General features: G+C 37.1%; 15 protein-coding genes across 24 annotated transcripts; 7 read left to right on the top strand and 8 right to left on the bottom strand.

Annotated features, from left to right (window-relative positions):
* Nucleotides 1-1,702: 1,702 nt before the first annotated feature.
* LOC132198258 (paramyosin, long form) lies at nt 1,703-14,595 on the top strand. Its single transcript, XM_059622190.1, has 16 exons — nt 1,703-2,103; nt 5,510-5,566; nt 6,487-6,573; nt 6,645-6,811; nt 9,627-9,705; nt 9,762-9,881; nt 10,275-10,400; nt 10,694-11,240; nt 11,584-11,711; nt 11,769-11,881; nt 11,947-12,142; nt 12,199-12,327; nt 12,606-12,770; nt 12,828-13,034; nt 13,182-13,382; nt 13,943-14,595. Exons 1-16 carry the CDS (start codon nt 1,987-1,989, stop codon nt 14,147-14,149), a joined length of 2,646 nt encoding a protein of 881 aa, XP_059478173.1. The 5' UTR covers nt 1,703-1,986; the 3' UTR covers nt 14,150-14,595.
* A 372-nt stretch (nt 14,596-14,967) lies between these two features.
* LOC132198259 (putative fatty acyl-CoA reductase CG5065) lies at nt 14,968-20,976 on the bottom strand. The gene is made up of 9 exons (XM_059622191.1): nt 20,741-20,976; nt 19,333-19,559; nt 17,549-17,797; nt 17,209-17,354; nt 17,044-17,153; nt 16,778-16,970; nt 16,478-16,720; nt 16,165-16,422; nt 14,968-16,105 (listed from the first exon to the last, which is right to left on the bottom strand). The coding sequence occupies exons 2-9, from the start codon at nt 19,549-19,551 to the stop codon at nt 15,934-15,936; spliced, it is 1,590 nt and encodes a 529-aa protein (XP_059478174.1). The 5' UTR covers nt 19,552-19,559; nt 20,741-20,976; the 3' UTR covers nt 14,968-15,933.
* A 3,076-nt stretch (nt 20,977-24,052) lies between these two features.
* Nucleotides 24,053-26,334, top strand: LOC132196434 (ribitol-5-phosphate transferase FKTN-like). The gene is made up of 5 exons (XM_059619090.1): nt 24,053-24,469; nt 24,529-24,818; nt 24,874-25,136; nt 25,543-25,801; nt 25,859-26,334. The coding sequence occupies exons 1-5, from the start codon at nt 24,197-24,199 to the stop codon at nt 26,073-26,075; spliced, it is 1,302 nt and encodes a 433-aa protein (XP_059475073.1). The 5' UTR covers nt 24,053-24,196; the 3' UTR covers nt 26,076-26,334.
* Nucleotides 26,335-26,398: 64 nt separating this feature from the next.
* On the bottom strand, nt 26,399-63,790 carry LOC132196432 (uncharacterized). Of its 2 annotated transcripts, XM_059619089.1 has the most exons (11): nt 63,702-63,790; nt 43,071-43,107; nt 29,078-29,136; nt 28,843-29,014; nt 28,183-28,353; nt 28,015-28,130; nt 27,866-27,960; nt 27,486-27,806; nt 27,015-27,151; nt 26,855-26,963; nt 26,399-26,802 (listed from the first exon to the last, which is right to left on the bottom strand). In XM_059619089.1, exons 2-11 carry the CDS (start codon nt 43,105-43,107, stop codon nt 26,691-26,693), a joined length of 1,329 nt encoding a protein of 442 aa, XP_059475072.1. In that variant the 5' UTR covers nt 63,702-63,790; the 3' UTR covers nt 26,399-26,690. The 2 variants fall into 2 exon arrangements, with proteins under 2 accessions (XP_059475072.1, XP_059475071.1); XM_059619088.1 differs by lacking the exons at nt 43,071-43,107; nt 63,702-63,790 and adding an exon at nt 31,673-31,735.
* On the top strand, nt 34,222-63,214 carry LOC132196431 (NADPH oxidase 5). 3 transcript variants are annotated; one of them, XM_059619087.1, is made up of 18 exons: nt 34,222-34,349; nt 51,699-51,793; nt 52,799-52,910; nt 52,963-53,060; nt 53,118-53,238; nt 53,290-53,440; nt 53,561-53,771; nt 53,828-54,054; nt 54,412-54,600; nt 54,691-54,884; nt 55,118-55,439; nt 55,567-55,723; nt 55,784-55,926; nt 56,395-56,539; nt 57,692-58,049; nt 61,292-61,501; nt 61,757-61,960; nt 62,017-63,212. In XM_059619087.1, the coding sequence occupies exons 1-18, from the start codon at nt 34,302-34,304 to the stop codon at nt 62,212-62,214; spliced, it is 3,183 nt and encodes a 1,060-aa protein (XP_059475070.1). In that variant the 5' UTR covers nt 34,222-34,301; the 3' UTR covers nt 62,215-63,212. The 3 variants fall into 3 exon arrangements, with proteins under 3 accessions (XP_059475070.1, XP_059475069.1, XP_059475068.1); XM_059619086.1 differs by lacking the exon at nt 34,222-34,349 and adding an exon at nt 38,627-38,893 and having other exon boundaries at nt 57,866-58,049; nt 62,017-63,214; XM_059619085.1 differs by lacking the exon at nt 34,222-34,349 and adding an exon at nt 38,627-38,893 and having other exon boundaries at nt 62,017-63,213.
* A 304-nt stretch (nt 63,791-64,094) lies between the features above and the next one.
* Nucleotides 64,095-67,479, bottom strand: LOC132198399 (uncharacterized). The gene is made up of 5 exons (XM_059622420.1): nt 67,040-67,479; nt 66,194-66,423; nt 65,376-65,640; nt 65,225-65,320; nt 64,095-64,507 (listed from the first exon to the last, which is right to left on the bottom strand). The coding sequence occupies exons 1-5, from the start codon at nt 67,293-67,295 to the stop codon at nt 64,398-64,400; spliced, it is 957 nt and encodes a 318-aa protein (XP_059478403.1). The 5' UTR covers nt 67,296-67,479; the 3' UTR covers nt 64,095-64,397.
* LOC132198400 (protein GUCD1) lies at nt 67,425-68,789 on the top strand. Its single transcript, XM_059622421.1, has 5 exons — nt 67,425-67,679; nt 67,740-67,893; nt 67,956-68,082; nt 68,144-68,438; nt 68,517-68,789. Exons 1-5 carry the CDS (start codon nt 67,652-67,654, stop codon nt 68,666-68,668), a joined length of 756 nt encoding a protein of 251 aa, XP_059478404.1. The 5' UTR covers nt 67,425-67,651; the 3' UTR covers nt 68,669-68,789.
* A 72-nt stretch (nt 68,790-68,861) lies between these two features.
* On the top strand, nt 68,862-72,572 carry LOC132198396 (alpha-N-acetylglucosaminidase). 2 transcript variants are annotated; one of them, XM_059622416.1, is made up of 16 exons: nt 68,862-69,110; nt 69,223-69,554; nt 69,605-69,837; nt 69,896-70,123; nt 70,178-70,241; nt 70,363-70,508; nt 70,584-70,665; nt 70,729-70,878; nt 70,937-71,079; nt 71,179-71,251; nt 71,306-71,395; nt 71,450-71,640; nt 71,688-71,808; nt 71,860-71,953; nt 72,005-72,178; nt 72,228-72,572. In XM_059622416.1, the coding sequence occupies exons 1-16, from the start codon at nt 69,041-69,043 to the stop codon at nt 72,338-72,340; spliced, it is 2,304 nt and encodes a 767-aa protein (XP_059478399.1). In that variant the 5' UTR covers nt 68,862-69,040; the 3' UTR covers nt 72,341-72,572. The 2 variants fall into 2 exon arrangements, with proteins under 2 accessions (XP_059478399.1, XP_059478398.1); XM_059622415.1 differs by having other exon boundaries at nt 69,605-69,840.
* Nucleotides 72,360-82,637, bottom strand: LOC132198397 (uncharacterized). 3 transcript variants are annotated; one of them, XM_059622418.1, is made up of 7 exons: nt 82,498-82,637; nt 79,221-79,328; nt 78,981-79,163; nt 78,580-78,930; nt 77,984-78,415; nt 77,711-77,921; nt 72,360-77,602 (listed from the first exon to the last, which is right to left on the bottom strand). In XM_059622418.1, the coding sequence occupies exons 1-7, from the start codon at nt 82,543-82,545 to the stop codon at nt 77,457-77,459; spliced, it is 1,479 nt and encodes a 492-aa protein (XP_059478401.1). In that variant the 5' UTR covers nt 82,546-82,637; the 3' UTR covers nt 72,360-77,456. The 3 variants fall into 3 exon arrangements, with proteins under 3 accessions (XP_059478401.1, XP_059478400.1, XP_059478402.1); XM_059622417.1 differs by lacking the exon at nt 82,498-82,637 and adding an exon at nt 80,089-80,250; XM_059622419.1 differs by lacking the exon at nt 82,498-82,637 and adding an exon at nt 79,451-79,590.
* A 520-nt stretch (nt 82,638-83,157) lies between these two features.
* Nucleotides 83,158-87,369, bottom strand: LOC132197439 (vacuolar protein sorting-associated protein 54). Of its 3 annotated transcripts, none has more exons than XM_059620731.1 (17): nt 87,209-87,369; nt 87,010-87,143; nt 86,703-86,833; nt 86,522-86,644; nt 86,390-86,468; nt 86,177-86,331; nt 85,982-86,124; nt 85,828-85,927; nt 85,501-85,770; nt 85,340-85,447; nt 85,132-85,287; nt 84,972-85,069; nt 84,535-84,799; nt 84,349-84,481; nt 84,184-84,295; nt 83,529-84,125; nt 83,158-83,412 (listed from the first exon to the last, which is right to left on the bottom strand). In XM_059620731.1, the coding sequence occupies exons 2-17, from the start codon at nt 87,095-87,097 to the stop codon at nt 83,304-83,306; spliced, it is 2,667 nt and encodes an 888-aa protein (XP_059476714.1). In that variant the 5' UTR covers nt 87,098-87,143; nt 87,209-87,369; the 3' UTR covers nt 83,158-83,303. The 3 variants fall into 3 exon arrangements, with proteins under 3 accessions (XP_059476714.1, XP_059476715.1, XP_059476717.1); XM_059620732.1 differs by having other exon boundaries at nt 87,010-87,140; XM_059620734.1 differs by having other exon boundaries at nt 87,010-87,163; nt 87,209-87,362.
* An 18-nt stretch (nt 87,370-87,387) lies between these two features.
* Nucleotides 87,388-90,401, top strand: LOC132197440 (uncharacterized). The gene is made up of 9 exons (XM_059620735.1): nt 87,388-87,527; nt 87,674-87,830; nt 87,892-88,591; nt 88,648-88,956; nt 89,009-89,308; nt 89,367-89,635; nt 89,696-89,865; nt 89,920-90,093; nt 90,154-90,401. Exons 2-8 carry the CDS (start codon nt 87,679-87,681, stop codon nt 89,991-89,993), a joined length of 1,974 nt encoding a protein of 657 aa, XP_059476718.1. The 5' UTR covers nt 87,388-87,527; nt 87,674-87,678; the 3' UTR covers nt 89,994-90,093; nt 90,154-90,401.
* Nucleotides 90,402-90,655: 254 nt separating this feature from the next.
* Nucleotides 90,656-92,162, top strand: LOC132196624 (tRNA selenocysteine 1-associated protein 1). Its single transcript, XM_059619405.1, has 5 exons — nt 90,656-90,892; nt 90,946-91,143; nt 91,203-91,359; nt 91,416-91,865; nt 91,929-92,162. Exons 1-5 carry the CDS (start codon nt 90,848-90,850, stop codon nt 92,051-92,053), a joined length of 975 nt encoding a protein of 324 aa, XP_059475388.1. The 5' UTR covers nt 90,656-90,847; the 3' UTR covers nt 92,054-92,162.
* Nucleotides 92,163-92,257: 95 nt separating this feature from the next.
* LOC132196625 (uncharacterized) lies at nt 92,258-94,743 on the bottom strand. Of its 2 annotated transcripts, XM_059619406.1 has the most exons (7): nt 94,628-94,726; nt 93,720-94,031; nt 93,358-93,657; nt 93,133-93,295; nt 92,902-93,057; nt 92,772-92,832; nt 92,258-92,708 (listed from the first exon to the last, which is right to left on the bottom strand). In XM_059619406.1, exons 2-5 carry the CDS (start codon nt 93,734-93,736, stop codon nt 92,962-92,964), a joined length of 576 nt encoding a protein of 191 aa, XP_059475389.1. In that variant the 5' UTR covers nt 93,737-94,031; nt 94,628-94,726; the 3' UTR covers nt 92,258-92,708; nt 92,772-92,832; nt 92,902-92,961. The 2 variants fall into 2 exon arrangements, 1 of the variants encoding a protein (XP_059475389.1); XR_009441784.1 differs by lacking the exon at nt 93,720-94,031 and having other exon boundaries at nt 92,260-92,708; nt 93,358-93,558; nt 94,628-94,743.
* A 422-nt stretch (nt 94,744-95,165) lies between these two features.
* On the bottom strand, nt 95,166-108,668 carry LOC132196900 (ATP-binding cassette sub-family G member 1-like). Its single transcript, XM_059619838.1, has 11 exons — nt 108,494-108,668; nt 103,240-103,357; nt 100,856-101,191; nt 100,149-100,390; nt 99,137-99,256; nt 98,624-98,775; nt 98,394-98,562; nt 98,237-98,337; nt 96,307-96,462; nt 96,012-96,245; nt 95,166-95,601 (listed from the first exon to the last, which is right to left on the bottom strand). Exons 1-11 carry the CDS (start codon nt 108,585-108,587, stop codon nt 95,419-95,421), a joined length of 1,905 nt encoding a protein of 634 aa, XP_059475821.1. The 5' UTR covers nt 108,588-108,668; the 3' UTR covers nt 95,166-95,418.
* A 2,646-nt stretch (nt 108,669-111,314) lies between these two features.
* Nucleotides 111,315-119,222, bottom strand: LOC132197259 (ATP-binding cassette sub-family G member 4). Its single transcript, XM_059620423.1, has 12 exons — nt 119,035-119,222; nt 117,415-117,593; nt 117,026-117,143; nt 116,157-116,340; nt 115,312-115,457; nt 114,035-114,273; nt 113,567-113,761; nt 113,325-113,506; nt 112,885-113,053; nt 112,729-112,829; nt 112,518-112,673; nt 111,315-111,943 (listed from the first exon to the last, which is right to left on the bottom strand). The coding sequence occupies exons 1-12, from the start codon at nt 119,064-119,066 to the stop codon at nt 111,599-111,601; spliced, it is 2,046 nt and encodes a 681-aa protein (XP_059476406.1). The 5' UTR covers nt 119,067-119,222; the 3' UTR covers nt 111,315-111,598.
* Between the last annotated feature and the right edge of the window lie 1,919 nt (nt 119,223-121,141).

The following is a 121,141-nucleotide window of genomic DNA, read 5'->3' as shown; positions in this document are numbered from 1 at the left end:
ATTGAATTTTAATTCACTTGAAATAATTGAAGCCATGGAAAGGTTATTTCGCTCGTTTCTCCAAAACCAAACAAAGTCTCAGTTTCAACTAAATGGAATTCCGGGAGGAACACGGCGGGCACTAATTTAATTCATGGAGTGTTTGCATCTGTACACCCTCTCGTATAATTCCCGAGCATTAGACGCCGGCATTGAATTCGGCTGGGCCACATTACACAGTATTTGCTCTGTAAATTATAGTGGCGTTTGCGCCGAACACGAAATAAAACTTTGTAATCTTCGCCGCGCAGAAATGCCTTAATTTTCACCAGCAGACTCTGCTCTCCTCGCGGCGCGAGTGAGAGAGAGAGTAAAATGTAAATCAGGCCATTTAAACGCCCCTGCATCTTTTGGACCACCCTTTATAGTTCGCAGCGCCTTTGTGTGATAAAGGGGGGACTTAAAATTATGCTCAGAAATTTGGCAGCCTTTTCGGCCCGCTCGATACGACCGACAGTAAAAGAGGGAGAGCTTATGCAAGCCCGCACTGTGGCCGTCATAAGCGGGTTGCATAGCCAGAAGTCGCACTCCGCGCACGCAACGCACACACACACAGAGATACACGCGCTCAAAACACATCTTTTTTTCCATTTCTTGCTTTTTACTAATGAAGTTTTAATGACGCCGCCAGCGCGAGTTTACAACATACGTTCCAGAAAAAGAACTTGGGACGCTTTTCGGCAAATTAGGAAAAGTTTTCAACCCTGCATGCCTTTAAAAAATAATCAAAACTTTGAAGATCACGTTTGAATTTGCGCTCAAAAGAGTAGTCCATTGAGATGGCGAGGAAGAATATATTTTTTTTTCAATAGTTGAAAAAAAGGATTTGAAAAATTATTATATAAAAGTGTCAATTAAAAAAGCTTTAAATAATTGTGTTCTATAAAGTTTGATCTTAAATTACTGTCTTATATTTTTTGGAAAAAAGTTCATTTCAATTTTATTCCACTTGCTTCTTCTAAAATAATTTTCTTCATTAAAAAAGCAACCAACTGCATAATCTCCAATAAAAAAACGCTGGCTAAATTTTCAGAACAAATTGCAACAAAGATTGAATTAGAATTTCAAATTTGGAATTGCTCTAGAAGACCAAATTGCCTCATTTCAGCAATTATTAAAAACCAAAATATCCAGAGTTTTAATGCAATTTTCCATTTCAGGAATAAAGTCCATAAATTTTTTATTCTTCAAATATTTTGTTTTTCACGCCAAATGAAGGAAGAGACGAATCGGCAGACTGCACAGTCGGACAGTTGATGCACTCGAATGCCGCCGAGGAAGCTCCATGGAGTGTCTCTATATTTTATTTTCCCACTTTTTACTGCATTTCCAGCTCGGAGCGAGTGGAGCGTGAAAAATGCGCATTCGCAAGACAAAAAATATATATATGATGTTTTGGAATTGTAGTGAGTATAAAAAAGAAAATAAATTCCAGGCCGAAATGCGCGCGCGGGCTCGGCCGCCGGTTCTCATCTGGCTAAAGGGGAGACTTTGGTACCCCGCCACTAACTAAAATTACTTGACGTGTCTATAAAAGGCTGGCCACATGCCCTGTGAATAGAAACTTGAGATTGGCACGGCACCAGCGGGCGGCGAGCAGCACCTCTGCAGGAGCCGAGCGGAAGGGCAGAAATGAAAAAGATAGATTGGCGCTTCTTCCATCGTGCTAAGAATATCTTTCTCCTCGAGCGCCGCTCTCTCGCCTTCTTTTCCTCTGCGCCGCCGAGAAAGAGGACGAATTTTAATAAAAATCCGGCCGACCGGCGTAAAAATTTGAAATCGCGTGGGGCGCGTGCGCGTTGATTTTGAAAAAACAAATCACTCGAGTTCGCACCGCTTGTTGAGTTGGTTTTCTCGCTTTTCACCGAGACGCGTCGGCTCCCAGGACAGTGTAGGCCGCCCTTTGCTTTGGCATTAGTTGAGAGAGGACTCGCGTGCGCAGCAGGGATGTCTGCCTCCGTCAGCAAAACCACCAAGACCTACACCTACCGCTCCTCCGGAGGTGGCAACGCTGACGTCAGCATCGAGTACTCCGCTGACCTCAGTGCCCTCACCCGTCTCGAGGTATTTTTTTGTATTCCACCCTATTTTATTTCTCCTCAAACTCTACTCGTTACTTGTGCTTAGTACTAATCTGTAATTGGAGCAATTCTCTATCAATGTGAATGGACGAATCAAAATTCAAAATATTTCTGAACCCGATAAAACTAAAAATTGCTTTTTCAAATTCTTGTGCCATGTCATAACTTTTGCTTTGCTGTATAAATTGAGCCCCTTAAAAAAATTATAAATATAATTCTGCCTATTCTATTTTTGATTTTTCTCTTTCTTCGAAGTAAGAAAAAGATCTGCATTCGAAAAACATAACTTAAAAGGCAACACCTTCTTCCTTCATGCATGTTTTTTTAGTGCACCTGCATTTCAATTCTCCAGAACGGAAGAGAAATGAGAAATATAGGTCAGACGCCGTTTCACGTTTGTTTAAATTAAAAGTTGGCCCTTGTGCTGTGTTCGACGGTCCTCTCTTCTCGCAGCATAAATTCCTACTTAAAATAAGCCACCTGCGCATGCTTGTTCCGAGAAAAGGGTTTTAAAAAGCTCTAGGCGGCATCTTAGGCAGCGAAAAATGATACGGCGAGCGTGAAAATTTTTGAATTAAATTTCGAGCATTGCCGGCGCCGATCACATGTGAGCCGATTGATTGTAAACATCAGATTCGAGTAAACGGCCTAAATAAAAAAAAAAATCAATTGTCGATTCAAAATAATAATAAAAAAATTGAGCAAAATTAATTAATTTGAAAAACGTTTCTAGCTTTAAATAGATTTCGGCTTTAAATTGAAATTTTTCTCCAGCGAATTTCCAAGAATCACGTGTTGATATCAAAACATCCTGTCTGAACTAGAACCTTCTTATTGGTCCTCTTAAAAACGGAAGAATTCAGAAAAATTATCAATCAGTGAATTGCTTAAAATTTAAATACTATGAAACTTTTGAGGGAAAAACAACAACAAGAAGCACTCTCCATTGATTGACTCAATTTTATTTTAGATTCGGCGTTCATTGTCATCGGCTAACTTTAGGTTCTCACGCGTTCTTCTGACTCAGAACAAGATTACGCAACAAAGTCAGAGGATACTAATAATTCGAAATTAATTTATATTTTCCTTCAAATGATCATTGATAATTCATCTGGATTATTTTTACAGATTTCCATTTAATAATAATTTCAACTTTTTTATTTTTCAAAAAACTGTCACAACATTGAACGTCAAATAAAATTTGGTCTCGTTTATCAAAGGGCAGCTAATATTTTCAGTATTTATAGTCTCCAGACTCTTATCTTGTTCAACTCCTAAAATATGAACCTCTTTTGGATCCTCGTACTTAATGGTGCCATTCTCAACACTCGCAGTTGCCTGAGTGCTCTTAAGATAAAATCTTAACGGTTCCTAATGCGTTGTTCATAATACTTTTCCGTACAACATTCTTACTTTTCCAAGACTGGAACGAGCTTCATAAACTTACAATTATTCCAAAATAACTTGAAGTTTGAAATGAAATATTACAGGCTAATTTAAAAACGACACGTTGTAAATCTTCATTTTTAAACATTTCAACCTCTGAATATAAAAAAAACCGTCTCTGCGAAGCCAGATTTCTGCTCAAATTATAAAATAACTCTCTCGGCTCGGCTCACCCGCGACAAATCTGAAAACCACAAATATTCTGGTGCGAAAAGCACACGAAAAATAATATCACTCTGCTGGCCATTAAGCGTTGCAGAGCATGGCGAACGCATTCCTCCGCTGCTACTCATGCAGGATAAAAATAGGAGACGTGACGCCGCCACCGTGTAAATCCAGCCTCTTTCTCTCGTTCGTGGTGCCATTCGAACGAAAACTCGCCGCCTTTGCTCTCACAACATTTTCTCGTTAATTAAAACAAAATCCTTTCGCCGAAACCAAAACATTTGCCAACTCAATTGAATCTCGCCGACGGTCGGCGACGGCGAAAATTTTGTCCCGGGCCCGAGACGAATTGTGTAGGCGTGCGGCGGGTTGCGTTTCTCAGAAGAGCCTCCTCCAGTCTGAACTTGCTCGCTTCCATACTTGAAAGGATTACCGACTCCTTACACTTTCCAACTATGATGAAATTACTCCGAATCGGAAAAGTATTGATCACAGATCTTAATTTAGCGTGAAATTTAATTAGCCGATGCCAACTGACACGTGATTAGCGCAGAGGTTAATCTTACAGGTTTAAAAGTGATCGGGCGACTCATCGGCAAGGGTTGCTTGCCAAACGATCAGTCGGTCTGACCCAGTCCAACGTGGAACGTGGGTGATGAAAAGAACCGATGAAATCATAATTTCAGAGATTGCCATCCGCTGACGGATGAATATAAATAAATATTACTCGCAAATTCAACAACTGAACGTTGACAGAAGCAAGACCGCGGCGACGTCAGAGTTTGCGAGAATTAATGTGTCACTGCGCGGGTTCTAGGCGCATTCCTATACTTTTAGTCAAATTGTCGCGGCAGAAATAAAAGCCCATTAATTTCAAATTAGACTTCCTTGATTTATGAAATCCTAAATCTTGAAACTAAAACAAACGGTGAATTTTAAAGAAAACAAGGTACACTTGTTTCATAAAAAAAAACCAATTAAAATAGCATCTAAATTTAATTTTTCCCGGTTTTTCAATTCAACAATCTAACGACATCTTCATACATATAATGTTTTGGAAATTTTTGTCAATTATGAACAATATTTGAGTAGCTTTATAATATAATAAAAATTATATAGAAAGAATGAATAGTAAACTGTAAATAAAACTCATGGAATCTTTCAAAAAAACTAAGTAATAGAGAAACTTCCAGCCAAGATTTGATATTCATGCCATTTTTTAAAATCCATTTATTAATATTATTTTCAATTTTAACCTTTTAATAATATTGTTAGCAGAGGTGTTGCCTGAATAGTTTTTTTTTTTTAATTTTGCTTTAAATTGCGCGGCTCAATCCATTCCTACCTTGACTAACAAATTTCTCTTGACTCTCAGAATGGGCTGCCTCTCAATCTGCACTAAAACTCACAACTTGAGGTGAGAACCGACGCTTTTTTGCTTTTGAAAATCTCCCAAAACAGCAAAAAAGAAAAATGTGAAAAGTGGCCCTTATTTGTACACACGTAACCAAAAACTATTCTGATCTAATTTTATTCCAAACGTACTCACGATTTAACAAAAGTAACAAAAATGAATTGCATGAGCTGGTTGAGTAAATAAAAAAAAACCCACATCGCTTAAGCGTAACAAAAACTTAACGAAGCGGAAACTCAAAGTTGTAAATGTGTTGGAGTAAAAAATCCGGCAAACTTTTCGTGATTTACTAACAAATCTCGTTGGATCTCTTTCTTTTGTCTTGATCATTGACCAACCATAATAATTAATTTTCTCTCTGCAGGACAAAATCCGCCTTCTCCAAGATGACTTGGAATCGGAACGCGAACTCCGCCAGAGGGTGAGTTTAATTCATATCCAATAAAAATTTAGCGAGTGACACGTAAATTAAAAGCTAGAGACGTGCGTGTATTTTGGTCTGGAAAATTATGAGCCGTTTGATTTATGTTTACTACGACGAGGGGGATTAGGCGGCTGGACCGCGCGCTTTCCCGCCATTCGCCAACTAATAATTGCTAATAATAGAATTTGGCACCAAAGTCTATCCTAGGCCAATTACTTTTAGCGCCATAACACTCTATTTTCATAACGGCAAATCTGGCGCTAGCTTAATTCGCGAGTGTGTTTAAAACTTTTCTACCTGAGAAGAAGAAGAAGCTCAATGTCAGAGCCACGCGCGGGGGCTGAAAGAGACGCCCCAAATTACACTTCACTCGCACAATGTGACTTTGAACTGAAGAGTTAAATGTGCCAAAGACGAAAACGGCTCCTCCTTTCTTTACACAGGGATTCCAATGGCTTAATTAGCTCCTCAGATTAAATTCCTCCCTCTTTCAGAATCAAACGCTTTTGTTATTTTCGACACAAAAGCCGAATTAATCAAGAGGAAATTGTTCGTACGTGATGAAAAGTAATTTGGCTTTTATAGTTTCAAGGAAATTAGACTTGTTGTGTGCCAATAAAAGCTAATTGTCCTTTTGTAAAATCAGCCTCTGGTAAAATTTCTTCGCATAATTAATAGAAATTAGATTTTCTTTAGATTTAATAAACAGATGATAAAGTTAATTTTTTCAAATTTATATTTAAAAAAATATATAACCAGGTTTCTTTATTTCAACCACGTAATGCCCGTAATGGAGCATCACGCCGGTAAATTAGCAACGCAGAAATCAATCACGCCGTGTTTGTTTTGGCGCAGATAATAGAGATACACATAGGGATGTTGTGTGCATTAACCGAGCGTCATGTTTCATTTGACAGATCGAGCGTGAAAAGGCCGACCTGAGCGTGCAAGTGATTACTCTGTCTGAGCGACTGGAGGAGGCCGAGGGCGGCGCCGAAAGCCAGGTATGCATCACGGCGATTTCACCCTCCATTTCGTTCTGATTATTACTTTTTGTTTTTTTTTTGTTTTTCAGTTCGAAATCAACAAGAAGCGCGACACCGAACTGACCAAGCTGCGCAGGCTGCTGGAGGATGTGCACATCGAGAGCGAAGAGACAGCTTCCCTGCTCAAGCGCAAGCACCAGGAGATCGCCAACGACTTCCAGGAGCAGGTCGATGCCCTCACCAAGGCCAAGACTAGGTGAGTTCCAAATTCCCACAAATGACGAACGGGGAAGACGATATTATTCCGACTCGTTTTGACCAAGAGCCAAAAAAACGTATCCAGGCTATTTAAAACGTGCGGTGATCTTTTTAGAAATTTAATTAAGCAGGGAGATAATTTTGTTTCAACCTATTAAATTTCAAAAGAGTGCATGAATTTTTAAAAAACTCAAATTATTATTTATATACTATTTTTATAAAATTTAGAAAGGAACGATTGGAAATTTGGAGACTGAACTTGACCTAATTTGAATCCGCTTGAAAATCATTCCATTCATGGTCAGTTATCAGGATGAGCCATTTTTCAATCAGGCAACTGCTCAACATATGGGTCACTGCGGTTGCATAAACACTAAAGGAAGAACAAACTGTGGACTCGGAAATAGACCTTTATCTATGAAAGTTGGGCTTGAGTGATGCTGTTGTTTATATTTATGTTTCTATGAAGCGTAAAGGCCAAGTTTAAAAATTCTGACAGCCGTAAAGAAGTCTTCCTTGCCAGCTGACGTAGTAAATTTCCAGTATAAAAACAAATTAGAATATCCATGCAGCACTTGAAAAAGCGCCTTCTGGTGTTTTTAACGGAAAAGAATCGGCTATGGGTGAAATAAAAAATGATTTTACAAATGAATGTTGAAGTAAAATTTTGCATAAATATTTAAAAAAAAAATGCCAGACATTTCTATTCTTTTTGTTATACGTGTTTGCAAAATGAAAATAAAAAAAATATCGGACGATTCTTTTATTGAGGGACAAAATAGATTTGCTTGTAACATTCCTGGTAACGTCTCCCTAAATCAATGAGGAAACAGCTTGAAGCTTTTTACCACAATCGGCAAAGCCGGAGCAAAAACTCGTTTTTTCCTCCTTTCTATTGAATCAGAGAGGATCGCGGAAAAACACAATAAAGTGAGAACGAACGAGAAGCTGAGCTGTGCTGACAAAACGATCGCGAGTAATCCTGTGTGCACCACGAGCGAGGCCTTGGTGTGCAGAAAAAGCTGGATCGGAAAGCGAGCGAGCGAGCGACACAGCCCATCTTTTTTCCCGTTTGAAAAGCAAAAGTGGCATTGTCTCCCCGGGGGCCGTCGGCCGGCCACCGCAACTTGGCTCTTTCTTTGCCTCTTTCGGCCAGCGGGGACGCGCCACACTCTGCGGTCGCCGGCCCGGCCTGCGGCGACCTTTGCGGGGGCGCAACGACAACATGCTTCTTTTTTTCTTCATTTTATTCTGCCCTGCACGCGTGTGAATCCGAGCATTATAGCGGGGCCGTTTCATTTCATTCTTCAAAAATAACGCGCGTTTTAGGGCAGCCATAAAAAGAACGGCGATGGGCTTCTGCGGTATAAGTCGCGCCGCTGTCATCCCCGAGTAACTGGGTCAAGCGTGGTCTCTAATTGGAGGCTGTTAACTCATCTCTCTGTACCTCTCTCGCTCTCCAAAGCGGCTTTGCCCCCGAGCGACAAGGCAAGGGGTGCCGCTTTTTTCTAAATTGTGTTGGCTTAGCGCGTGCTAACGAATTTCACAAAAGAGCAATTTAATAAGCGCACTTTTACAAAATAAAAACGCCGCGTTTAATCCCGCCTTGATTCCGCCCGGATTTCTAAAGACAGACGTTTGCATAAGTGCCTTTGATGCTTTGGATTTTAAAACCGTCATTCGAGGGTGGAATTTTGTAAAAATTCTTCTTTTCATTATAAAAAAATGTTCAAGTCTTCTTTTTTGATGAGTGTTTAACTATTTTTTGTAGGTCATGATGATAAATCAGTCTCCAAATGAATTGTATATTCGTGCAGAAATTATTTTTGAAACCAAATATTTAAAAGTCTTTCTCTATTATTTTATAAAATACTAAAAATTTGATCTCAACAATGACTAAATCGCCCCACAGATATCTAATTCATTGATTTTTTTTAGATTTAAATAAGAAGTAACAAAATAATAAAGTAGAATGGATAAGATAATTTTCAACATTTCTTATTCAAATTAATTATGTTTTCATGAAAGTAGCGGAATTTCTAAATATTTTAAAGATGTTAAACATGCTGAAAATGAAGCAATTTAGATAAATGCAACCTGCTTGACATGGAAGCAAATCAGGTTGCATAGCTCAACACATTCAAGGCGTCTTCTATATTACCTAATATTCTCCTCAAAATTAGTACAACTTTGTCAATAATACAAAATGTACAATTAAAATGAACGTGAAACGCGTGAAACATGGTGTTTTGAAAAAAATTAAATTCAAACATTGCAAAAAAGATATTTTTTCCATGTAAATGCGTGAAAAGAGCTTAAAAAATGCAGTCAAAACAAGCTCAGTCGGGCCGTTTATACAAAAATAAATGTGTTGAACGCGTGATAAGAGTGCACAGCGGCCATAAATTTCAAAGAATATATCCGCGTTCGGCCAGACGCACTCATCACACAGCTAGAGGCTCCCTGACGCATGAAGAGCCCACCCGAAATCTGTCCGTGTCCCTGACCGTGACGTCCACGGGGAGCGCCATTGCAAAAGTCGGCGATTCGAAAATATCCCACCAGTCACCACGGAGAGCCGGAGCGCCGCAGATACACACCAAATTTATTTTTAGCACTCAGATTTTGGCAACATGGCATTTAAATTGCTTTTCGGTAGACACCTTAGGCCTCTTCGTTTATAATACAGAAAAATCGGCACTCGTGCGCAAAGAGTTCGGCCCCGTATTTGAAAAACGAATTTATGAAATATTTGAAAATAAAAGCGACAAGAAATTTCAATTAAATAATGGTAAAATTATTTCTGTGCCTAGGGCCGAGAAGGAGAAGGCCAAATTCCAGGCGGAAATTTACGAGCTCTTGAATCAGGTCGAAGTTTCCAACAAGGAGAGGGTAAAATTAATTAAAAGCTTACGCACGGCATGATTAATGGAGAGTTAATTCTCTAGCTTATGGGAGCAAAGACGATCGAGCGCCTCGAAATCACTGTCCACGACCTTAGCATCAAGATCGAAGAGCTCAGCCGCACCGTCATCGACATCACCTCCATCAAGTCTAGGATTTCTCAGGTAAATTAACTCATAAAATTAAAACTTATCTACGCTGAAATTAAAACTTCTGAGACAATATACATTTTTTTTAATCGCCCTATATATTTTATTTTTCCATCTTCGTTGCGGTGGTATGAACAAGACTAATTAATTTGTTTTTAATTTTGGTCAGGCTTATTTTGAGAAAAAAATTATTTTAGAAAATTCCCAGAAGAACCAATGTACAATTTCAAAAATTCAGTTCTCCCAATGACTTAAATTTTTCTTACTATGTCTCATTGGAACTGAAATCTACTAATTAATGCTAATGTAGAGGAAAATTACCATAAAAATTATTCGGGCCGTTTTTTTTCAAAAGCTTTTTAATGTACAAAAGTGTGTTTGATTTAAAATATTAATTTTCTGTTTTAGGAAAACATTGAGCTGACTAAGGAGGTGCAGGAACTCAAGGTTAACATTGAGAATGCACTCTACCTGAAGAGTCAGGTCGTTACCCAGCTTGAGGATTGCCGCCGTCGTCTTGAAGATGAGGACAGGGTGAGTCACTTTTCAAAATTTTTAATTTAAAAAAAAAGTGATTAAATTATTAGTTTAAAAATTTGTTTTAAATTAAAGATTTTCCATCAAATGAATTCATTATTTTCATTGAAAAGTGAGGAAATAAAGAAATTTAATAGAATGTATTTGAACAATTTGAATTGTTACAGAGCAATTTAAAATTCATTGATTGAAAAAAGGAAATAAAATGTAAAAATCATTGTCAATATTTAAATAATTAGAAATTTTTGGTAAAAATAAACCAATGGACAATTTGAAATTGTGAATTTCAGAGGCGTTCAACCCTGGAGTCGACCCTTCACCAGGTCGAGATCGAACTGGAGTCGGTGCGCGTGCAGCTGGAGGAGGAGTCCGAGGCCCGGCTGGACATCGAGAGGCAGTTGGTGCGCGCCAACGCCGACGCGCAGACCTTCAAGTCCAAGTACGAACTGGAAGTGAACGCTCGCGCCGAGGAGGTGGAGGAGATCAGACGCAAGTTCACGATCCGCATCCAGGAGTCGGAGGAGCACATCGAGACCCTGATGGTCAAGATCAACGCCCTGGAGAAGCAGAAGTCGCGTCTGCAGAGCGAAATCGAGGTGCTGATCATCGACCTGGAGAAGGCCAACAACACCGCCCGCGAACTGCAGAAGCGCGTCGAGCAGCTCGACCGCCTCAGCGTCGACCTCAAGTCCAAGCTGGACGAGACCACCATCGCCTACGAGTCCTCCATCCGCGACCTCAGGAACAAGCAGGCCGAACTGCAGCGCGCCAACCACGAGCTGGAGAAGACCCGCGACCAGAAGGAGGCCCTCGTGCGCGAGAACAAGAAGCTTGGCGGTCAGTTAATCAATTAAAATCATTACTACATTTATAATAATATCAAAATTTAAATAACAATTTTAAAAATCAATAAATAATATGTTTAAATATATAAAATTAAATTATATATTAAAAAAAAAACAATAAACTATTATAATAAAAAATAAAATTTAAAATCATATTAAAAAATTAAAAAAAAAAACTAAAACGTTCAATTATTCTATAATATAAATTTAATGAAAAAGAAGCAAAATTGAGAAATATTGTTTATTTTTATCACAATTTTTAAACCATGCAAAACCATGATTTATAAAGGTTAATTTCAGTTCAAAATAATATAATTATTTTCCTTTTTAAATAGACGATTTGTCTGACACCAAGCTGCAGTTGACCGAGGTCAGCCGCCGCTACCACGAGTTGGAGGTTGAGATCCGCCGTCTGGAGAACGAACGTGAAGAAATCACCACCGCCTACAGGGAAGCCGAGGCTGTAAGTTCCACCGAGCAATTCTTTTATTTCCAACTCTAATTTAAAATTGGCAAATAGAGCCGCAAGGCTGAGGAGCAGAAGGCCCTGCGCCTGACCTCCGAGTTCAACCAGTTCCGCCATGAAACCGAGAAGCGCATCGCCATCAAGGACGAGGAAATCGAATCCATTCGGTAGGTTTCGTTAAATTTTATTTATTTTTTTAGTTTTTATTGATTTTTTTTTCTAAATTTTATAGCAAGCAGACCAGCTTGGAGATTGAACAGCTGAACTCGCGCGTCATCGAGGCCGAGACCAAGCTTAAGACTGAGGTCACCCGCATCAAGAAGAAGCTGCAGATCCAGATCACCGAGTTGGAAATGTCTCTGGACGTGGCCAACAAGAGCAACATCGAGCTCCAGAAGACCATCAAGAAACAGTCCCTCCAACTCACTGTGAGTGGAAATCACCATTTTTTTAAATAATATTTTAACTAATTATGGAAATTCAGGAAATCCAAGCCCACTACGACGAGGTGCACCGTCAGCTCCAGGTCACTGTTGACCAGTACAGCGTGGCCCAGCGCAAGTTGCAGGCCCTCACTGCCGAAGCCGAGGAGATCCGCGGCAACTACGAGGCTGTGAGTTTTCAATATTTCAATTTCAATCGAAAAAAAAATTTATATTTTGTAGGAAATGGAAACTTAAAAGTACTGTAAAATGGTTTTAGAATGATATTTCATACAATTTTTACAAATAAAATAATTTTTTTTTTTAATTTAAAATTTTTTAATATTAAATTGATTTATTATATATTAATTTTTATTCTTATTTATGGACACTGACAATATTTAAGTATATATTTAAAATGTCAAACAAATTAAAATGTATTTAATGTGTAATATTTTAATTACACCAGGCCCTGCGCGGAAGGCGCGCTGCTGAGCAGCAGTACGAGGAGGCGACCACCCGCATCTCCGAACTGACCACCATCAACGTCAACCTGGCCTCCACCAAGAACAAGTTGGAGCAGGAGTTGTCCGTCATCGCTTCCGACTATGACGAAGTCACCAAGGAGCTCAGAGTGAGATTTTCTTTCAAAAATAATTGCAATTTTTAATTAACAATTTCGAAATTGCAGATTGCCGACGAGCGTTACCAGCGCGTGCAGTCCGAGCTGAAGCACGTCGTCGAGACTCTGCACGAGGAGCAGGAGCGCGTGGTCAAAATCGAGTCCATCAAGAAGTCACTGGAGGTCGAGGTCAAGAACCTGTCCATCCGCCTCGAGGAGGTCGAGACAAACGCCCTTGTCGGAGGAAAGCGCGCCATCAGCAAGCTGGAGGCCAGGGTAAATCACTTCTTCCCACCATTCCCAGACACAATTTCACTTTATTTTTAAAATTTTTTATTTTGCAAACAAACTAACCGTCGCGTGTGTTTACTAACTGAAACTCGGTGTGATTATTGTTTTGCAAGTTTGGACGACTTTTGGCAGATCCGTGATATTGAGCTCGAACTTGACGAGGAGAAGAGACGCCACGCCGAAACCATTAAAATTCTGCGCAAGAAGGAGCGCGTGGTCAAGGACTGTGCTCTGCAAAACGAAGAGGACTCCAAGACCATCTCTCTTTTGCAGGACGCCTATGACAAGATCAACGTTAAGGTCAACCTGTACAAGCGACAGCTACAAGAAACTGTGAGCATATTATAAATAATAATTTCTGTTTTTATAAAATTTCAAAACACCAGTTGTAAAGTTCATTAATTCATACAAAAAGAAAAAGAAATTTAAATTTCAAAAGATAAAAGCACAACTTTCAATTTTATTTTATTATTTTAATGTATAATATAAAAAATGATAAAAAACAGAAAAATATAATTGTTTAAAATTATTATTATTTTTTCTACTCGATTCTGTAATAAAATTTAAAATGGAAAAAATGAGCAGAAAAAATTATCAAATAGCAAAAATTATTAAAGTTATAAAACTACAATAAAAAAAAAGAAAAATGAAAATTTTAATTTAATAATAAAAAAATATAATAAAAAAATTATTTTAATGATTTTTATAATTATTAATTGATAATAATTTTATTATTGTTTTCTTTGATAATTTTTTTCCTGTTTTTACAAAATTAAATTTTCCTGAATGTTTTAATTTTTTTAATTTAAAGAAAGATCTGAATGTTATGATTTTATATTTTAAAATAAATTTAATATTGTATTTTAATCTATTTATTTTAAATGAATTTTCAGGAGGGCATGTCGCAGCAGAGCGTGACCAGAGTAAGGAGGTTCCAGCGCGAGCTTGAGGCCGCCGAGGAGCGCGCCGACACTGCCGAGAGCAACTTGTCCCTGATCAGGGCCAAGCACCGCACCTTTGTCACATCTTCGACCATCCCTGGCAGCCAGGTGTACCTAGTACAGGAGACTGTCAGGTCGTCTTCCGCCGAGTATAATTAATCCACAGAGAGAGGAATTAAAAAAATAAATATCATCTTAAGCAAAATCATCTCGCGACAAGGATTAATTGGGAACTATTGGACTCGGTGCCAAAGCTGTAAAAACTAGCGCGGGTGTCGCTCGTCTAGGTGCATTTTAGCCACACATGATATTATATATTCCTCGACACCCGTTCGCGCGCCAACTTTTTCCGGATGATAAGCCTTTGTGTCTCTGCGCGGCGCCGAACGCAATTTTTTTTATAGCTTTAGCACCGATGACAAAAAATTTCCACCATGGGTGTCATTTTATATCATGCTAAATTGTTGGAAATTATTGTGAAATAATAACAGATTTATGGTATTTAACAAGGTGTTGTTATTTAATCTGTCTATTATAAGTTTAAAAAGAACTAAAAAAAATAATAAAAAAAAAATCTAAAACATCTGTTTCTGTCTGCCGCAAGTTCACTTATTAGAAACGTTACTTAGCGTTCCTGCTAACCTTTGTTTTTGCAGCTTGTTATGTTCCCTGCGCTGTCATAACATTAAATTATAATATATGCACGTTCGTACAGAGCCACTTGCGGTTTCCGTAAATTCTATTTGTTTCGTGCGTATCTCAACAATATATAACGTTTAAAGGTGCAAGTTGTCCTTGCGCGCTTAGTGATATATTATTTACTCAATCAGTGATTCGGGGTGCACAGCACCGTGCGCCTGTTTAAACTTTATAATATATAATATAATAATTAATAAACTGTATCGAATTTAAAAGTAATATTTTTCATTTAAAACTGGAAAACTTTAATCAGCACGGACAGGTTTTTGCACAATCACACAGCAGCTGATTTTTGTTTGGGTACATTTATTATAAAAAAACTTACATAGCACATAATATACCATTTTGCTTAGCACAGTAGGTTAGAGATAAGTATTAAATTGCACTCTCTGCAACGATTCTCCGTGGTACAAATAGGAATTCTCCGTTTCCGTCAACATGTCAATTAAAACCAGCGGTGAGGCAAGACTCAGGCGTTATTGGTGGAAGAAAAGTGTATTATATCGCAAGAGAGCTATCGACGAGAGTACATAATAAAGAGAGCAACAAAAAAGTAGTAAAAATATGAAAATATATTTTCTCTTTAAGTTGAAACAACAAAGACAGAGTTTAGCAAGTCTGACAGGCAGGTAGGTAGCACAAGCTGGTAAATTAATAAAACAGCTCGCTTTTCATTAAATTAAGGAAACAACAAAGTCACAGAAAATTTTCTAATTCAGAATTTAAGGGGCACAAGACCTATTAAAAAATATTTTCATCAGGACAAGTGGACAAATAAACAAACAAACAAAAATGTATAAAATACCACACTGCATGTATGAAATACAAATATTCATCTATAATAAGGCCTACTCTAGCCAGCAGAATATCCACATTTCCAGGACTCACTATATACGATACTTGCTTCTATCAAAAGCATAAAGTAGAACTTAAAAATAATCATCTTCCGTAAAAAAACTTTTACTCCTGTGTGCTCACCTTTTCAAGGCGTGAAACTAATGGTGTGGACTTCTCAAGACCTGATTTTTTTTAGGTACAGCAATGACTTAATTATTGAACCTGTATATTAGGATAATTGAATTGTTCTAAAATTTCAATCTCTATTTATTGACTGATTAAAAACACAATTTTCGGAGGAAAGTTTAATTTTTTTTATCTCTCAATTATTTTTCTTTTTTATCAAATTAATTAACTGATTGAGCAAAAATCAAATCCTGATTGAAAAGAGAGCGATTCAGTTCACCTTACTTGGCGCTGGAGCCACCAAAAACGGAGCCCACAACACCAGTGATGCCAGATTTGACACTGCCAATGGCCGTATCAACAAATTGCTTTGCATTGTCGTTCCAAGAGATGATCCAGTAGGCAATGTAGAAGTAAATAATTCCCCAAAAGATCTGCTGAACCCACCAAAGCCTGTGTTGAGAAAAATTAAAAATCATTATTCAACAAGAACTTTCAAATCTTAATCGTACCTTTTGGCGTGCCTCCTTGCAGCTGGCAGGGTGGAAAGATCTTCCTTCATGCAGTACTGACGAGCTCCTAAAATGACGTTCTTCAAGTACAAGTCCTGGTCGACGTTCTCCGTGTCTTGGAAGAACGTTTCCCTGTCCGACGGACACATTTGCTTGTTCATCGCGGCAAAGTTTTCATTCGCAAAGACCCACTCGCGAGTTGTGAAAAAGTACAACAGGTTCAAACCGAAGGAGATTTTTTTCTGAAGGCGGATCATGCTGGGGAGATCAAAATAATTTTAGAAAAAAATCATTTTAAGACATTTCCACTCACAATCTTTTCTGGCCGAACAAAAAGAGGAGGCAGTCGATCAAAATCGCAGGGACCCAGTGGAAGAGGTAGAGGGTGAGCATGTGCATGTACTTGTTGCTGCGGATTTCGCCGTCAGGGTACCACACGGCGCCCTCGAAAGGGTTCGCGTGGAAGTGCTTCTTGCCTCTGCCGACCACCTCGCCCCAGGTGATGGGCGCGATGTTTCCTGTCGTGATGTTGAACACCTGCACTTCGTACTTATTCCTGGAAAGTGTATAAAGAAATCAGTATTACGATTTGTACTTCAATACTGACACAGACTTGTCGAAAATGCGTCTCCAGGACGCGGAAATGAGAGCGTTGATCGCGATGTCGACGGGAATGACTTGAGCGTGGTAGTCAGGGTTGCAGTGCATCGAGCGCAGCACTCCCTTGCCGGCGGCCACCAGGATGCCGACGGGTCCGTTCAGGCTGTCGACCCAGCCGGGCTTGGGCTCTTTCAGAGACGGAACCACTGAAGCAGTAAAAAACTTTATTAGACGCTTTTACGGCGCATGTAATGGAGAATGAAAGACGACGGCCATTACCGATGGAGGGCCTGCAAATGGCAACAGGAATTTCGCGCTCGGCTCTCTTGATCAGCGTTTCGGCCAGTCGCTTCGAAAATGTGTATGTGTTGGGGTTGGGAGGCAAAACTCTGCAAATTTCACAAAAATATTTACATAACTTTCGTTTAAATAAGTTCTTCTTACTTTTTCTCCAGCTCTGCGAGCATTTCATCATTCATCCAAGTCACAGATTTCATCAAGTCTTCGGGCTCGTAAGGAGCCTCGTTTGTCGTCTCTTCCAGCACCAAATGGTCAACGTGGCAAAATGCCGTCGACAAGTGCATGAAAGCCTGTAATTATTATTCAAATATAAACTCATAAACTCGAATTCCAATGAAACATGTAAAAAAAATTAAAAAAATTACAATATTTATATTAAAAAATACAATTTGCCGATTTTTAATCTTTATGATTTTCATTTAATTATTAAATATCAAAAATTTAATCATTCTTCAATGGATATTATTAATGATTTTTGTATTGCCTCAAGTTTCTTCATGCCCTTGGCAAGTTCAATCATTTTGGCGGTGCCGCTTGTATTTTGAATGATGGCATCTTTCAACGGAGCCTCCAATTTGAGCGTGGCTGCGCTGTGGAAGACGATGGACACCTCTCGCTGCAGCAGAGCTCGGTGCTCGTCACTCAAACCCAGTCCTTCGGCACAAAGGTCGCCTGGGATGGCCACCACCTTCGACGTGGCACCAGGTCGCTCATTGCGAATTCGCTCGAAAACCTGAGTAAAAAACAAGGAAGACGATTAAACGCGCACATGATATGTAAAAACACAAATTTCTGCGAATGCAAGTCAGAGAGAAGGAAGCGAGGTCGATGCGGAAAACTAAATCTTGCAAATCACGGTTACTATAGCGAATTTCAAACAAAAGCACTGGCCAGGCATCAAATTAACTATTAGATTTCCGAGTGACCTTCACACACTGATGTGTACCAACAACGCTATTGTAATGGTCAAAATCTAACAGTGACGAACATTTCATGGCAAAAATCGTTAAAATATTGTCAACGTCATAGTTCAATGCGGAGAAATAAAAAATGCAAATAAATATAATAAAGAAATGTCGGAAATTATGAACCAAGGTTTATTTCCAATGTGAATTTGTGCGCTCATAAATTCAGAATGTCAAATTATCAACTAAATGTTAATTTTATTTACATGCGCAAAGTACGAATTTCAACGGAGAGGCGCAATTGTTTTAATTTTGGTGTAAAAATTACTAGTGCAAGACACGCAACGCACTCGTTTTTTAGGACAGTAAAGCGTAAATTCACCGCTTAATTACCGCAAACCAAAAGGTAGCGAAACGTATAAAAAGCGCAATTCAGACACTTTTTCTCACAACATGTCCATAATGAAATGCGAGATAATCTCAAAAAGTTAGATCCGCCGAAGATATTCAATTACGACAGAGAGCCAAACTAGCGAAGCGATATTATTGCGTCAGGACAAGCGAGACGAAAGGAATGCTGCTTGGCTTTCTCGTCACCGTAATAAAAAGTGTCCTGGCTTTTTGCACCCATTTTGCTAATGCTATTCTCTATGTAGTCGTCAGATGGCTAATTAATATCTAAGCATGTGAAAGTATATAAATTGACTTAATTCAAAACACGTGCGAGGGGATTTGCTGCTGAATCAGCTTGGTAAATAATAACCAAACTCATCTCCATAGAGTGTTTGTTTAACATTTTGAATTTAAATTTCCACTCGCCTAGATCTCTATCAAGGGCTCGCCGTTTTAAGCGCCCAAAGCAATAATGCAAGGCCAGATTTAAGCCGAAAAGTTGTAATAAGTCCAACTGGTAGCCGGACCGACAACTTTCACCAAAATGCAGTAACCAGTCGCCGGCACCTTCTTAACCTATTAAAAACCAGTCTAGATTCGCAACATCAGACGGAGTTTCAAAAAATATGACAGGGGCTTAAGCCGGAAGGGATGTGTCTTGACGCAAATCGGATCATTTTTTCTTTCTTTTTTTATTACGGGCCATTATCAATTTTCACCAAAGTGAGAGGATCGCATAATGACGCTTGCATGCATAACTTAATTATGAAAAAACGCCAAGTGGAAACTATAATTTGAGCACTCGTTTAACGAGTTTCGCGTGTTCCTTTTTTTTAATTGCACCAGTCTGGCTGGAAAAATTAAGCAACTAAATCCCCATAGCATCTCAATGAAATATTTATTACTCGTGGCGAAGGAACACGAAATCGTATAAATTAAGGTAATAAAAAGCGCATTGCATTAAACTCACCGGCAGTTTCATCATTTCGACGATTCTTGCTTCTTCGCTGAGTCCTCTCTTGGGCCGCAGCAAGAGGTAAATTTTTTCCAGGTCCGGGCACGAGTACAGCAGCTTCTCGACCAGCACTTTGCCCATAAACCCTGAGCCGCCGGTGATGAAAATCGACCGACCCCGGTACATGTCCGGGATGGTCGGCCACTTGCTTGTGTCTACCATTTTATAGGCCATTTTCGGAGCTGAAAAACGGAATTAAAAATGAAAAAATATATATTAAATTGATAAAAGCAAAAAAAAAAGGTTTGAAAGCTGCTTATTTTCCTTCCTAGAAGTGGTTTTATGTAAAAGAGAAAGATCAATTCCAAAGCTATCAATCTTCAGGCAAGTGGAGATGCGCAAAGGTCCGGCGAGGAAAACCACAATAATTACTGTGAGGTCAGTCGTAGGACTGAGGAAGAAAAGGTCGACGCGCTGATAGCAGTGAGAGTTCGAGATGCTTTTACTTTTCATGAAAAGCAATGATATTTCTGTGTACACTGTCTTGTCAGATCAATTGCTCATTGAAATAAATTACGCGCATCGACTCTCAAGAGTGAAATCTGAGATATTTTTATACAAACTTGGCAAAATTGAAAACCATGACGCTCTGCACGCGAGATTTTTTTATGGCCTTGTCATTAATGACAGGTGCTTTTTTCGATAAGGCCTGCGCTATATTGGTTCTCAATTGAATTAAATTACTTGACAAACACGAGCTATAAATAGAGCTGTGAAGAAATATGGAGCTGGTTATTTTCATCTCGTTTCACTTGATTGATTGCGTAATTCTTAAAAACAAAAAAATGGCATTGGGCTGTGGTTTAAAATTCCAAGAATAGAGAAGCGTTAAAATTTCGGTCAGAAAGATGCAATTCTGTCAAAATCTGTGTGTATATTTTAGATGGAAAGTTTATATCCATTAACGCGAGCAGACGCGAGATGCACGTCATGGCTTTCACTTTTTGTCGTGCGTTTAAACACGGCGTGTTGTTGCATGGCCAGCGAGCCGACGAGGAACAATGTTTTCAAGCATCAAAAAAGAAGCGACCTTACATGATGATTTTGCGTATTTTTTTTTTTTTTACTCAGCGCCAATGCCACTCTCCTAATCCAAGGTAGAGAGGCATTATTTTTGCTTGCACTCCACTTTTAAGCGTGATTACGATTGTTGCCAAAAGCTCAGCAAACAATTTAAAACCACAAATGACATGAAATAAAAAATTTTTAGTTCATACTGTAGCATTACAAAAGTTTGAATTGAGCAAAATAACTGGTAAAAAAATGCGTTTCAAAATAATTTTAGATGATCAATTTGTATTTGTGGAATTGGGTGTAAATTGAATAATAAGATTAATTTGCGCCGATTGTAAAAAGTGCTCACCTGTTGCTTCCGCACCGATGGTCAAACTGAAGTAATCGCCAACCAGGAGAGAGTGCTTTTCTTCTCTTAAAAGTCCGGCGCTGGACTAAGTCGCGCGGAAAGCAGATCTCGGCGGCGCAGACCAACTTTTCTCCGCACGCTACTCGCAGGCGATGCCAGCGACCTGAAACGGAGAACCTGCAGGTACACCGGCAGCACAGCAGTGTGTGTGTGTTGCAGAAACTCGCACCTTCGAATGGCCTAGCCTGGATTTGGTAAATCTCGGTGGGAATTAATTGGTGGGGACTGAAGGAGTTTTGTAATTCCGGCTGTCATTGAATGAACTTGTCCTCCTGTAGTTCAGCGCTCAACTTGTAGGTTTGGGTGAAACTACTGGTCCAATAAATCATGCTCGTGCTTTTTTCGAAACACATTATAGAATATATACCTGAGCTAGTTTTTGCAATCTATTATAGAGCAAGCAAGTTTTTTGTTGTTCAGAATTGATTAGAATGGGAAGCTAAAAGCTCTTGCTTATATTTTGTTATAATGATGATTTTTTTTTTTAAGATTTAGTCTGGATTGAATGGCATGAAGGGGTAATTTTTATGAAAGTTATGGTTGCGTAAATTTTACAATTAAATTAAATTTGCTTTTCACATCATCTTTATTTTTGGAGAAATCTTTATCTTTTTCCTTTTTTTGTCATTATGAATATGAAATCTAATAATAATACTTTCCTGTAAATTCAAAATATCATTTAGATTTAATTAAGCTTAATTTCAATAGATTTGGTTGAAAAATGATTTGAAACATTTAACTAATAAATTTTTGTCAACAAAAGACAACATGAAATATAGATTGCCATGTTTTGATTTTGCCAAATGTGAAAATCTGAAGTTAAATTTTGATAAAAAGGTTACCATTCATCATTTAATGTAGCTTAAGAATAAAGCAGAATCACTGATAAAAGGAAAATAAAATGTTCTATTTTTAGTATCATTAATAACAGAGTGAAAATATTTCTATTGCTGCATCGGTGCCAAAGCGTTGTCTGCTGTTAATCTTTCACTAATTTAGATAAACTGTATCTTGTTGAGTTTATAATTTATTTTGTGAAGGGTCATTAGAAAATTTTAGCCAGAGGAAGAATCGTGACGTAAACAGTGCACAGACTTGCCCTCTTTGAATTATTTTATAGATCTTAAAACCTTTAAATGAAATATAACAAAATATACATTGAATATTTGATAAAGTTTTATACAAAAATTAAGTAATAAAATTTTAGCTCACCAAATTAATATTAATGAAAAATTTTACTATATTTTTTTTGTTGCAAGAAGGAATTGGCTTTTGGTAGAATACAAGAAAATAAGTGGTGAACAAGCCGATTTTTTTTTTAATAATTCCCCTCGATAAAACTTGAAAATTTTTACATCCTGTCAAATTTTGGGTCAATTGCTATACAATCTCTTAGCCAAAAACCTGTATAATTATATGTGAAAAAAAATCAAGTTTCAATACAGTGCATCGATGTGCGACATTCATTTTCGCTTAGTATAAAATCCTTTCCATGAAATGATCTCCGAAAGTTAAACAAAATTCAAGAGGCGGCAAGCTTGAAGCTTTGGCCACGCTCCGAATGAATTTAATAGGCGGTATAAAAAAAAGTGGACCCGCGCGCACGGTTCGATAGTAAAATACTCTTCCGCGCATATCATTGGAGAGCTTTCTCTCCCAGATCGCAGGACCCCCTAATAAAAAGCAAATCAATGCGAGCACATATTACATGGACTCTTGATGGACTGAGCACGCACTTGAGCAATATTGCAAAATCCCCGACGGATATATTTGCAAAACGTGCATTACGCTGCCCAAATGTGTAGACAACGGCAAAAAATATGACATGCCTAGTGTGCTAATTATTTATTACAAAATTATCCTCTCTTTAATGGACTTTCGTAAGGCATTTGACTATACAAGCTAAATTAATTGGGCATTAGGCAAACAAAATTAAAGCTTTTGAAAGATTGAACATTAAAATTATAAAAATTTAATTTCCACTCATGAATAACGTGATAACCACTAAAATAATAAAATATAACAAAACAAATGTTTAGTCACTTCATATTTGTCATGAAAATACCTAACGACAGAATATTTAAATCCACAGAGTAAGTTTTCATTTTATTCGCTTTTTAAAAGATAAAAACGATAAGCTATGTAAATATAAATCATAAATATTAAGAATTAACATTCACATTTTCTCTGTGTGATCGCCAAATTAATTTGCAATAAATATGACTTAAATTTTAATCATAAGATCCAATTCTTCTTGAATTTGGTATAAAATCCATAATATTGCATTAATTTTTCAAAGCATTTAATTAAACGTTGTGTAAAATGAAACTGAAAAATGTTCAATATTATTTAATGAGGTTTTATATTTAGCAATTAATTTCATCACATTGACCGAGAAGATTGTACAGACCGAGAAGAATAAATAATAATAATAATAATTGAAACTTTTTCGCTAATTTTTTTAATTCCCTGCAATTTTTGTAAAACATTTCGCTAACCGAAAATACAACACATTGTTTGTGTTCCTGGGTTTCAAACGCAGCGGACTGGAAATGTGAGTAAAAAAGCCTGCAACACTAAAAAAGCAGTAAATGGGGAAAATAATTTTTTTTATTTAGTTTCAGAAATTTGTTTATTGGTTTCAATATATAAAATAAAATAATATATAAAATTACTCAAACATTAGATCACATTAGAAAATAAAATACTATAGATATAAAATTTAAAAAAACAAATTATGAAATTCTCAAACACATGACATTGTTCTTATTAACAGCTTTATTTGTACAATTTTATTTTAAAATTATTCAACGATGGAATTAATTGTTATTTATTCAATGATAGCATCAACAAATGAAATTAAAATGAATTGAATTGACTCAATATTAAATTTGGAAAAATTTACAATATTTAATTTTAATTGCTTATTGTTGTTGTTGATTTATAAATTTAATATTGAATTGTTAAAATAAATTAAAATTATTTTTTAAATTAAAGTAATAAATAAAAAATATTGTGTAAACATGTAATTTAATAAACAGTGTAACTAACAAAGTAAATTTTGATCGTAATTAAATTTTTTCCTTGAATATTTAATGCTGTGAATGTTCGTTTAAAATGAAATATTAAAATATAAAATTAAATCTCACACAATAAGCCCTGGCGTGCTAAAGGCTCGTGGGCAGAGCGTGTAAATAAGCGTAGACGCAAAGATCGACCCGAAGCGTTCGTGCATTTACGAGGCTTTCGTCGCGCCCCTCCTCCTCCTCCAGCCTGCTCTCGACAAAATAACAACACCGGATATCGATTGCTCGGCACCCCTGCCCGCTGCAACCCTCTGCACCATGCCTGCTGGTGCAAAATGTTGTAGCGCCAAGAGTTCCTCCCCGATCAGCAATGGTGGTGAAAAAATTAGCGATTAAACTCATCTTCACCGCCGGCGCTTTGATGCTGCTCGGCCAACTTTTGATTTTGCACTACATGAAGGCACCGACGCCGTTCCGAATCGAGCCCATCTCGCAATTCGTCAATGTCACCACCTCCATTCCCCTGCCCATAATCCTGCTGGACAGGAAGGTCCTGTCCGAACTGTCCGACATCTGCCCCTTCTGCAACTTGGACCATCCGCTCGCCTTTGGCTCTCTTTACAAACACATTCAAGAAGTCCAAGTATTTTTTAAAAAAAAAATTATAATATTTAAAATGTTAACCTTTAATATATTTTTCAGAGCCTCCAGTCTGTCCTGGACGCTGCCGGCTTCAAATCAACCGTCCTGCTGAACACTCTGCCCGTCGAACCGGCGGCGCCGAAAATCGTCCGGGACATGCCGACGGGCTTTCTCATCTCCAAGGATGGCATGACCATGCAGCTGGTGCTTCTGCACGAGAGGGCGGACAGCTACTGGTGGTACGGCGCGGCCCAAAGTGATTTCGGGATTAAGCAGAAGCTCGCGGACTTTCGAATTCAGAGCGACGCCCAGGCGCTGGAAATCATGACCAGTGAAGGCGCCCTCGAAAGGTTTGCCAAATTTATCAGTCCGGAATAAATTTTTAAAAAATAAACAAAATCCCAGATTCAAAGGCGTGTCCGTGGACGTGCAAGGGTTGACCCTGATGGTGCCTGCGAGCATCGACAACTACCTGCAGCAGCGGTCGACGGACCAGTTCGTCGAGTGCAGCCACAGCAGGGCGGCTGCGTTTTTTGACGAGTTCGGCGAGGACGACAGTCCGGACGCTTTAAAGTTTAAGCATAAGGCTTGGAAGATTTTGACCACTGCCAAGCAGGTCCTTGACCAGCTCAATATTCCTTTTTGGCTCTCTAGTGGTACTTGCTTAGGTACAGGTTTCACTTAGTCTAGAAATTCAAATCATTGATGTGCACTTGGGCTGTAGTAATTAGATTTTAAGAGGGCTGTAAAAGATAAATCAACAAAATGGTTATGGGCTCAGAATGAAACTGCAATTATGATAAAATTAATAAAAATAGGGATATCACTTTTTCATATCATAAAAAGATAAATAAGTCTCAGACAACTAAAAAATTCCATTGCTTCATTTCCTGTAAAATAATAAAATTTTCCACCCTAATTTTTTTTTAAAGATAGTTTGAGATGTGGAATAAAGCTGTTCATTTTTTAAGCAGTTCTTTTATAAATAAATCACTGAAAGTGCTTTTTAATTAACATTTTAACTTCAATAATTTAGTGAAATTGAATATTTTACTAAAAAATACTTTTATCCAGGTTACTACCGCCAGTGTGATCTTATAACTTACAGCAAAGACGTTGACTTAGGGATAATGGCCTCAGATTACTCCATCAATTTGATGCCGGAGTTTTTGAAACGAGGTTTCAAACTCAAGCACATTTTTGGAAGGGCGAACGACTCGTTTGAGATTTCCTTCATGTACGACGATCTCAAACTGGACCTATTTTTCTTCTACCAAGAAGGAGACACAATTTGGAACGGCGGCACTCAGGCCAAGTCTGGATTGAAATTCAAGTAAGGCCAAAAATTTAAATCAAGAATTAAAACTAACTCAATTTTAAATGAAAAAAGGTACATTTTCCCGTACTTCACGCTGTGCTGGACCGAGTTTTTACAACTCAAAGTCAGAGTGCCCTGCGAAACTTTGTCCTACATTTTGGCCAATTATGGGTCAGGATGGTCAACGCCCCAGAGAGCATGGGATTGGAAAAGTAGCCCATCGAACGTGCATCCAAACGGAAAATGGGAGAAGAAGGACTGGCCTGAAGTGATTCAGGTTTTTTACTGATTCGAAAGTTACCGAGAAAATAATGTTGGCTGCTTTTTGATAATTCAACTTTATTGCTACCATTATTTTGATAATGGCGAAACTGCTGACTGCGCAGTTAGTTGCAAGGTTGTGCCCGGCAATATCTGCTTTTTAACGCTATTTTGTGCCATCGAATAATAATTATGCTTGAGGCAATCAGACATCCAATAATCAAAAGTCTGCACTTGTAACGATTTAAAAAAAAAAATTACGTCACATTCAGTGACAAAGTGATTAAGCTAAATGTAAGAATCGCGAATTTTAATACACGCATTGTTCCTTTAAATTAAAACGACGGAATATTGATTGTTGTCACCTTTAAACTTTTGCCTTTGCTGAATAAAATTCAGCAGTTACCAAAAGTCATGCTTTTTATTGTACAAGCATTCCCAAATAACAAAAAAAAAATGCCTTTATTTTACTAAAATATTATATTGATTATTAATTTTATTCAGATTTAAAATGAAATAGTTTTAATTTATTTAATCAGCTTCAGGAACATTATTTTGGCTACTTAATAATTTATATTTATTGTTATAAGATAAATTAATTAAAAATCGTTAATATAAATACTTGAACTGGCCAATCAGGTCATCAGAGAGTGGTTTCGGAATTTTTCCCCTCATCATGTTTGTCAAGGATCAGTTCTCTCTGATTAGCATCGTACTCGAGCTGATCCGGGTTGTCATAAATGTAATACGTGGTCCTAGAATTGGAATATGAGTGATGGTTGCACTAAACAGATCAAACAGGACCACCTTGGCGCGACAATGTCCAAGGCATCGTCGTCGTCGTCATCGAATTCGTACGCCTCGTTAATCATTCCCTCTGCCGGCTCAGGATTTGCAAAGGAGTTCCTTTCTTCGTCTGCGATTTTAAAATTAATTTATAATTTGTGAGTAAATATTCGCCATGTACAGTAAAATCTGCGACTTTCAGCGTCGTCTTTGGGCTGCTCAATCACCAAGTAGGGTGGCACTTGGACCTGAGGAGACGAAACACTCAGGTCTGCCTTTGGCCACATGTCAGGCTTTTCATTTCTTTGCTCGAAATTTCTGTTGAAAAAGTTTTAAAGAATGATTGTATCTTTGTGGTCCTAGGATATGTGATACTAGATGAAAAAAATTTAAAACACAGGCGTTGGAAAAATCTAAAATTGGTTCAGTGAGGCGACCAAAGAGTTGCAAAAACTCCAAGAATGGGTTTCGGTTGCCTACTTTACAAATCTTTGATCACCTCACTACAGACCCACGCTCAACCATTTTTTATTTTCCCAACGCCAGTATTTCTATTGTGCATTTAGTATCACATATCTTAGGATTGAAAAGATACTCAATCATTCTAAAGATGGGGCTGTGTCATAGAAACAAAATTCTATTGAATTCATACCTGGCGGTCGCCCTGTAGATTTTGATTCTCCAGGTGAGAATGATGAGAGCGATGAAAATCACCATCACCCCGAAGAAAACGCAGACCCACCAGATCAGGGCGAGCTTTAAAGGTTCGTCGTAAACGTACATGGGTGCAGGCAAATAATCGTCCTTCCGAACAAGGTTCCACATTTGCTCGAGGCGAATTCGGTCCAACTGGTAGGGTGGGTTTTGCCCACTGACAAAAGCGGGCACGGCCATTTCCATCTCAATGCACTGTGCAGAGTTTGGCCAGCCCGGAGGACATTGGCGCAGATAGTAAATTAGAACGTTTTCGGCTCTGAAATATAATTTTTTATTCCATTCATAATTAAAAAATAAAATAAACATATAAATTACTCAATGGGTTTGATCAGTTTGATGTCTGAAATTCTGCAAATTTCATTCGACGCGCTTGCAACACGTTCCTTAAATGTCTCAATTTCACTGTAGAACTAAAAGAAGTTCATTTTTTTAAATATCAAAAACAAAATTATTAATTTTGATACTTTTTCTGGGTCGATTCCGCCGACAAAAACGGTGTAAGTGGGAACCTCTTCATCGGCTGGCGGAGTCGGTAGCCCGGTTGTGGTGGGTACTGTGGTAGGAGCGGGAGTCGGAAGATCTGCAATTTTCGTTTGAATAACCAGCTTCATCGAAGTTTAGTTTTCCGGTACCAAAGTTTGAATATCGCAGTCTGAACGTGACATCGCCCACATTTTCTTCTTCAAGTCTGGCGCCGAGAACCAATTTTATAGTGAAATTATCTCTCACCGGCATGGAAAACTGAATTGGCTTTTTTATTTTCCACGTGAGCAGAGCGCTCGAAGATTTGTCGATTTCAGTACCTAGTTGGAAAATGGATATTAATTTTAAAAGTTTATCATCTTAAAATTTAATAATCGAATGTAAACAATAAAATGTTTCGTTGATTCCAAAATTCAAAATATTCTATATTTAGGAAGAAATTACATTTTTCTAATAATTAACTTAGTTATTTTGGGTAGATTTAAATTAGATATTTTATTATATTTTGATTTAGTTTAAAATTAATATCACTTTCAAAAAAGCATTTTAATTTCATTTATTTTGTCCACCTTCAACTTTCGAATTAAGAATTAATTCAAAATAAGATTAAAAATTTATAGGATTAATTTGGCAAAAAATTAAGAAACAAAATTTGGCAATAAAAAAAAATGTGGAAATTTTACACCAATTTTCATTGAAATAAAAAATCATTGCCTATATGATTTTAATGTTATTTAAAATTCTCATCAACCTAAACAATTTTTCAAATTAAAGAAAAAAATTGTAAATAATTAATGATTATTAAGCACCTGGGTTGATCAAGAGATAGTCGCCCAAGTCAGCGTTCAGGTTCAATTTATCCAGCGTAATATTCACTCCTAGGCCGGTGTGAGGCTGGCCGTTGGAAGTGGAGCACGAAAAATCCCATCCTTCGGGAGGTATGACCGACGGACCCTCGATGGTGCCAGGTTTGCCAGGGATCTGCGCGTAGCGTGCAATTAATTTGTGATAAACGCTTGTCAGAAATAATATTGCGAGCAGTACCTCATTGCAGCGAACGGCGTCAGGATTTGTGGGCTCAAGTCCATTTGTTGCTGTCGCAACTGTGAATAATAATGAACTAATATATCACCGGGGCATTATTCACGCGAGAGCGCAGAACAGAAAGGGCACGGGCTAATTTATAAATTTTGAGGAGTGGAGCCGCTGAAGCTCTCAGCTGGTGTGCAAGAAGAATAATTATACATTTCTTTCTTTTTTCATATTTATATTCAAAAGTAGCATGGGAGATAAAACGGGGCGCTACATTGTGCCTCAAAATGGAATGTTAGAAATCGTATATTTGTTATTCAATTTAATGATTCAGTTAATTTCAAGTTGAGAAAAATATGTAATATTGTATTGTAAAATATAGCATAGACGCCCTTTGGGATTTTCTTAAAGAAATTTAACAGGGATTCAGAAACTGAGCGAAAAGGCAATGCTCGGAAAACAAATTGAAATTTCCAAATTTCAACTTTTAATTGAAAATCTTAATTTATATTTTGGAAAAGGCTAGCTGATGAGCTTTCAATAGGCAAAATCATGGTCCTACTCATGTGCAGGGTGTTGCCGTTTTTCTTGTTTGTTATATTTTAAATAGAATTTTTCTTTGCAAACAGATATCATAATCTGTTTGGAAAAAATTAAGATTTCCAATTAAAGTTGAAATTTGGACATTTTCATTTGTTTTTCTCACTCAGTTCCTTAATCTACTTTAAATTTCTTTTGGAAAAACAGAAACTGGAAAACACTTCATGAAAACACGACATTACTCCTAAAAAAAAGACGAAAAAAACTAACAATTAATCAGCATTGGAATTATTCAGATCTTAAACAGTAATTTATTTCAGCCCACTCATTAAAGATTCAGCATTCAGGTTCGCTTTTATACTTAAAAAAGGTATTTATCTAAGCAAAATTTTGTGTTTCTTGTAAAACCTTAAAGCCATATCAAATTTTCCAGTAGTCAAGGGTCAGAAGCAAAGATTTAGACAAATTTCTTAAATTTTGGCTCTCTTTATCAAACCCTCTAAAATTCGTAATTATTGCCACGTTAATTGTAGACTGAAGCCTCAGAAAAACAGTAATTAAATATGAATCATTTTGCCTGCCATCAATCAAAAACAGCGTCATTGTGAGGCACCAGGAAATAATTATTATTTGATAATGACAATTATTAGAGTACGCTTCAGTTATCTATGCTGACTATCGTAATTAAAGAAATGATTATGTCGCTGCAGATGGGCAAAGTTAGAAAAAAAATTAGCACATTTATTGTCATTCCTCGCAAGTAATTAAATAAATTAAAATTTCTAACATTCCATTTATTGGAGACGAAACATAAAGAACTGACATTCCATTTTAGGGCATAATGTGGGCCCCCCTGATAAAACCACCCCGAGAATTAAGAGCCGCCGCGTGTCTAATTGCTAATTAGTTTTGCGCCGTGCATCCCGCGGGGCATCGCGCGTGATAATAAGAGCAATTATCCTATGAGACGTGGATTGATTCGAATTGTAAGAATAAAATTTTCGCTCTGGGATAACAAAGTCGATGTTAAAAATTTATGGTGTGCCCGTTAGCCTTGCGCACACGGCAAGTGAGGTGGCTGAAAAAAGCAAATGCATAGTAAGTGTTTTGCAGGTGCACTATTTTAATATGTTGTGCATTTAAGAAATAAACACGCCGTCAATATCACATGTGCGAGTGTGAATTTAGGCCACGGCCTCCTCCACCGTAAGAAAAAAAACCTAGCGTTGTGCATTGTTCGGTACGTGAGCTATTTTCTAATTTGAATTAAATAAAGGCTGAGGGACGAGATAATTTGAGGAACAGATGCGTGCACTTGGCTCGATTAAAATATGCAAATCGGGCGGGCGTGCAGCTTGGAAATTGAGACCTGGCAAGGCTGCCATTTGCATGAAAAAGGAGATTACTTAAAAATTGTCTAGATCAAGTTCATTTATAATTGCAAACAACGCGTACAGCTGCTGCTTTATACCTAGGCTATTCTCAAACTGCTCACATTGTTGCACATGATAAAAAAAAAAATTGAAAAATCCACATTCAAGAAATAAATAACATTAAGTTCAATTCATTCAGGTATTAAATTCAATATTTCCTAGTTACACTTTGCTTATTTGGTGAAAACAAGGATAAAAAACTAACAATAAATCCAATCTTTTTTGAAATAATAAAATAACATTCTCTAGATTCGTGTCAGATTAGTGGAACAAAACCTATGAGTGAATTATGATCTAAAAATTAGAACACTGAAAACTCTCTAGACATAATAATGATATAAAATTGAATTAAAATAATTCAACGTCCATAAATTATTAAATCCTAGTAATAAAAAGTTGGTTTCGTTTTAAAAACAGATAGTAAATTTTTTCGTCAATTTTTATTTACGGAAATTCTTGGCTTATCAAGTATAAAGAAAAGAAAAATAGGCGATTAAGGACAAAAAGATTTTCTTTAAAATGGATTAAAGCATAACGTCGGTAGATATTCTAGAGCTAGACTTGGATTGAACTTTGAGCTATAAATGAAAACAAAGGAGTGTCAAAAAATAACAATTGCAACAATATAACTTACTATTTGCAATAAACGCAATAAAAATGAGGTGCGTTGCGGTCTGGCGTGCCATCTCGCAGGCCGTCTGATGCGACTGAATGCGTCAGGCTGTTCGTTATTAATCTTCTCTCTGATAAGATAGCTTAAAACGTTGACCAATCCATTGCATACAAGAATTGGAATGGGCTTATCTGTGACGAATATCAAGTTCCTCGTTGTTCGCTTCAAAAGTAATACATTTACAGCTATTTTTAAGCTGCCAGACAAATGAGTTGCCGCCGCAAAATGAAAAGTTTAGCGCGCGGTTTCCAGGGAAAACAGCGCAGTGCGAAGTGCACACATCGCTCGGGGGGATTTAAGAGTCTAAAACACTTTTGGTCTGCGGTTTTTGCGGCGATTACGGCAGCATTGTTCGTTACGACAGCACAGGCGGCAAGATCGATGTGGATAATTCAGGAATTCAAAGATGATTGAGATTACAAAAGAAAGGCCACAAAATTTTATTGGTGACGAAACTGGAACTTTGGGCACTTTAGTTTTACGCATTTAATTTGCAAATAATCATAATGCAAAAAGGAATCTAGCATATTAATCTCCACTTTTAGTCCACTTTTAGATTGTTAACAAAAAATAATCTCGTCTGGTGATTTATTTTAATTTATTTGATCTTTAAATTCATTTATTTTTGGCTATAATAATAAATATTAAAATGTATTTTCTGAGGATTACATTTTTCCAAATGAATAAAACTGACACAACAACAAAATTGCTTGAATCTCCACAATATGTACGCGGAGATTTCAAAAATTATTACTCTTTTTAGGTCTATGGCTGCAAAAGTATACATAGATTTTATTATCTGCTTGCAATATGGTTAGCAAGAAGTGTAATTTGAGAAAAACAGGTGAGTAGATAATGAAGCTGATTAGTTCTCTTTAAAAATTGGTTCAAAAACAAAGAATTCATATTTTTATGATTTTATTATAATTATCATTGTTTGCTTGTCCTGAATTGAGAAATAAAATTAAAAACTGTGCTGGAAATGAAAACATTGCGATGATGCAGTTGAGACAAATTAAAACATCCTAAAGTAACAGTAGATTTTATTATAAATAAATTATCACAAAAGTCTTCTTTAAATTTATATGGCTTTTTTTTTTATCAATTCTTGCACAAGATAAATAAATGATGTCGCACAAACTATTACTCATGACCTATAAGGAAAAGTGTAAGTACGAAGGAAAATAAAATTATTGCCCTTTTCAATTGGGGAAATAAATAAATTAATTAGAATATAAAAGCAGCTAGTGTAATTAAATTCTTGTACTTAAGTAAATTAATTAGTTCCTGCATAAAACTTATAGAGTTCATAAACAAAAGATTCATAGTTTCATGATTTTATCATAATGTCATTGTTTGCTTGTTCTGAATTTAGAAGTAAACAAAATAATTAATAGTTGCATTGTAAATTAACACACTGCGTTGATGCAGTTGGGGAAAATTGAGTACGTCCTAAGGTAACACACAGTAGATTTTATTAATAATAAATTAAAAAAAAAGTCATCATTAAATTTATATGGCTTTCATTTTATCAATTTTTGCACAAGATAAATAAATGAGTCACAAAAATTATTACACATCACCTACGAAAGCAAAAAAGTCTAAGTAACGAAAGGCAATAAAATTTTTGCTTTGTTCAATTTGTGTAATAAATAAATTAAATAGAATATAAAAAGTTGTGTAATTAAAGCCTTGTTAACAACCTGCAAAATTGTCAAAATAAGAGTAATAATTGATTTTATTGATAGAAAAAACACAATATAATCTTTAGGCACATTTGAAAATCCATTCAATTTTTTAAAGGCATAGAGATTGATGTATTTTATATAATATTAATTTTTATAATTATAGTTATTGCAATTACCTGGACTTTTACTATCATGGTGAAATAAAAGAAATTGATTAAAACTATTTCCAAATAAAAAGTAATTTTTTTATATCAATTAATTATTGCTTATCAGGATAAAGCAAATATCGATCATCTACTATATTTCACAGAGAATTTTTGAAAGCAAAAAAGATTAATGCAAGGATATAATTACTGCTTGGTAAATGTAATATGTAAAATCAGTTGATAATATAACAACAGACAGAAATAAAACTCGCGTAGCAATTCCAATCAACTTTGAATTAATCTGAATTCCACTAAATTCTGTAATGAAATTAATTCACTTCTTGTAAGGAGAGGAAAAGAATCTTTGGTATTCACAATAAACACTTCTCTCGACGCGACAAGATCAAGATTCCATTTCTATGGAAAGAGCCGATCCTTTCCATTTGAAGTTAAAAGGTGTCAGTGATCTTTGATCGACGGGACGATCCGAAAACACTTTAATGACAACACAAAACGAATGTTTGTGTTGACAGACTTGCTCAATTTTCACGGTCGCGGAGAAAAGAAGGCAAAATATCGTGCAGATTTGTAATTTGTTTATGGCTTAAGGAGCAGTTGCGCGTTCTGAGTAATTCTCTCTCCAGCGTGCACGGTTTTGCTCAGGGCAAGCGAGGCATTTAGGAGATCACGCGAGCTCCTCGCCAGGTACAGTCTCGGAGGGACCACTCGAGTCCAGTCCCTCTGTGCTCCACCAACATGAAGCACGGCAAGGCGCTCAACCTGCGCAACAAGGCCCAAGTTCAGGTACAGAGAAAACTTCCCTCAAATTTTTTGGTCGAATTTCACATTTGAGGGTGTGATTTGATCACAAAAATCCAACAAGGAAAAGCCGACTTTAAATTCAAATGCCCTAGAAATATTTAATAATTGTGAAATAGACGCAATTTGTAAAAGTGAGATAAAAAAAATCAGTTTATGGAGAGACAATTGTTGAATAGCTTGATTACTTACCAAGTCACACTTTCTCAGAATAATCAAAGCAATTTTTGGGTGTTGTTGGCGTTTTTTTATTTGGCAAAGGTTGCTATTTTCGTCCTCCATTTTTATAAATCTCAAATTGCACATTGTAAACCTTCTTCACCTTCAAATTTTTCTATGAAGATCGCTTACATAATTCTAAAAAAGCATTGTTTCTCCTTCGCCAATGTCGCGTGCGTCAAAGGCGTTTCATATAACTTTGGACTATAAAAATCAAAAGGTAAAATCATCTTTAATATTATCTAGGCGGCGTTTGTGATTTAAAAGTTTTACGATGGCTTCTAAAATAATCCAGGAAGTGTTGTAAATGAAGAAGAGTCAAAGTGAACCTTCAATTTGCGATTTTACGGACGTTGCGAAACATTGTCTCGACGGCGAAGCGAAAACCGGTAGAATAAGAAGTCTCGGCTGTGACACTTTGTGCACAGGTCAAAGGTCAAGGTTAGCCGCGTCGGCGTTTTCTTCAAACAAGCTTAGTTTCAAATAAGCTGACGCAAAATTCGTTCAATGAATTACAAATAAATTTTAGCAAGGGAAAATCACGCTAGGAAGTTATATTTGAAAATTCCAAAGAAAACGACGCGATTAAAAATGTATTATTTTTAATTTTGCTTACAAAATTAATCTCTCATTTTAAAATTAATCCAGAAAGGAATAGAAATGAACTTGGATTTCAAGCATATTTATTTTTGATATATCAATTTTATGCTTAAATCATAATAATTAAGACCGTGACATTGAACTAGATTGAATGCCTCTTTTTCAGTTTGAGCTGAAGTAATATAATTATAGCTCGGATCGCTTTTTTACTGCATGAACACTTGTTATAAAGACTTATTAAAACAATTCAATTTTACTGGCAACAAGGCCACGTGATTCTTGATTATCTTTTTAAAAGCTGAATGATTATATCAGCGGTAAAAGGCCACAAAAAAGAGAAAACCTGTCTGCAGCAAATAGTACAACTCTTGTATGCATTCGTGTTTGGCAAACAGCGCGAATTATTAGCTTTTCATAACCGACAAAGTACAAAACTGCCACTGAGGGATTAGCAGGAAAGATAGATATGCAAATATTACATGAAAGTCTCTTATGCGGTGAATGATCGACGCTTTCAGCACCAAAGCTATTAATAACCATGAGAGCTCTCACTCCTTGCATGTGAAATAAACTTTTAGTTTTAAGCAAGCTCAAACAATTTTTGTTTCATATTTATATGCGAATTGGATATTTAATTACGGCCAAAAAAAAAGTAAAATTGGAAAATGAGTAAAATGTTGCAATTACAAAAAATTTTAACGCGCGAAGCTGTATGTTAATCGCGCATCCAGTGCATGTACAGTGTGTTTAAAGAAGTTGCTCTCTTGTCGGACGAAAAGCGTTGAGCAACTGTTACCTGGTTTCGCACTGTACCGTGGCCAGTTTTTTTTTCCTGCTCGGAGATTTCAAAATGTAGCGAGCAAATTGGGTACGCCACGAATTTTATGTGAAAAACTCGTTCATCAACTCATCAAATTAAAAATTCCCTTGAATATGCCAAGCGCGGAGCAAAATTGATGTGGGAGAAGCAAGGCCCACCGCTTGAAATAATATTAGTTTAAATATACCTCACAGGCTGAAAATTAAGGTTCTCTTTTATTACATGGTTGGATTTACACAGCTTACTCATTCAACAATACTTGTTTAATAAATTAGTGATGCGTCCTTTTTCCTTGGAGCAAAATCATGCAATTCATTAGCACATTATTTTTTAATCTCTTCTTTTGTAATTGCAAAAAAAAATATGAAATTGAGATTTGTAATATTGCATAATATAAAATTTTCAAAGTGCTCGAGCGATGAAAAAAAAATTATTTTATGCTTGACTAACAAGTGCCCCTCTCAAACTTTGTAAAAATGAGCAAACGAGCCCAAAAAAAACGGCGATTAAAATTTAAAATATATCTGAATATTATAGTGACTGGAAGAAAAGCGATTGCACGATTAATGATAAAGGTTTTGATTAAATGAGGTGAACTCTATGAAATTTACAAATGAAAAAATAAGTTGAATTGAAAAATATTTAAAGCATAAATAATCAAATTAGTTAAAGCTCACTTTGTCATGAAATAAATAAATTAAAAAAATAATATAAAAAGTCACTTCATTGTAACATACTATTTTTACCTTTAATTAAGTAAGGTTTCCAGTGCAGTTTTAATTATTTAGTTGCTACAAACAGTTCGTAATAATATTAACAATGTTCCTATTATAGACAGCATATCTACTTAAATGGGAATAAAGTGCGTTACAAATTTTTATGATAGAAAAATGAAAAAAATTCTTATTAAATATTTAGATATGCCAATAGTTTATTTTTAAATTTATTTACTAAAAATTCAAACTTGTATAAAAAATCACTTTACAAATTCAGAAATTCACAAACATTACTTAAAATCATGTAATGATTATTGAAGGCGGAAATACTGATGACATTAAAAATGAAAGAGTCTATGACACACACGCACGCGCTGCACAGAACAATTGACAATTAAAAGGATTAAAATTATGTCTACAGGTAATTATTTCCCGCTAATTTAGATTATATTTGACGACAAATTTACAAGATTGTTTTGGTTTCATTACCTTTTATCTTGTCAAAAACATAAAAAATATAAAAAACCTCAGCTTTTACTGCCACTTGAAAACTTTTTCTGCGGAAAACGTTCAATCTAGGAATAGCTATGCAATTTTTTATCTATGCATAATCGCCTAAAATGGGAAAAAAGAAAACAAAGCAAGATAAAAAAACGTAGATAGAAAAACTTTTGTCATTGAAAAACCGACTGTGTGGCACAGTGGCTAGTGCGCTTGGCTGATAATTTGGAGGCCTTTGGTTCTATCCTGGCCAGGGTCAGGGCTTGAAAAAGTTCTAATTCTGACCGGCTAGTTCACGTACAAGACTACAGAAAATCATAGGAGGTGCATTAATCACTGCGACAGGCAGATTCGGGAGAAATTGCAGGCATTTCGTCTGCAATTTCGGCTATGCTGTCTGGTGTTTTCTGCGGTTTCCATCAGACATTCCAGGCGAATGCCGGCATAGTTCCCATTCATAGGCCGCTCACCTTCCTCATCCCTTCAAATTCCCAACATACAAACCCATCCTATGCTCCTCTCTCCCCGGCCCAGTGGGTCGCAAGGTCACCGTGTTATCGGCCCCAAAAAGGGGAGAATCCGAGTTATCGGCCCTTGCGATTTAGCAGCCTGTCTGCTACCGCTGGTGCCTTTCCCAAGAGGGATAAACAATTAAAAAAAAGAGGACACAAAATTTATTGATGACCAAACTGGAAATTTGGGAACTTCCATTTGACGTTTAATTTTAAAATAATCATCCAAATGGTCCACTTTTAAACTCTTACCCAAATTAATCTGGTTTTTCGACAACCAAAAGTTTACTTCTATAATTATAACATTGAATAATAAATTTTTCTGTGTCTTGCTCAGAATAATTGATAATTAAAAGCATTCCGAACGATTTCCAACCAAGATTCGGAAACTGAACGAGAAAACCGATGCTCAGAAATGAAATTAAAATGTTTGAATTTCAACTTTTGAGTGGAAATCTTATTTTTTCTTTTAAACAGATGTGAAAATCTATTAAAAAATTATTTTGTTTTCCATTTAAAATGAAGAGCATGTCTAAAGCTGTCATTGTTTCCAGCTGATAAGTAGATTGACATGAATTTTATAGAGAAAAAAAATGCAATTTTATTTAGTCCAAGTATAAAGTACGCATGAAATTGTGCCACGATGACAAATTTCTGCGGAAGACAATCAATCTAGGAAAAGTCGGTGCAATTTTTTCACTTGCGCATCATCAGCCGAATTTGAAGAGGGGAAAAAAGGGAAAAGGAGGCGTCGATGTGCGTGATTGAGCGAGCAAAAATCGGCGGATAGAAAAGAGAGACAGACTTTCGCGGACTGGGGGCGGCGCGCCGGGCCGCGCCGGTGGGGAGCCGTGGGCAGCCTCGGCCCTGCGTCGCTCCACTCTCGCAGTTATCATGCACTAGCGGGTGATGCAGGAGACAACAACGAGTGTAGGGTCGGCGGCGCCGCAGCAGCAGCAGCAGCAGCTGCAGGTGGCGGCGCCGCGGCGGCTGTCCGGGCAGCCGCCGCCGATGCTGCGCTTCAAGATGTCCTCGATGGAGGAGGAGAACATGCTGGAGCGGCTGCGGCTGGCGCTGCTGCGCGAGTGCACCGCGCGCCTCACCGCCGAGAACACGCCGCGCATCACCAGGGACGCCTTCCGCAGGGCCTTCCTCGAAAGGGTACGTTTTCAAGCCGGCGCCGCTCCCAAGCGCCGAATCTAGGTTAACAGGCGCAGGTGCCTGGCCCCGGGGCACGCCGCACTAATTGCGTCAGCGCGCATAACTTAATGGGCGCCCACGTGCATGTGTCTCTTGCTGGACACGCCGAGTTTTAGCCGCCGCGATTCATTCACCGCGCCATTTGCATATAATATGAATAAATAATGCATGTTCGTTATGTACACGTTGAATCGCTAATTTGTCCAATAAAGCTGTTCAGACGCTCTTGGCAGCTGTGCGAGCAAAAAAAATCAACAACGAGTCCTGCTTGTGGTCTGCGCAGGAAAACAAATTATTGACAACAATCTTTTTATGTTGCAAGTCTGGTAGTTATTATCATACATTTTTGCTCCAGCAATTTTTAAAGAAGGGATTCAAGTAGTAAATAAAATATTTATATTTATTAATATTTGAAAAAATTAATTATTTTTCCTCCAATGAGAAAAATTCAAATAAAACTACGATTTTTGCAATGAAATTTTAAAAGCCTTAGAGTTTTGTAAGTTTTTAACTAAATCTGGCTGCCAATTCTCGCCTTTAATGTAATTTTTCTTTATTTCCTGTGCGGGATATGTTGTGAGAGAAGAAACGAATTGAATTCAGATGATTAATATTTTTCCAAATCAAACAATTATTTGGTTAAATTTTTAGGATTTTGCATTTCAACAAAACTTCATAAACAACAAAAATAATGAACAATTTACTTCTTAAAAATCAAGTTTGAAATTTTTAGATAGAATTTATATGATAATATTGATTATGCAGAAAATTATACAAATCAATTTCAAAAAACAATAATATTTGTTATAATTTTTGAAAATGTAAGAAATCCAACGCTCTCTCTTATTAAATTTTCTTTAATTAAAGTTGTTAAAGTTATTTTCCATAAATGCCGCAAAATTTTAGTTCAGATAAAAAAAAAAACAAATTTGAATAAGCTCTGGGAAATCTCCAAACGCAAGAAATTTGAGAAGATTTACAAGTTTTCAGTTAGGAAAAAAGAGCCAATATTTGTTAGAAGAGAAGTTTATAGCCACATTTAAAAAACAATTTTAATCTGCAAACGTATAGTAAGTTGAATTAGTGCCAACTGGCTTGACTGCTAAATTCTGAAGCAACAATCGGTACGGAGCGACAGTTACAAGTGAGCGCGATAAACGTAATTATTGTCTTCTTAATGTCCATTAACTGCGGAGTCTGTTTGAGACGAAGTCTGAGTCGGCTGCGTTCATTGAGAGCCGGGAAAGAGGCACAGTTGGAGGAGCACGTCTTTCGTGTCTTCCCGCCAATGCGCCGCAGATAAATCAGAAAACACACAATAATAATATACACTGAATGGTCAGTGCACGTCAACGTGCTATCTGATCAGGAGGTCGTGTGTTTTGTTATTGTTACGACTATTATGTTATCTCCTCCGACTTATGCTCGCTGCGAGTGCTCATGAGCGCGCGCGAAACACTGCCACCGATCGGCCTATTCTCTGCATTTATTTGTTGTCGTGCACGTTTCCTATCTTGTATCAGCCGAACACAAGTCAAATTATTGCAGGATTAACTCTTTGCCGCCGAATATTAATGATCGCCGCTCGCGGAACAAAACGGCAGCCACGAAATGCACGCATGCAATGCTCCATTGGATTTCAGGCAGGTGATTAAATGTTGTTCTTGCTTCATAGCCTTTATAAAAGAAAACGTTGCTTTTAATGACATTAATTAATTAAATTGCATTAAACCGTTTTAAAACAGAAAAAGTTGGAAAAAATCAGTAAAATTTAAATATATTTTAAAATTGTTTCATTTACGTCATTCTCCATAATAGAAATGACAGAAAACGTGCGCATTGATGAGGATATTTACACTGAAATTAAAACTTCTCAGCCTTTTCCCATAGGATCTACGTTAATTTTTGTACGTTGACTCACCTATTGATATTATTTTTCCATCTTAATTGGGGTGACGTGAACGTCATTTGGTAAAATCTTTATTAATTTTGGTCTGGTTGACTTCGAGAAAACAATTAGTTTCGAACATTTTGAAAGTTAATTATGAAGTCTTTTCTGGTTTTCTTTGTTTTATTCTTGAAGGATTTACAGTTGTAAAAGATAAACCTTTCTACAGAAACAAAAATTTAAATTATGATTATTGAAAACATTTCTACTTTCTATTTCAAACTTTTCAATCATAATTTAGGTTATATAGGTTTTTTAATATATATTTGTTGCATATTAATTCTTTTCAACTAAATTTTAACTTTTACTTCTTTATTAGAAACGATTGCATTGAATTATACGGCAGCTTTAGAGGGAAATGGATGAGTAAAGATTTATTTGCTTTTAGTCTACTCTAAATTTTCACACAGGCAATACTTTAACTGCCGCTTCCAGTCGTAAACTTTTATCTAGAGCATTATATAAAAAGCGACTGCGCCGCGTTTGTGTGTTGTCCTAATCACCAATTCATTAGTGCCGCGGCACAATTAAAAAGATTTTGTCGGCGCACTCGAAGGGAAACTCGTATATGCGCCGCGCGGTAATCATCATTAGAAAACACACGCTCAGTCAGACCCAGATAAATCAATAACAGCGCAGGCGAGAAGAATAGCGGCTAATTAGTTTGAGGTTACGCTGCTTCTGCCCTAATACGCGATAATCGGCCGAGCCTCAAGTGCTGAGCAGGTGGGGACCGCGAGCTGCACTAATCAGAACACGCTCTTTCTTCAAAAGGCAAACTTGAATTTTTTTTCGGCTGCAGCGCGTGCGGTTCGTGCCCTTTTGAGCTCGTCAGGTCAGCACCTTGCTTGGCTAACGATTCGAGAGTCGAATTATTTTTTATGTTCCGAGAGAGTAGATTTTTACCAGATAATGAGATAATTAAAAAAGATATATATGTGTTCTTTCACAATGGTCCAATGTAGCTGGATAATTATATTTCACATTCTTCCCGGTCCGGTTTGTTTTCTCCAAAAGTTCTGGCTATGCAAACATTGCTCGAGGTTCCAGGAAAGTCCGAGCTGAATGAATTTTTTTTCCATGTGTGTGTAAAAAAATATATTATTTGGATTGAGAGTTGGTGGCCTCCGGTGTTTGTGCTCGCGCGGTGACGCAACACGGAGCGAGCGCGTAATCGGAGCGCTGTGTAGTGAAGGGCGATGTAATCCGAGGATTTCGCGATGTTGCAGGCATCGCATTTGCAGATTTATTTCACGCAATCCGCAACAATTTGCGCGAGATGTGAGACTCGGTCAATTATACGTTAAGTTTCGCCTGCTCCGAAGAAACATTTATCTTCATTTACATCAGGAAAATAAATGAATCGACACTTAAATGACCCGCGCCAAGTGATTTATCATGCTTGAAAGCATCACAACACAGACTCGCGGCTGAAGGAGATTAACGCTGAATTTGGCGAAACCGGGCAGAAAAAAGGGCGAGCCATCAATCACCGCAATTAAGGATAATTACAAGATCTCAGCACTCGCGGCCCTACAAACGTGTAATTGAAAAGTGACTATTCCGAATATCAAATTAAGTAGCGCGGTCAAGGTCGCACGCAGAACCTGATTTTCTACAACAGATTAAAATAAAAAAGCATATACGTAAAAGAGAGATGTGTTTGCAGATTACAAAATAGAAAAGCGAGTTCGTCCGCGTGGGTGTTTGTACTTGATTTTTATATATGAAGTGAGATGGGATTTCCTCCGAGAGTGCAATAAAATGATCTCTCTGGTGTTATGAATGAAGTGCCTGTGGTGAAATGAACGCGCGGGTATCCGAGTAAAAAAATTATTGAAACGCGGCGGGCGAGACGGAATAAACGGCGGCATTATAATCCGACTGTTTGAAATGCATTTATTTTCGAGACGCATTGACCTGCTTTTCAACTTAAAGTGCGAAAACGGTCCGTCAGTTTCTGATTTAATTGGAGCGATCGTGCCTGATCGCGGGCGTAATGGCGCGAGGTGAACACATTCAAAAGCCCTTTCATTCTCTAGCTGCGTTCTTTTATTTCCAACTACTGGTTCACGCGCCATTTCTGACCGAATTTGGTCAGCGCCGTGCAGTGTAAGGAGATTTTTTTTCTTAATCGGAATTTCCTTACAAAACGAAAAAATGGAGAAAAACCTTGTATGCGGCACTTACCTTTAATGAGTCGCCGCCGCTGCTCCATCCTTGACATCTGGAACATAGAAAGAGTTTGAGGAAAAGGTGTCTTGGTTTGTTCATTAACAATTTCCTTGTGGATTTGAAAGGAGTCATTAAAATTTGTATGCACACGTTTCAAACTAAATTATTTATGACTAAACCCATGCACAAAATCAATCAACGCTTTGACGTTGGCGCAGCGATTGCAAGTCCCTCATTAATTTAAGGTTTCTAAAGGCGCTAGATTTCTATACTTTAAAAATTTGAGAAAATTATGAGTACGCAATTTCAAAATTTTACTAAATTTCCAAATTTGCAATAGATAATTAATATGTTAAGTTGAGAAAAATTTTACATAATAAAGTAAAATTTTTAAATTTTACATAAAGTAAAATTTTTAATTAATTTTTACCGCGCTACACTTTTATTATTATTGTTGTTTAATAGTCCACATTGTTACAATACATTTTTAACATTCAATCGTTGAAAAAAGTTTATTATTAAAAAAAAAAATGCTGAAAAAAACTGGAATCACCAATTTTTGCTAGATCTCCAAAGATCAAAATGACACCACACGCCGCAGTGAGCCTCAGATGACTAATTGTAAGATACAATAATATTTTTTTAGTATTTTGATAGCTTTTTTCCCTCAAGATCCAAAGATTTAAAAAAAAACATTGATTATTCTAGCGAATTAAGTAAATAAGTAGAAAATTAATAATTTAAATTAAAAAGTTCACCATTCAAAAGTTTCTCAAACAACACTAAGTGAAATTTTTTCAAACTTTCTGTGAATAATAATCTGCTCCTAATAAATTAAATCTTTGTTCATTTCTCGAGCCCACGTTGGTCATGTCGTTCTTGTGTTCTAGAATTTTTAATTCTAGAAAAAACTAGCAGTTTGCAAAACCAACAACTCTAATTGGCAACCTTGTCCGCCAACCACAAAGAGCACAAATATTATATAATGAGATCGAAAAAACTGCGCCAATAATCAGCGCGATTGATTCAGCAGTTAATCTGCGCGCCCTTGGACTAGTAGGTGCACTCTCGGTTTCAAGTGCAGCGAGTGAGAATGTGGCAGAATAAATTATTTTCAACATTGGCCGATAAACGCGGCTTATTATCTGCCTGCCCGTTCCACAATCAGCCACGCTGGTCCAATAACAATAATTATGTAATGACGGACCGCTTGCGTCACCACACCTGCTGACCCCCCCCCCCCCTCTATAGCAGAAGAGAAAAAAATTATATTGTTGGATCTTGAAAGAGGTCAAATTATTTTCGATTGAATGAATGATAAATTGTAATTTGTGGGTTTTGCATGAAAGTCTCTTTCAAGATGCGATCGCGGCACGATATTGTTTCACCTTGCCCCGGTCGCGATCGACTCAGCAAGACCGATCGGCCGCCGGCTGCGGCCGCACAGAAAAATTCATCTCCGGCAAACTCTGATTTTATCTCGGCCCGGCCGCAAATAAATTACTCGAACGGGCAATATTAATTAAGAACCGCCTTGGAATTTTCCTGCAAAACTCTTGCGCAACAATGCCGGGCAATTTATTTTTTCGGCCTAATTGATTGGTTTCGATTCATTGCACGCGGCCTATACGCCTACGAGCGGATTGTTTTTCGTATAAATTTTTCGCAGACAATCCGGGTTAATCTGCGCGGCGCGGAGCAAGCACGAGATGAGTCAGCGCGATTTAATATATGGAGAGATTTGTTGGTCTGAATTGGCTCTGACTGACATATCGCGCATTACGAATGACAACGCGCGCTGCCAGCGCTGTTTGTTTTCGTTCCTCCGAATTTACTATTCAAAACACGATTATGAGACATGGCACATAAATAATGTGAAATAATGCTGGAATTATACATGCGGGCTCGCCAATCTGGTACCATTTGGCCCGAACCGCCGGCGTTTTACATCCGAATTTGCATTTTAATTGAAATCAACGCTCTGTCTTTTTTCAATTAATTCAAAATGTTATGTGAGATTACGGTGAACACGGTGAAATCGGAATCGCTGGAAACAGCAGGAGATCGACTTAAGATTACAAAATTCCATTTTCATTCATTTTAATGCCACGTTTTTTTTATTCCGTTAAAATTGCAAAAGTTTTTTAGTAAAATTGAAATTGACTTATGCATTTCAACGAAAAACAATAGAAATTTTTTATTCATTATTCCTGTGTGTTGACCTCCAGATCTTTCAAAAGCAGAGCGGGAGTTTCTTTCAGTTCTCTCCTCTGAATCATTCATTAAGAGTATTATTTGTACAAGGTTTAGTGCCACTCCTACTTTCAATATTCAATCATATACATTCAATGAGATTATTTATGTGATGTTGTTAATGTAATGGCCGCTGTTGTTCGCCCCACCAAAAAAATTAAACATGTGCATGAAATTCAGACAGTTTTCATCCATTATAATGAATTGACTATATATATTTCTTAATTATTTATTACTTGCATAATTAATCTGTTAAAAAAGCATTTGTAATTAAATTTCTAAAAGAAAATAAAAATAAAACCAGAACTACTTCGCCCTTTCAGAGGTTGAAGCCTTTCTTGGATTAAAATTAGAATTAAATTTGTTACGTTTTCATTAAACAATCTTAATGAAATAATCTGGAACTATCAAATTATTATATTCTATTTGTATACCAAATCAAAATTCCGGGCAGTTTTCCAGGCAACTTTCTGCTCGACCGTGTGCTACAGTTGCTGGGCAAATGTAAAAGTTTGCCAATCAACTTGCGCGGCTGTTGCAGGCTTTTAAACTAGTCCGAATTCTTTCTCTCTTTCTCGGCGGCTTTACAAATGTGTATTTGCACGCACAGTGACGTGAACAACTCAAATGAGCACTTCGTGAATTACGCAAAATAATGCCTTTGAAAGCGAGCGAGCGGCTAACGAACGTGCCCAATTTCGTGCATATTATCTTCTCCGAATGGAAGCGAAGGATAATCATGGTTATCTTTTTTGTTGGCCTAGACGTACAAAAGAAAACAATCGGTTTTGACGTGTCTCTCCTTCACAGACCCCCACATTAACCGATCACAATTCTTAAATATAGCAGCACGTCCCTCCCTGTGCTAAAAGCTGCAAAAAACTTTTTAATGTATTCCAATATGCAAATGACTCTCTCGGGAGTCGGTATTTTATTTTTTATAAAGCGTGTGTGTGCATATAATATGAAGTGAGCCGAGAGCACGCGATTTTGCAACGTGAAAAATGAGTTGCGGTGCGTTTTCAATTACACACGACATGGAGGTTAATGGTACGATACGGGGAGGATAAATAAAAGAAGTCGGATCGTTGTACAAATATAGATTTTCCGGCGGTGGCGAGAACGAAAGGCGAACTGTGTAAATTGTCCGCGCCGCGCTACGACTTTAAGCAACAAAAGATTCGGTTTTGCAAGCAAGTGGTCAGCTCACTCTGGATTGGAAGAAAAATGACGTCAGTCGGTGCCCTGGGGCGGTCTCTTTCTCTAACCAACCTGTATGTTTTTCTGCCCACGTCATAATTTATTGCAGCCTCAAAAGAGTAAAATGCTCTGCTGAGAGGGAGAGCAGCTCTGCTCCTTGATTACGTCGCTCTCTCGTGTTGTAGAAGTGATTTTAATTAACATTTACACAACCCTTTGCATGCAACCTCAAAACTTCGCCAATATAAGCGGTCAAGTGGCTTGGAAATGGTAATTGGACAAATTGATGATGTTACTTTCAAGCTCTTCGAATAACCGCCCCGAGCGTGAATTGAACCTTCATCTGCTGTTCAATTTACTGCGCAAACCTTTTTCTTTCTTCATCCTTTTGGATTTAATTGGAATTTCAAGTGCCAAGGAAAGTCGCGGACCCCCGCGTACTCGCGAGTGAATTGAAAACAATTAGGACTAAATGTGTGTGTGTGTTAAATTCTGTATAAGGCGCTCAGCTATTGTTTAAATAAACTGCTGCCGACTGTTGACAAAGAAAATTGGCACCGTCATTAAAAAAATTGTCGCAGGACAAAAAGTCATTCATTTCTCAACGGCAGCGCAGTTTTCTTTCTAATGTGGTCACGGCCGGCCCTCGAGGAGCTTAAATTAAAAGGCCGATGAATTTGGCGTGCGTTGGCTCACACTCTGCCGCAAATATGTCCAGAAAATCAGCGTGCGTGTGCACTCAGAAAACTTAGGCTCGTCGCTGCACTAGTTAGTGCTGTGGCTGCTCTTATGTGGGCTCGTCACTGCACTATTAGTGCAGCCACAGCACTAACTAGTGCTGCGACGAGCCTAAGAGTTTTGGGTGTGTGTTCTATATCTATTTAAAAGTGACCCAATCGCGCAATTAGAACAAGTATGGCGTGCGCAGATTGATGACATTCCTGCGCCGCCAGCTTGCAAATTAAAGAGCCAGAGGTGCTAATGCTTTTGCACAGGTGCACACAAAATTAATTTTGGTTGGTCAACATTGCTTAATTTGGTGCCGATGAATCAAATTTTAATTTTTCATTAATCCAAGACTTTAAATTAAAAAAAAAATTTAAGTTAAATTATATTTTTATGTAAAATTAACATCTTATTTTTTGCAAAATTTAAATTCCAACGAAAAATGAAAAATGGAACTGTAATAAAAACTAAAGGTGTTTTTTGTATCCAACAACAACTAATTGGGAGGAATCCATAAAAAATTATGGGATAATAAAAAATCCAGAAATTAATTGAGAAAATGAGTCAGGCAATAGCTTCATACTGTGATTTTGCCAGAAACTTCCAGGGCAATTTTATTTTTTATTTATTTTTTTTTTAATTTTTTTTTTAATTGTATTGTTTGTCTAAAACTCTGATTGTGTTTTTTTTTAATAAGATTTATTTATTTAATTTATTTAGATGGTTTTAAGCGATAGGCTGAATTCATTTGACGTTACTTATAAAAAAAATTTAAAATTTAAATTCAAATATTTTCTAATTTATTGGATGTGAGGTAAATGAATTTATATTAATAGAAAAGATTTTTCCATGATTTTTGACATTTCTGTTTCTCTTACATATTTGAATAAATAAATTTATATATTATTTTTTTTTAATTCTGTTTATAATGAATGCATAAAAGATCAAGAGCATACGTGAGAACTCAATTTCAGCAGGGGATAGGTTTTGTCTTGGTTGTCCTGGAAAAAAGCGAAATCGTGTCAAGATCTCTGGCTCAATTTGGAATAAATTCCCTTTCTTGAAATGCACCTTACTTGGCCGCAACACACATGCATATAATGCTGAGGTGCGATCGAGTCGACAACAAAAGGCGTCATTTGCGAACTTATTTAGCCTGTGTGGTGTCAGGTGTGTGCGGGACAAAAAGAGCAGCTCAATAATGTTATTACTGCGGTTCACACTGGCGGACGCGCCATTTTGAATACAATATATAATTACGCATACAATTTGCAGTGAGCCGCGTGCAGTGTCGAAAGCGGGCGATTTACTTTCTATGTAATTAGCGTCCCGGCCTGGCCACAATGAAAAGCAATTTACTCGCTGACAACACAAACACTCGCGCGCACTGCCATTGTGTCCTTTGACGACTCAATTTTCCGAAAAGCTTTTTTAATTATGTTTGTTGATCAAAGTCGTCTCAAGGCGCGCCGGCTTCATTAAAGCGGGCTTTTGTATTACGGCTCGGAAAAACGGTGCTTTCGCGCAAATCTCTCTTCCCAAGTGGAAAAAAAAGGAGTCCCGCAATAGGGCCGAAAAGAACAAGGCCGAAAACGGCTGAGCGGAACAAGGCCGAAAAGGAATAGGGCCGAAAAGGAACAAGGCCGAAAGCTGAAAAATAACCGATAATCGTGAGCGCGTTCAGCTCAGCAAACATTTAAACTGAAGATCCTTTGCGCGCCGATACTGAAATCCATCATGCGGCCGTTTCGCATTGGAAAATTGAGGAAAATTTAAAATTTTTTGTAGAAGATCTCAGCAAAATATTCTTCATTTTAGGCGAGACACATATCAGAAAATCACAGAAATATGGGGGAAACACATCACAAGATAAATTGATCTCTTGGACTGCATAAAAATACCATATTGCATCGGAACTCTGAAACCACGAACATTTAAGAAATTATTTGTCCAGAAAACTTATATTACTTGTTATGTGTCGTTTTTTTCTTCTTTTTGACTTAAATGTTTCCATTCATGCTCTATAAATTTTTGATGTCTTTTGACATATTGATTCAAAATTTCCATCATAATTGGAATCATATGAACGTGGTTTGGTGAATTTTTAATCAAGTTTGGTCTGGCCAATTTTGAGAAAAAAATTATTTCGAAAAATTCCCATATGAAACAATGTAAAATTTCAAATATTCAGTTTAATTAATTGGGTGAATTATTTGAGATTATCTCACAGTTTGACTTATAAATACAATGATGATAAAGAAAATTGTGTGTCTTGATCCTGATGTTTTCTGAAACGTCCCGTTTCTTGTAGGGATGACGGGTTGACATATATAGCACGGTAATAGATGCTTCCCTAAAGAAACCGGTTCTTCCTATTTTGTTTGCACCGGTATTTCGGCCTTGTTCCTTTTCGGCCCTATTCCTTTTCGGCCTTGTTCCGCTCAGCCGTTTTCGGCCTTGTTCTTTTCGGCCCTATTCCGGCACTCCAAAAAAAATAATCGAGATCCTGCAAAAGGCTAAATATATAGCAATCTCTGTTGTAAAATGCATTTCACTGAGCTGGATTTACGATTATTACCGCACGGTCTTGAAGGAATTACAACAAATTACATTTCATATTTCGCATGCCAGGTGCAGCGAGAAATCTGACCTGGCGAGAGGCGGCGTGGATATATAGATTTAATCAACTTTGATAGAGCTTCGGGCCCAAGGGCGATCATTTTTCTTTTCGCACACACACATGCATGCATCGTCCAATTCGCCAATTTCGCTCTCTCGCGATACAAATGGATGTGTCTGCGTGCACGTAATTCTCGCGTCCCCGCGAGTCCAACAGCAGGCAATTTCGAAATTTTATTTTTTTCTTTATACACCGAGTCGTATAATTTGTTGCTGACGAGCTGCTGCGTGAATTGCAGTCAATAAAAGTTTAGCGCACGAAATCAGAGCACGCGCGTTATCTGCGCGCGACAAAGAAATGGGGCGGCGAACTGAAAAGGACGGAGACGACAATAAATCGAGGCGAGCCACGATTTTGCCAATTTCAGAAATAATTAGATTGGGTGGGGGGAACAGAGCACAATTGTACGCTGAATTGCAATGTTTTGCAATAGTTCAATTTAAAAGTACATTTTCTGCAGTCAAACGTGTGATTATTTTCTATTGTTTCAACAGCGGCCTATTGTCATCATAGGCGTTAACGAAAAAAAAGGTTGAAATAACAAAAAAATTATTTCTATCATCTGCTAAAAAAAACAAGTATTATGTGGGCTGAATCGACCCAGTTAAAAAAAAACTATTTACATTGAAGGGATTTGGATTTATGTTGGGATTTACAAAAAATTTAACATATTAATTCTACGAAAAACTAATTTTTTATTTACTCTCATTATGCCAGTTTGCAGCTTGTTCTAATTCTAGGAAAAAATATTGAAATATTAATTTAGACAAATTTAAACCATTCAAATTGTTGTTTTTTGATCAATGTAGAGTGGTGTCTTTCTTTAATTGTTTCTTAAAGTGCAAAGCAGTTTCAAATTTTAATTTTCAAGAGGTTTTTACGAGGATTTACTGAAACTTTGCAATAAAAACTTGGCTTTAAAGAATGCAATGTATACGAAAATTTATACTTTTAATTAAGAAATTTTCAAATCCTCAAAATTTTATCTTTTTGTGTCTGATTTTGACTTTTATTTAAGAAATAAATCTTCAATGACTCAAACATTAATCTTTTTGTGTTTAAAAAGAATCAAAAACGTAGTTAAAACCCGGAAAATTAGGGCAAAAAAAAATAAATATTTGAATCATAGAAAGTTAATTTCTTAAATAAAAGTTAAGTATTTAGTTGCAAATTGTGTTTATTGATAAAACACAAGGGCAATTGCTGTATTTAATTTAAAGCCAAGTTTTTCTCACCCAAATTCAGTAAAACCACGTAAAAAAACTCCAAAAATTTAAACCAGCTTTTCTTGCAAATGCAAATTTCTTTCTTTGTTTAATAATCATCGTGTTTTTTTTTAAACATTTATCAATATAATTAACAAGCTCCATATCGTAATGTCAGTTTAGCCCTGGGCTAAGTATTTAAATCGACAGCACGGATTGTAAATCAATATTTAAGTGATTGTAATTTATTTATATTCCGAAAATGCAAAACAATCATAATTTGTGCATGAGCAGTCGGTAATAAAATTTTACGGTTGTTTCGTACGAGGTTTTCCAAGCGAAAAACAATTGATCATTGAAGCTTATAAATCAACGCACAGATTGGCAGGTAGATTATCTCTCATGTGTGTGTTATTTTCGCAACGCCTTTTCATTATCCAATTCCGCGCTCTCTGCGGACAGGGTGTAATTCTCGCGTCGAGTATTATGCGCGCCGATAAATCACCGGTGCCTCATCTCGACTATTGTTCACGCTGCACACGGTATAATGAGACTTAATGATCTGCCTTTTATCAACAGGATTTGCTCGAGCGGCTCTTCAGGTTATTTGATCACGACCGGGACAACCTATTGCAACAAGAAGAGTGGGTGGAATTTCTCAAAGCCAGGTTGACGTAAGTGGAAATAATTCACCTTGCACCTTGAGAGAGAGAGAGAAGATCTACGCCAAATTGAGCACATCGCGATTCCGCTTTTCGAGAGAGACGCGACCGCGAGAATCTCGCGAGGCTTGCGTAACGCTGAGAGCAAATCTTCAATCATTATCTCACACTGCGCGTTAAAACTGCTGCTCTCAGCCAATTTCAACACGGCTTTGATTTTATATTTCCCCAGGTGCAGTAGAAAGGATCTAAATTAAATTTGGCCAAGAAAATCGTTTAGTTCTAAAAAAGCTTTAGTATATAAAAAATTTATTAAAGTATTTTTTGAACACATCAAGATTTTTTTAATTGATTACAATAATTTGGGAAAATTGCGTTGTAATATCTCATTTAAATTTAAATGATTTATTGCCTTTAATTAATTGCTTCCATTGAAAAGGCCAAAGATCACATTAATAAATTCTCCGACTCCAAATTAACTTGTCTCTGCTCAAAATTAAGAGCCGGAGCCGTTTTGAATGGAACAATTATTTACGGTGAATGATATGATGGACACGCAATCGGCGATTTTGCATAAAAATCTCGTTTTCCGCCCACTCGGCCGCGCGTGTAATAAACACATTAGCATTCTCGTGCGCTTTGATTAAATAAGACGGCAATTGTTGTTCTTTTGATGACATTATCTCGGGTTGTCATCTCAGCACCAGCACGCCGTCTCTCTCTGAATTCAAATTCGCATTGTAATGCACAAGGCGTAAAAAATCCAATTTATTTGCTCAAAGCTTTGAGAGCGCGCGCGCCAGCCACACCAACAAATAAATAAATGGCGTTTATTAACGAATGAACGACGCGCTGTTGGCACCGCAATCGGACAATCGAATTTTCGCTCTTACAAATGCAGAGAGACTTCTCGCGGTGTGCTCAATGAATAATTTATTATTCATCTGCGAGTGAATCGATCGACGCAGTGAAAGGTTTTTTTTTATAATGTTTGCCCTGAAATTTTGGTGCTCGCAGAGATGAGAAGCAGGTGGATTTCGCCGAGCAGGTCGAGAGCGTGGCTTACGTCTTGTGCGGAGATGACCCAATTACGCTGGAAAAGTTCTGCGAGATATTCAACGCCAAAGGGGTAAGTGCGAATGTAAAAGGAAAATTTAGTACCTCAAGTGATTCGGCAACAGGTGCTAGATAAACTTTACCGGCTGGTGGACCTCGACTCGGACGGAGTTGTCACTCCCGAGCAAGTAATCGAGTTCATTTCAAACATCAGCAGTCCTCGGTATGGAACATTACGAAAGGTGCGAAGAAATATAACTTTTATTATGTACTCTCTCAGGCCCTTGGCCGGTTTCGACGCCGCGAGCCTCGAGTGGCTGGAGCAACTTTTTAGGCAAACGGTCGGCGACCAGAATGAAATCAGGCGCGATGACTTCAAAAAGATCGTCATTTCTAAAAACGTATTTTAAAGATTTTTTTCTTGAATGAAAAATCTAATTAAACTTTTCCAGCCCTTTTTCACGGAGAGGGTTTTCCAAATTTTCGACAAGGACAACTCGGGCACAATTTCCCTGCAGGAGTTCATCGACGCGATGCACCAGTTTGCAGGCCAGAGCACCGGTGACAAAATCAGGTTTCTCTTCAAAGTTTACGACCTGGACGGTAAATAAATGAGACCTTTTAACGTGTCCGTAAACACGCGCAGCAATATAATTTGACGATTATTGCTGACGAGTAAGCACTTCTTGCTAAACACGTTTCTTTTTTGTTCGTCCGATTCAGGCGACGGACTCATCCAACACAAAGAGCTGCAGCACGTAATGCGAGCGTGCATGGAGGAGAACGGAATGAAATTCAGCGAGGAGCAAGTCGAAGACCTGACCATGGCGTTGTTTGAGGACGCGGACGTCGAAATCAGAGGCGCCATCACTTTCGAGGCGCTCAAAGCTCAACTGGAAAAGCACGACGGATTGCTGGAAAACCTCACCATCAGGTTTAACAATTGATTAAAAATGAAGCGGACCGGAGAATGATTGAATTAATTTCCAGCATCGACCGATGGCTCGTCCCGCCAAAGCCCAAACCAACCCCGAAATCAATTTGGGGAAAATTTCTTGCAATGAGACCTTATCAGCTCAGCCTACCCTACATGAAAAATAATTATGTCTACCTTGTCTTCCTCGCCGTCTTTCTTTTAGTGAATATAGGACTCTTTATTTCTCGAGCCATCCAATACCGGAAATCGAACTGGTACACAATTTTGGCAAGAGCTTGTGGTGAGTTGAGCAATTTTTATTTTTCAAAAATTAGCTTGAACACTGAAATGAGATTAAGCCTTTTGCCATAAGATCAATGTAAATTTTTTATGTCAAATGACCTTTTTATTCTTCCATCTTCATTCGTTTTCGTCGGCCCATTGTGAGAAAAATAATTATTTTAGAAAATTCCCATAAGAAACTATAAAAAATTTAAAAAAATTTTAATATTTCCCAATGACTGAATTTTTTCTTGCTGGATCTAAGAACTATTCTATAGAGAAAAAATTTCAATAAAATTAGTCTGACCGGATTTTTTTTTGCAAATATCTAATAAAAATTTAATTTTCCCGTTTTTTATTTAAATTTTTTTCCCAGGTCAATGTTTGAACTTCGACTGTATGTTTGTGTTGGTGCTGATGCTTCGGCAGAGCATCACGTTTTTGCGAACGCGCGGCTGGAGCGTAATTCTGCCGCTTGACCAGCACATTTACTTCCACAAACTGACTGGCGTGTTCATATTTGTCTTCAGCGTCGTGCACACAATCATGCACCTCATCAATTTCAGTGAGTCCGCGACTTTCAATTATTATATAATATATCTTGCTGTAACACATTACACGCTGTTTTCGCTACTCATTCCTACCTGTTCTGCAGCGACCATCATTCCTAACGATCCGGTCATCAATGCTGCCAATTACACGGTGCCCGAGTGGCTGTTCACAATGAACCCAGGCCTGTTCGGCTTGATTCCTGGTATTGCCAATCCCACTGGAATAGCCCTGTTTGTCATTCTGATGATCATGTTCATCTGCTCGCAACCGTTTGTTCGGCGCGGAGGATGCTTTGAGGTTTGCGCAATTATAAATTTATTTCATTACAATAAGTTATTGACCAATCTTCAAATCAACTTTTTAATTCAAATGGGCAACTAATGAACAAATTTAAAAGAGTTTAAGATAATTCAAAAGATGATTTGCATAAAAAGCAATCATGATTCTGCACACTTAAAAAACTTCATTTACTAAATTTTGTCATAAAAATGAATGAAGTGCAATTTTTTATTTTCATTCGAATCTTTTAGATTTTCTATTGGACCCACTTGTTGTACATTCCCTTCTGGATTTTGTGCCTCCTCCACGGTCCGAATTTCTGGAAGTGGTTCTGCATTCCGGGGGCCATCTACATCATCGAAAGGGTGGTGCGATTCGTCAACATGCAGACGCAACACGGGCAGACCTACATCAGTTCCGGCATCCTGCTGCCCTCCAAGGTGACCCACCTGGTCATCAAGCGTCCGCCCCACTTCGTCTTCCACCCCGGCGATTACGTTTTCGTCAACGTTCCGGCGATCGCCAAGTACGAGTCGCACCCCTTCACCATCAGCAGCGCGCCGGAGCAGGGAGGTGAGCACCATTCTTTTTATTAGCTTAAAAAAATTCGTTTTGCCTCGGGGCGATTCTGAAAAAGCACGACTCGGGCGTAAAAAATAATAATGAGGGGTTTTCACGCTTAATTAAAAATTGTTTCAAGACACGATCTGGCTGCACATCCGCGGCGTCGGCCAATGGACCAACAGGCTGTACGAGTACTTTGAGCAGGAGCAAGAGCGACTCCACTCGGAGGAGCAGCAACAGCCCATGCCGCAAATCGTGGAATCATCCAAGCCGGGGGCAATCAAAATGCAAGCGTGAGCAATATTTCAATGTGTTTTTTTTCCGCTGTTGCAATTTACGAGGCCAATTTTCAGGTCGATTAAGCAAAAGTTCAAGGACAGGGACCGCATCGTCGGCTTCAGGGGCGACGGCGGCGGTTTTGTCAACGAGAGCTTTGACATCGCGGACGAGACGAATGCCAAGCCCAAGGAGAACCTGCCGCGCCAGACGTCGCTCGGTAAGAGTTTCTGCACATCACACTCTTGACTACTTGACATGTGTATACTTGTCGTGCATGTATTTTCATTAACGCGCTTTTCGCGCAGGCACTTATAATGACTTGCATTTAAATTGTTTTCCCGCGTGTGTATTAAGTTGTTAATAGCTGGCGGTGATCAAGGAAAACCTCTTTGTTATTCTGCACAAAGAGAGCTAATTGCTGAACGAATATGTAAATTAAATGCCTCAAAATTAATTAGTTGTTTAAATTGTTCAATAATTCTTGGCTTGAAGTGGGTTTAAAATTAAATTTCATTAAAACAACTTTTAGATTTGTTAAAAGTAATTTCTTTAAAGTTATTATTAAAAGTAAATTTTTCAATATTTTGTAAAATAATAGATCAATAAACAACACCAATAATTATTAATCAGGATTTTTACAGATTTTTCTAAGGGAGGGATTGAAACAAAATTTAAACTTTTTCAGGAGAACCAACTTCAGTTGGGAAAATTGTTCTTGAGCGGAAGATCCAGTCGCTCACGAATGGCTCCAGCGGGAGCAAAACTTTGGAAAAGTCACTGTCCATGCCGGACATGCAGACGCGAATCAAGAAGAGGCAACGCGTCCTTGCGTAAGTTACTGAGTGAAAAAAAAACGCCTATGCCGGCTAATTGTGGCGTTTCTCGAATCACTTCCGTGTTCTGTTCTTTTGCTTTGAGGGCGAGAAAACTATTTTTTACGTCTCATCAGGGATCGGAATTGACTTCCCTGAATACCCTAAATTGTTAGATGATTGTTAAAATTAAAAACAAATATCTAAAATTATTTAAACAGATACAAAATTGAGAAGTAGCAGAATCAATTTAAAAATAATAAAAATATAGGGTTCCACCATTTGTTTAAAACTGGAATCTTCAAAAAAGGTTTCAAATAATGTCCAAAAATTTTGAATCAGAATCTAAATTGTCAAAAATTCCCCCTCGAATGTCAGAATTTTAGTGAAAATTTTGATAAAATTGAGTAATTCATAATATATTCAAGTTCGTGATTCTAATTGTTTCAACAATTTTGAAGTTTTGACTGTACTTTTACTGCTAAATGTTATTTTAATATTTTTTAAACAATATATTTCATTCCAAATTAATGAAAAAATGGTTGCAAGAAAAAAATTGCTAGTAATTAACATTCTAGGAAACTACAATGGTTAAATTCTAATAAGTAATAAGAAATAGATCCATAATACGGAATAAATAATACAAAATAAATGAAATAATTTATTTTGCGTGTGCAATTGCAAACTTCAATATTTTTTAAGATTATTGCACATTTAGAAGTTACTGCACATACAAAATGTCTCGTGGTATTGCTTAATTATGTTTTCATGTTACCATCAAAGATTTCAAGAACTATCTGGAAATTTAATTATTGGTTTCACTTTTTAATTATACCGCAGCCTATGTAGCAATGTGACTGGATTTTTTCAGTTTTGGATACGAACGTGTTTCTTTCAAAAAGTTTTCTGACACTCAAGAAATACTATTTTCGGATATTTTGTAGATTGTGAAAAAATATAGCGACCTAAAAATACAAGTTTTATTTTAATTTTTTTAAATTATCTCAATGATTCAAGAATGAGAGATTCCTCATTATGCTCCACCTTTTTTCCAAATAAAATAACTATAAAAATATTTAAATTTTCCCTTTTTTTTTTAATTCTCGCCCTCGTTTTCGCCCGGTTTTCACCCTTAATTGTCACCTGTGCTTTTGTCTCTATTCCTGGCAGATTGCGCGAGTTTGCCCGGTCGGAGAGCGAACGGAGTTTTAACGAGGCGCAGGTGAGGCGCGCCCGGCTCCAGTCGCTGGGCCTCGCGTACCTCAGCCCCCAAAACCGCACTGTCGCTCAAAGCTTCCGCTACATGCGCCACAAACCCACGATAATCGCCTTCAAAACACCCAGCATGGAGGAGGCGGCCGCGGAGGCGGAGCTCGAGGCCGCGACGGCCGTGACCGCAGACGAGCGGCCCACGGCGGCCACGGTCGAGGAGGGCCGCCGGCCGCAGGCCTTCGCGCAGACCAACGTGCTCAACCTGAAGCGCGGCTCCCTCACGCCGGCCCAGTTCCCCATCGGAAAACCGCTCGAGGTGAGTTGAATTTTCGCTGAGCTGAACACGCTCGCGGTTATCTTTTATTTTTCAGCTTTTGGCCTTGTTCCTTTTCGGCCTTGTTCCGCTCAGCCATTTTCGGCCTTGTTCTTTTCGGCCTTCCGGTCAGCCATTTTCGGCCTTGTTCTTTTCGGCCCTATTGCGGGACTCCAGTTTTCGCCACTTTAATCTCCATTCCCTCTCACGATTTTTTTTTTTAAACCTGCACGCACACATTGAATTACTCTTGCTAACAAACACTTACTAATCATACGAGCAGTTTGCGCAAATTCCTACTTTTTGGACCGAGCATGTTGTAGAATACTTAAAAATTTTAACAAATCACGTTCATATCACCCCAATTAAAATCAATAAGTCAGTCGACATAGAAAATTTACAATGATCTTATAGGGAAAGATTGAGAAGCTTATACACATAAGTGATAATTTTCCTGGACAAATAATTAATTTCTTGAAAGATCGTGTTTTCCGAGTTCCGATGCAGTATGGTTTTTTAAGCTGTCCAAGAGATCAATTTATCTTCATCTTGCTGTCCCCCAAATTTCTGTGATTTTGTGATTATGCGTCTCGCCCAAAATGAAGATTTTTTATGCGAAGTCTTGTGTAAAATCTATTTTCTTCTATTTTCCAATGTGAATCGGCCGCATGACGGATTTTGGTATTGACGCGCAAAGGATTGAATTTTCGCTGAGCTGAACGCGCTCGCGGTTATCGGTTATTTTTCAGCTTTTGGCCTTGTTCCTTTTCGGCCTTGTTCCGCTCAGCCATTTTCGGCCTTGTTCTTTTTGGCACTATTGCGGGACTCCAGTTTTCGCCACTTTAATCTCCATTCCCTCTCACGATTTTTTTTTTTTTTTTTTTATTTAAACCTGCACGCACACATTGAATTACTCTTGCTAACAAACACTTACTAATCATACGCGCAGTTTGCACAAATTCCCATACTTTTTGGACAGAGCATGTTGTAGAATACTTATTTATTAACCCTAAGGTAATTGGGCACAGACCGGAGCATCTTTCGATTGATAGCCGTTTGAAGGTGAGTTTGCATGTGATTTGGGCAAATAGTGTGTTTGTAAATATTGTTTTAATTATTCACAGGAATAAATTAAAATTATGGCCTGAAGATATGAAAAGACGCAATTTAAATATGTTAATTTCAACAAAATTTGCATATAAAAATTTTAATTATTAATTTAACTATAGAAGACAAAACCAATGATCAATTAAAGATCCTCTCCGGTAAAGTGTATTGCTCTTAATTCTGAAAGATTGCTAAAGTTCGAGTATATCTTGTGAAAACACTATTTGAAAATTCCAAACCGTTGCGTCTCAATCAAAAGAAAACCTAAATACGAGTGATTCGCGCGAAAAACATGTGAGAATTGAGTTGCCAATCAGATCCATCAGTTTGTTCCAAAAACTACAGAATTTGGTCACATTGGCGCTGCGATCGCTGATTTTGCCACTAATGCCCCACGGCGCTGCAGAAAACTTGGCAAAATCAGCGATCGCAACGCCAATGTGACCAAACTCTGTAGTTTTTAGAACAAACTGATGGATCTGATTGGCTACTCAATTCTCACACGTTTTTCGCGCGAATCACTCGTATTTAAGTTTTTCTTTTGATTGAGACGCATCGGTTTGGAATTTACAAATAGTCTTTTCACAAGATATACTCGAAATTTAGCAATCTTTCAGAATAAAGAGTAATACAATTGACCGGAGTGGATCTTTAATAAATTTACTTGATTAATTATGCCTACTTTTGTAAAATAAATTATTTAAGGTTATTCTTCAAGCTTATTTTAGGAAGGAAAATAAAAAAATCTTTATTCTTAAATATATTCAATACGCTTTAAAGATATTGGAAATAAATTTTCAGCACAACATCTACTTTAATTTAAAAGAATTTTGTAATGTGGTGCTTGTCGTAAAATTAAAGCTTTTCCTTTAATTTTTGAATAGTCAATTAATACTAATTACTAACTAAAGATGCGAATTTTGCACTCGGTACTGGGTGCATTTCTCGCCGCATTGCAAACCCACGTATGTGAATCACTTTCATCAAAAGCACTGTTGTCGCTCGGAACTATTGCTACAAATTTGGATTAATAATTATGAATTGATATTATATCTTAAAATATTATATTTTTTTAATAAAGGAGTGAAAATGAAGATTAAACCGTAAAATGGCAACATATTATTGATGCACATTTAATATTTTTTAGGTTTTTCGAATCCTTGAAATTTTTTAAGCTTGGCAAACTTTGAAAATTGAATCGAAAGTTCAATAAATGTATTTAAATTGTTCTTAAGGTAATTCAAATAACCATATAAAATTTTTGAATAAATAATCCAAAGAAACTTATCCTAGTGCAGACTCTGAAGTCAAAATGGCTCGAGTGCGCTTTGTCTGTTTGTGGTGGAACACAATTTAATTAACAGATTAGAAATTTGATAATAATTTTTTAGATCTTGAATCATTTTATTGCTATTTATTTCCTTTTTCCTTGTAAAATAATTGAAAAGCAAAAGAAAAGCTTATCAACTGTTATATATATTTTTTTAATAAAGTAATCGGAAAAAAGACGTCAGGAAATATTTTTAGTCATTTGTCAAAAAATTAATTTATCAGAACAACAAAATTTATTTATTTTTCTAGTTACAAACTTAATTAATATTACCTTTATTTACTCAAGAGATAAAATATGCCATGAGACACAGATATTTTCATAAATATTATAAATGTCAGACTCATAAATACTCGTAAATACAATGCAGTTTTCTTTGTAATTTTGGAAAAGCGCTCCTGTGGAAAAACGCTGAACTATTTTTACATTGGAGGATAGAAAGCAGGCAGCAATTGTGCCTCAGGGAATTTAACTCCCAAAAATAGCGACTATAGAAAAACCTTAAAATAATCAATTGATTTGTTGCTTATGTAGTTGAATTTAAAAAAAAAATTTATTCATCTTTTTGAATGAATTTTGAGCAATTTTCAAGCGAGTTTTTATCCTGTTTTCAATGTGGTCCTGTTACGTGTGCATGTCAATATCGTAACTGGCGTTTTTGCTGCCCTAATGCCCGTTTAATTTGACTGTTTAGGATCAGAGGTCGTGTCGGCGTATTTGCTTTCGTTTACTGTGTTGAAATTGTCCATGCATAATTAATTAAAGCCGAGCAAATGATTAATGAAGTAATGAATGGTTCGCGTCTCAGATCATAATCGACGGCCCGTACGGCGCCCCATCGAGCCACATCTTCCGCGCCCAGCACGCGGTGCTCATTGGAACTGGCATCGGCGTCACGCCGTTCGCCTCCATCCTGCAGAGCATCATGCACCGCTACTGGAAGGCCAGGCACCAGTGCCCACGCTGCGAGTTCTCCTGGGCCTCCGACATTCCCGCCACCGTCATGAACCTCAGAAAGGTGCAACCATTGTTCAATTACATTTCATTCAGTAACATTATTTATTTTTTAGTGTCTGATATTTTATTGTGTAATTTTATATTGATCATTCTTAAATTGTTCTTGTTGGATTTAATTTTTTTATTAATTTATTGTGATATTTTAATCAGTAAATTTAGTGTAGAATTATTTATAATATTATTTAATTTTTTGTATTTCATTATTTAATTGTATTTGCAGTTATAATTTATTTCTTTTTGTTTTAAATTTATTCAGGTCGATTTCTTCTGGATCAACCGAGACCAACGATCTTTCGAGTGGTTTGTAAATTTGCTGTCTCAGCTGGAAATCGAGCAAGCCGAGTTGGGCGGTGCCATGGAACGATTCCTCGAGATGCACATGTACATCACAAGCGCCCTGCAGAAGACGGACATGAAGGCTGTCGGTCTGCAACTCGCCCTAGACCTGCTGCACCAAAAGGTTTTTTGCATTTAAACCCCTTTTTAATTTGTTTTTATTGATTTTTTGTTGTTTAGGAAAAACGTGACTTGATCACCGGATTGAAAACTCGGACCAACGCCGGTCGACCGAACTGGGACAAAGTTTTGAAGCAGATCCAGGACCAGAAGAAGGGCAAAGTGACCGTTTTCTACTGTGGGCCGCCGCAGCTGGCGCGCACCCTTCGCGTCAAGTGCGACCAGTTCGGATTCAACTTCCGCAAGGAGTGCTTCTAAGAGAGATTCAGACTCAGTTTTAAGTGTTTACTTTCAGAATATAAGTTACCATCGATAAGAGGCTTAGCTTTAATCTGCAACTAATTGATCAATTCCAATGTCTTGCCGTTGAGATTCTATAATTCGCAATTAATAACAGAGTGAAATTAAAATTTTATGAGAAAATTGAAAACCAATCTCACGGGGTGAGATCTTGGCTCGGGTGGTGGTGGTGGGTTTCATAGAAATTTTTGCTTTGTTATCAAAAACGAAAGAGGTCTGTGATATTTTTGACGAAATGCTATTTTTGATTGAAAGATTTTGCTGTTATAGAGAAAAACTGTTCGTTTTTTAAAACTTTTTAATTTTTGTGACTTTTTACACTACTTAATTGTTCTTGAAACGCAAGCGTTGTCCTATTTATTTTTAATACGTGCCAAGGTAGCTGTCAATTCTAGGCACCGTGTCTTGTATTAACTGCTTTAATGTGTAAAAAAAACTATTTATCAAGCTGAATAATGTGAGCCTTCCCTGTGCCTTACGTTTTACTGAAAAAGCATCAATATATTTTAAGATACATCACTATTTAATCAAACAATCGTCTCTTCTATTAATAAAATTAATTTAATGTCACTGCTGCCCATAATAAAATCTGTAAATTTAATACATTATACACTATTTTGAAAACTCTGAGTAAAATCGCTCAGATTCTAATTTATTGATTAATTGATATGATTGATTTTTTTCAAAATGCATGCTATGATCAATAATTTTTAATATCAATTAAAAAACTTGAAAAATGAATTGATTTCAAAAGCATTTTATATAATGGTTTAAGTTCACCTTCTGTAAAAACTAAATCAATAAACATTTGATTTAAATATAAGTGACGAAATTCTAGATTTTAATCCCCTCGCTATATTATTGCCGTTTTCAAAGAGAGAATGTGTTTTGAAAAGCGCCGAGTGACCTTGATGATCGAATTAAGTTGCTATTAGAATTATTTTTTAATTTGAAAACGGCTGGAGATTTGTTAATAAACTTGAGGTCAAAATTAAGTTTCCAATAGAATAATAAAAGTGTTAAAAATTTATTTCTATGTGAAAATACCAACATTTTGATTCCTCAGGCAGCAAATAAAAAAATTTCTGCCGTTTCGCTGCATCAAAAAGCCCTCTTGGCGAATGCGCAAAGTGAAAAATCCCACGGACCGAAATTTCAATCGCCAAATTTACCGATGAAAGCGCCGAATTTTTTACCATGTTGTTTGCACCGCTTAGTTTTGTACAAATGAAATCGGACTGTATGCTTTAAAAAAAGAGATAAATTTTAAACTCCAAACCGTTGCAATATTTGGCAACTGAGACATTTAATTAATCCGTGATTGATTAATAACCATAACCACCGCTTTGCCGCACGTGTGTGTGTGATTGGATCGGATTAGATTCGATCGAATTTGCCTTCGGTTTTGTGGGTTTCCGCCATTATTTGCTCGGTTTTCCACCTACCGTGTCAGGATGTGATGTTTCCTCATCCACGAGACGTGCTGAACGGGTTCAGAAGCATCATTTTCAGCCACATTTTCGAAATTCACAACGCCACAAGCCACAACAAAGCCCCGACCGAACCAAAACAAAGCCACATGCGACTGGAAGTGGAAGGAAGGAAAGCGGCAGAGGCGCACGTGTTGATTGGCGCACCCTCTGTTGAAGCTACAATGGAAGAGGGAACTACCCAAATAAAATTATTAATGTTTTTTTACTGAACTGGGCGGTAATATGAAAAATGAAAATACTCTGAAAATAAAAATGAATAATTTTTTGATTTAAATTACATATTAATTTAGAATTTTAATAGAAATTTGTGCTGAAAAATTGTAAGAAATGAAATATCTTTTTTGTTTCTTGAATATAGACAAATAAAACTTTAATAAATATCCATGATAAAATACACATTTCCATATTAAAACTGTGAAATATTCAATTTTACTTTTTATCTTTCGACCGAAACGAGATCTCTGCGTTCAAATCAGGGAAAATATGAATTTGTAAATCCTCAATATTATTATGCCCTCTATAATAAATTATTTGATCAGCTAGTTTGTTTCGATCTAGAGAAGAGTTTAAATGTAAATTGCGTTTAACAAGGAATGCGCTCGAGGCTTTGCGAAAAGACAATAACTCGACGACGGGAGAGTGAAATTATTATTTTTTATGAGAACTCGACGGCGCAGCTGAATGGGGTGCTGAGCCTACCAGAAATTCCTCCTCTTCCACGTTGTAGTGGGATGGAGCACTCAAAATGGAAAAGGGACCTGCAAAACCAGAAAACAATCAGAACGATCGATGTCAGATTCGGGGCGTGTTTTCAGAATTGTCTGACAAAGGTGCTTGACCTATTTTTTATCAATGAAATGTATCAAAATAGTGGGCGTAAAAGATAGCAGGCCGCCTTTGTCAAAAATATCAAAAGAAAGAAAGCCGTCTTGATTCAAAAGTGACCTGCACTGCCCATATAAGAGAGGTGCAGCTGCAAAAACACACAATGCATCAAGTGTGAGTTTCAACTCATGTATTATAATCTGTCTCAGAAATAAGAAGGAGCTCAGCAGTTGCAACAGGATAAACAATAAAATTGGAAAAAGTAATAAATCAATTTGGGTGTGTTTAATATATGGACGGCTTGAAAGATAATCAAGGACCATTAAGACACCTCTACTTTTAAAAAGCACATTAATCAAGCCTCTCATGTCAACCATTAATAAAAATTTGTTTCATTTACGGTTTATATTATTAAATATTTTTTATTTACTTTTGATTTTAATTGATTTGTGCTCTAATCAATCATGATTTATTCATTCTTCATATTTTATTAAGTAAAACACACAATAATTTATGACTATGCAAATATTTAAATTAATAAAAATTATTGCAAGCAACACTAACATTATAATGCAGGTAAACCCTAATTTTTATGGCATATATTATAAAAAAAAGGATCGATCTAAAGCATTGTGATATTTTTTATGTACCTCTACTGTCACTACTGCATCTACGGGGTGCCTTTGGGGTCAGGCTCAGCCTTCCCGTCATTCGGTTCCCCATTACACCAAATTCGAGGCTTCTCTCTGTAAATGAAAAATATGTAGTCTAAGCGTTCGCACCAAACAAAAAAGGACGAACCTGCAAAATCAGTGTTGTCAATTACACTGCGTGAGCGTTTGGGTGACGAGTGTTCAATGGTTGCCTTCGGCAATACTTGACTGCCGTGACCGTGGCCGGTGAGGCTCTCTTGGCTGGAATCGTCTTCGCAGTCACTGACTGGGAATTGGAAAACGCGCGAGTTGGGCGACCTCGGCCAGGTGGTCGGAGGTGGACTTCGGATCATGTGCTCGTGGATTTCAGGTAAACTCAGGGGGTCAAGGTCCAACGAGCTGACAACGTGCTCCTGTGTACATTATTAAATATATTTAAATAAAATTCTACAAAATTTAAGGGTGGCTCAAGAACGGTTTTTAAGAGGAATTGATATTTTTATTAAAGAGGATAAATATGTAATAATATCAAATAATTAAGGAAAACTAATAAACGTGTAATTTGCATCAATAGAATTGCTACCCAAATTTAGCAAAGCTCTCTTGTTTTGCCCACATCCCCCAATAATTGAGCATTTTTTTAATTTATAATGTTTTAATTCTTAAATTATTTATTTATAGTTCTGGTCCAACGAGAAAGAAAAAAATGCTTGAAGAAGTTGACACTCGAGGAGATCAGAGGAGATGATCATGGAAATGAAGATAATCGAGCTTGTCCTCATTGCAAAAAAAAAATTGTTCTACTTTTATTCCAATTTAACATAAAAAATTCTCTTTCTTTTTCATAATTTTTATTGAAAAAAATTTAATCTTCATACAAACAATGCCAAATGTGTATTAATTTTTCCTAAATAAGGACAAGAAATTCCTAAAATAAATTTTATTATTCATTTTCCCTTTACTTACGTTTGACATGAGGATGGCAGCGTCATTGCAATCGTCCGAGTCCAGGAGACTTTCCCTACTAGCCAGCAGTTGAAGGAAAGGATTGTCCTGTCGGGAAAGGCGCAGCGCTTCCATGTCCTGGTCAAGGTTTCTCGTCCTTCCAGGCGTAAGGGTCAAGGTTGAAGACATCGAGCATGGCATCAGATCGAGAGTGGCGTGCACTGACAGTGAAGCGCTCACTGGACAAACTCCTGTCAGTAAAGAACACAAACCGCGGTTTACATGTGAAATAAAATAAAATGCCACGGCCGTAGTCGATGCTGCATAAGTGCATTGAATAATTTTCATTAGTATTGCACGACAAAATATATCATAATATAAAGCGTGATCAATAATATTTATGCTATTGTCTTTTTCAGAATAAAAAACCCTACATAATTTGTTAGAGAATCTTTCAAATCTGACCCATTGCTTGTATATTATATCAAATCAATCCTTTTTATTGCAAGAATATTTATTATTCATTAAATTAAATTAAACATTATTCTGATTAAAAGATAAAATACTCATTTTTGTAAAGAAGAATATTTTAATAAAATTCCAGGCGTGAAAGTAAAATATTTTTACGCATTCTCCTAGTCTTCTTCGATTGAAAGTCGTTCGATTGATTGATTGGATCGATTCGTGACTTTTGGAGAAAATGCAACAACTGATAATTAAATTGCGTGTGAAAGTTGATAACGTAACGCGATGGGTCGAGGGGGGATTAATCCATCAACATGTAGGAGGCCATATACATGCAGTCATGTACATTAAATAATACACCCTTGGCGTTTCATTTTTTTTTTTCAAGTGCACACCACTCACCAAAGATGCCCCCGTACGAATCCTCGTCGTCGCTCTTCTTCTGCTTGAACATGCTGGTGAGAAAACAGGTCTTGCTCTGTTTCTTGTGCTGCTGCTTGTCCAGCTCGGAGGGGATCATGTCCGACCGGACAAAAAGAGCTGCAGCACCATCAGGTACGAAACATTGACCCAGCTGTATATTATTCGCTGAGGAAAGAGACCAGCCGAGCATAAACCACCCCGGCGGCGGTGCGCATGCCCCACCCTCTCGACCCATTTTCCAGCAGGGTCGATGTTAAGGGCGGAGTGCCGTTCGTTCGAGGGGTGCGTCGCTTGCCCACTGCCAAACTCAAGTGCACGTGCGGTTGCGCGCTCAAAGGCTGCTCCGATCGTCATTTGTTTGCTCTAAAGAGGAAAGAACACGCCCTGACTTCTTTCTTGAAAACAGCGGACGAAATTAGCACAGGAAATTATTGAACAGGAAATTGCTGTTTGATTCAACTTTCGTCGGCCCCTTAGCTCTATAGATGTGACCTTTTCCTCCCCAATTGTTACCCTGGCCTTAATTTTTTATTATGGCCGAAAAGTGAAAACCGTGTTGTGAAAGCATGACTGTGACTGCACACTCTCTAAATGAGCACTCGAACAAATTCAAAGATATGTAAGTGCTTAATTATATTTTAATTTTCTGGAACTTTTCATTAAATTTACTGTTAAATAGGCACCGGGGGCGTTCGCACCCTGAAGCACCAACGCCAAAGGTTCAACTGGGACTGCGGGCTTACCTGTATCATGATGGTCATGCCTCAAGAAAAAAGGCAGCATTTCCAGGAAAATTTTAAACTTATCTGCAGTGAGGAGGGCTTCAACAAGAGGTAAGTGTCTGAATAAATTTTGAAAGACTTCCACTGAATTTATTCATTTTTAAAATTTTCAGTACGTGGACCATCGACCTGGCATACCTGCTCAAAAAATTCGAGCTGGAACATGTTTTTTGCACAATTACTCTTGGAATTCAACCAGCGTACGGCAGCCAACCCTTCTACGCCAAAGTCATTCAAAAGGTTGTTATTTTTTTTTCTCTAGATGTAAATTTAAATCATTTTTTTATAATTATTTCTTTAGGACGAGGCCCGTGTACTGGATCGTTTTGTGAGCGCCGAGAGTAGCGGAGTTTGCGTTCAGAAGCGCTCCTTGCCTTTGGAAGAGCTGCTGAGCCACCTCGAGCAGCACGGTCCGGTCATCGTCCTCACCAACGGCAACCTGCTGCAATGCGAAATCTGCAAAATCAACAAACTCACCTCCGAACTGAGGGCATGCTTGCCTTGGCCTTCGTCCTACTCTGGTCACTACATCGTCCTGTGCGGCTTTGATTTGCCTCGTCAACTTGTCTTTTACCACAATCCTTCCTATTCCGAACGTAGGTTAAATCAAGTTTTGCCTCGTATTCATTAAGCATGAAAAGAAAACTAGAAACTTATTTTATTTATGGTTGCAGGTGTGTGTGCGATTCATTTTACCAATCTGGACGAAGCCCGATTTGGCTACGGCACCGATGAAGACGCCATCCTCATCTTCAACAGCCACATCGGCTTTGTCCACGGCGCTTCTCCATTTGTGAGCAACAATTCACAAAATACTTCCGACTGATTAACACGAGCAAATTGTTACGCAAAGAAAAATTTATTTACATATACAAAATTTTTATTTAAACAAGACTGCAGGGAACAAATTTTCAATAAAGCATTTTCTTGTCATTTAAATTTTAAAATCATATTTTCATTACCGACATCTTAAAATTGAGGTTTATTGGATTATTTGAATAGGAAATGATTATTATAGGCCACCAATTTAATCATGATGCGATGAATTGGTCTAACCTCGAATGACCCACTTGTAAAGATATAGCTTCTTTTAACATTTTGAATGAGATCTCTTTTGTTAACGGTCAGAAGTTCAAAGTTGACTGATCAGAATGATAATTAAGTGAACACCATTCATGAGGGCTTTCAGTAGGGAGATATGGGTTCTTGTTTGAAGGTGCCTTTGCTTTTATGCTTTATTTATTATTGTCTCATCATTGCTGTTGATGGTAAGCAAGAATTTAGGATAATTGAACAGATAATTTGGCTTAAAATTAAATAATATTAAATGCAAATAATATCATTCAATGATGTCATAAATTTTTTGTATTTTTAATCAAGGCAAAGAATGGCCACACTTGTCCAAAATACAACCTTCAACTGCACCTGTTGTGCAAGCTGCCGCCGTCCAAGATTTGGTTGCTCGTTTGATTCCGGAGCGGCAAAACGAATTCCAAATTCACGTCGACCCTTTGCTGTCCACCACGGGAAGAGACACCTTTCGACTATTAAAAAAGCCAGGTGACGCCCGAGTCTTTGTGACCGGCAGTTCGGGGGTTGCAGCCGCTGCGGGCTTCAACTTTTACCTGAAATATTCCTGCCACAGCCAGATCAGTTGGGAAGCGAATTCGCAACTCAGCCTTCCGCAAGAACTGCCTCAAATTGATACCGAAGTGATTTAATTTTACATTCTGATGCAAATAAGTAAATTAAAATTGCATAGATAACTTCACCTGACAGATTCAGGTATTACCAGAATGTTTGCACCTTGGGCTACTCATTTATCTGGTGGAATTGGTCGCAATGGGAACGCCACCTTGACTGGATGGCCCTTAATGGAATTAACCTGCCTTTGGCTTTTGTGGGCCAAGAAGCACTTTGGCAGCGCGTTTGGAAACGACTCGGTTTCGAGCAAAATGAAATCAACCCATATTTCAGCGGTCCTGCATTTTTGCCGTGGTATCAATAAAATTAAAAAAAAAAAGATTTTTGTCAGATAAAATTGATTATTTAGGAATCGGATGGGTAATATGCGAGGTTGGGGAGGCCCTTTGCCCTCGTCGTGGAATGAAAAATCGTTGGCTCTGCAGCGCCAAATCCTTGATAGGATGCGCGACTTTGGCATGACTCCGGTTTTGCCAGCGTTTGCTGGCTTTGTGCCGAGGGCAATTGCGCGAGTTTTTCCTTCGGCGAACGTGACAAAAATGACTAGGTGGAACAATTTCCAGGACGGATTTTGCTGGTCTGGAATGAGAAATTCACAAAAGAAATAAAAATTACACAATAATTTTTTCAGTCCTTACATGCTTCAACCCGACGATCCACTTTTTGCAAAAATTGGAGCACTCTTTTTGAAAGAGGTTTGTCTTTTTTTATTGTACATCTGTTGTACATTCTCACTTATAAGTGTATCATTAAAACTTCTTCTAAATGGTAAGAAAATTAATTATTAATAATTTACTTTTCTTTGTGTATTTATAGGTGATCAAAGAATTTGGCACAAATCACATTTACAATTGCGATACTTTTAATGAAATGGAGCCGACTTCTGGGGATGAAAAATATCTTGTGGAAGTTGGTTATTCCACTTTTTCTGCAATGACCTCCATTGACCCAGATGCAATTTGGTATATTTAAAATGCAAAACTAAAGAAATCGAAAGAAATTATTAAAATAAAATTATTATTTAAAATAAAAAATAGGATGATGCAGGCTTGGCTTTTCATGCACGATAGTTTTTGGAGCAAGGAAAGAGCTAAAGCACTCCTTACAAGTGTCCCCACAGTGAGCCGCTTTATTAATTTTTCTTTTATCAAATTATACTTTTATTCATCTAATTTTTCTTAGGGTCGTATGTTGATCCTCGACCTTCAATCTGAACTGAGCGAACAATTTACCCGTCTGGATTCATACTTTGGTCAACCTTTTATTTGGTGCATGTTGCACAATTTTGGAGGCACTCTCGGTTTATATGGCGCCGCGCAGCGAGTTAATCAAGTAAAATGAAATGAAATGATAAAACGTAATAGGATGATATAATATTATGTCTCTCCAGGGAGTGCACAAAGCAAGAAAAATGCCAAACAATACAATGGTCGGAGTAGGAATAACGCCAGAGGGCATCAACCAGAACTACGTTATTTATGATTTGATGCTGGAAAATGGATGGACCAGCCAACCTGTCAATCTTACTGATTGGTATTTGAAATTTATTAAACAAAAATAAATAAGGCTAATAATCCTTTTGTCAGATCAGAAACTATTAATTTTCCACTTAAATTTTTAATAAAATTCTAGGTTCGGTCAATATTCAAAGCGCAGATATGGATTTGAAAATGAGTTGGCAGTCAAGGCCTGGAATCTTTTGCTTGTAATATTTATTTTAACTGATCTATAAACAGCTAATTATTGTATTTCCTCGCAGAACAGCGTCTACTCATTCAATTTGACGAACATAAAAGTTCGTGGAAAATACGTCATTTGCAGAAGGCCCAGCTTCAAGCTGAAACCAATTGTGCGAATTTTAAATTTCTAAACAAATACGTAATATAATTGTTGGAACTTTAAGATTTGGTATCAACCGTTGAGCGTGGCCAAATCATGGGACAGTTTGTACGAGCTCGTGCCAAAACATAAAAACTTGAGTACTTTGCAACACGACTTTGTGGACGTCACAAGACAGTGTCTTCAATTATTGGGAGCTTTTTACCACTCGCAAATTACGAAAGCGTACAGGAAGAAAAACTTGCCGGATTTGAGGTACTTAAAGAAGTGGAAAAAAAATCATTTTATTATAATTATTTTAGGAAAAATGGGGAAATGCTGCTGGAGCTTTTTGTAGACATGGACTCTGTATTGGCCAGCAATGAAGATTTTCTTATGGGAAAGTGGATCAGAGACGCCAGGAGCTGGGGAGACAACAATAAAGTAAGCTTTTTTTTCAATTAGTTTTATGTAAAGTGATAATTCAATATTTAGGAGTCGGATTTGTACGAATTTAATGCGCGGAATCAAATTACTCTATGGGGCCCACAAGCGGAAATTCTTGATTACGCGAATAAACAGTGGTCAGGTAATGAGAAAGAAAAGAAATACACAATTTTTAGTTGTTCATGCATTCCAGGCGTTGTAAACTATTACTATAAACCGCGCTGGCAGCTATTCATTCAAAGCCTGATTGGAAGCCTTGTGTCGGGAGAATCCGAGTTTGACCAAAACACTTTCAACCAGCAAGTTTTTCGTTCCGTCGAAGAACCATTTACTCTGGACAAAAAACAACTCCCAATTGAAAGTTCTGGTGATGAAAGAAAAACACATTAACTTTGAAATTTATTATGAAATTTCAGGTGATTTCTGGACGGTGGCGAATGCGACTTACTCAAAGTGGAGACCAAGGTTCGATCGGAGCGCAGTCAACTTTTTGACCAGGGCTATGAAGAGAAACGTAGGACAGGAGTAAAATGTGAAACTCTCCGCAATTCTCATAATTAAATTTGTTTTTATTGTTGAAAATTTCGCACACAAAGGAATTAACATGTATTAAGCCCCATACAATATATATTGGATTGTGTAAATTGTTTAACACTGTTGATTATTTCAGTTATTGTTCCGAGTGATAGTCTATGAGTCGCTAACATTCATAATTTCATTTAGTTTTTTTGTAACAATAAACACAATATATGTCTACAACACCTCAATCTTCTAGAATTTTTACGATTTGAGTCTATTATCAACAAACAAAAAACAAGAGAGTTGGTTACGCAAGTTTTATTATCAACATATCACAGGGAAAAGCTGGCTAGCAAAGGAACTTACGAAAAGGAGAACTGCTAGTAGAGAAAAAACGTCGGCGGTGCGTAATTAATTAATTATTCATCAAAGAAACGATTCAGGAGATATGGGTTTTAGCGTTAAAAACAGACACAAAGTAGCATCTAGCAATTCTATCTCTCGTGATTATAAAAAGACCTTCTCTCACTTGATTAAATGCATATTTATTATTTTTGCTTCGTATTTTGAATAATTATCATATCTCATTTTTCTTGTTTTCTCTTTTATTTAATTAAAATGTATCCTGCTTAAGCTCTGACAATTTGTATTGATTTGATATGCAGTTTAATCTCTTGGAAAAAGTTTTGCTATTCGAGATGCCTGCGCCGTAAAGTGTCTCGGAAGAAACTCGCTGCGAGGCTTTGATTATACGAATCTTTTCTCAAATTTCGACTGTGTTAGGGGGTGGCAAGGATAATCAAATTTGATATTGCGTGGTGTTTTTGATAGACAAGTCAGTCAATATAAGCACGCCCATACTCAATTGCACTCGCGCCAACGCTGCACCGAGAGGAAGGGTTAGCCGTGTTTGATTTGTGTGTTTATTATTGTTTCTGCATCATTTATTTTTATTTTGCACGCGAGCCGACAATGTGAGAAAAAGCCAGAGATGCTGGAGAAGTGATATTTGTATATAAAATCGCGTGCGAATTGGGTATGCGCGCGGTCCTTACACATTTAAATATACACATAAGTGAGCAATAGCACGCACAAGCGCGCACGCATCACACAAAAACACACACACACACATGACAAATCCATAATTCGCTGACTAACTTTAAAGCTATTAGTTGGAGCTGCGACAAAGATTCTCATTATTACGTTTACAAAGTCGATCGATCGATTCACATAATTATTTAGTTAACATTACGATAAGTTTTGAGCACTGTCCTACTTAGGCGACTAAGTACAATTGTAGACTCACTGATATTATATCTTTTTATAATCCTCCGCTTTTGCAGAACAGATTGAAAAAACTACAAACTACTTTGGTATAGAACAAAAAATATCTCGCAAAAGAATATTTAGATAGCCGTAGTTTGCCAACAACAGATTAATTTTTTTTTTAATGTCCAGCGATTTAATGCTCGGTGTGGATGTGTGAGAAGTTAATTAGTATTGATTATTAGTAATTATTTAATTATTATGTACGAAGACAATGCAAAACACGAAAATTCTATTTTTTCACTCTCAATAAAGTCACAGTATATATAGTATTTTAATATTTTAACCCCACGTAACTAGCTTACAATGATAGTGATTATTTATTACAGCCTTGGTATTTAGACACTCATAGTTAAAAAACGTGTGCAGTACGATTGCAATGCATAATAATGCGCGAAAGATTTTTTTAGATTACTTCGTTTAAGGGCAGTCCCTGGAAAGATCCGTTTGAATGAAAAGAAAATACAAAAAATACGAAATTGCGTTAATTTTTGAGAAAATATTTTTGCTTTTAATAATTTATTTATGATATGGATTGTTATAGACGCTGCAAAATTTAAAGATTACTTTTGATTGGCATTCTTAGTATCACTAATACACACTGAAAAGCATAAATTAAGTGTGTAAATTCTTCGAAGCAGCTAAGCCTAAGGTTTTGTTCCCACAATGTTGAGCTAGAATTTTACCCTGCCCAGAATATATACGCCCGAGTAAAGCGCCAAATTTGGAGAACTTTTGGTATCAAATACATACGCACTGCCAAAAAGCATCCAAAACCCTTCATCAACATTATTTCTTTAGATTAGCACCACTGTTTTGGCCTCAAGCGATTTTCTAAACGTTTTGCAGATGAATACAAGAATCAGCAACTATTTAAAAGAATGCATCTTTCCCGGGACTGCCCGTGTTGTCACACTTTTGGTAATATTATGTCAAGCAAAAACTGCGATAATATTGTTATGTTTTTTGTTATAATGGATAATGGCCGGTTTGGTCTACGGGTATACCACATATATTTAAAATCAGCTAAAATACCTCGTAAGAGACAATAATTCCTCTGTTTTAAGCGGCTAAGTATGCTTGATTGTGGTAGAGAAAGAGGAGGTAACCAGTTTTGATTAAATTATGCAAGCATTTGAATTTGAGCTATCTCATTTCAGGGACATTTATGATTATGCAATCATCATGAACAGGAGCTTTTGCACAACTCAGCACAGCACCTGACTTGTATTATATTTACTTCGTGTTGATTCTCTCATAAGGGCGATCTCGTTTTAAGGAAACTTTTGTTTTTATTTAGCGGGGTCCGATCTCGACATGCCGCGAATTTGTCTGTTTAAATGTGGACCGCCCTCCTAATATTTAAGTATAAGCTCTGGTTCCGAATTTTTGTAATTTTCAAAGCTGCTGAGTCATGCAAGTGGCGATTTGGTGCTAAACACACTTTTACAAATAATCTCCTCCTAAAGCCATCCATGGCGTCAAAAACGATTAACTCGCTAGCAGATAATTGTTTTAAAGTTGCCTGTAATTTTAGATGTCGCATCACTTTTAAAATCTAAGTAGTGCAGCGAAAACACGTCGAACAGATCCTGCGAACAATTCTTCGTCATAATTATTCTGATAAAAAGTCTAATGCGAAAAACAAGCTTTTCCACAAACGCTTTAGTGGCAGACGCTGATATAGTTTATATAAGTTTTGCTATATTTTAATTTACTCTCGCCAAAGGTAAAATTTATCTTTCGATCTAAGCGGCACAGCCTAAAATCTAACACATTGATTTTACCCTAGAGAGCTAAACGACTTGCGGCGGCCGTCGCTGCCGCCTAAAATTCTAGTGAATACACTTGGGATATTAACATGTATAAGTATAATTATGTTCCAGAGATTGTCGAACAATGTTCATCGTGTAAACATAGTATCACAACGTACACAATTATATGTTATATTATTTTAATAATTTTGCCTTTAGCGTTTAAGAAAGAAGTTTTAAGTAGAATAACGTGTGTGTGATATTATTAAAACTGTGTGTCTCAAAAGATGCCGCAAGATATTGGTGTAGCACGACTCTCAGAACCCAGGGAAGCCTGTCTCATCTTTTAACTGGTCTCAAAACTAACAGCAATTAAATGTGTGTACATAAAATTGAACATCCGATCGATTGTGAAATAAGATAGCAGGCAACCCTTGGACCCGCTAAATCCACTCATCAGCTACGACAACAAGAATAATTAATATATCAAACATTGAAATATTCTTGTATTATTATTTATGCATCTTCGTATTTATGATTGATTGTGCAATTTGTATTTTTAGTTAGATATACTTCAGGGCGATTGATATCGGACAGGCAAGAGTTAGCACGGCCCGTGTCAAATCTAGTAATATAGTTTTGAGTAAGAATTTTACTCGATTGGAACAACTTATAATTATTATGCACCATCAAGACTCTTGAGACAACTGTTATTCAGCCTCTCAAAGAAAGACAAAGTCACAAATTCCAAAACTAGCAAAAAGCGTTAACGAAACAAACCCCACAAGTCAAAACTTTTGTTTTGGGGCTCAGCGAAATCAAATTGATTTATACAATACAAGCCAAGTAGCAAATGTGTCCAGCACGTCTACTGCAAATGTGTGTATTCATTTAATGCATTTTATTTTAATTTATAATTGCTCATATTACAAAAACGCCTGTCACAGACAGACCCCTGTATAAATCAGAATTAGTTTTTTTTCTGATGAATTTTGCCGACTTAGTAAGTCTAATAATTCGTGTATATTATAAAAGCAACGTGTTTCACAAACATTATACAGCACACTTTTCCTAACGTAAGTAGAAAACTAACAAAGTGAGCAGAAATTGCAGTAGTACATAAAAAGTAACTCAGTAGATTCTTAAAACAGTTTTCTCGTTTCACAAAAATCGCAATGGAGTGGCAAGCAGCTGTGAGAACACACACTCGATCAATTATTAAAAATATCAGTAATGGAAAGGTCAACTTGGCTAAATTTGACCTGGTCAGTTGGGCTAAAATCGTCACTTGCCAATGCATCAATCAGCGCGACCAGCTTGCGTAAAGGAATCGCCCTTGCATCAGCATCAAGCACTAGTTGTGTTATTGGATTTTTAAGAATAACATTAAGAATCAAATTCCATCAATTATATAAACACTTATTACCGCGCTCTACTTTGTCCGTCATGCCCAATTACATTGTATTTATGTGTGACCTCTACGAAATCCTAATTGGAAAATTACAAAATTTTAGCAGAGAAACTTGCTTGGCAGGAAATAATCGATGAAGCAGGGGTTGATTTTCATTTTAAAGTCACCTTCTTACTTAGAACTTGGATTTTGCGTGTGGCTTGACAATTGTTGAAAATAGCATAGAATATCACAGAGAGAATTAGGAGGCCTAGCTTGAGGTGGGGATATATTTATCAATTAAAACGATTAGTAGAGTTGATCAACAAAGCATCTCACCAGTAAATTTAAAGTATTATGATGAGAGAGTAAAAGGATTCGCACCTTTTCTAATTGCCCATTCTATTAAACAACGTTATTATTTTAAACTCTTAAAAATTCAAGCGAGAAGAAAGACTGTGATATACATTAAAGACTTTTTGCTTCTTCGAATAAATCAATCCGGAAGTTTTTCGTAAAGGGCTTGATCTGCGTATGCCTCTAACAGTCGTCTATTGCGATATTACTCTATAATGTCAGTCAAATAAACAGTCCTCTAGTGTGTAAATCTTGTACAAAGAGTAAAGTACGACGGTTTGGGTCCCTTGCTTCGATTTCTACTTGGTGGTTTCTAAAGCAGGTGTGGAGGTTTCTTGATCCTGGGCACCCAAAATCGTACACGTCAACGTAGCCCAAAGGGCGGTGCGAGCACCGCGGATCCCAATGAAGAGCTGCCTGATGGTGGTCACCAGCGCCTCTAGCTCTGAACAAAGTACCCAAAAAATGAGCTCAGTGCAAGGTGGAATGAATTTGAGCTAGACAAAAATGAAAAAAGACCCACGTAGAGAAAAGTTTGGAAATCGGTACTCACTTTCCTCCAGTTTGTTTTCGTCAATTAGGGAGGCAGCCGCTGGTCCCTTGAAGACGAGCAGGTTGTGGTTGGCCTTGTGGGTCTCGACCTCAGCACGACGGGCTTCCTCCACCCTGTGGATGGCGTCTTTCCAGTGGGAAATGGCAAGATGGACAGTGAGAGGAACTTTGTACATCCCAAGGTTTTCCATTTTCCCAATCAGCGTCAACACCTGCAAGACGCAAAAGAATGATTCAATGGAATTTAATATTATAAATTGAATAAGAAAATTACCCTGCAGTGTTCTCGGATGTTGTCGATGATGAGGCGGTCAACTCGAGTAGGACTGGGTGGAAGTTTTGGCACAGGCAAGGTGTTGGCCGAACTCCAGTGGCGGCCGGGCAGGCTGGAAGCCAGTTTGGCCTCGGTTTGCTTTCGCTCCTTCTCGAACTGCCTGAACTGCTCGTAGCAAACCTCGAGGTGGGCGTGCAACTTCTGCGAGCTACACATTTTCCTCTGCACCCTGGCCAGGGCCAGGATGGGCATCTGTGGGTGGTAGCACGACGAGGGGAAAGGCATCATGGCCGTGGCAGGCGCCGACCAGCACGGTGGAGGCATGCAACGGCCTGACATGAGCATTGAGGAGGATTGTTGCTGGTGTTGATTTGGCTTGGCTGAAATCATCAGGCGCTGCAGCGCTGCAGTTTCATCATTTTGATCGAATTGCTGCAAAATTTTGAATAAATCAATTACAAATCAAAATTTCCTGTTATACTTCCATTTAATTTTAGTTAAAGTTAATTAAATAAAAGCTCCTCAATTGATCCCATTTTGAGAAAAAAAAAAATGTAAATAATTAATTCTTTTTAATAATTTACAATAAAATTCACCTTTTTGTATGAGAGAAGGTGGTGTGGCTGGTGCCTGACATTGGGAAAATTTGAGTAAGAATCGTGCCGGAAATTGTTTTCCGGCGGCAACTGGATCTGCATTTGCTGCTGGCCATGAGACTTGTGTGGCATCGTAGGATGGTTTAGGCTGCTGGTGTACGCCTTCTGGTCCCTAAGAATATTCGGCGGAGGAACACTGGGATTGATGCGAGGGGAAGGAGGAACGTCTTGCGGGAAGGCTGTCAACAGGTCTAGGATGGTTGGCGGGTGCTCCGGCTGAGCCTCGGCCAGCGCCTGGTAATAGCTGAGCAGGTCGTCCTGGCTCGGCAGGGAGGGGCTCAGCGGCATATCCTAAAATCATTTTAAATTATTAATTAAAAAAAAAATATGCATCTGCTTACCTCGATTACATTGTTGTTGGACCAGATGCTGTTGTTGTTGTTGACCGGCCAGGGGTCGTTGTTGTTGGTATTGTTCAGCCAATGGTTGCCGAAACGTCTCGGATCGTCGTCCTCGTCCAGCAGAGCCAGAGCGGCAGCAATGTGCTGACTTTCGTCAAGTCCATCTCTTAGTGGACGCTCCATCTAAGTAAGTGAGGGAAAATCAATGAGTAAATCTAGTAATTTCATCCAAAAGTTTACTTTAGAATAATTGGGGACATGTTGTTGCAGCGAGCGCAACTGCATTTGTGAATTATAGTTTGACTCGCAGAAGTCACTGGTGCCGCTGCATTTTTGTGGCTCTGGTATCTGTAAAAATAATTTTTGTTGAAAAATTATGCATTAAAATTAAATAAATTTTTTAAATAATGTATAGTTTAATTTCAACACCAGGTGTGACAAAGTAAGAGTAATTCTAAAAAAATAATTACATGATTCTATTATAAATCCAGGAAAATATTTTAGAAGAGATGTTCAAAAATTTCAAGGTTAATTCAATTTCTTGTAGTTTACACTTTGATTTGAAGAAAGAAAGCAATCTTATCCATCTCCATTTTACCCGACGACACTACTTTCAACTTTGTTAGAGAAATCAGCTGTTCGACAGTGCGAGACCTGTTTTGCTGGCAGTCCGGATTTTCGTCTTTGAAAAGAAATAATCAAAAGCGCATAGCCTTCTCAAAATTAATACTTTGCATTTTCACATACGAAACAACCCCTTTCAACCCTCTCCGCAGCTGAGACTAAGAACACCTCAAACCCCCAAAAGCTATTCGAATATTATAATTCCTCCTGAATCAGCTGAGAGCAAAAATTGGCAAAAGAGCAAAAACCCCGTGACAATTATTGGAACGTTGAGAGTTTGATCCAAATAATAGGATACTCTGCTGAATAATTAAACAGGTGGAAAGAAGTGCCCTCGGCAAGGGTGTCTGTGCGCAACGGACGAGAATGCATGTGTCCGAGTTGCGGCGGCGGCTTATCGATTTGTGGCGCGGCGCCGGACGCCCCCGGCCGTGCCCGCTTTTTCCACGGCCGATGCAATGTCAGGGTCCTGACGTGTGTGTACCTGAGGTGAAGGTGGCCTGATGAGCAGGTTGTTGGATATGTAATCGAGTCGCACAGCACCCTCCATGCATCGTCGCAGCGGCCCAGCCCACACCCACGATTTGGCTGGTGCCTGCGCTGCTCGCTCGCTCGCTCACGACGGACTCGCGGAGCCGACTCGAGGATGCGCACCGCGAGGCCAACAAATGATTTCGCCGCACACGTCGCCCTCGGCACCACCACCAAAGAGTTAAAAACGGCGCCTGCAGGCGAGCTGCTGCCGCGAGAAAAATAGTTTTCGCTTTTAATTAGAAATAAAACCACGATGTTATATTATTGTGAAAAATAAAAATAAAATTATTTTTTTTTTCAAATTTTTTTCAATAATTTAAACAATAATTAGTGATTTTATTTTTAAAAAAACGTTTATTTCTTAATCTCAACTGCGGTTCTTATCGTTTTAGAAAGATTATGAAAAATTTCATTTAATTATGTGCTAGAATTTCACAATCGATAAATTTAAAAACGCTTTTCTTCTATGGGTTTTGTGAGTTGAATAACGTTAAACAAAAACAATAATCCTGCTCGACGTGTTTCGGCTGCGGGCTGCAGCCACAATTAATGAGCTGTGAAAACATTTTACAAGAATTAGTACAAAAACCATTTTTTGTTTAAATTTATTAAGAAAATTAATTATTTTCTTCAGAATTAATAATTTTTTGTGGACAAATAATAGAAGCCACATTTTTATAAAAATAATTTTTTGGCAATAGAGTAGGAATTTTTTTTTTAACACATTCATATTTTTTATAATAATTTTGGTCAGAATATTGAAACAAGTGTTTTAAGCGACCTTTCTTGGTGGTGGTCGAGAGAAGACTAAATTATTTTTCACACGTTAATATTTCCTGACCAAAATTATCATAAAATCGAATTTTTTAAAGAGAAATTCAGATTTAACTGTCAAAAATGGTTCAAGTGTAAAAATGTAAATTTTCATAATAATTTTTATTTAAAGAGTAATATTTTTTTAAATGGACTTTTGTATTGTTTCTTGTCAAAATGATTTCACAGCTCATGAATTGTGGATGCAGCCGAAACATCAAGAGCCGGATATTTTTTTCTTGATAAATCAACAACTCACAAAACCCGTCGGGAAAAAGATGACTTTAAATCCAAATCACCAAAAATAATTCAAATCGTTTTAAAACAAAATTCAAATTTTGAGTAAAAATCTCATTTATTTTGTATATGAGTAAAGCTGACGATGTCAGAAAATATAAAAGGGTTTGATAGAAACTAGCGATTTTTATTCTTGTCACATATTATGGACCGGACACGAGCAGACGATTTTATTCCAAAAAATATATAAAAGGGCTGATAATGTGGTTTTAACTGTTCATTTTTTTCAATATTTTACGAAATGAAATATATAATATTCTCCCGAAAAATTTACCAGTAAAGAGCTTAAGTTGAGATATTAATTGCAAAAATGTATGCATAAATTTTTTTTTATCAGCAAGCATGAATTGGAGTTCATTAGAATAAAATATAAATAAGGAATTTCTTGCCTTACAAATAAATTGTTTAGCCTCGGATTGATATTTTATGTAAATTGTCAATAAATAATAATAGTATAAAATATATTAAAATATTAGCAAAACGATATTGTAATTTAATATTATTTCAATATCAAAATGGAAATACCGCCAAATACAATAAATAAAAAATCTACTAAATTTATTTTACGATTGCAGTAACCGTTCGGCCACCATGTTATTATAAATTATTTTTTTCCATTGGGGGAAAAAGCGCTGGTGCAGGTCGAATGCAGTCGAATGCGGCGCAAGCTCAACACAGTCCTGCGCGCCGGCCAAATAAAAGCAGCGAAATATTAGCGCGCAACAAGTTTGATCACGACCAAGGTACGCCGATCCATGCCAGACAGTCTGTCGCCTCATCCCATCTTCCGAGGAATTTCGGCGTTATTTCTCTTTCCACTTCCTTATTTTTGCTGCCAACTTATTTCATCTAATGGAGCGGATTTTCTTTTGCTTGCACATTTATTTGAAATACATGCACGAAAAATACAATCAATTTTTAGGTTTACAAAAAAAAGATGAGACTGAACTTATTTTTTGTAAACATAATAGATGATTTGAAATTGGTCGAGTTGTGTCTCTCAATTAAATTATTAATTCAACTTTTGTTCGAAAATAAAAATTTTGCGATGAAATTAAAATCGCCTAGAAGGTTATCAATTTGTAGAAATTGAAATAATTAAATTGATCTTAATTGTTCATTACATTCAATCAACTTAAGTTGATCTAATGGGCCTAAACAAAAATTTTGGCTTCTCCAAATTTCTTTAGTCTGTTTTTGCAAATAAATTTGACCATAAAATTGCAAATTAATTAGAAAAGATGCGTACCTGAATGTGCAAGAACTGCTGATGCTGAGGCTCACACCACTGATGCATTGTTGAGAGGAGCGTCGGTGAATTCGGGTTGTTCACTCGTCGGACTCCAGACGCAGACAGGAAGATTCCTCCAGACACTGGCGACGCCACGCTGTCTGCCAAAGACAAACGGCGCTTTTCATTGGAATTTGGCGGCGGGTAGGGTTGAAGGAAAGCGATTCAGGGAGGGGGCAGTCTGCGCCCCCCTTGCCCCCTTCCTCTGATCGCCGCCGCAGACAAGTGGGCGCCGTCATTCCTCCCTTTCCTATTATTCCTTTAATATAAATTATTTATCTACATTTTGTCCCTTCGTATTCAATCATTTCCTAGTTAATTTTGTCTCTTTCACCTTCACTTCTTATTTATTTTGAGCAAGGAATAGCATTTCTGTATTTTATGTGATTCCTTTTTGTAAAATTTCATGCAAAACGTGCTTTACAATAATGGAAGAATTTAAAAAAAAGGATTATACTGCTGCTTTTATGTTTTGATAAGAAAATTAAATGCTTTTGAAAAAAAGTTTTGCAGTTAGTTATCATCAATTGGTTAATTCCAAGGCAACAAAATGCGCATTTTTATTTTACTGTCTGATTTTTATTGGGTTTAATAGTTGTAAAAGAAAATCAATTTTTTTACATAATTTAATACCTTTAATCTTAAATTCTCTTTATATAATCTTTGAATTTTCAACAAAAAAACGGCAAGCATATAAATTATAAAAGAAAATTAAGAAACACGGTGTAACAAAATCACTATCGGCACATAATCTTCTTGCAATGCTATCTGTCCCAGATGTCTTCCATTGAGTCCATCATGAGTTCATCAATGGGCATCACTTTAAGTCTTCTCAACGCATCGAGATAAAAAGTCAGTTCTGAAATGACGACCCTGCAAAAATTCATAATTTAAGGTTTAAGGATAAGATTTCAACTAATTATCAAAGAAGCATCAATAAAGAGAAGATAAATGTAAAAAAATTTAAATAAATGAAGAAAAAAACTAACCCGTGCTGAGGTCCGCCATTGTTTAGAATGTTCATTTTGACTAGCTGCTCCTTCAACACAATTTTGAACATCTTGTGGGCACTTCTGTACAGGTTCTGCACTTGTTTCTCCGGTAAAACTTCCGAAATGGCCTCGTACAATTTCTTCATGTGCTTCGAGACGTTGCGAAACGAGTTTGAAGGAACCGGTGGTTTTGCGTCCCATTGGCAAATTTCTCTCGAAAGCAAGCCTCCGATAAGCGCGAGCAGTTTGTTTTCAATCTCCCGGCAGTGCGACATGATGTCCCGCTCGAGATTTTCAATGTGCATCTCAATCCTTTGCGGCTCCACTACCGACGGCAGTAATTGCTGTTTGGCAGCTTCAGCAGCAACCAGCACCAGTTGCAGCGATCTCGACATGAGTGCGAGGTTGGTGCTGGTGATTGTGTTGAGGCCGACCGAGTGAAGCGCGCCGGCTCCCAGCACCAGTTGACAGCTGCGAGAATTAAAGAGCTGCAGCAGCTCGATGAGGCATCGCAGCAAGTTCGGTGCCATGACAGTCAGTTCTTCAGCGCACAGACAGTACTCGGCCATCATCTTCAGCAATAATAAAATAGACCTGCGGAAAAATTGGTCCTCGGAACATTTTCAATGAAATTTATTCGTCCAAAACTCACCCAACTACAACGTAATTTTCTCCCCCTATGACCAAGGAAGGTGCTCCTGTCAAGCTAAGGCCCCCATTTGGGATGGTACTTCCCAATTCCCGCTTTGGCAAACTCAATTTCCCTAAAAGTATTCATTAGAAAAATACTCGGCTAAATGGAAAATTATTAAACTACCTGTTTCGTGCAACTTGTTTGCAAGATTCTGAAACTCTTGCGGTACCATTGCTTGTTTCCAAGTTTCACTAGCAAGTATCAGCGTCAACTTGTCCTTCTGGTCTTGATGAAATTTACTGACAAACTTGCTCGCCTAATGAAAAAAAGGCTTCAATTAAGCTTTCAAAAGACCAAACTGGATTTTACTTGGACTTTAAATGCAGATTTCAGAGCCGTGCTACATTTGCCACACACTTGTTCGCAGCTCACCACAAAGTTGTCCACCACCTTTGCAACATCACAAACTTGAGTGGCTGTGGCTCTCTCGATCCAGGTTTCTTTTGACTGGGACGTCAGAAGCTGAGCAAATTGGTCGTTGGCATAATCACACACTGAACACAGAAGTTCGCTCAGACAAAACTCGACAACCACTCGCTCGTCCGGACTAAGTAACGTTTCGGATGGGTCGGATCTAAAAATCACAACGAAATGAGTACTAATAAATTTTAAATTGAAATAAAATGTAAAGAATATTAAAAAAAGGATAAAATTACAATTTAAATTCAATTATCATGCATTTTTTTTAAATTATAAAAAAATTTATCTTTCCAAAATGGAATAAATTTGTTGAATTGTGTATTTACATGTTGAGATAGTTTGAGGAGGTGTTGTTTTCATCTTCCTTCAGTTTGTCTTTGCCTGAACTTTTTTCGACTGCCTCTCGCATGACATCGTGCACAACCTGTAGATGATTTGTTGGAGATTTAAATTATTTTATAATTTTCATTTAAAAAATTGAAAAACCTTGACATGATGAACAATTTTTAGTAGTGTTTCTGCAGTCCTTTGTAATAAATGCTGCCATCGAGTCAAAGGCAACCCTTGAAGCTGTTCTCCACTTCCTGTAAGTCGAACGTCTCCTTCTCCACTATCACTTGCTGCAATCTCCTCGATGACCAACTGAAATAAATTTAAATTAGTATAATTGTTATTAACTTAATTCAAGTCTTACCTGTTTCACTTTTGCCTTGATTGAGGTAAATGCCTCCTCTTTGTATTTGTTGGCAAAGTTGAAATACTTCTGCCTCAGCATCCCGTAAACAATGGATGCTAGTTTGTCCTGGAAAAAGAGGAGCTGATTTTTTTCACTGCAAAAACATGCCACTAATTTACCTCTTCTAAAACTTCTGTATAAAGATCTAAAGGTCTGTTCAAGTCTGCGGTTACGTAGCGCTCGAACTCGGCGCTGAGAATTTTATCTATTAAGCGTTGCATTTCGGAAAGTTGCGAGCTGAGGTGTCGGAAGCCATGCACCCCTGCTAGCTCCTGAACAAGAATTTCTTGCGTCGTCAATATAAGATCTATGGCAGCCACGTAGTCGGGAATAGAGAGGAGAAGTTGCAGCATCGACTGAGTTTGGTGAACCGTCACCATCAATTTTAACTGAAGTAATAATATTTTGTTAACACAACTAAACACGAGAGGACCTTTCTACAATACCTTTTCTACCACGGCTAAGTAATTTTGCTTTGTCTGCGCATAGCGAAGTATTTTTAAGGAATCTTTCACAAGGTGTTGATCAATATTTTGAAGTTTACTCCTAAAAACATGCATGTTCCAGTTTCAAATTAAAATTTCTGATAAAAAGTGTTACCGCAATAGCGAGACAGTGAGGCACGTTTTAGAAAGTTTTTCCATCAAAGTGTCGTGGGACGACATGGCTTGAAAAAAAGTATCCGACTTTTGAGTGACTTGGAAGGCAATTTGAACTTCGACGATGTCTAAATAATGAGCCAGCTGAAATATTTAAAACTGAATAAACAAAAATAAGTTGTTTGCTTTTTCGCACCTTCTCTTGCAACTGATTAGCACTACTGATAGGCTTAGACTTGTGAGTGTCTCCTTTTAGTGAATGGATAGTGTTGAAAGTTTCTGGAACCCGAAGATCAAATTGAGGCTGAATAAAAATTTTTGGAACAACACTCATATCACTCTGAGCTCGATCTGTAAATTTCAATGGAGGTTAAAATTTTTTTAAATCTGATTTTTTAGAATTACAAACCTGGTACTGAAACAGGCCACTTTGGGCTGAGGGGTCCTCCATTTATGGAATGATTTAATCTCTCGTGTAGTCTTAAGCGCTGAAGATTTTTTTTGTAAAATCATTGAAATTTAAATTTATTTCACAGCTCACTTTGCGAATTTTCCTGAGATAGTGTTCAAAGTTGGCAGAGGACACTTCCGGTAAATGCTCTAAATTTCCAATGAATGCCGACTCGACAAAATCATCTCCCCAAAGTTTGGTGAAAAAGTCTCTCTATAATATTTTTATTCGTTTTATAACTAAACTTTTCAAATGAGAATTTTTGGCATACTTGTTTCCCTCGATTAGGGTCATTGAGAACCGCTGGCAAGTTTTGAGACGACAAAGCCTTCCACAACACCATGTCACGTTGAGAAGGCTTCTTTACCAACGAGTTGCTGCTTTTTGATCTTGGTTCCGCACCTTAAAAAATATTTTCATAATTATGTAGTTTATTATTTTTATATATTAAACGTTAAAAATACTTTTAATTTCTTTAAACATTTAATATCATGTCATTGTTGTAAACAATGTCGTCAGCATAAATGTAACAACGATTGTTTTGTTTTAATTGGTTAATAAAAAAATAATGAAATTACCACTTGTAGATGCTGCTGCGTTCTTGGCATGTTTTACTGTTTGGGCATGGTTTGCTTTGGAACCGGAGTAGCTCGGGGATGTTTCCATTGCTGACGCTGGCCGAGAATGTACAATGTTGGGAGGCCATAAGCTGCTGGAAGTTAAATTTTTAAACTGATTACGTGCTAATTCAAAACAAAAGCGTCAATGCGCACTTACTCAATTTCACAATAAATTCAAGATAAATTTGCGCTAGCAATGATGAGGTGGCGCGGATGACATGACTCAAAATAAATAATAAATATAAATAATTTCGGCTTTCCAGTCCAGTCAGATGATAGCAGCTGCTGGAAGTTCCTATTTGCACAGATTCGCCCGACGGCGCCTGTGCACGTAATTCATTGCTATTTTCACGTTCTCACGTTGCCCTGCCCCGCCCACAAAACATAAAAATGTAAACAATGAAAGAGAGGTCTCATTATGTATTTCAAGTAGATTTGCTTGTTTTATAATAATTAATATAATACGCAATAATACGGTAGGTACATTTTATGATGAACTTTAAGATTTCAACATCATATAATTATATTATGTATTGATGGATATTTAAACTTGCTCTGAATTTAATGAGGTTAATTTTTATCCATTTCTGTTTTTCTGACACAAAATATTTAATTTTTATAGAGAACATGGACCCGAGGGTGATGGATACGACAGGAGAATCCAACTTTGATGATGATGACACACACATTTGTCTGAAATGTCAAAATACTATAATTGGATTGGAAAATTATGTCCTTCATCGACGCTCAAAATGCACAACTATATCGGCCTCAACTAGGTAAATTAATTCGAAATTTTAATTTTTTGATTTGATCTTAATTTTTAACCATCATCAACAGCAAGGACATAGACAGAGAAACCGTGCCGAGCGTAGCTGTTGTGGAGAACGCGGCGGACGCGCAACTTCCCAGTGCATTGGACTTTTTCAGTTCTCTCGAGCTGATGAGCAAAACACGTCTCGATGAATTCGACATCGACTTTGACATTCCTAATCTTCCTAAGACCAGCCTGGAACTCTCGGCCAAAACCAACAACTTTCTACGAATTACAGATTTGGAACTCGAGTCAAACTTCAGCATTGACATTGGAGACATCAACAAAGTTCGTAGAGGAAACTTTGATTCATTGGCCGACCTCAGTCTTATGCAAGAAGACGGCATCATTGGGATCGACCGGGGCCGATCCATCTTGGATTCTGATATTTTTTCCTCGGCCTCTATCGAAAAATTACCTCCCATCCCTGAGGAGATTCCAGTTCAGCCTGCGGCAAAAATTCCACACCCACCCTTCCAGTCTTCCGGAAAGTGGATGCCAGGAAAAATGTCTGAGCATCTCAAGTCAGGAAGCACCATTCATTACTTTTGCCGAACTTGCAATCGGCGTCTTTCGAGCAGGACTTTGTACGAAAAGCATTTACGGAGCGAGCTGCATTTTAAGAGGAAGACTGAAAACTGCATTTATGAGATGGAGGACGAATTTTTAGCGCCGTCTGCAAGGCAGAAAAGAGGAGGGCGGACTGTGGTAGAGAGCAAAGCTGCGGTAATCACAAGTTTATAATCACAAATTTAGGAGTAATTTAATCTTTTTTTATGCAGGACTCAGGAAAAAGTGCCAACTTGAAGCCCTGCGAAAAAATACCTGGGCCAAATAAAAAATATACTTTTTGTGAAATTTGCAGCATCAAGGTTCCTTCCTTGCTGTTCGGAAAGCACCTCCTCTCCCACTATCATTACATCAAAGGCTGCCAGAATCCTCAGCTGTCGAAGGAGTTGGTCCTGAGCAACATTGACAAAGTCGTCAAGCACTTCTCTTTCCAGTGTCTGTTGTGCCACTTTTATTGCAACATGATGGACGATTTTCTGCTCCACTTCAGCTCCGATATTCATTGCAAGAAAAACGAAAAGGTCTGCCCAAGTTTTTATTACAAAGGAACATTATTTTTAAATTTAATCGTAGGCTGAGGGAAAGTTTTGCTGCCAGCAATGCAAATTTGAAGAATCCGCAGCGGAAAGTATTGAAAACCACCTTCGAACCGAAGAACACCAACAGGTTGTTGCGGCCCTCAATCAGTCGGTGCCTATCGTCATCAAAAAAAGGTCAACACCCTTCAAGTGCAACATCTGCGAGTCAAAATTCAGCCTCAACATACAATTGAGATTTCACATGTCTAAGAAACACGGCATAACCACTGCACCTCTCCACACCTTTTGTTGCAAGTTCTGCAAGTTTTCCTGCAACAAACAAAGATCACTTCAGGTCTGTTTAGTTTGAAAATTTGTAATTTTGCTGTATTTCGAAATCTACTTTATTTCAGCGGCACGTCATTGGCAAACACAAGAAGAAGGGGCGCAGAAAGCAGCAACTTGATTCGACAGGCGAGTTTTTCTGTGGTCTCTGTGATGAAACTTTTCACAGCAAGGATGAAGCAGTTTTGCACAGAAGAAAACTGCAGTGCAGAGAGAAACGTGCCCTTGCAAATGGCTTCAACACAACTCAACTGTGTCGGATTTGCCAAGGAGTGTTTGAAAATTTATTCGAGTATAAAAAGCACATTTTGGAGCTTCACCCTGGAGCATTGCACAGGTAATAATTATAAAAATAAAAAATAAAATTTTTCATTGAAAAAAAAAAATGAAATTGCAGGTGTCAAATCAAAATTGCAACATGTGTTTTGCCATTTCGCAAGACCTTTCGCGGCATTCAAGGGAGTGCAAAGCTTCTTTCAAGTCTGCACCAAAAGGAAAGTCAAAATTTTTCTGCACATCCTGCCAAAAATCATTCACAAGGATCAGGAATCTTGTTTATCATATTAGGTAAAAATCTATTTAATTACTAAATCAATTTTCTCATTTTTATTGTTCATTTAGGAACATTCACCAAGCTGAGACTGAAATTAAGAAGCGAACTCTGCGGTGTCACCATTGCAATTTTGCCTCATTAAAGAAGTCTAGACTTTTGCAACACATAATAGCAATCCACCTGAGCCATTTACGCAGTCGGGACTGGCTGTGCGAGATCTGTGACAGAGCGTTCTATCAAAAGTGGGTTTGTTTTTTTAATTGAAATTTCAGATTGATTGAGGATAACGTTTATTATTTTAGAGCTCACTTGAAATTACACAGACCCATTCATTTTCCTAAAAAATTGAAGTGCATTTCTGTGGGGTGCAGTTTTGAAGCAAGCCATCCGTCGGTTCTCAAGAGGCACAACGAAAAGGTTCACAGCAAGGAAAGAGATACTTCTCAACGCGTGCATATAAAACCTGTACTTTTAAAGCCAAGTTAAAAAGTGGTTTAATAATTTTGAATATTTTTATGGCATGGTTCCAATAAAATTTCTATTACCAAGTTAGTAAGACAGTTTTTATTTTGAACCAGAACTCTTGATGAATCTTGCGAAATCTTCTAATGTTTCCAAAATTTCATTAAATCATATGACATTTGTGGAAATTTCTCTTGCGTTCAAGTTATTTTCCATTCACGACGCACAAATTTTATAATAATTTTATTTTATTGTACAAATCAATTCCAAACTTCTCTGTTTCCGCGCCAAAACCACCAAGGGCGCCATTTATCGAGTGTCACGACCCCATGCGTGGGCGACGAGAACCATAAGCATAATTTCTGTTTTGTTTACAAAAATACAAAACTTGCCGATTCTACACGTCTCGTGCAACGTCTCGTGCTTCTGGAACAACACAAAGGAAGATTTGGACATTAAAAGCTCACAAAATTAGTGTTTATCATTTCTGTGCGCCACGTTAATTAAATAGAAAGGAACACTTAAAAAAAAAACATGTCGAACACCGCGATTTGGCACTGCCAACTCTGGATGGGAGGAGTAAGAAATTTAAGGCCACTTTTTTTCTAATTATTGTCTTTATTTTCTTTCAGCTTGAGCCTTATATGACGGAAACGTTCGTCAAGGGTGCGTTTGAGAAGCTCGGAGAAGCGCCGATGGGCGTCAAAATTATGAGGAACAAATTCACAGGTGAACCAGCCGGCTACTGTTTCGTCCACTTCAAGACGGACGAAATCGCTTTGGATGCGATGCACAAGTTGAATGGAAAGGTCATTCCTGGCTCCAACCCGGTAATATTTTAACGAAATCCAATTTGAAAGATTAAAGTAATTTAAAAAAAAAATTTCAGCCTGTTCGCTTCAAACTGAATCATGCAAGCACAACTGGAAAACCAGGCAACGACAGTGATTTTTCCCTGTGGATTGGCGATCTCAGTCCGGAAGTGGATGACTATCAACTCTACAGGCTTCTTGCCTCCAGATATCATTCCTTGAGAACAGCAAAAGGTGAATGTTGTTGAAATGTTGAATTCAAGTTTGCTTCAATGCTAAATTCTTTGCAGTTGTTATGGACCCGTCAACAGGAGTGAGCAAGGGCTACGCTTTTGTGAAGTTCTCGAACGAAGAGGACCAGAAGGCTTGTCTGATAGACATGAACGGCTACAAGGGACTTGGCAACAAGCCCTTGAAAATAAGCAACGCTGTGCCCAAGAGCAAACAAGCAGCCGCTGCCGCCGCAGCAGAAGAGTCGCTGAATGAAAAGGCCCACGCTTATTTGGAATACTGGCAGAACTACAACCAGTGGAACAGCCAATACGGCAGCAACTCGGCCTATTACGACCACTACAATCAATCAAACACCACCTCTACCTACACAACCTCCCAGTATGATCAGCAGACGGCTGCAGCCGTAGCTGCGGCTGCTGCAGCCGCCAAGGCTATCGAGTCTCAGCCTCCACTGCCTGCCGAAGCACCGCCACCAGCACCGATTCCGGAGGAATTCCAGCTTGTCGGTCTGTGCTTGAGATAATTTAAAAAAAACTTTGATTGCTAATAATATTTCTGAATGATTGCAGAACACAACATCCCAGTTGACATTGACGAGCTCAATTATCACACATGCCAAAAGGATAATCAAATGTGGGATGCACTTTTGGAGTCCAAGTGGCTCCCTTCAGAAGTTTGCGTCCCTTACTTATAAGACAACTATATCTAGGAAATTTGAGTGAATGCACTTCCGTAATATTAATGATGTAAATTTACATAAGTAATAAAAAAATGTTGTAGAGTAATGTTGCTGATTTTTGTAAGGATGTGTTTCTTTTCAATATTCTCTAAACTTATTTATATCCAAAAAAAGACAGAAAATATATTTTTTGGTAATATATTATGTAATAAGAACTGATGAAAAAATTTCTGATTTATGCAGTTGCAGAAGAATGTGAGTTTGATTTCTGATAGCATGTTAGTGTTAGTTGATAATGTTTAAATTCAGAAATGATACTCATTGCTAATTAAATTTCACTAAATGTTTTAATGTGCTTATAAATTAATCAATTGTTCTCTATTCTAAATTTATATAACAGCCCATTCATATCACAACTTTCATGTTTTTTAATTAATAAAAAAACCAGATTAAGTACTTGAAGAGTAACATTCATCAGTCCATTAATTAAACAGAACTGATTTCACAGAAATTGAATTGATGCCAATTATCTTTGATATAATTGAAGGGTTACAAAAGTTTATTTTTCCCTTTAGCTTGCATCACATGGAGTTAAAAAATAAATGCAGCTACTTTTTGAAACAAAAAAATAAAAGACAGGATACTATTTTTTAAAAATTGTCACGGTGGGCTGAAAAGCAGATAAATAGAAGTTATTATAAATAAAAGCTCTAGAAAAAAATTAAATTATTACCTGGACAAAGGAAGCTTCATCGCTCACAAACAACAGTTTTTTCCTTATTCACAGTAATCTCCTGAAAAGAGAGAGAGTTGTTAGAAAACCAGTTCTCAAAAACTTATATGATGACTAAAAACAAAATTACCTCAGCAAATCTTTCTGCGCTGTTCTCGACGGCCTCAGAATCAACATCTGGTTGACGCTCTCAACCATCTCCAGGGACTGCAACCAATTCCTCCCTCTCCTCGTCACTCGGGACAGGGCCCTCATCAGCAGGATCCTCTGATTCATCTGCCTTATCCTGAATTAAAAAAAAATAGAGTTGTTAGAAAACCACCAAAATAAACAAGGTGACCAAAAATAAAATTACATGTACCTCAGCTGAATGCTCAGAAGTAGTGCTGTCTGTAGTCGTCTCGTCGTCAGACTCTCCTGAACTGAAAATCATTTTAGTCCCATTGATGTAGGGCGTCAGGTCTTCGTCAACATCAAAGAAAGATTTCTGGACTACAGGCGGGCCTTTTTGGAAATAGTTCATCCTATATAAAAATAAAATAATAATGAGATGCTTTTATTTCAGTTAAAATTAAATATGATTTACTGAAGCATGTAAGCAGTGTTCTTCAAGTTCCTTGTTGAAGTTTTGTGCTTTCTGAAGCACATCTGTATGTGATCGTGGGCTGAATGAGCTCCGATGACTTTTTCGCAGATCGGGCACTCAATGGATAGTTCCCACTCTGGATTGTGGAACGGGAGTGATTCGTGTTGCTCTAATTCTCCTTCTTCATTTTCAGTGCTGCGTCTAAAGTGGGGATGGTCATGGTACCCATCAAATCTCTTCTTACCGCACACGCATCGGAAAACTGTTTTCACTTTCACAGTCGACTTGTTTGTCGACTTTCTGGTTAACGTTATTTTTATAATTAGAAAAATATTTTTTTGCTAATATTAATTATCTAATACTTCTCAGACTTATCCATTTTGCAGGAGAATTCTGTTCAATTAAAAAAAATTTTCACAACACCATTATAATCGACGATCATCAGAATTCACAGGAAAGAATTTTCGCTTTTAACCGGTCGCTTTTCAAAAAGTCATAACGGCCCTGACTGATAATAAACAAATGCTTAAGCGAAGGAACAACAATAAATAAAGTTGTTGGTGAATCACAGGTCTTTTTCTTTAGGACTAGAGGTGTGGGGTTCATTGTGACCCAGGGTAGTTGATGAAGAAAAACGTACGACCAGGTTTATGTTTTCTTGTATATTGCTCGAACTGAAAAACAAAAACAAAATAAATATCACAATTGAAATAAACAAAAAAAGAGAAAGAATTTTTATTTGAGTTGGAAGTTAATTAGACTGATGTTATTTTTGATTTGAGAATTAATTTTATTAATTAAACTAAATTTGTTTTTTTGAGAATTTTTGAGAACTGAAATTTGCATAAATTTGTGTACTGAATTTGAAAGAGATTTTGTTGAGCAATTTGCATTTAAAATTAAATATTATTTTTTTCTTTTTGTTTTACTTAAAATTAAATTGAACATTTTAGGCTCGGTGAGCATCGGCACTTTGCCTCGGAGAAAACTAACATAAATCATATGAATGAGAATCTTAATGAATTAATACGGAATTTTTTACAAAGTCGTCTGGGTAAATGCAAAATTAAATCAGTTGGTAATATGATGAATTATTCGTTGGCAAATATTACAAATTCGGCCCGACACTGGTTTTGCGCACACGTGATTTGAATGGCGAATTTTGTCGTTCGAGTTTTTCACTTAAATTCGGACTTGGAGACAAAACTATTTCACTCGACCGACAGACTGTTCTTGTGGCTTTGATTTGGGGGCAAAATGGGACGCTTACCCCTGTCCGGGTTCGAGGATGGTTGAGTTGAGATTTCTGGCAGGCTTGGGACCGTCGTCAGCCTTTTTTGTTTTGCCAGGGAACAATGCAGGATGCCCGGCAGGGGGCGGAGAGGTTGCCCTCTAGTGGCGCTGCTACAGAGGAAATAAAAATAGTCGCAACAGTCGCTAATTTTGAAAGTCAGGTTATTCCAATTCAATATCAGGACTGCTCGCTGATTCTTTTGAAAAAATTGAAATTTTTTTTAATTCTCCCTTCGTTAATTGTTTTTTTACACTTCCAATCTCTTGCGTCCGGACAATTTTGAAGTGCATTGCATCAAAATATTATAAAACTGACACACGTTACAGCGCGTTACAGTTTTTGTGTATTGGCTGAAGCGAAATTTTTTTTAAAGTTTTCAATCAAAATGGATTTTTAGTGAAAAATTAAGATCTTTGAATTTTTAATAGATTCGATAGTTGTTACTTTTAAAAAAAAAATCATCAAGAATCAAACCTAAATGAAATTATCAAGTTCAAAATAAAATACGCTGAGATTATTTTCTTGGAAAACTTTATTGTATAACATTAAAGACCTTAAATTACAATGTTAGTAAAAGATCACTTTGGATGATGAGAGATTAGTAAAAATTAACAAGATCATCCAATGGCAAAAAAGTGTGTATAAGAGTTGTACGTACAATTATCGAGTCTTTGAGGTTTGTAAGTTTAATGTGCCGCGCGCAATCACACAATTTATACAAAAAATAATCAGTTTCAACCATTTTTGGCAGTGAGAAATTTGAAATTTCACGCCGATCTTTTGGACCTGAATTTGGTTTTGACAAACTGGCCTAGCATGTTGACCGCCTTGATGGACTTCCTGGAGCTCAGGCGGTACCTGAGCAGCACAAAAGTGGCCAACCTGAGACCGACGAAGCTCAAAATTAGCAGTACCGCGTCCTGCCAGTATTGCACGTTCTCCATCCCCACCTACAACAAAGCGTAATTTCACAATTTTAATAGCCTGAATTAAAATAGAAGTTTCCACAAAAAAGGACTTAACATAAAAGTGGTTTGGGTAAATATAATCGAATCTTGGAGACGCTTAATACTTAAATATAAATCTTTTGTGGCAGGGTGAATATTACGATGCCTAAATCCTGAATTTGTCTTAATTAATAAATTAACTCTAAATGAATCTCACTATGAAAAAAATAATTATAATTTTTAACATAGATTCTACGGTTTCCAACAAAATCAATAAAAAATATTATCTCTTATAAAAGTGTAGCACAAAAAGTTCCCTCAAACAGTAAAAATTTCCTAAATCAAAATGTCCTGGTTTTTAAACTCGTATTACTTTAAAAGGTAAAGAGTAGGAAGGGTAAAAAGGTACTGACATGTCTGAGGAGGGCCTCCGGTTCCCTGAGGTGGCAGTAGTCGATGGGGCAGGGCAGCGACTTGCGGCCGAGTCGGTACATAGTGACGATGATGCCCTCGAGGCCGTAGCGCAGGTAGCTCAGGTTCATGCCGACCCTGATGAGGACCGGGATGTCCGCCGACCCTGAGCCCATGCCGTAGCAGGAGAGCAGCATCAGCGGCACCGACAGCACCGGCCCCATGAACATCCCATTCTGAAAAACCGAAGCAACCTTCAGAATTAAGGGTTCAAAAAGAAAAGGTCAAACAACGCACCACAATGCCCAGGGTGGAGCCGATGGTGAGGCCGAGGCTCTCCGACACCAGCGACACCATCAGGCACATGAACAGGAACTGCGTCAGTCGCAGCGCCTCCATGGGCTGCCCTGACAGGTAATACACCATCGTCGCATACATCGTGCCCAGGAATATCTGTAAAATAAATATTTTCAAAATCACTAAAAACAGCTCAGCAACCATTCAAAAGCAATACAAGTTTTAAAACTATTCATATTATTTAGTAAAAGCATTTTGTTTATTGAAAAAAAATATTTGCTTTTCATTTTTTAGCATTAAAATAATAATATATACTAAACAGTTAAAAAAAATCATAATAAAGTTCATGTTGATTTCTAAATAAAAAAACTTGAAATTAATTAAAAATAAATAAAGGACTAAAATAAAAAACTCCACCTGGCATAGAATAAATACAAAATTTGAGAAAAATTTACTTGCAGATGAATTTCATACGAGGACGCGCTAAAACTGCCGATCGAAATACAACATGGGTCGATAATTTTTTCAATGATAACCACTTGTCCATAGGTCACCCCATGTGGTTAAAAAAAATCCCAAAAATTTTTTCGAATTTTTAGAATTATTTTTAAAAAAACTCAAAATTTGAGTTTTTAATTTTTCTATGAGATATAAAAACTTCTAAACAACTTTTCTAGACTAATTTTGCAACGCCCGACAACTTTTCAATGCTGACAAAACGTGTACAAACACGTTTAAGGTCACTTTCAGACAAATTTTGACTTTGACTGAAATTTTCGAAATGAACGCCCCCTTGGAATTATTTGCAGGTATAGGGAAAAATGTAGCCCATCTAATTTTGAATCGATATGGTGATTTCCAGAAATATATTATTTTTTGTTTTTCTTTTATTAAAAGGTGAATGAATAAAAACGTTAGATTTTGGGTTTCCTAGTGAGTATTGAAATCTCGGAATTTGCTTCAATCGTCCGATTAATTCTCGCGCTAAGAATTTACTTTGAAATATAACTTTTCTAGACGTATTTTTAGTTTTCCAACAATTTTTCAATAGTAACCAAACGTGTACATACACGTTCAAGGCCATTTTTAGACAAATTTTGATTTTAACTGAAATTTTCATAATGAACGCCCCCTCCGAATTTTTTGGTGGTATAGGAAAAATTGTAGCCCATCTAATTTTAAATCGGTATGGTAATTTTCAAATGTATATTATTTCTTGTTAAAATTATTTTAAAATTAAAGTAAACCAACTCCGACCATGAGCGTATTTTCAGCGCTTGAAACGCACAAAACCTAATGTTTTTATTTGTTCGCCTTTTAATTAAAGATAAACAAAAAATAACATATTTTTGAAAATCATCATATCGATTTAAAATTAGATGGGCTACATTTTTCCCTATACCTGCAAATAAATCCAAGGGGGCGTTCATTTCGAAAATTTCAGTCAAAGTCAAAATTTATCTGAAAGTGACCTTAAACGTGTTTGTACACGTTTGGTCAGCATTGAAAAGTTGTCGGGCGTTGCAAAATTAGTCTAGAAAAGTTGTTTAGAAGTTTTTATCTCTCATAGAAAAATTAAAAACTCAAATTTTGAGTTTTTTGAAAAAAAATTCTAAAAGTTCGAAAAAATTTTTGGGATTTTTTTTAACCACATGGGGTTACCTATGGACAAGTGGTTATCATTGAAAAAATTATCGACCCATGTTGTATTTCGATCGTCAGTTTTAGCGCGTCCTCGTATGAAATTCATCTGCACAGCAATTGCTGTAAATTTGTTTGTTCAATGTGGACATTGATTAAAAAATTTTGGATACATAAAAAAAGTGAATTAATTTACTCAAATTTTTGACCCTGGAATCTTCTAAATGGTTTTTACTAGACGTATTTTAAGTTGGGCTTTTTCTTAATTTGCAAGTATAGATTTGAATACCTGCAACGGAAGGTGGGAAATGGTGTAGGCGGCGTAGTAGGCGCCCAGGCTGTACCACCGGTTGAAGTACTCCCGCTTCAGGATTTTCACGTCGATTGGAACTGCGATTTCAATTAAATTTCCTTATTTTCACAGAAAAAAAAATTAAAACTCTCACATTGCAGAAGGACGGGCATCATGGGGATGTAGAGGAAGAAAATGATGCAAGTGTAGCAGAAGCCAAAGTTGAACATGGTCTTGGAGCCGTCGTTGCCCATGTCGTAGAACATGCCCCCGATGATGATGCCCAGGGCCAGGTGGAGGCTCAGCTTCAGGGTCAGGTGGCTCTGCCGAAAAAGTCTCAGGTTTTCCAAATTTACAAAAATAAATGAAGGAAAAGAGACTCACCGAGTCGCGCCACACCTGCAGCAGCATCCTGGAGAGCAGCACCCTGAACTGGTCCCACCCTGACAGGGCGAACCCAAAGTCCTGCTTCAGAAGGGTGCCGTCCTGCATAGGTAGTTCGCAAAACTCTACAACCTGCTGATCCTCCGACGATCCTAGATTTAAATATTTTTATTCCGAGAGTTGAAATTAAATATCAAGGTGGAGGAAATTAATTTATGGATGGGAAAAGGGAAAAATAGTTGATCACATTAAACTAAAAAATTAGAATATTTAAAAAAATGACGCATCACCAACATGAAAAAAAATCGTCTATTTTGATTATAAATTCTCAACTAAATTCACCAAATTTCAGACAAATGGCCTGATCAAAATAAAAATCACGAAAAAGAACATGAAACGCAATATTTTCAAAAAAAAATTTGAATTTTTACACTAAATATCAAATAAGTGAAATAAGCAATTAGGCACCTATTTCGAAAAAAAAACTATTTTTCCCATGTCTAATTAACTTACTGGAGGGAAGGGAAGAGTGTTGGTAGTTTGGGGTCCAACGTTGGCAGCGGCCATTCTCCACGGCGGCCACCATGCGCTCCACATGGTTTTCGCCGTACTCGCCGCACGCCGCCTCCAGAGCTGCAAACCAAAAGTTTAAATTTTAAGACGATCATTTTCATTATTTTTATTGCAAATTATTTCATAAATTTGGCTAACATTCGAAAACAGCAGGTCTATGTTTGCAAAATAAAAAGCACCTACATTTATTAAAAACTCTGCAACAACCTCTACTCAAAAACACCTAAATTTAATCTAAAGGAGCTGAAAAATTCTCATTGAAATAAAAAATTTCATTTCTTAACATTTATATTTTTTAATACTTTCAAAATTGAAATTATTATTGTTTAACTATTTGGACTCTATAAAATTGGAATTGTTTCATTAAAAATGCTCATAAACAAGGCCCATTGAGAAAAGAAAATACTTATTTTTGCCCATGGATGTGGGTTTTGGCTTTTTATTAAACAATAATTTAGTTGTGATTGAAATTAATTTGATTAAAATATAAGATAAAAGTGGAAGGGCAGATGTTTCGATTGTAATTTAGAACTTGTGAATTGGAGATATTTTTATGTGAGTCGCAAATTAAATTTTAGCAACATTTTAGACCGTTAGAAAGTGCACAAAGAGCGGCGTGACTGGCAATCGCCGGGAGATACTTTGCCGACAAAAGAGCCGAAAGTCATTGACCGGGGGGCCTTTTATTGTCAACTCACAAAACCTCTTTCAAATACTCAAATGAATTATTTAAGAGAAATGCACGCGACCTCAATGCAGCTTTTCACCTTGAAACTCCTAGAGACTCTATCAAGTGCATTTCGACGCAGCACCAGAAGATTGTCAATCTCATCCACAAAAACCAAAAAACTCTAACAAAAAATATTTCTGTTTGTAAAATACTCAATTTAATGTAAAGTAGTTTTGACCATAATTTTTGTTTGTTTTTAGATGTTTAATTTTGAATAATTACCAAAGTCTGCGGGGTTGTAAGTTTTGGGGCAGCTGAGGGCGCAGGAGGCGTGGAGGAAGGGGATGACCTGGGTGGCGGCGCCTTGGAAGACGCACTGGCCCTCGGCCACGACGTACACGTTGTCGATCATGTGGAAGAGGCGCGCGCTGGGCGTGTGGATGACGCACACCACCGTCCGCCCGCCCGCCGCCAGCGCCTTCAGCAGAGACAAGCACTGCGCGCTCGACAGGTCGTCCAAACCCCTAATCATAAAAAAAAATTATAATTAAATTGCAGCGATTGCGTAAAATTTCACTTAAAACGCAAAAAAAATTCATCATTTAAATATTAATTTTGATTGTATTTTTTTTTTTAATTTATGACAATATTATGGAGTTTACCAATGAGAGAAAATGGAAGATTTATTTATTTTTGAATTTTCTTTTTGCTAATGTCACCTTAGAAATTTGGAAATACAGAGAATTTACGATAAAAAAATAAATTTTTAAAAGGGGCCTTTTTAGCAGATCAAAGAAGATTTGAAAAACGTGAGAATAGAATTTAGAAAAACATCAAATTTTATGAAGATTTATATTTCCAGATTCAAGTTTACAATTTTTAGTTTCGAATCGTTTCAAACTAAAAAAAATCTAATTGTTTGCAAATAAAAATCCAATCAAAAAACACTCCAGAAATATATTTAATTTGAATTGATTGTTTTTACTCACGTGGTTGGTTCGTCGAGGAACATGACTGGGGGGTTGTTGATGAGTTCGAGGGCGATGCTAAGGCGTTTGCGTTCGCCGCCGGACAGTTTCTCGGTGCGCGTGTTCTTGGCCCTGGTGAGCCGCAGCAGCTCGAGGATCTCGTCGACGGTGGCCTGGCGCTGGCGCGGCTCGAGGCGCAGGCCCAGCTTGAGCTGCGAGGCTGCGTGCATGGCCTCGTCGACGCTCAGGTGCGGCTGCAGAAGGTCCTCCTGCATGATGTACCGCGAGATGCGCCGGAACAGACGCATCTCGCGCGGACGCCCGTTCACGCAAATCGTCCCGCTCGCGTTCTCACACCTGCCATGTTCAAGAACGCATAATTATTTTCCACAAAAATAATTATATATTATTTAAACATTAAATTAAATTAAGTTGAGCCAGTCATTGAGACTCATTGAAATTATTTTGCAACTTAATTTGGGCGACATAGTGAACTTTCAAACATTTAAAACTTTCTTATGATATCTCCTTGGGAAAAAGCATCGTCCAAATTAATTAATGTGATCTAACTTCAGCAGGAGCCCCTCCTTTTCGGTTTGAAGGAATTTGTATCAATTAATTTGGAATATTGTTTTGGTAAATTCTAAAATAAACTAGTGATGTTTTTCCACAGTTCTGTTCTCTCAAATTAACTTGATTTATATGTCACATCTCATTTGAGAGACTTCATAATGTTTCCCTTCCAAAATTAATTATTTTTGTAAATTTATATCTATAAAAAAATCGCCAAATTTATCGGTTTTTTCTTTTTGCTAAAATTTACTCCCCCACCCTTTGAAAAGCCTAATATTTGAATTTTAAAATTGGAAACAGGAAATCTTTTGTTGCTGCGTATCATACGAGTTACTCTTCGGAATTACTTTCCCACAAGATTTCTCTCTCTGTGTGCGTTTGTTCATATTTTCTGTTGTTGAACAACACGTTTATGTGTGTGTAAGTAACTGGGCGCGAACGACCTCGGCCGGCAGCGAAGATAATCGTCTTATTTATAGAAAATCTCGAGACAATTATAATAAATATAAATACGCTCCGCGTCGAGGTTCGCGCCGGTGCAGGACGCGCGGAAATTGGGCCTTTGCAATAATTCATCACTCGCATAATTTCCGCCTCTTTGGCCTTTCACAATTCTCTGCTCAACACTCTTGCAAAAAAAAAATTGAAAATAGAGGAAAATGACGGTGGTACTTTTCCACCAAGAGGGGTGGATGCGCACGTGAGAAGGCAATTTGCTTCATGAAAATGCGCAAGAGCGATTTTGCTGGAAAAAGAAGCTAGGCTCGATTAAACCGGTTATCCTTGCCCTTGAGTGTCACACAATTTAATATGTTCTCCAGCACAGAGCGGCGGCGAACAACTCTCACAATTAAAACCTCAATCGGGGTTTTTTCCTCTGCTAATTATTTCTAATGTGTCACTTTTTATCCTAGAAAAGGCAAAGAATGCTTGGTTCGAATTTTTTAAACCAGTTTTTGGGCGTTTTTCCGAGTTCAAGCAACTCGACCGCGTTTGACAATTATCGCACCGGGCAAAAAAAAAGATAGTCATGGCCGCGCCAAAACTGGTTCCGAGCCAAACCAACTACTTTTAATAATGATAGAGCAATAAAACCAATCGTTATTATTTCACACCTCTTGTTCTTTCAACTTTTTAAGTGAAGAGCTAATTGAAAAAAAATGGTTCACAATGGAAATACCGTGACGTAGGTCGTGATTCAATTTTTTTTTATATTAATCCTGACCTTGACATTTTTGGTCACCGGTTGATTCCTTGAGACCCTCTTATGTAGGTTAGGGTTAGCTTGACCAAAAATTTATAATCTTCACTTGAACTTCATTCAAGCTTGAACTGTACCCATACATTTTATCCAGTTAAATCAAGTTTATTATCCTGATTTTTTTATTTTTGAGAATCAAGTTTTATTTTTATTCTTTTGTGGCCGGATTTTAACTTCTTAACCCTTATTTTGAACAGAGGAACAAATTTTTTGCAGACTTTATAAATCAATCAAATATTTTAATTTATCTTCAAATTTTTTATTCCAATTAAAATTATTATTATTGTTGTTTAGTTCCGAATTAGTATAAAATATTAATCTTTAGTCTAGTTCCTAATAAGAACAGATAGAAAATTAACTTCGTCTCCTCAAATCAGCTTTGGGTACAACTTTTTTTTAAATTTATTTGCTTTTGAATGAAAATAATTTTTGAAATTCAACATAAATTGCTTCAATTGTGGTTAGAAATCGATGTATTTATGCAAAACTTTATCAATTTAAAGCTAAAAAATGTTAAATTTGAAAGTTATACATGATAAAATTTATAGCTCTCCAATAATTTGAGACTCACTTGTATCCTGCGAGCAGATTGAGCAGGGTGCTTTTTCCTGCGCCCGACGGTCCCAGAATGCACGTCAGCTCGCCAGACTTGAAGAGCCCGTTGATGTTTCTCAAAATCGTCTTTGGACCTGCAACAAATGTCAAGTGGTGAAAATAATTTCCACACTCTCGAATGAGACAAGTGGAAAAGGTCTTTGGGTTCTTCCCAGAGGAGCTCTTTCGAATCAACTCTTTTTTTTGCTCAAGCGGATGCGGAGAGAGAGAAACAATGTGCTGCCTCACCGCCAGCAAGGGTGCTTCAGACACACCAAAATTATCAATTCTTTAATTCAGGGTCACTTTCAGTTGCACAAATCACCGTAATGAGTGTGCGACTTTTTCACTTACATTCAATTGTTTCATATATATTATGTAACCAAGAGCTAACAAAATTCGCTGTTTGTAGTTTTAAAATTAACTAAGTTTTTCAAAATTCCTTAAAGGTCATAGGTAGGGAAATTTTTTGTATCAAATTCAGCATTTCGACGTTATTGAAGGTGAAAATTTGAAAATATCTTGCACTTTTTTCAGAGATATTTGTAAAAAAATCACTGTGAAAATAATTGAAATTCAGTTTCTTTTAATTTAGGTAAAAATAAAAGTGAAATGATTTATTATGAAGAAAAAACTTCTTAATTTCTTAATTTTTATTTTTAGAAATCATTATTTTTAAGCTCAATTGATATAAAATGAATGTTCCTCAGTGGGTCCCTATTTTCAGGAGGGGAATTCGTAAATGAATTTTTTATAAAATCTATTTCCTAGATTCTTATTTTTTTTATAATATATAGGATTGAATATCATTGTTTGTCCTGATTTGATGATTATATATTAATACCAAGTCTACTTCCACCAACCACAAAACGAAAATCTCGCTCGCATTGCAGATCTCGGAAGTTGGTCAGATGACAGCAGAGGTCTTTGGAATTTACCTTTGTAAGGGCACACGTGATGAACAATATATTTATAATAGTATTTGCTATTTTTTTTTTCATTCTCACTTCGGAACAACCTTGGCTGTGCGAAACTAGTTTGAACGCCAACGAACGGGTGTTCCGAAACCAAAACGGACAATCCTTGAGTCTCAATAAGTTGATATATTATTTGCACTACTAATCGAGCAAAAAATGTAATTAGGAAGTAATTTATATTTTTATTTCAAAATCATTTAATAATCTCTTTCTAAATTCTAACCATGAAGCGTCGTAAATTTTTGCAAATATAAAGGGATATTTATTTGGGAATAAATTATGTCCAGGAGTTATATGGGCGGTGCTTATGTCAGTCAAGCAATCCAGCGTGACATACAATATTTTTATGTGACTAAAGAAATACATCGTTTTTATTTTGATCTGAATTTAATCACTAAAAACCACCTGTGCCGGCTTTTAGGAACAAAAATAATTCATTTTTTACTATATTCAGACTTCTTTATGATTCCTTTTTATCTAATTCACATTTTTTCCGCAAATTTTTATCGCTCGTAAGTCGTATGCCTTATCAACTTATAAAATTAGTAACAACATTAATTTGAACTTGAAATATTTAGTAATTGTAGAACTTGAAATTAGCGGAGTGAAGCAATTAGGTTTGGTTCGTTCCGCTCGCTCTCCTCCAGTTTTGCTTGTCACGATCTTTTCTTTTTTGCACACGAAAGCAGGTGTGGGTAATTAAGGGAGTTGGAAAAGAGCAACAATGACAATCGCTTGCAAAGTGCCGGTCATAGCGCAATGACGCTGCAAACGGATCCGCCGAATTTGGCGCGGCCGAATTTTCTCCTCCAAGGCCCCTCTCGCGTTGAGAAGTATTTGTCCATCATGCTTCACTTTATTTTCCTCAAGTTTCAATTAACACACTTCCTCCGCAAAACAAAACATTAACATAATTTGTGCTTGTTAAATTAAAAATTACTTCAATTTTCAATCTCAAAAATGGTCCTGTGCAAGAATTGTTTAGAAATTTAATTCAACTTTGAATAGTGAAATTACCGATCAAAGGAAAATTGTAATTTGTTTATAAAATTCCATCCCTTCATCAAGGAAGAAGGTAAAATTTCTTAAAATTTTAATCTCGATTTTTCAAAAGTAGATGAACTTCAAATCAAATTTGCTCATCATTTTATAAGTTCGTCTACATTTTGCGGGAGAAATTTGAAAATTTGGAATATTTACAATAAAAAATAAGTATGTTTAATTGTTTTTCAATTTATATTAATTTCAAATTTTATAAATTGTTGTAAATTTTAAATCATTTACAAATCATTTTCAAACTATGCCTTGGACACTGATATTTTGATATTGCAATAAGAAATTTTGGTCTACAAACCATTTATTTTGAGTTGTTGTTTAGCAAGTAACAAACTTTTGACATGATTGATTTTGCGAAACATCAACAACAAAAAGGTTCATTTGTGCAAATTTTGTTGAAATCGCGATGAATGAAAGGAAGCATAAATTGAAACCAGATTTCTCTTCAACTCACTTACGGGAAAAAGTTAATATATTTGGCTCCACCTCTGAATTATGATCAAATTTTGCGTTGACACAATGACGTTTGGCACTCTCTGAAAATTATATTCCTAGAAGAAAATTCGACGAACGTGTCGAGCATTGAAATCTCGAACAAAGGATTTCGCAAGACACCCACTTGAATAAAAACGGTGACTTGCGTTTCTCAATTTTCTCCTCGCGCGCGGCCTTTCCACAAATTTTCCTCCCAAGAATATCAGCTGAAAAAAAAATTATAGATGACTTTGCTCGCAACGCCGTTCTCCGTGAAAAAAAGTGGAGTTGCGTCAGTTGCAGAACTTTTTTCGTAGAGCAACTCTTTTAATGGAAGCAAATATTTGCTCACCAATAGAAGAAAAAGAAATTCCGTCGAGCGCTCGGCAAACATGGGGCGTCAAAGTGATTCTCGTCCTAACAAGCGCGACTTTAATTAGTTTTGTTTGAGATAAGACAAAAAAAATCGAGTGTCAATTTTCTAGGCAAACAGGGTTTTAAGTGTGAAAAATGTCCAAATAGTCATAAAAAAGACTAAAAATTACAGAATGGCAAACAGGTTTTTTATTAAACTGGTTTAAAGTCTCAAAAATCCAAATTTTTGCTATAAAAAAACACTTAATTACTTATAATAACACAAATCTAGTTACTTTGATACACTTTGATATTGACAAAAACCAAGTGTGAATTTGAAAGAAGGAGTTATTTCATTTACTATCATTTTTTCGCAACAATTTTTTTTTAATTAAATTTGTTATTTTGACTTCAATTCCTTATTATCCTTGACAATATTCAAAACGAATAACTTTTAAGTATAATTATTTAAAATAAATTTTAATGATTCATTCTGTTGAAAGGAACAAGGTTTAAAAATGATCACGCGATATTTTCGCTGCTCTCTTATAATTGTTGACGATCACTGACCACAATTTTCACGCCGTTTCCTGCGGCGACGCCAAATTTCCTCCTCCAAAAAGTCGCCGCTTTTAAAACCCACGAGCCAATAAATTCTCTCACGCCTTGAAATGTGGCCGAGAAAAAAAAACAGGTGTCAAATGATATAATTGCAAGTCAACAATCGCACAAGTGAAACTTGGAAATTGGCGAAAATTATTGCAAGGAGAAATTGAACTGGAAGGAGTCGCATTTAAATTACAATGAAATCTTGACAAATTATGTTGCGAAGTAAAATAAGCAAGATATGTTATTAATTTGTGACATTTTTGTTCAATTTCAACAAATTTTTAAATTAATAAAACAAAATTGAAAGTTTCTCTGCCAATTTTAAGGAAAAATCACCTGTTTTAAAGTTTTCATTTGTAAACGTTTGTGTTGAGAAGAAGATTTAGAAAGGGTGGGACAAAATCTGTCTTGACAGCAAGAAATCGGTTTTGTATTATGCTGAACTAATTTTCTTTTCACGCCGTTGTGCTCTTTTGTGCATCTGCCACTTGAGATGCACCACTAGCCACCGGGAAAGAAAAGCTTTTGAAAAGTCGGTCACTGCATGCGACTTTTCTGCGTTCAAAACGAGCCACCGAATCAAGCATCTGCCGTTCAATTCGAATCTAGGTTGAGGCACTTTATGATTTTTGTTTAATTAATTTCCAAGCTGCCGAGAGAAGACAAGTTGAAACATGTCACACTCTCTAATGAGAGAAGAGAAGCGACATGCGATTAAATAGCTGCTTATAATAATAATAATTGATCAGACGATCACTCTGCACCACAATATCTTAATCTACAAAAAATTAATTCCCAAATCTAAATTTTTTTTAATTATTCAAGTCGCCTAAATTTATTAACCATCTCATTAGAAAATGACAGGAGTTTCACTTTCTGTCCCTCGTCATGTAAAACTTCCTAAAATAAAATTTGACTCCAAAATTCAAATTTTGTAGTGCTTTTAGTCGGAAAGGCGAATCACCCCCATTTTCAAAGGGTGAAAATGTTTCAATGACAATTGTCAAATTCGTCCAATAAAATTGTCCACCATTAACATTCAGGAATAATAATTTAAATTTTATAAATTTTTGTCTGTGTGGATTTTAAATATTTCATTGATTCAAAATTTAATTTTCGTTTGATTGTTGCACACACTGGTTAATCAGATCAATTTTACCAAAAGGCAAAGACCAAATTTTCAGTTTTTTTTTTTTGCATTTTTGTTTCACCCCGTCTGCCAAATTATAGCAATTTTTGAGAAAACTGAGAGTGTTTCCGCGATAATTAAGGAGGTTTTTCGCTCTCAATTAAAAATTCAAGTCTTGTTTTGGTTGCAAATTCGCGGGCGAGGGAGCAGGAAGAGGCGCACGCGAGCAATTACACTGCACGGAGTCACGAACTGGTTTCGCCAAACATTCCCATAATAAAAATACACCACACTCATGCTCCTCAATTTCAAGTTTAGCACTGAAGCCGAGAAGGAAAAATCTAAAATTATTCAAATTATTTGAATATCTTGTTTGAAAATAAGAATTGGACATAAAATGTTATAATGTCCATTTGCGGAATTTATAAGAATAAATAAATATGTTTAAATTTTCATATTAAAATTAAAAATAAGATTTTAAATTAAATAAGTAACCGTCAAAGTTTTAAATGAGATTTGATACAATTAAATCTTTTTACTTTTTATGTTATTAAAAAAAAAATCAGCCTCAAATGATTTTATTGTCAATTTGCCTTTAATTGAGAGAGGAAAAAATGTGAATTTGGACTGACCGTAGCCGTCCTGGTGGACGGTGTAGTTGAGGTCGGAGAACTCGATGGTGACCGGCATGAGAGGGGTCAGCTGGCTGAGGGTCTTGGCGGCCATGTTTGGCAATTGGCGGCCTTCCTAGCTCTTTTATCTCGGATTTATCGCTCACTCGGGTCGGCGGCCGTCCGCTCTGCCCGCGAGTCGATAAACAACTAAAGCGCGACTACCCGTGCCGCCGCCGCCGCCACTCATCCCGTGCATGACGTCACCGTGAATGAGACTCGGAGCAAAAGAGAACTCGATCGATCCATTCTCGGAAAGTTACGAATTTTTTAAATTCACTCTCCACGACCTTCGGCAAAAACATTCAAGCAAATTGGCAAACAAGGAAAGAAATTTTTTTGCAAGAACTGAAAAAAATTTACGTAAAGAGGAAAATTTTGCTAACAAAAAAATTTGAGAAAAATTGCAACGTTTCTTTTTAAAATTGAGTTCACGTTTATTCAAATTTGATACTCTCCAATAAGATGCTGTTGGTTAATTTTAGAATTTTGTTCCACGTTGCAATACTTTTTTTTAATTATTGTAATTTTTTTTTTAAATATCAATTAGTGGAAAATTTGACTAACAATAAGGAATACCAAAAAGGATTTTCTTCCGTGTGTGCAAATTATATTTGCAAGCGCGAGCGCGACCTTGACAGTGCAATCTACAAATAAACTCGTTTTTCTTTCCGAGCCGCCGTGCCGTGCATTATTATTTTCAACTCGGTCTTATTTTCTTACCAGAATAGATGAATTTTTTCGCGCAAACAGGTTTTTCTCTCCGCGCTGATGTCTGCGTCCCTTGTGTTTTGATGATGCGAATTTGATTACCTGTCTCAAGTTAAAAAAAAAATAGGGTTTCTTATTGTACTGCCATTAATGAAATGAGAGACAAAAAGCATCAGCAAGTCCAAGTGAATGTTTTGCATATTTATTTTTGTAAACGAAAAAGTCAATTGATTAATTCAAAAATTTTGATATAAAATTTGTTAAAGGCGTAAAAGTCGGTTTTAGATTTTATTTGTCTAATTGCAATTTTATTTATATTTTATGCAAAAGATTCATTTTTCTCTGAATCTTAAAAAATATTTATCACACATGATTATGCACCAGCAAATAATTTCTTCAGAAATTGGCTGGACTTACAAGGAAATAAAACAAATAATTATCTTTCTCTTAGTTAGAAAAATACATTTACCGGAAGTCTATTTTACAAACGAATTTGATTTTTAAAAATGAATATAATAAATTAATCCAATAATATTTTTACTTTTAAATTCGGATTAAAAAAGGGTAAATTTACATTTTAATAAAAATCAAGCGTAAATGAAGAAGTCTCTAAGCCCAATAATCAATAAATATTCACATTTCACGTTTAGAGAGAAAAAAGTACAATTGAATAGTATTTAATTATTGTGGCTAACTTAACAGTTCAAGTTGTAATATTAAAAATCATTTAAAAAAAGCAACAATTATCAATTGTTTGTTGAATAGAAAGACCATTTCATTCGATTTCTTCACAGATTTACTTGAGCAGAACAAATTCCGAATTTGTGACGGAAGAAATTTCTATTTTTCGTTACGAAAGAGTTGAAGAGATTACGCGGGAGAGAAGGAGAGGAAAAGTGAATCAAGGCCCATGAAAAGAAAAAAGAGCAGAGTTGCTTTGTGTTCGGAACACAATAATATTCGTCGATTACCCAGCACATTTTTCACACTGCAACAATAATTGCATTCTTCCCTCGGCCTTGGATACAAATTTCTCATTTTCGGTCTTTAATGCACGATTGCGAAATTCCGATTCCTGTCCAAAATATTCGGCGAGGGTTTCCGATTTGCATGACAATGCAGCCTCGTCCGAGCGTGATTTGCAGCTTATTTCGTGACCTCTCATGCATGCTCGCCGCTGCAATTTCGCGGTGACTTGAATATTAAACGAGGCAGGTCGCGACCCGGCCGGCCGCGATTATTGCTTTTGATTTGGATCAAAAGTCTCGCTGCGACTCTGTCGAAGGTCTTTGGCGTGGTTTTGGCAAAAAACGCGGATTCTTGTTTTGAGACAAGAAGTGCAATTATTCAGTAATGATGGGAGAATTTGGCAAAAGTTCTCGCGGAACAAAACAGGATCAGCCAAATTTCACAACAATAAGCCGCACAAAACCAAGGTCGGACAAAGTCCATTTGTCCAATTGCTTATAACAAAAAGGTATTATCATTTATTTGAATTTTACCATTGAAAATAACAAAATTTGTTTTGCAAAATTTGGGTAATTTTTCTAAAATAATGGAATAAAAACAAACTTCATTGGAAATTGATCTAAAGTTAATTCAAACCCACTCTCCGAACTTGTGGAATTCATTGTGAATGCCACTTTTTGATACCGGGAAAAATGTTTATTGAATTAGAATTTTCTTGAACTGAAAGAGGATGCAATTGTGTTATAGAATATTGTAAACTGATTCCAAATATCATTTTAAACTGTTACGGTTTTCATTGTTAACTAACGGTAAATAGTGTTGTTGCAACTTGCAAGCGAGTTTGGCAATAAAAAGAGTATTACGGTTGTTATTCTTGGTGCATGATTTCGTTTTACAATAGAACAGAGAGAAATGAAGTGGACGGAACGAACAGCATCTGTTGTGTATTCTCTCGCCTTGCTTCACAACTCGCTGCGGTGCTAATTTCCGAAATGAATCAGCGTGACAAATGATTAGAAAAAAAAATGTGATTCACGCGCCGCTGGGCGACAAACTGCACAACAGATGCGGGTGGTCACGCTGCAGAAATAATGAAAAGTAGTTCAAGTGGGAAACTTATTTATTTTTATTACAATAACAAGTAAAATTCGTGAACAGGAAAAAAACGGGCACACAATTTGTGTTACTTCATTTATAGTTGAAAGGGAAATACAGACTGAGATTTATTTCTACAAATAAATATCACATGAAATAATATAACAAAGTAAAAACCTGATTGTGGTGAATCAGAAGAGCAGCCCCGGTTTTAGTCGAGAGAGCAGAAATCGCATTTTTTTATCACAATATTTAATATAGCAAAAATATTTTTATTTAAAAAAAGGATAATCAACGGTTGCTCTTGAGCTTCCAGCGCAGGAAGAGGAAGGCGGCGACCCTGAGGATGACGAAAATGACGACGAGGGCGATGATGTCAAGACGATAGTCGGCGTCCACCATGTCCAGCTCCTCGAGGGTCGTCTCAGGCTTCTTGAAGTGGCAGTGCATTTGGCTGCACTTCAGCTTTTCGCGTCCGAACGCGTACGTCGCCAGGGCGGTGCCTTCAAAGCCGTACCTGATGTAGCTCAGGTACGTGATCCACCGCAGGTAAATCGGGATCGCGTCGAAACTCACAAAGAAGCCGGAAAACAGCAGGAACGGCACCGACATCACTGGCGCCAGGAAAACGCCGTTCTGACAACAAATCGAGAACAAAATGTCAAAAATTTTTAAAGAACAAAATTCAAGAATTGAAAAAGTTTCTTGCTTTTTGAAAAATAAATTGATGACAAAATAGGTCAAGGTCACCGTGAGATTTAATGTTGATGAATAAAGGGATTGAGGAATCTAATTCGTTGAATTAATTTCTGCACCAAAAAACTTAAATTGACTTTACATTAAGTGTGACGTATCACCGGAAAGGTCAGGTCACAAGCAATCGATTGGTGACCATAAACAAGTTGGTTGTCGTTTCAAAATTTGAGAATAATGGAGAATTTAAATTGCTAAAAAAAGTTTACCCTCTAAACTTTTAAATTCTGTAGCTATTATGTTTGGCAAACCATTATTCTCATCAAAAGTGAGTTTTAAAAACTTTGGGTGGAAAAATAATTGTTCCATTAAATTTTATAAATTAAAAAATTTACATAGACATTTTCACATGAAAAATCTTTTTAATACCGTTTAAAACCTTTCGCAGAAAACATAAATGAGATTGATTGGAAATTAAATAAATTTATTTGGATTTAATTCATTTTTTAGCACTGACCTGAACATTCATGGCGGCGCCAACGACGAGACCGATGCTCTGGGCCACGAAGGAAATCATAAGGCAGGCGGCCAAAAACATGCCAAAGCGGAACCACTCGTACGGCTGCGACGTGCAGTAGTAAACGATACTGACGTACAGCACGCAGAAGATCGCCTTGGAAATACAAAATTTTATTTTTTTAAATTATTTTATTTGGTTGGAAATTCACCTGGAAGGGAATGTCCGAAATAGTGATGGCCAAATAGTAAGAGCGCAAGGAGTACCAGCGGTTGAAGTTTTCCTTCAGCAAGACTGGCATCTCGAGCGGGACTGAAGAAAAAATAAGTTATTTTGGTGAAAGGGGTGCGGATTGTTTAAAACTGACAAGAGAGGATGGTGACGGTCATTGAGGTGTACATGAGGAAAAGCATGTTGAAGAAGAGGAATCCCAGGTTGCTGAGCACCTTGGAGCCTTCGTTGCCGATGTCGTAGTAAAGCGCGCCAATCAGGAAACCCACCAGGATGTGCGCGAACAGACGCAGGTACATCAGGGTCTGCCACAAATTAAAGGGGTTCAAAGGTTGGTAATGAAATTTTCGCGTAATGTATTATTTGAAAGCTCTTTGAAAGCTGATTTCATTGATGTGCTGGAAATGGGATTTGGACTAAAATTGGCGGGGCTGTGTCGGTTTTTGTCCTGGCGGCCATCTTGAATAAAATGGTGACTTCAAACTCACAATTGTACCTCAAAAGTACTGATGTAACATATCTTTGAACTTGTCTTTTTCAGATCTATGCAAATAAAATTGAAAAAACTTGACTCACCCAATCACGTCGGCTGAAGAGGAAGGCCCTCTGCAGGATGATCCAAAACTGGTGCCACTCGGAAGTTTCGTAACGCTTGCCCACGTTCTTGGTGTCCACGCTGGGCTCGAGCAGGGACGAAGTCACCGTAAGCCCCCCATTCTCCTCCCGCTGCACCACAACCTGGAGATTCGCAGTCAAATCTGAACAAAATTTGGAAATTTACTTAAAAGAAATTCAAATTTTAGGAATTCAAATCCTACTTGAGTCCTTGGAGACGTAGTTGGTGGTGGTCTTGGCGAAGTTCTTGTCACCATTTTTCATCGCAACCACCTGATTGTTGTCCTTGACCTCGGGCCACGGTTTGCCCTCGCGGATGTCGTGCTTGCCGTTGCCGATGGCCGCCACCAGGGCGCTCACGTTGTTCTCCCCGTACTCCCCACAAGACACCTCAATTACTACAAAAGACTTGGTTTTAATGCGCAATTCAATCAAACAAATTTATAAAAACAGTTCAGTAATTTCTCTGTGGCAATGGAAATTTATTAAAAATGCATATAACAAAAAAAAAAAAAAATTGGCTCCACCAGGTCACGGATTTCCATGTATAATTAAATTAGATTTTTGAGTGCGATTTTCACCAAATTTAACACAACTTGCATAAACTTTTTTTTATTATAAAATTATAAAAATGGCTGTTGTTGCAGACTTTAAATAATATTTTGACTTACTATAGGAGGCTGGGTTGTGGTAGCTGGGGCACTCGAGGCCCCTGGAGGAGAGCCACGGCACAAGTTGGCTTGTGTTGCCCTGGTAGATGCACTGGCCCTCGGCCAGGGTGTACAGCTGGTCGAACATCTCGAAGAGTCGGGCGCTCGGCTGATGGATGGTGCAGACAATGGTGCGGCCGCCCCTGCTCAGGTCCTTCAGCAGTTTGATGCACTGGTAGCATGATGAGCTGTCTAGACCGCTAGGAATTCACAACAGAAAAAAGCACAAATTTTTATTTGGTAAATTTTTTTTTTTTTTTTATTGTTTATCCCTCTTGGGAAAGGCACCAGCGGTAGCAGACAGGCTGCTAAATCGCAAGGGCCGATAACTCGGATTCTCCCCTTTCGGGGCCGATAACACGGTGACCTTGCGACCCACTGGGCCAGGGAGAAGGGAGTGTAGGATGGGTTTGTATGTTGGGAATTTGAAGGATGAGGAAGGTGAGCGGCTGCGGCCTATGAATGGGAACTATGCCGGCATTCGCCTGGAATGTCTGATGGAAACCGCAGAAAACACCAGACAGCATAGCCGAAATTGCAGACGAAATGCCTGCAATTCCTCCCGAATCTGCCTGTCGCAGTGATTAATGCACCTCCTATGATTTTCTGTAGTCCTGTGAACTAGCCGGTCAGAATCAGAACTTTTTCAAGCCCTGACCCTAGCCAGGATAGAACCCAAGGCCTCCAGACTATCAGCCAAGCGCACTAACCACTGTGCCACACAGTCGGTTATGAAAATAAAATAAATGTTTTTTTATTTGATATAAATCTTCAAATTGGTTCTATTTTATTTTTATATGTTTAGTTCATCTTTAATATAAATTTAAAATTTTAACAATTGGCAATTTAAAAGAAAAATCTGTCATAATTTATAAATATCTTTTTTGTCTAAATATAAAGATAAAAAGTGGTTCTTTTTTTCACTAAAATCAAACAACGTTTTGTTGAGCAACGTTTTTCTTTGGCAAACACAAATTAAACAAAGGATATCGAGTGCCGGTTTTATTGCGCGCTGTCGATCACAAGATCACCACTCACTCGGTAGCAACAAGCGCTGCTTGCTCAAGCTAGAGAGACCGCGTGACGTCACCGCAGCTGCATTACATTATGTGTTATTTATTGTGCGGCCGTTTCTCGTCGAGCGACGCACTTGATGTATTTCCAAAGTGCGATAAAACTCACTGACTAACGCTCGAGTACAGGAATAATTATATTTAAAATGAAAAGGGAAAACTGACCTGGTGGGCTCGTCGAAAAACATGACGGGCGGGTTGTTGATGAGCTCGAGTGCGATGCTGAGGCGCTTTTTCTGCCCCCCGGACAAGTTTGAGGTCATCGTGTGCTCGTGTTCCAGCAAACTCAGCGTCTCCAAAATGTCCCTGATCTGCAAAAAAACAAAATTATGCTGATTTTTAATCTGTGCAAAAAAATTGTTCCAAAATAAGGTGAAATTGAAATTTACTTGGAAAATTCGTTTTTTTTTTTATAAAAAAAAATCCAATGAACAAACTTATTGGAATTATTTTATTGTTTTATAATTTTAGGAAGTAAAATTCTAGAATTATGGCAAAAAGCACTTGTTTACTTTTCATAAATTTCAATCATAAAACAAAATTTCGTGTAATCAGTTTCTTTCCCTCCTAATAAGTATTTAAAATTAATCTGTTTTCTCAAAATATTTGCTATTAAAATATTTTGTTTGTGGTTTTCTTAGTAGCTTTAAAAAAAGGTGGAAAATACTAATAGCATATTTTGAATGTAAATTTCACTGGAAATAAATAAATGATGATCAAAGTTCACAACAAAATTGTAACAAAATTCTTACATTACATTTCTTTCAAATTGAAACACTTTCATCTGGGCAATTTTAGAATAAATCAATCTGTCGTAAAAGTCATTAGAGCTACTTGTGTTAAATCATCCAACAAGAGATCTGCAGCGTTAGTAGGTCAAGAGCCGTGTCGAGCATAAAAAAACAATCAAATGCGCGCTTTGTGTCAATTAAAGAGAAACTTCGACAATTGCTCAGCACTTTGAATTCAAGTGGGAGTTTCGGGCAAGAAAAAAAATCGAATGCACTCACAATGCCAGGCTTGTCCCGATAGTCCTTGCTGAGTTTGAGGCTGGCGGCGAGACGCATCGCCTCCTGCACCGTCAGGTTGGCGTGCAGTTGGTTGTCCTGCATGATGTAGCAAGACTGCTTCCGAAAGTGGCTCAGGTTCCGCTCAGCCCCGTTCACAGTAATCGACCCTGACATCCCTGTCGTCCTGACAAAAAAAAAGTAAAAAAAAAAAAAAAATCAGAAATTTAAAATATTTAATTTCAATCACTTTAAAATCTTGACAAGAATTGATAATATAATTTTTTAGCTCTTCTGAAGTGTTTTAGAAAAGGTGCAATATCGAAATTTTCATTATCTCCAAAAATAAAAAGATTTGCTTTTTTCTATCTTAATAATTTGGTATCAGATTGTCTAATAAAAGAACCATATAAATTTTAAAGTTTGCTTAAAAAATCTCATTAATGATAGATATCTCTGTAATTTAATTCATTTTGATAAAAAAAATGTGGAATTTATTTATAATTTTAATTGACAACTGATAAAAGAAACAATTTGACAAAAATTTCAGAACTTTAAATAAGATTTTTTTACTAATTTCCTTGAAAATTAATTAACTTTGAATTTTCCATAAATCTGAAAGAATCTTCCATTTCAAATCTCAACCTTGAGCATCGTGGCATTTATAATTGAAATTAAAGTTGCATGCTTCGAGTGCATGCGCTCGTATATTGTTAGCCTTGGAGTCAAAAGTCTAGAGGGCGATTACAAAAGTGACGCTGCGCGATAATCAGCGCGGCTCCAAAGGTCTCGAGATCTTCTTATCAAAATTCCACATGCACTGATTGAATTAAAAAAAAAAATCAAATTGAAAATAGAAAAAGAGCTCTCACTTGTAGCCGGTGAGGATGTTGAGCAGCGACGACTTTCCGGCGCCCGACGGACCCATGATGGCCGTCAGCTCGCGCGGACGGATCAATCCGCTCACAGACTTCAAAATGGTTTTCCGACCTGAAGACAAAAATAACCAAGAAATTAAATGATGAAAATTAATATTCATTTCATTGTTAGAAAATCTATGAAATAAAATAAGGATTTAATTAATACAAAAAGAAAATACTTAAATAATTATTGATTTTACAAAAAAAAAAGACGAAAATAGTTGAATTAAACTTTCATATTTTTCTTTAAATGTAATAAATATGCCAAATTTTAAATAATAAGATTAATAAAGAAACAAATTTAATAAAACTTTTCTTCGTGTCATGAGCAGATTTTTTACCTTTACTCCTGCCCTCGGAGACTCTGTAGGTGAGTTCGGAAAAGGCGAGCTCGACCGGCGGCCGCTGCGGCAGGTTGGCCATTTTTGTCTGCGACGAATTGGCCGCCGGCTGGATCATGGCCGCGGCGCCCGCCGACGCCAGGATCGGCGCCATCTCCACCTTCACCCCCTCCTCAAACCTTCAAAAACAAAATTCACAATCCAATTTAACTTCCAATTTTTTTTTTTCAGTAAAATATAAAAACGATTGATTTGTAAATGTGAAGTCCACAATTTTTTTTTTCTTAATGTGAGTTTTCAATAAAACCAAGTGTAATATTAAGTAATAAAAAATTAATTCGAAGGAAAAGGTGTAATTTTTTAGAGATAAAAAATTTCATATTTATGTAATTGGACTTTATCCAGATGTGGGTCTAAAAATCCTGACCGGATAATTAATTTTAATTTGCAAACGAGTCAAACCAGTTGTAATAAATTTATGCTGCGTCTCTACATTAATTTGTCCTTGGACTAAAAATTTAACAACGACACGCGTCTTTCATAGAATTCATTATTTTTCAATTTAAACATTTTACCGCTGCAAAAAAAAATAACTCTAATAACTTTGAAGTTTTCTCATAAACAAAATCTAACAACGGCCTAAACAAATTCAATTATTTCTTCTTAAATTGCTAAGATTTTAAAACTACTTGTAAGAAGTTTGCAGGAAGAGAGATTGAAGACGCTAGAAAAGGTCTTGAAGAATTAATCATCGAGCCAACAAGGAAGCCTTTCAAGGTTTGCGCCTCTTTTCAATCAACGACAGAGATCGTTACATTTTTATTTTGCAGAAAGTATAGTTTAGGTGCAAGTGTGGAAAGAAGATCACGCAGTTCAAGTGAGAACTTTGGACTTTGGTTTTTCTGATCGTTTGGGGTCACTTCGTCATTCAATTGATTGTTTTTCTCTAAAGTGACGCAAATTCGGAGCAGAAAAAAAATAAAAAAAAAAATAATAAAATAAAAAACAATCAGAGCAAAGGATTCTTTTCTTAGCAATTATCATTTTTAAAATTAAATATTGTTAAATTTAAATGAAAAAAAAAAATGAAATTTGAATTCGCGAATATTAATTCATAAATATCTTCCAAAATATCTGACAATATTTTTTTTAATTATTTCATAAAAATAGTTAAATTAATATCTGATTTTGTTGAGGCTCAATTTCAAGTTGGTCTCGCTGCTGGAGAAAAAAAAATGCAAATCATTGCGGCTCTTTTCCTAGCTGGCGCACCAAAGCAAACATCGAACATTTTGCCAGAATGAAAAAAAATTAATCTCTCCTTTATTTATTTCCGCTCGGCGGAATTTTATTCGCTAAAAGTTCTTGATGCTCAGCCCTGGCCCAAAGCAACAAGCAGAAAAAAACACAAAGTGGCGAACACCAAGGTCACGCAACTCGACCTGGCTTTTTCGCAATATCGACTTCTTCCTCAACGTCCCTCCTTTTTTTCCCTCGCGCGGTGTTGCGAGTCCAATTTGCCATCGATCATTTCAACCCTCCGAGGGTCCAAGGAATTATGCAGTTTTTTTGTTTTCATTCGATGCAAATTAATCTCATTATACGGAAGTGAAAACAAACCTGAGGTTGTTGTTGAGAATCGAAACGCTCATGATTCTGCACGTTCAGGGACTCTGCGCTGGTTCCTCTCGCGGGTCAGTCGTTGACCTCGCGCGGATGACTCTGGACACCTCGGACACACGCACCGTCTGTCGGAATCGGACACCTGCCTCACCGTCCTCCTCTCGACATGTCACTGCGCACCAAGAAAAAGGCCCCGCATGGAAACGCAGCTCGCGGGCCCCCCACCACTCGATGTCTCGATCCTGAGCCCGAGTCGCCTCGATTCGCGCCCTTTTTTCTCCAATTCAACGCACTGTCGGACGGAAAATTTAATCACTCCAAGATTTTAAGCCTTCTCGTTTGATTTTGGCTATCAAATATGGAAATTTAGGGGTGGCAGTGGAAAAATTGCGAGGGCGATTCGCGATTCGGGCCGGCGAAATCGATATAGAATTTTTCACATCCCACGCCTTTGGTCGGAGCTGCGCATGCGCCCGGCAAAACGAAAGCGAATCGCGAATTTTGATGCCGTTTGGCGGCAAAAGGCCGTCGTAGTTCCACTTTTTACCACTAGGTGCCTCATTGCTTAGAATATTAATTAATCAGGAAAGAAAACTTTTTCCAAAATTTTCACTAATTTCAAATTATCCCCACCACATTAAAATTGGCTCAAATATGAGAAGTGCAACCGAGATCATGGGGAATTGATAGAGGTCAAGGTATCCATCGGATTTGCTCTGCTCAAGCAAAGATTGAATTAATTAAGCAATGATTTGTTTAAGGTTTCCACACCACCAGATTCAGAGTGGATTCAAAATTTTAGAAGTCACAAAGTATCAAATGGATCATTTGGGGAAGGAATTTTATTTGAAAAAATTTAATTTAAAGAGTGGCCCTGCCACTTTTCTATTGCTTTTAATTCCATTTTGTTTGAGTTTACCAAGTTTTTTTCATCAAGCCAATTTCCTACATTTCCGTAGAGGACAGTGTGGTTCATTCCAGCCGCCACCTGGCTGCAGATGTCATTTCAGAAATTATATTTCAGCAGTTCTGCCAGTCTTGATATTTTTAGGAGCCACCAGAACCAGAACAGCACCAGAAAACAACCCTGTTTTAGGTTTTCTATTGAGTTTAGGGAGCATATTTTTGATCTGCTGGCATCCCAGTATAATAGAAATTTCAATAGAAATAACTAGAATTCATTATAAAATCTGACGCTAATTTTTCTCGCGCCAACTCTAACAAAGAAAAAAAAGGAAGAAATTCTCCCTTTTTAACTCGTTCTTTAAAAATAAAGGCGATGACGCAACCCGCGTGGCACGGCAGTTCTGCTGATTGCATACATGCCACTTTTGGTAATATATTTTTTTAAATCAAATTACGCTAACCGTAATTTTTCCCTTTTAACGGAACTTCTTCTGACGATGATTAAATCAAAAGACGCTATTACAAAAAATGGAAAATATTCATCTTAAATGCCAAAATAGATTTTTTTTTACTTACGGATTTTTTTGAAAACAGAATTTCACAATTGAATAGTAAAACCCTAGTCAAAAACTGATGCTAATGATAATTTATTAAATATTATAAATATTTTCATAGCCAAAAAGATAATACTCTATTGATGCATAATAAAAATTTGCAATAATAATGATATGGCAACAGGTTTTTTTATTTTGTTTTTCAATTCCGAGTTACATTGTTACGCAATAATTGATTGTAAACATCGCTTGTTGCAAAAAAGTGGACAAATAAACAAGATAATTGTAATAAAACTTCAGAAATTTGGCTAAAGACTCTTTTCAATATTTCTGCATTTTATGTGTGTGTTCGTCATTGTTCAAAAATAATTTTTTTTCATCATTTGATTATTTATTTTCCAACAAAATTAATATAAGGAAAATAAAATTTCTTTCTTTTTTAAGCATATACGAAATTTTGTGCTTGCTGAAACGAACAGTGATTTTCTAATTTTTAAATTTTTCTGCAACCATGTGTCTGATTGATATTGCGCAGGATAAAAGCTGCATGTTTTTCTAATTGTCTCTTTGGCCTTCAGGTGTAGCGAGAAAAAATGTATTACATAAACAGAATTTTTTCAATAATTAAAAGATAACATATATTT

This window comes from Neocloeon triangulifer, unplaced genomic scaffold (assembly GCF_031216515.1).
Source record: "Neocloeon triangulifer isolate White Clay Creek 2 clone unplaced genomic scaffold, ASM3121651v1 ptg000012l, whole genome shotgun sequence".
Classification (NCBI taxonomy): domain Eukaryota; kingdom Metazoa; phylum Arthropoda; class Insecta; order Ephemeroptera; family Baetidae; genus Neocloeon; species Neocloeon triangulifer.
This window is presented reverse-complemented; position numbering and strand designations above follow the sequence as displayed.

Excerpts from the sequence above, each read along its gene's own strand:
- LOC132198258 (XM_059622190.1), top strand. The coding sequence starts at position 1,987 with ATGTCTGCCTCCGTCAGCAAAACCACCAAGACCTACACCTACCGCTCC. Across the intron at positions 5,567-6,486 it reads AACGCGAACTCCGCCAGAGG|ATCGAGCGTGAAAAGGCCGA; the intron begins GTGAGTTTAATT and ends TTCATTTGACAG. Across the intron at positions 6,812-9,626 it reads CTCACCAAGGCCAAGACTAG|GGCCGAGAAGGAGAAGGCCA; the intron begins GTGAGTTCCAAA and ends TTCTGTGCCTAG.
- LOC132198259 (XM_059622191.1), bottom strand. The coding sequence starts at position 19,551 with ATGGCCTATAAAATGGTAGACACAAGCAAGTGGCCGACCATCCCGGAC. Across the intron at positions 16,971-17,043 it reads CATTTGCAGGCCCTCCATCG|TGGTTCCGTCTCTGAAAGAG; the intron begins GTAATGGCCGTC and ends TTACTGCTTCAG. Across the intron at positions 16,106-16,164 it reads GCAAGGAGGCACGCCAAAAG|GCTTTGGTGGGTTCAGCAGA; the intron begins GTACGATTAAGA and ends TTCTCAACACAG.
- LOC132196434 (XM_059619090.1), top strand. The coding sequence starts at position 24,197 with ATGGTGGTGAAAAAATTAGCGATTAAACTCATCTTCACCGCCGGCGCT. Across the intron at positions 24,819-24,873 it reads AGTGAAGGCGCCCTCGAAAG|ATTCAAAGGCGTGTCCGTGG; the intron begins GTTTGCCAAATT and ends ACAAAATCCCAG. Across the intron at positions 25,137-25,542 it reads CTCTAGTGGTACTTGCTTAG|GTTACTACCGCCAGTGTGAT; the intron begins GTACAGGTTTCA and ends ACTTTTATCCAG.
- LOC132196432 (XM_059619088.1), bottom strand. The coding sequence starts at position 31,724 with ATGGCACGCCAGACCGCAACGCACCTCATTTTTATTGCGTTTATTGCA. Across the intron at positions 27,807-27,865 it reads AAACTGATCAAACCCATTGA|AGCCGAAAACGTTCTAATTT; the intron begins GTAATTTATATG and ends ATTATATTTCAG. Across the intron at positions 26,803-26,854 it reads TTGGACATTGTCGCGCCAAG|GACCACGTATTACATTTATG; the intron begins GTGGTCCTGTTT and ends TTCCAATTCTAG.
- LOC132196431 (XM_059619085.1), top strand. The coding sequence starts at position 38,642 with ATGCAGGAGACAACAACGAGTGTAGGGTCGGCGGCGCCGCAGCAGCAG. Across the intron at positions 53,441-53,560 it reads CAAAGTTTACGACCTGGACG|GCGACGGACTCATCCAACAC; the intron begins GTAAATAAATGA and ends CGTCCGATTCAG. Across the intron at positions 55,440-55,566 it reads CAGCGCGCCGGAGCAGGGAG|ACACGATCTGGCTGCACATC; the intron begins GTGAGCACCATT and ends AATTGTTTCAAG.
- LOC132198399 (XM_059622420.1), bottom strand. The coding sequence starts at position 67,295 with ATGGGTCGAGAGGGTGGGGCATGCGCACCGCCGCCGGGGTGGTTTATG. Across the intron at positions 66,424-67,039 it reads TTCGTACGGGGGCATCTTTG|GAGTTTGTCCAGTGAGCGCT; the intron begins GTGAGTGGTGTG and ends CTTTACTGACAG. Across the intron at positions 65,641-66,193 it reads CTGCCATCCTCATGTCAAAC|GAGCACGTTGTCAGCTCGTT; the intron begins GTAAGTAAAGGG and ends TAATGTACACAG.
- LOC132198400 (XM_059622421.1), top strand. The coding sequence starts at position 67,652 with ATGAGCACTCGAACAAATTCAAAGATAT. Across the intron at positions 67,894-67,955 it reads GAGGAGGGCTTCAACAAGAG|TACGTGGACCATCGACCTGG; the intron begins GTAAGTGTCTGA and ends TAAAATTTTCAG. Across the intron at positions 68,439-68,516 it reads CAATCCTTCCTATTCCGAAC|GTGTGTGTGCGATTCATTTT; the intron begins GTAGGTTAAATC and ends TTATGGTTGCAG.
- LOC132198396 (XM_059622415.1), top strand. The coding sequence starts at position 69,041 with ATGGGTTCTTGTTTGAAGGTGCCTTTGCTTTTATGCTTTATTTATTAT. Across the intron at positions 71,252-71,305 it reads AGGCCTGGAATCTTTTGCTT|AACAGCGTCTACTCATTCAA; the intron begins GTAATATTTATT and ends ATTTCCTCGCAG. Across the intron at positions 71,954-72,004 it reads CGCGAATAAACAGTGGTCAG|GCGTTGTAAACTATTACTAT; the intron begins GTAATGAGAAAG and ends CATGCATTCCAG.
- LOC132198397 (XM_059622417.1), bottom strand. The coding sequence starts at position 80,154 with ATGGAGGGTGCTGTGCGACTCGATTACATATCCAACAACCTGCTCATC. Across the intron at positions 78,931-78,980 it reads CCAACAACAATGTAATCGAG|GATATGCCGCTGAGCCCCTC; the intron begins GTAAGCAGATGC and ends AAATGATTTTAG. Across the intron at positions 78,416-78,579 it reads ACCTTCTCTCATACAAAAAG|CAATTCGATCAAAATGATGA; the intron begins GTGAATTTTATT and ends AAAATTTTGCAG.
- LOC132197439 (XM_059620731.1), bottom strand. The coding sequence starts at position 87,097 with ATGGAAACATCCCCGAGCTACTCCGGTTCCAAAGCAAACCATGCCCAA. Across the intron at positions 86,125-86,176 it reads CTAATCAGTTGCAAGAGAAG|CTGGCTCATTATTTAGACAT; the intron begins GTGCGAAAAAGC and ends TAAATATTTCAG. Across the intron at positions 84,296-84,348 it reads AAACAAGTTGCACGAAACAG|GGAAATTGAGTTTGCCAAAG; the intron begins GTAGTTTAATAA and ends GAATACTTTTAG.
- LOC132197440 (XM_059620735.1), top strand. The coding sequence starts at position 87,679 with ATGGACCCGAGGGTGATGGATACGACAGGAGAATCCAACTTTGATGAT. Across the intron at positions 88,592-88,647 it reads TGGTAGAGAGCAAAGCTGCG|GACTCAGGAAAAAGTGCCAA; the intron begins GTAATCACAAGT and ends TTTTTTATGCAG. Across the intron at positions 89,866-89,919 it reads AATCTTGTTTATCATATTAG|GAACATTCACCAAGCTGAGA; the intron begins GTAAAAATCTAT and ends TTGTTCATTTAG.
- LOC132196624 (XM_059619405.1), top strand. The coding sequence starts at position 90,848 with ATGTCGAACACCGCGATTTGGCACTGCCAACTCTGGATGGGAGGA. Across the intron at positions 90,893-90,945 it reads GCCAACTCTGGATGGGAGGA|CTTGAGCCTTATATGACGGA; the intron begins GTAAGAAATTTA and ends ATTTTCTTTCAG. Across the intron at positions 91,360-91,415 it reads TTCCTTGAGAACAGCAAAAG|TTGTTATGGACCCGTCAACA; the intron begins GTGAATGTTGTT and ends AATTCTTTGCAG.
- LOC132196625 (XM_059619406.1), bottom strand. Across the intron at positions 93,296-93,357 it reads AACACTGCTTACATGCTTCA|GATGAACTATTTCCAAAAAG; the intron begins GTAAATCATATT and ends ATTTTTATATAG. Across the intron at positions 93,058-93,132 it reads CTTCTGAGCATTCAGCTGAG|GATAAGGCAGATGAATCAGA; the intron begins GTACATGTAATT and ends TTTTTAATTCAG.
- LOC132196900 (XM_059619838.1), bottom strand. The coding sequence starts at position 108,587 with ATGGCCGCCAAGACCCTCAGCCAGCTGACCCCTCTCATGCCGGTCACC. Across the intron at positions 103,358-108,493 it reads CGTCCACCAGGACGGCTACG|GTCCAAAGACGATTTTGAGA; the intron begins GTCAGTCCAAAT and ends CATTTGTTGCAG. Across the intron at positions 96,463-98,236 it reads TTTCCCACCTTCCGTTGCAG|ATATTCCTGGGCACGATGTA; the intron begins GTATTCAAATCT and ends TTTATTTTACAG.
- LOC132197259 (XM_059620423.1), bottom strand. The coding sequence starts at position 119,066 with ATGAGCGTTTCGATTCTCAACAACAACCTCAG. Across the intron at positions 116,341-117,025 it reads AACATCCTCACCGGCTACAA|GACGACAGGGATGTCAGGGT; the intron begins GTGAGAGCTCTT and ends TTTTTTTGTCAG. Across the intron at positions 114,274-115,311 it reads TTTTTCGACGAGCCCACCAG|CGGTCTAGACAGCTCATCAT; the intron begins GTCAGTTTTCCC and ends GTGAATTCCTAG.